Source organism: Passer domesticus, chromosome W (assembly GCF_036417665.1).
Source record: "Passer domesticus isolate bPasDom1 chromosome W, bPasDom1.hap1, whole genome shotgun sequence".
Lineage (NCBI taxonomy): Eukaryota > Metazoa > Chordata > Aves > Passeriformes > Passeridae > Passer > Passer domesticus.
In genome coordinates, this window is record NC_087511.1 from 44,431,195 (window position 1) to 44,574,290 (window position 143,096).

A 143,096-nucleotide genomic window follows, 5' to 3' on the forward strand; every position below is an offset into this window, starting at 1 on the left:
CTGATGCCCAGACCCTGTGCATATGACTTCTTTTTCCCCTGGACAATGACCTCTCTTTCCGGCCACTCGCCCTGGACGACCCCGAACACCCACGCTTGAAATTACAAATTTTGCTGCATTTCTCCAAAACCAAAGTGGTCAGAATCTAGGCGAATGCAAGTCCGTAGTGCCCCAAATGTCAGCTTTCATCTGATGACCTGACCCTGGTCTAATCACTTCTTGTTCCCCTGGAAAATGGCCTCTCTTTGCGGCCACTCGCCCTGGCCGACCCTGTCAACTGAAGCTAGAAATTTCCAAATTTTGCTGCATTTCTCCAAAACTAAAATGGTCAGAATCTAGGGCACAGCAAGTGCTCAGAGCCCCAAAGGCCAGCTTTCATCTGATGCCCAGACCCTGTGCATATGACTTCTTTTCCCCCTGGAAAATGACCTCTCTTTGCGGCCACTAGCCCTGGTCGACCCCGATCACCCAAGCTAGAAATTTCAAATTTTGTTGGATTTCTCCAAAACCAAAGTGGTCAGAATCTAGGCGAATGCAAGTCCGCAGAGCCCCAAAGGCCAGCTTTCATCTGATGCCCAGACCCTGTGCATATGACTTCTTTTTCCCCTGGACAATTACCTCTCTTTCCGGCCACTCGCCCTGGACAACCCCGACCACCCACGCTTGAAATTACAAATTCTGCTGCATTTCTCCAAAACCAAAGTGGTCAGAATCTAGGCGAATGCAAGTCCGTAGTGCCCCAAATGTCAGCTTTCATCTGATGCCCTGACCCTGGGCAAATCACTTCTTGTTCCCCTGGAAAATGGCCTCTCTTTGCGGCCACTCGCCCTGGCCGACCCTGTCCACTGAAGCTAGAAATTTCCATATTTTGCTGGATTTCTCCAAAACCAAAGTGGTCAGAATCTAGGCGAATGCAAGTCCTTAGTGCCCCAAATGTCAGCTTTCATCTGATGCCCTGAGCATGGGGAAAAGATTTCTTTTTCCCCTGGACAATGACCTCTCTTTCCGGCCACTCGCCCTGGACGACCCCGAACACCCACGCTTGAAATTACAAATTTTGCTGCATTTCTCCAAAACCAAAGTGGTCAGAATCTAGGCGAATGCAAGTACGTAGTGCCCCAAATGTCAGCTTTCATCTGATGACCTGACCCTGGTCTAATCACTTCTTGTTCCCCTGGAAAATGGCCTCTCTTTGCGGCCACTCGCCCTGGCCGACCCTGTCCACTGAAGCTAGAAATTTCCAAATTTTGCTGGATTTCTCCAAAACTAAAGTGGTCAGAATCTAGGTCCCAGCAAGTGCTCAGAGCCCCAAAGGCCACCTTTCATCTGATGCCCAGACCGTGGGGAAATGACTACTTTTTCCCCTGGAAAATGGCCTCTCTTTGCGGCCACTCGCCTTGGCCGACCCTGAACACCCAAGCGAGAAATTTCCAAATTTTGCTGCATTTCTTCAAAACCAAAGTGGTCAGAATCTAGGTCCCACCAAGTGCTCAGAGCCCCAAAGGCCAGCTTTCATCTGATGCCCAGAGCCTGGAGAAATGACTATTTTTTCCCCTGGAAAATGACCTCTCTTTGCGGCCACTCGCCCTGGACAACCCCGACCACCCACGCTTGAAATTACAAATTTTGCTGGATTTCTCCAAAACCAAAGTGGTCAGAATCTAGGCGAATGCAAGTCCGTAGTGCCCCAAATGTCAGCTTTCATCTGATGCCCTGACCCTGGGCAAATCACTTCTTGTTCCCCTGGAAAATGGCCTCTCTTTGCGGCCACTCGCCCTGGCCGACCCCGTCCACTGAAGCTAGAAATTTCCAAATTTTGCTGCATTTCTTCAAAACCAAAGTGGTCAGAATCTAGGTCCCACCAAGTGCTCAGAGCCCCAAAGGCCAGCTTTCATCTGATGCCCAGACCCTGTGCATATGACTTCTTTTCCCCCTGTAAAATGACCTCTCTTTGCGGCCACTTGCCCGAGTCGACCCCGATCACCCAAGCTAGAAATTTCAAATTTTGTTGGATTTCTCCAAAACCAAAGTGGTCAGAATCGAGGCGAATGCAAGTCCGTAGAGCCCCAAATGTGAGCTTTCATCTGATGCCCAGACCCTGTGCATATGACTTCTTTTTCCCCTGGACAATGACCTCTCTTTCCGGCCACTCGCCCAGGACGACCCCGAACACCCACGCTTGAAATTTCAAATTTTGCTGCATTTCTCCAAAACCAAAGTGGTCAGAATCTAGGCGAATGCAAGTCCGTAGTGCCCCAAATGTCAGCTTTCATCTGATGACCTGACCCTGGTCTAATCACTTCTTGTTCCCCTGGAAAATGGCCTCTCTTTGCGGCCACTCGCCCTGGCCGACCCTGTCCACTGAAGCTAGAAATTTCCAAATTTTGCTGGATTTCTCCAAAACTAAAATGGTCAGAATCTAGGGCACAGGAAGTGCTCAGAGCCCCAAAGGCCAGCTTTCATCTGATGCCATGAGCATGGGGAAATGATTTCTTTTTCCCCTGGAAAATGGCCTCTCTTTGCGGCCACTCGCCCTGGCCGACCCTGACCACTGAAGCTAGAAATTTCCTAATTTTGTTGGATTTCTCCAAAACCAAAGTGGTCAGAATCTAGGTCCCAGCAAGTGCTCAGAGCCCCAAAGGCCACCTTTCATCTGATGCCCAGACAGTGGGGAAATGACTACTTTTTCCCCTGGAAAATGGCCTCTCTTTGCGGCCACTCGCCTTGGCCGACCCTGAACACCCAAGCGAGAAATTTCCAAATTTTGCTGCATTTCTTCAAAACCAAAGTGGTCAGAATCTAGGTCCCACCAAGTGCTCAGAGCCCCAAAGGCCAGCTTTCATCTGATGCCCAGAGCCTGGAGAAATGACTATTTTTTCCCCTGGAAAATGACCTCTCTTTGCGGCCACTCGCCCTGGACAACCCCGACCACCCACGCTTGAAATTACAAATTTTGCTGCATTTCTCCAAAACCAAAGTGGTCAGAATCTAGGCGAATGCAAGTCCGTAGTGCCCCAAATGTCAGCTTTCATCTGATGCCCTGACCCTGGGCAAATCACTTCTTGTTCCCCTGGAAAATGGCCTCTCTTTGCGGCCACTCGCCCTGGCCGACCCTGTCCACTGAAGCTAGAAATTTCCAAATTTTGCTGGATTTCTCCAAAACCAAAGTTTTCAGAATCTAGGGCACAGGAAGTGCTCAGAGCCCCAAAGGCCACCTTTCATCTGATGCCCAGAGCCTGGAGAAATGACTATTTTTTCCCCTGGAAAATGACCTCTCTTTCCGGCCACTCTCCTTGGCTGACCCTGAGCACCCAAACTAGAAATTTCTAAATTTTGTTGGATTTCTCCAAAACGAAAGTGGTCAGAATCTACGTCCCAGCAAGTGCTCAGTGCCTAAAAGGCCAGCTTTCATCTGATGCCCAGAGCCTGGAGAAATGACTATTTTTTCCCCTGGAAAATGACCTCTCTGTACGGCCACTCGCACTGGCCAACCCTGTCCACTGAAGCTAGAGATTTCCAAATTTTGCTGGATTTCTCCAAAACCAAAGTGGTCAGAATCTAGGCGAATGCAAGTCCGTAGTGCCCCAAATGTCAGCTTTCATCTGATGCCCTGACCCTGGGGAAATGATTTCTTTTTCCCCTGGAAAATGACCTCTCTTTGCGACAACTCGCCCTGGCCGACCCTGACAATGAAGCTAGAAATTTCCAAATTTTGTTGTATTTCTCCAAAACCAAAGTGGTCAGAATCTAGGTCCCACCAAGTGCTCAGAGCCCCAAAGGCCAGCTTTCATCTGATGCCCAGACCCTGTGCATATGACTTCTTTTTCCCCTGGAAAATGACCTCTCTTTCCGGCCACTCGCCCTGGACGACCCCGAACACCCACGCTTGAAATTTCAAATTTTGCTGCATTTCTCCAAAACCAAAGTGGTCAGAATCTAGGCGAATGCAAGTCCGTAGTGCCCCAAATGTCAGCTTTCATCTGATGACCTGACCCTGGTCTAATCACTTCTTGTTCCCCTGGAAAATGGCCTCTCTTTGCGGCCACTCGCCCTGGCCGACCCTGTCCACTGAAGCTAGAAATTTCCAAATTTTGCTGGATTTCTCCAAAACTAAAATGGTCAGAATCTAGGGCACAGCAAGTGCTCAGAGCCCCAAAGGCCAGCTTTCATCTGATGCCATGAGCATGGGGAAATGATTTCTTTTTCCCCTGGAAAATGGCCTCTCTTTGCGGCCACTCGCCCTGGCCGACCCTGACCACTGAAGCTAGAAATTTCCTAATTTTGTTGGATTTCTCCAAAACCAAAGTGGTCAGAATCTAGGTCCCAGCAAGTGCTCAGAGCCCCAAAGGCCACCTTTCATCTGATGCCCAGACCGTGGGGAAATGACTACTTTTTCCCCTGGAAAATGGCCTCTCTTTGCGGCCACTCGCCCTGGCCGACCCTGTCCACTGAAGCTAGAAATTTCCAAATTTTGCTGGATTTCTCCAAAACCAAAGTGGTCAGAATCTAGGGCACAGCAAGTGCTCAGAGGCCCAAAGGCCACCTTTCATCTGATGCCCAGAGCCTGGAGAAATGACTATTTTTTCCCCTGGAAAATGACCTCTCTTTCCGGCCACTTGCCCTGGTCGACCCCGATCACCCAAGCTAGAAATTTCAAATTTTGTTGGATTTCTCCAAAACCAAAGTGGTCAGAATCGAGGCGAATGCAAGTCCGTAGAGCCCCAAATGTGAGCTTTCATCTGATGCCCAGACCCTGTGCATATGACTTCTTTTTCCCCTGGACAATGACCTCTCTTTCCGGCCACTCGCCCTGGACGACCCCGAACACCCACGCTTGAAATTACAAATTTTGCTGCATTTCTCCAAAACCAAAGTGGTCAGAATCTAGGCGAATGCAAGTCCGTAGTGCCCCAAATGTCAGCTTTCATCTGATGACCTGACCCTGGTCTAATCACTTCTTGTTCCCCTGGAAAATGGCCTCTCTTTGCGGCCACTCGCCCTGGCCGACCCTGTCAACTGAAGCTAGAAATTTCCAAATTTTGCTGCATTTCTCCAAAACTAAAATGGTCAGAATCTAGGGCACAGCAAGTGCTCAGAGCCCCAAAGGCCAGCTTTCATCTGATGCCCAGACCCTGTGCATATGACTTCTTTTCCCCCTGGAAAATGACCTCTCTTTGCGGCCACTAGCCCTGGTCGACCCCGATCACCCAAGCTAGAAATTTCAAATTTTGTTGGATTTCTCCAAAACCAAAGTGGTCAGAATCTAGGCGAATGCAAGTCCACAGAGCCCCAAAGGCCAGCTTTCATCTGATGCCCAGACCCTGTGCATATGACTTCTTTTTCCCCTGGACAATTACCTCTCTTTCCGGCCACTCGCCCTGGACAACCCCGACCACCCACGCTTGAAATTACAAATTCTGCTGCATTTCTCCAAAACCAAAGTGGTCAGAATCTAGGCGAATGCAAGTCCGTAGTGCCCCAAATGTCAGCTTTCATCTGATGCCCTGACCCTGGGCAAATCACTTCTTGTTCCCCTGGAAAATGGCCTCTCTTTGCGGCCACTCGCCCTGGCCGACCCTGTCCACTGAAGCTAGAAATTTCCATATTTTGCTGGATTTCTCCAAAACCAAAGTGGTCAGAATCTAGGCGAATGCAAGTCCTTAGTGCCCCAAATGTCAGCTTTCATCTGATGCCCTGAGCATGGGGAAAAGATTTCTTTTTCCCCTGGACAATGACCTCTCTTTCCGGCCACTCGCCCTGGACGACCCCGAACACCCACGCTTGAAATTACAAATTTTGCTGCATTTCTCCAAAACCAAAGTGGTCAGAATCTAGGCGAATGCAAGTACGTAGTGCCCCAAATGTCAGCTTTCATCTGATGACCTGACCCTGGTCTAATCACTTCTTGTTCCCCTGGAAAATGGCCTCTCTTTGCGGCCACTCGCCCTGGCCGACCCTGTCCACTGAAGCTAGAAATTTCCAAATTTTGCTGGATTTCTCCAAAACTAAAGTGGTCAGAATCTAGGTCCCAGCAAGTGCTCAGAGCCCCAAAGGCCACCTTTCATCTGATGCCCAGACCGTGGGGAAATGACTACTTTTTCCCCTGGAAAATGGCCTCTCTTTGCGGCCACTCGCCTTGGCCGACCCTGAACACCCAAGCGAGAAATTTCCAAATTTTGCTGCATTTCTTCAAAACCAAAGTGGTCAGAATCTAGGTCCCACCAAGTGCTCAGAGCCCCAAAGGCCAGCTTTCATCTGATGCCCAGAGCCTGGAGAAATGACTATTTTTTCCCCTGGAAAATGACCTCTCTTTGCGGCCACTCGCCCTGGACAACCCCGACCACCCACGCTTGAAATTACAAATTTTGCTGGATTTCTCCAAAACCAAAGTGGTCAGAATCTAGGCGAATGCAAGTCCGTAGTGCCCCAAATGTCAGCTTTCATCTGATGCCCTGACCCTGGGCAAATCACTTCTTGTTCCCCTGGAAAATGGCCTCTCTTTGCGGCCACTCGCCCTGGCCGACCCCGTCCACTGAAGCTAGAAATTTCCAAATTTTGCTGCATTTCTTCAAAACCAAAGTGGTCAGAATCTAGGTCCCACCAAGTGCTCAGAGCCCCAAAGGCCAGCTTTCATCTGATGCCCAGACCCTGTGCATATGACTTCTTTTCCCCCTGTAAAATGACCTCTCTTTGCGGCCACTTGCCCGAGTCGACCCCGATCACCCAAGCTAGAAATTTCAAATTTTGTTGGATTTCTCCAAAACCAAAGTGGTCAGAATCGAGGCGAATGCAAGTCCGTAGAGCCCCAAATGTGAGCTTTCATCTGATGCCCAGACCCTGTGCATATGACTTCTTTTTCCCCTGGACAATGACCTCTCTTTCCGGCCACTCGCCCAGGACGACCCCGAACACCCACGCTTGAAATTTCAAATTTTGCTGCATTTCTCCAAAACCAAAGTGGTCAGAATCTAGGCGAATGCAAGTCCGTAGTGCCCCAAATGTCAGCTTTCATCTGATGACCTGACCCTGGTCTAATCACTTCTTGTTCCCCTGGAAAATGGCCTCTCTTTGCGGCCACTCGCCCTGGCCGACCCTGTCCACTGAAGCTAGAAATTTCCAAATTTTGCTGGATTTCTCCAAAACTAAAATGGTCAGAATCTAGGGCACAGGAAGTGCTCAGAGCCCCAAAGGCCAGCTTTCATCTGATGCCATGAGCATGGGGAAATGATTTCTTTTTCCCCTGGAAAATGGCCTCTCTTTGCGGCCACTCGCCCTGGCCGACCCTGACCACTGAAGCTAGAAATTTCCTAATTTTGTTGGATTTCTCCAAAACCAAAGTGGTCAGAATCTAGGTCCCAGCAAGTGCTCAGAGCCCCAAAGGCCACCTTTCATCTGATGCCCAGACAGTGGGGAAATGACTACTTTTTCCCCTGGAAAATGGCCTCTCTTTGCGGCCACTCGCCTTGGCCGACCCTGAACACCCAAGCGAGAAATTTCCAAATTTTGCTGCATTTCTTCAAAACCAAAGTGGTCAGAATCTAGGTCCCACCAAGTGCTCAGAGCCCCAAAGGCCAGCTTTCATCTGATGCCCAGAGCCTGGAGAAATGACTATTTTTTCCCCTGGAAAATGACCTCTCTTTGCGGCCACTCGCCCTGGACAACCCCGACCACCCACGCTTGAAATTACAAATTTTGCTGCATTTCTCCAAAACCAAAGTGGTCAGAATCTAGGCGAATGCAAGTCCGTAGTGCCCCAAATGTCAGCTTTCATCTGATGCCCTGACCCTGGGCAAATCACTTCTTGTTCCCCTGGAAAATGGCCTCTCTTTGCGGCCACTCGCCCTGGCCGACCCTGTCCACTGAAGCTAGAAATTTCCAAATTTTGCTGGATTTCTCCAAAACCAAAGTTTTCAGAATCTAGGGCACAGGAAGTGCTCAGAGCCCCAAAGGCCACCTTTCATCTGATGCCCAGAGCCTGGAGAAATGACTATTTTTTCCCCTGGAAAATGACCTCTCTTTCCGGCCACTCTCCTTGGCTGACCCTGAGCACCCAAACTAGAAATTTCTAAATTTTGTTGGATTTCTCCAAAACGAAAGTGGTCAGAATCTACGTCCCAGCAAGTGCTCAGTGCCTAAAAGGCCAGCTTTCATCTGATGCCCAGAGCCTGGAGAAATGACTATTTTTTCCCCTGGAAAATGACCTCTCTGTACGGCCACTCGCACTGGCCAACCCTGTCCACTGAAGCTAGAGATTTCCAAATTTTGCTGGATTTCTCCAAAACCAAAGTGGTCAGAATCTAGGCGAATGCAAGTCCGTAGTGCCCCAAATGTCAGCTTTCATCTGATGCCCTGACCCTGGGGAAATGATTTCTTTTTCCCCTGGAAAATGACCTCTCTTTGCGACAACTCGCCCTGGCCGACCCTGACAATGAAGCTAGAAATTTCCAAATTTTGTTGTATTTCTCCAAAACCAAAGTGGTCAGAATCTAGGTCCCACCAAGTGCTCAGAGCCCCAAAGGCCAGCTTTCATCTGATGCCCAGACCCTGTGCATATGACTTCTTTTTCCCCTGGAAAATGACCTCTCTTTCCGGCCACTCGCCCTGGACGACCCCGAACACCCACGCTTGAAATTTCAAATTTTGCTGCATTTCTCCAAAACCAAAGTGGTCAGAATCTAGGCGAATGCAAGTCCGTAGTGCCCCAAATGTCAGCTTTCATCTGATGACCTGACCCTGGTCTAATCACTTCTTGTTCCCCTGGAAAATGGCCTCTCTTTGCGGCCACTCGCCCTGGCCGACCCTGTCCACTGAAGCTAGAAATTTCCAAATTTTGCTGGATTTCTCCAAAACTAAAATGGTCAGAATCTAGGGCACAGCAAGTGCTCAGAGCCCCAAAGGCCAGCTTTCATCTGATGCCATGAGCATGGGGAAATGATTTCTTTTTCCCCTGGAAAATGGCCTCTCTTTGCGGCCACTCGCCCTGGCCGACCCTGACCACTGAAGCTAGAAATTTCCTAATTTTGTTGGATTTCTCCAAAACCAAAGTGGTCAGAATCTAGGTCCCAGCAAGTGCTCAGAGCCCCAAAGGCCACCTTTCATCTGATGCCCAGACCGTGGGGAAATGACTACTTTTTCCCCTGGAAAATGGCCTCTCTTTGCGGCCACTCGCCCTGGCCGACCCTGTCCACTGAAGCTAGAAATTTCCAAATTTTGCTGGATTTCTCCAAAACCAAAGTGGTCAGAATCTAGGGCACAGCAAGTGCTCAGAGGCCCAAAGGCCACCTTTCATCTGATGCCCAGAGCCTGGAGAAATGACTATTTTTTCCCCTGGAAAATGACCTCTCTTTCCGGCCACTCTCCTTGGCTGACCCTGAGCAGCCAAACTAGAAATTTCTAAATTTTGTTGGATTTCTCCAAAACGAAAGTGGTCAGAATCTACGTCCCAGCAAGTGCTCAGTGCCTAAAAGGCCAGCTTTCATCTGATGCCCAGAGCCTGGAGAAATGACTATTTTTTCCCCTGGAAAATGACCTCTCTGTACGGCCACTCGCACTGGCCAACCCTGTCCACTGAAGCTAGAGATTTCCAAATTTTGCTGGATTTCTCCAAAACCAAAGTGGTCAGAATCTAGGTCCCACCAAGTGCTCAGAGCCCCAAAGGCCAGCTTTCATCTGATGCCCAGACCGTGGGGAAATGACTACTTTTTCCCCTGGAAAATGGCCTCTCTTTGCGGCCAGTCGCCTTGGCAGACCCTGAACACCCAAGCGAAAAATTTCCAAATTTTGCTGCATTTCTCTAAAACCAAAGTGGTCAGAATCTAGGTCCCACCAAGTGCTCAGAGCCCCAAAGGCCAGCTTTCATCTGATGCCCAGACCCTGTGCATATGACTTCTTTTCCCCCTGGAAAATGACCTCTCTTTGCGGCCACTAGCCCTGGTCGACCCCGATCACCCAAGCTAGAAATTTCAAATTTTGTTGGATTTCTCCAAAACCAAAGTGGTCAGAGTCTAGGCGAATGCAAGTCCCTAGAGCCCTAAAGGCCAGCTTTCATCTGATGCCCAGACCCTGTGCATATGACTTCTTTTTCCCCTGGAAAATGACCTCTCTTTCCGGCCACTCGCCCTGGACAACCCCGACCACCCACGCTTGAAATTACAAATTTTGCTGGATTTCTCCAAAACCAAAGTGGTCAGAATCTAGGCGAATGCAAGTCCGTAGTGCCCCAAATGTCAGCTTTCATCTGATGCCCTGACCCTGGGCAAATCACTTCTTGTTCCCCTGGAAAATGGCCTCTCTTTGCGGCCACTCGCCCTGGCCGACCCTGTCCACTGAAGCTAGAAATTTCCAAATTTTGCTGGATTTCTCCAAAACTAAAATGGTCAGAATCTAGGGCACAGCAAGTGCTCAGAGCCCCAAAGGCCAGCTTTCATCTGATGCCCAGACCGTGGGGAAATGACTACTTTTTCCCCTGGAAAATGGCCTCTTGTTGCGGCCACTCGCCCTGGCCGACCCCGAACACCCACGCTTGAAATTACAAATTTTGCTGCATTTCTCCAAAACCAAAGTGGTCAGAATCTAGGGCACAGCAAGTGCTCAGAGCCCCAAAGGCCAGCTTTCATCTGATGCCCAGAGCCTGGAGAAATGACTATTTTTTCCCCTGGAAAATGACCTCTCTTTCCGGCCACTCTCCTTGGCTGACCCTGAGCACCCAAACTAGAAATTTCCAAATTTTGTTGGATTTCTCCAAAACGAAAGTGGTCAGAATCTACGTCCCAGCAAGTGCTCAGTGCCTAAAAGGCCAGCTTTCATCTGATGCCCAGAGCCTGGAGAAATGACTATTTTTTCCCCTGGAAAATGACCTCTCTGTACGGCCACTCGCACTGGCCAACCCTGTCCACTGAAGCTAGAGATTTCCAAATTTTGCTGCATTTCTCCAAAACTAAAATGGTCAGAATCTAGGGCACAGCAAGTGCTCAGAGCCCCAAAGGCCAGCTTTCATCTGATGCCATGAGCATGGGGAAATGACTTCTTTTTCCCCTGGAAAATGGCCTCTCTTTGCGACCACTCGCCCTGGCCGACCCTGAACACCCAAGCGAGAAATTTCCAAATTTTGCTGCATTTCTTCAAAACCAAAGTGGTCAGAATCTAGGGCACAGCAAGCGCTGAGAGCCCCAAAGGCCAGCTTTCATCTGATGCCCAGAGCCTGGAGAAATGACTATTTTTTCCTCTGGAAAATGACCTCTCTTTCCGGCCACTCGCCCTGGACAACCCCGACCACCCACGCTTGAAATTACAAATTTTGCTGCATTTCTCTAAAACCAAAGTGGTCAGAATCTAGGCGAATGCAAGACCGTAGTGCCCCAAATGTCAGCTTTCATCTGATGCCCTGACCCTGGGCAAATCACTTCTTGTTCCCCTGGAAAATGGCCTCTTGTTGCGGCCACTCTCCTTGGCTGACCCTGAGCACCCAAACTAGAAATTTCTAAATTTTGTTGGATTTCTCCAAAACGAAAGTGGTCAGAATCTACGTCCCAGCAAGTGCTCAGTGCCTAAAAGGCCAGCTTTCATCTGATGCCCAGAGCCTGGAGAAATGACTATTTTTTCCCCTGGAAAATGACCTCTCTGTACGGCCACTCGCACTGGCCAACCCTGTCCACTGAAGCTAGAGATTTCCAAATTTTGCTGGATTTCTCCAAAACGAAAGTGGTCAGAATCTAGGTCCCACCAAGTGCTCAGAGCCCCAAAGGCAAGCTTTCATCTGATGCCCAGACCCTGTGCATATGACTTCTTTTTCCCCTGGAAAATGACCTCTCTTTCTGGCCACTCGCCCTGGACAACCCCGACCACCCACGCTTGAAATTACAAATTTTGCTGCATTTCTCCAAAACCAAAGTGGTCAGAATCTAGGCGAATGCAAGTCCGTAGTGCCCCAAATGTCAGCTTTCATCTGATGCCCTGACCCTGGGCAAATCACTTCTTGTTCCCCTGGAAAATGGCCTCTCTTTGCGGCCACTCGCCCTGGCCGACCCTGTCCACTGAAGCTAGAAATTTCCAAATTTTGCTGGATTTCTCCAAAACTAAAATGGTCAGAATCTAGGGCACAGGAAGTGCTCAGAGCCCCAAAGGCCAGCTTTCATCTGATGCCATGAGCATGGGGAAATGACTTCTTTTTCCCCTGGAAAATGACCTCTCTTTCCGGCCACTCGCCCTGGCCGACCCTGACCACTGAAGCTAGAAATTTCCTAATTTTGTTGGATTTCTCCAAAACCAAAGTGGTCAGAATCTAGGGCACAGCAAGTGCTCAGAGGCCCAAAGGCCACCTTTCATCTGATGCCCAGAGCCTGGAGAAATGACTATTTTTTCCCCTGGAAAATGACCTCTCTTTCCGGCCACTCTCCTTGGCTGACCCTGAGCACCCAAACTAGAAATTTCTAAATTTTGTTGGATTTCTCCAAAACGAAAGTGGTCAGAATCTACGTCCCAGCAAGTGCTCAGTGCCTAAAAGGCCAGCTTTCATCTGATGCCCAGAGCCTGGAGAAATGACTATTTTTTCCCCTGGAAAATGACCTCTCTGTACGGCCACTCGCACTGGCCAACCCTGTCCACTGAAGCTAGAGATTTCCAAATTTTGCTGGATTTCTCCAAAACCAAAGTGGTCAGAATCTAGGCGAATGCAAGTCCGTAGTGCCCCAAATGTCAGCTTTCATCTGATGCCCTGACCCTGGGCAAATCACTTCTTGTTCCCCTGGAAAATGGCCTCTCTTTGCGGCCACTCGCCCTGGCCGACCCTGTCCACTGAAGCTAGAAATTTCCAAATTTTGTTGTATTTCTCCAAAACCAAAGTGGTCAGAATCTAGGTCCCACCAAGTGCTCAGAGCCCCAAAGGCCAGCTTTCATCTGATGCCCAGACCCTGTGCATATGACTTCTTTTTCCCCTGGAAAATGGCCTCTCTTTGCGGCCACTCGCCCTGGCCGACCCTGATCACTGAAGCTAGAAATTTCCTAATTTTGTTGGATTTCTCCAAAACCAAAGTGGTCAGAATCTTGGTCCCAGCAAGTGCTCAGAGCCCCAAAGGCCACCTTTCATCTGATGCCCAGACCGTGGGGAAATTACTACTTTTTCCCGTGGAAAATGGCCTCTCTTTGCGGCCACTCGCCCTGGCCGACCCTGAACACCCAAGCGAGAAATTTCCAAATTTTGCTGCATTTCTCCAAAACCAAAGTGGTCAGAATCTAGGGCACAGCAAGTGCTCTGAGCCCCAAAGGCCAGCTTTCATCTGATGCCCAGAGCCTGGAGAAATGACTATTTTTTCCCCTGGAAAATGGCCTCTATTTCCGGCCACTCGCCCTGGACAACCCCTACCACCCACGCTTGAAATTACAAATTTTGCTGGATTTCTCCAAAACGAAAGTGGTCAGAATCTACGTCCCAGCAAGTGCTCAGTGCCTAAAAGGCCAGCTTTCATCTGATGCCCAGAGCCTGGAGAAATGACTATTTTTTCCCCTGGAAAATGACCTCTCTGTACGGCCACTCGCACTGGCCAACCCTGTCCACTGAAGCTAGAGATTTCCAAATTTTGCTGGATTTCTCCAAAACTAAAATGGTCAGAATCTAGGGCACAGCAAGTGCTCAGAGCCCCAAAGGCCAGCTTTCATCTGATGCCCAGAGCCTGGAGAAATGACTATTTTTTCCCCCGGAAAATGACCTCTCTTTGCGACCACTCGCCCTGGCCGACCCTGACCACTGAAGCTAGAAATTTCCAAATTTTGTTGGATTTCTCCAAAACGAAAGTGGTCAGAATCTAGGTCCCACCAAGTGCTCAGAGCCCCAAAGGCCAGCTTTCATCTGATGCCCAGACCGTGGGGAAATGACTATTTTTCCGCCGGAAAATGGCCTCTCTTTGTGGCCACTCGCCCTGGCCGACCCTGAACACCCAAGCAAGAAATTTCCAAATTTTGCTGCATTTCTCCAAAACCAAAGTGGTCAGAATCTAGATCCCACCAAGTGCTCAGAGCCCCAAAGGCCAGCTTTCATCTGATGCCCAGAGCCTGGAGAAATGACTATTTTTTCCCCTGGAAAATGACCTCTCTTTCCGGCCACTCGCCCTGGACGACCCCGACCACCCACGCTTGAAATTACAAATTTTGCTGGATTTCTCCAAAACCAAAGTGGTCAGAATCTAGGCGAATGCAAGTCCGTAGTGCCCCAAATGTCAGCTTTCATCTGATGCCCTGACCCTGGGGAAATGATTTCTTTTTCCCCTGGAAAATGACCTCTCTTTGCGACAACTCGCCCTGGCCGACCCTGACAACTGAAGCTAGAAATTACCAAATTTTGTTGTATTTCTCCAAAACCAAAGTGGTCAGAATCTAGGTCCCACCAAGTGCTCAGAGCCCCAAAGGCCAGCTTTCATCTGATGCCCAGACCGTGGGGAAATGACTACTTTTTCCCCTGGAAAATGGCCTCTCTTTGCGGCCAGTCGCCTTGGCAGACCCTGAACACCCAAGCGAAAAATTTCCAAATTTTGCTGCATTTCTCTAAAACCAAAGTGGTCAGAATCTAGGTCCCACCAAGTGCTCAGAGCCCCAAAGGCCAGCTTTCATCTGATGCCCAGACCCTGTGCATATGACTTCTTTTCCCCCTGGAAAATGACCTCTCTTTGCGGCCACTAGCCCTGGTCGACCCCGATCACCCAAGCTAGAAATTTCAAATTTTGTTGGATTCCTCCAAAACCAAAATGGTCAGAGTCTAGGCGAATGCAAGTCCCTAGAGCCCTAAAGGCCAGCTTTCATCTGATGCCCAGACCCTGTGCATATGACTTCTTTTTCCCCTGGAAAATGACCTCTCTTTCCGGCCACTCGCCCTGGACAACCCCGACCACCCACGCTTGAAATTACAAATTTTGCTGCATTTCTCCAAAACCAAAGTGGTCAGAATCTAGGCGAATGCAAGTCCGTAGTGCCCCAAATGTCAGCTTTCATCTGATGCCCTGACCCTGGGCAAATCACTTCTTGTTCCCCTGGAAAATGGCCTCTCTTTGCGGCCACTCGCCCTGGCCGACCCTGACCACTGAAGCTAGAAATTTCCTAATTTTTTTGGATTTCTCCAAAACCAAAGTGGTCAAAATCTTGGTCCCAGCAAGTGCTCAGAGCCCCAAAGGCCACCTTTCATCTGATGCCCAGACCGTGGGGAAATTACTACTTTTTCCCCTGGAAAATGGCCTCTCTTTGCGGCCACTCGCCCAGGCCGACCCTGAACACCCAAGCGAGAAATTTCCAAATTTTGCTGGATTTCTCCAAAACCAAAGTGGTCAGAATCTAGGGCACAGCAAGTGCTCAGAGCCCCAAAGGCCAGCTTTCATCTGATGCCCAGAGCCTGGAGAAATGACTATTTTTTCCCCTGGAAAATGACCTCTCTTTCCGGCCACTCGCCCTGGACAACCCCGACCACCCACGCTTGAAATTACAAATTTTGCTGGATTTCTCCAAAACCAAAGTGGTCAGAATCTAGGCGAATGCAAGTCCGTAGTGCCCCAAATGTCAGCTTTCATCTGATGCCCTGACCCTGGGCAAATCACTTCTTGTTCCCCTGGAAAATGGACTCTCTTTGCGGCCACTCGCCCTGGCCGACCCTGTCCACTGAAGCTAGAAATTTCCAAATTTTGCTGGATTTCTCCAAAACCAAAGTGGTCAGAATCTAGGGCACAGCAAGTGCTCAGAGGCCCAAAGGCCACCTTTCATCTGATGCCCAGAGCCTGGAGAAATGACTATTTTTTCCCCTGGAAAATGACCTCTCTTTCCGGCCACTCTCCTTGGCTGACCCTGAGCACCCAAACTAGAAATTTCTAAATTTTGTTGGATTTCTCCAAAACGAAAGTGGTCAGAATCTACGTCCCAGCAAGTGCTCAGTGCCTAAAAGGCCAGCTTTCATCTGATGCCCAGAGCCTGGAGAAATGACTATTTTTTCCCCTGGAAAATGACCTCTCTGTACGGCCACTCGCACTGGCCAACCCTGTCCACTGAAGCTAGAGATTTCCAAATTTTGCTGGATTTCTCCAAAACCAAAGTGGTCAGAATCTAGGCGAATGCAAGTCCGTAGTGCCCCAAATGTCAGCTTTCATCTGATGCCCTGACCCTGGGCAAATCACTTCTTGTTCCCCTGGAAAATGGCCTCTCTTTGCGGCCACTCGCCCTGGCCGACCCTGTCCACTGAAGCCAGAAATTTCCAAATTTTGTTGTATTTCTCCAAAACCAAAGTGGTCAGAATCTAGGTCCCACCAAGTGCTCAGAGCCCCAAAGGCCAGCTTTCATCTGATGCCCAGACCCTGTGCATATGACTTCTTTTTCCCCTGGAAAATGGCCTCTCTTTGCGGCCACTCGCCCTGGCCGACCCTGATCACTGAAGCTAGAAATTTCCTAATTTTGTTGGATTTCTCCAAAACCAAAGTGGTCAGAATCTTGGTCCCAGCAAGTGCTCAGAGCCCCAAAGGCCACCTTTCATCTGATGCCCAGACCGTGGGGAAATTACTACTTTTTCCCCTGGAAAATGGCCTCTCTTTGCGGCCACTCGCCCTGGCCGACCCTGAACACCCAAGCGAGAAATTTCCAAATTTTGCTGCATTTCTCCAAAACCAAAGTGGTCAGAATCTAGGGCACAGCAAGTGCTCTGAGCCCCAAAGGCCAGCTTTCATCTGATGCCCAGAGCCTGGAGAAATGACTATTTTTTCCCCTGGAAAATGACCTCTCTTTCCGGCCACTCGCCCTGGACAACCCCTACCACCCACGCTTGAAATTACAAATTTTGCTGGATTTCTCCAAAACGAAAGTGGTCAGAATCTACGTCCCAGCAAGTGCTCAGTGCCTAAAAGGCCAGCTTTCATCTGATGCCCAGAGCCTGGAGAAATGACTATTTTTTCCCCTGGAAAATGACCTCTCTGTACGGCCACTCGCACTGGCCAACCCTGTCCACTGAAGCTAGAGATTTCCAAATTTTGCTGGATTTCTCCAAAACTAAAATGGTCAGAATCTAGGGCACAGCAAGTGCTCAGAGCCCCAAAGGCCAGCTTTCATCTGATGCCCAGAGCCTGGAGAAATGACTATTTTTTCCCCTGGAAAATGACCTCTCTTTGCGACCACTCGCCCTGGCCGACCCTGACCACTGAAGCTAGAAATTTCCAAATTTTGTTGGATTTCTCCAAAACCAAAGTGGTCAGAATCTAGGTCCCAGCAAGTGCTCAGAGCCCCAAAGGCCAGCTTTCATCTGATGCCCAGACCGTGGGGAAATGACTATTTTTCCCCTGGAAAATGGCCTCTCTTTGCGGCCACTCGCCCTGGCCGACCCTGAACACCCAAGCAAGAAATTTCCAAATTTTGCTGCATTTCTCCAAAACCAAAGTGGTCAGAATCTAGGTCCCACCAAGTGCTCAGAGCCCCAAAGGCCAGCTTTCATCTGATGCCCAGAGCCTGGAGAAATGACTATTTTTTCCCCTGGAAAATGACCTCTCTTTCCGGCCACTCGCCCTGGACGACCCCGACCACCCACGCTTGAAATTACAAATTTTGCTGGATTTCTCCAAAACCAAAGTGGTCAGAATCTAGGCGAATGCAAGTCCGTAGTGCCCCAAATGTCAGCTTTCATCTGATGCCCTGACCCTGGGGAAATGATTTCTTTTTCCCCTGGAAAATGACCTCTCTTTGCGACAACTCGCCCTGGCCGACCCTGACAACTGAAGCTAGAAATTACCAAATTTTGTTGTATTTCTCCAAAACCAAAGTGGTCAGAATCTAGGTCCCACCAAGTGCTCAGAGCCCCAAAGGCCAGCTTTCATCTGATGCCCAGACCGTGGGGAAATGACTACTTTTTCCCCTGGAAAATGGCCTCTCTTTGCGGCCAGTCGCCTTGGCAGACCCTGAACACCCAAGCGAAAAATTTCCAAATTTTGCTGCATTTCTCTAAAACCAAAGTGGTCAGAATCTAGGTCCCACCAAGTGCTCAGAGCCCCAAAGGCCAGCTTTCATCTGATGCCCAGACCCTGTGCATATGACTTCTTTTCCCCCTGGAAAATGACCTCTCTTTGCGGCCACTAGCCCTGGTCGACCCCGATCACCCAAGCTAGAAATTTCAAATTTTGTTGGATTTCTCCAAAACCAAAGTGGTCAGAGTCTAGGCGAATGCAAGTCCCTAGGGCCCTAAAGTCCAGCTTTCATCTGATGCCCAGACCCTGTGCATATGACTTCTTTTTCCCCTGGAAAATGACCTCTCTTTCCGGCCACTCGCCCTGGACAACCCCGACCACCCACGCTTGAAATTACAAATTTTGCTGCATTTCTCCAAAACCAAAGTGGTCAGAATCTAGGCGAATGCAAGTCCGTAGTGCCCCAAATGTCAGCTTTCATCTGATGCCCTGACCCTGGGCAAATCACTTCTTGTTCCCCTGGAAAATGGACTCTCTTTGCGGCCACTCGCCCTGGCCGACCCTGTCCACTGAAGCTAGAAATTTCCAAATTTTGCTGGATTTCTCCAAAACTAAAATGGTCAGAATCTAGGGCACAGCAAGTGCTCAGAGCCCCAAAGGCCACCTTTCATCTGATGCCCAGACCGTGGGGAAATGACTACTTTTTCCCCTGGAAAATGGCCTCTTGTTGCGGCCACTCTCCCTGGCCGACCCCGAACACCCACGCTTGAAATTACAAATTTTGCTGCATTTCTCCAAAACCAAAGTGGTCAGAATCTAGGGCACAGCAAGTGCTCAGAGCCCCAAAGGCCAGCTTTCATCTGATGCCCAGAGCCTGGAGAAATGACTATTTTTTCCCCTGGAAAATGACCTCTCTTTCCGGCCACTCTCCTTGGCTGACCCTGAGCACCCAAACTAGAAATTTCTAAATTTTGTTGGATTTCTCCAAAACGAAAGTGGTCAGAATCTACGTCCCAGCAAGTGCTCAGTGCCTAAAAGGCCAGCTTTCATCTGATGCCCAGAGCCTGGAGAAATGACTATTTTTTCCCCTGGAAAATGACCTCTCTGTACGGCCACTCGCACTGGCCAACCCTGTCCACTGAAGCTAGAGATTTCCAAATTTTGCTGCATTTCTCCAAAACTAAAATGGTCAGAATCTAGGGCACAGCAAGTGCTCAGAGCCCCAAAGGCCAGCTTTCATCTGATGCCATGAGCATGGGGAAATGACTATTTTTTCCTCTGGAAAATGACCTCTCTTTCCGGCCACTCGCCCTGGACAACCCCGACCACCCACGCTTGAAATTACAAATTTTGCTGCATTTCTCCAAAACCAAAGTGGTCAGGATCTAGGCGAATGCAAGACCGTAGTGCCCCAAATGTCAGCTTTCATCTGATGCCCTGACCCTGGGCAAATCACTTCTTGTTCCCCTGGAAAATGGCCTCTTGTTGCGGCCACTCTCCTTGGCTGACCCTGAGCACCCAAACTAGAAATTTCTAAATTTTGTTGGATTTCTCCAAAACGAAAGTGGTCAGAATCTACGTCCCAGCAAGTGCTCAGTGCCTAAAAGGCCAGCTTTCATCTGATGCCCAGAGCCTGGAGAAATGACTATTTTTTCCCCTGGAAAATGACCTCTCTGTACGGCCACTCGCACTGGCCAACCCTGTCCATTGAAGCTAGAGATTTCCAAATTTTGTTGTATTTCTCCAAAACCAAAGTGGTCAGAATCTAGGTCCCACCAAGTGCTCAGAGCCCCAAAGGCCAGCTTTCATCTGATGCCCAGACCCTGTGCATATGACTTCTTTTTCCCCTGGAAAATGGCCTCTCTTTGCGGCCACTCGCCCTGGCCGACCCTGATCACTGAAGCTAGAAATTTCCTAATTTTGTTGGATTTCTCCAAAACCAAAGTGGTCAGAATCTTGGTCCCAGCAAGTGCTCAGAGCCCCAAAGGCCACCTTTCATCTGATGCCCAGACCGTGGGGAAATTACTACTTTTTCCCCTGGAAAATGGCCTCTCTTTGCGGCCACTCGCCCTGGCCGACCCTGAACACCCAAGCGAGAAATTTCCAAATTTTGCTGCATTTCTCCAAAACCAAAGTGGTCAGAATCTAGGGCACAGCAAGTGCTCTGAGCCCCAAAGGCCAGCTTTCATCTGATGCCCAGAGCCTGGAGAAATGACTATTTTTTCCCCTGGAAAATGACCTCTCTTTCCGGCCACTCGCCCTGGACAACCCCTACCACCCACGCTTGAAATTACAAATTTTGCTGGATTTCTCCAAAACGAAAGTGGTCAGAATCTACGTCCCAGCAAGTGCTCAGTGCCTAAAAGGCCAGCTTTCATCTGATGCCCAGAGCCTGGAGAAATGACTATTTTTTCCCCTGGAAAATGACCTCTCTGTACGGCCACTCGCACTGGCCAACCCTGTCCACTGAAGCTAGAGATTTCCAAATTTTGCTGGATTTCTCCAAAACTAAAATGGTCAGAATCTAGGGCACAGCAAGTGCTCAGAGCCCCAAAGGCCAGCTTTCATCTGATGCCCAGAGCCTGGAGAAATGACTATTTTTTCCCCTGGAAAATGACCTCTCTTTGCGACCACTCGCCCTGGCCGACCCTGACCACTGAAGCTAGAAATTTCCAAATTTTGTTGGATTTCTCCAAAACCAAAGTGGTCAGAATCTAGGTCCCAGCAAGTGCTCAGAGCCCCAAAGGCCAGCTTTCATCTGATGCCCAGACCGTGGGGAAATGACTATTTTTCCCCTGGAAAATGGCCTCTCTTTGCGGCCACTCGCCCTGGCCGACCCTGAACACCCAAGCAAGAAATTTCCAAATTTTGCTGCATTTCTCCAAAACCAAAGTGGTCAGAATCTAGGTCCCACCAAGTGCTCAGAGCCCCAAAGGCCAGCTTTCATCTGATGCCCAGAGCCTGGAGAAATGACTATTTTTTCCCCTGGAAAATGACCTCTCTTTCCGGCCACTCGCCCTGGACGACCCCGACCACCCACGCTTGAAATTACAAATTTTGCTGGATTTCTCCAAAACCAAAGTGGTCAGAATCTAGGCGAATGCAAGTCCGTAGTGCCCCAAATGTCAGCTTTCATCTGATGCCCTGACCCTGGGGAAATGATTTCTTTTTCCCCTGGAAAATGACCTCTCTTTGCGACAACTCGCCCTGGCCGACCCTGACAACTGAAGCTAGAAATTACCAAATTTTGTTGTATTTCTCCAAAACCAAAGTGGTCAGAATCTAGGTCCCACCAAGTGCTCAGAGCCCCAAAGGCCAGCTTTCATCTGATGCCCAGACCGTGGGGAAATGACTACTTTTTCCCCTGGAAAATGGCCTCTCTTTGCGGCCAGTCGCCTTGGCAGACCCTGAACACCCAAGCGAAAAATTTCCAAATTTTGCTGCATTTCTCTAAAACCAAAGTGGTCAGAATCTAGGTCCCACCAAGTGCTCAGAGCCCCAAAGGCCAGCTTTCATCTGATGCCCAGACCCTGTGCATATGACTTCTTTTCCCCCTGGAAAATGACCTCTCTTTGCGGCCACTAGCCCTGGTCGACCCCGATCACCCAAGCTAGAAATTTCAAATTTTGTTGGATTTCTCCAAAACCAAAGTGGTCAGAGTCTAGGCGAATGCAAGTCCCTAGGGCCCTAAAGTCCAGCTTTCATCTGATGCCCAGACCCTGTGCATATGACTTCTTTTTCCCCTGGAAAATGACCTCTCTTTCCGGCCACTCGCCCTGGACAACCCCGACCACCCACGCTTGAAATTACAAATTTTGCTGCATTTCTCCAAAACCAAAGTGGTCAGAATCTAGGCGAATGCAAGTCCGTAGTGCCCCAAATGTCAGCTTTCATCTGATGCCCTGACCCTGGGCAAATCACTTCTTGTTCCCCTGGAAAATGGACACTCTTTGCGGCCACTCGCCCTGGCCGACCCTGTCCACTGAAGCTAGAAATTTCCAAATTTTGCTGGATTTCTCCAAAACTAAAATGGTCAGAATCTAGGGCACAGCAAGTGCTCAGAGCCCCAAAGGCCACCTTTCATCTGATGCCCAGACCGTGGGGAAATGACTACTTTTTCCCCTGGAAAATGGCCTCTTGTTGCGGCCACTCTCCCTGGCCGACCCCGAACACCCACGCTTGAAATTACAAATTTTGCTGCATTTCTCCAAAACCAAAGTGGTCAGAATCTAGGGCACAGCAAGTGCTCAGAGCCCCAAAGGCCAGCTTTCATCTGATGCCCAGAGCCTGGAGAAATGACTATTTTTTCCCCTGGAAAATGACCTCTCTTTCCGGCCACTCTCCTTGGCTGACCCTGAGCACCCAAACTAGAAATTTCTAAATTTTGTTGGATTTCTCCAAAACGAAAGTGGTCAGAATCTACGTCCCAGCAAGTGCTCAGTGCCTAAAAGGCCAGCTTTCATCTGATGCCCAGAGCCTGGAGAAATGACTATTTTTTCCCCTGGAAAATGACCTCTCTGTACGGCCACTCGCACTGGCCAACCCTGTCCACTGAAGCTAGAGATTTCCAAATTTTGCTGCATTTCTCCAAAACTAAAATGGTCAGAATCTAGGGCACAGCAAGTGCTCAGAGCCCCAAAGGCCAGCTTTCATCTGATGCCATGAGCATGGGGAAATGACTATTTTTTCCTCTGGAAAATGACCTCTCTTTCCGGCCACTCGCCCTGGACAACCCCGACCACCCACGCTTGAAATTACAAATTTTGCTGCATTTCTCCAAAACCAAAGTGGTCAGGATCTAGGCGAATGCAAGACCGTAGTGCCCCAAATGTCAGCTTTCATCTGATGCCCTGACCCTGGGCAAATCACTTCTTGTTCCCCTGGAAAATGGCCTCTTGTTGCGGCCACTCTCCTTGGCTGACCCTGAGCACCCAAACTAGAAATTTCTAAATTTTGTTGGATTTCTCCAAAACGAAAGTGGTCAGAATCTACGTCCCAGCAAGTGCTCAGTGCCTAAAAGGCCAGCTTTCATCTGATGCCCAGAGCCTGGAGAAATGACTATTTTTTCCCCTGGAAAATGACCTCTCTGTACGGCCACTCGCACTGGCCAACCCTGTCCACTGAAGCTAGAGATTTCCAAATTTTGCTGGATTTCTCCAAAACCAAAGTGGTCAGAATCTAGGCGAATGCAAGTCCGTAGTGCCCCAAATGTCAGCTTTCATCTGATGCCCTGACCCTGGGGAAATGATTTCTTTTTCCCCTGGAAAATGACCTCTCTTTGCGACCACTCGCCCTGGCCGACCCTGACGACTGAAGCTAGAAATTTCCAAATTTTGTTGTATTTCTCCAAAACCAAAGTGGTCAGAATCTAGGTCCCACCAAGTGCTCAGAGCCCCAAAGGCCAGCTTTCATCTGATGCCCAGACCCTGTGCATATGACTATTTTTTCCCCTGGAAAATGACCTCTCTTTCCGGCCACTCGCCCTGGACAACCCCGACCACCCCCGCTTGAAATTACAAATTTTGCTGCATTTCTCCAAAACCAAAGTGGTCAGAATCTAGGCGAATGCAAGTCCGTAGTGCCCCAAATGTCAGCTTTCATCTGATGCCCTGACCCTGGGCAAATCACTTCTTGTTCCCCTGGAAAATGGACTCTCTTTGCGGCCACTCGCCCTGGCCGACCCTGTCCACTGAAGCTAGAAATTTCCAAATTTTGCTGGATTTCTCCAAAACTAAAATGGTCAGAATCTAGGGCACAGCAAGTGCTCAGAGCCCCAAAGGCCACCTTTCATCTGATGCCCAGACCGTGGGGAAATGACTACTTTTTCCCCTGGAAAATGGCCTCTTGTTGCGGCCACTCTCCTTGGCTGACCCTGAGCACCCAAACTAGAAATTTCTAAATTTTGTTGGATTTCTCCAAAACGAAAGTGGTCAGAATCTACGTCCCAGCAAGTGCTCAGTGCCTAAAAGGCCAGCTTTCATCTGATGCCCAGAGCCTGGAGAAATGACTATTTTTTCCCCTGGAAAATGACCTCTCTGTACGGCCACTCGCACTGGCCAACCCTGTCCACTGAAGCTAGAAATTTCCAAATTTTGCTGCATTTCTCCAAAACTAAAATGGTCAGAATCTAGGGCACAGCAAGTGCTCAGAGCCCCAAAGGCCAGCTTTCATCTGATGCCATGAGCATGGGGAAATGACTTCTTTTTCCCCTGGAAAATGGCCTCTCTTTGCGACCACTCGCCCTGGCCGACCCTGAACACCCAAGCGAGAAATTTCCAAATTTTGCTGCATTTCTTCAAAACCAAAGTGGTCAGAATCTAGGGCACAGCAAGTGCTCAGAGCCCCAAAGGCCAGCTTTCATCTGATGCCCAGAGCCTGGAGAAATGACTATTTCTTCCCCTGGAAAATGACCTCTCTTTCCGGCCACTCTCCTTGGCTGACCCTGAGCACACAAACTAGAAATTTCCTAATTTTGTTGGATTTCTCCAAAACCAAAGTGGTCAGTATCTTGGTCCCAGCAAGTGCTCAGAGCCCCAAAGGCCAGCTTTCATCTGATGCCCAGAGCCTGGAGAAATGACTATTTTTTCCCCTGGAAAATGACCTCTCTTTCCGGCCACTCGCCCTGGACAACCCCGACCACCCCCGCTTGAAATTACAAATTTTGCTGGATTTCTCCAAAACCAAAGTGGTCAGAATCTAGGCGAATGCAAGTCCGTAGTGCCCCAAATGTCAGCTTTCATCTGATGCCCTGACCCTGGGCAAATCACTTCTTGTTCCCCTGGAAAATGGACTCTCTTTGCGGCCACTCGCCCTGGCCGACCCTGTCCACTGAAGCTAGAAATTTCCAAATTTTGCTGGATTTCTCCAAAACTAAAATGGTCAGAATCTAGGGCACAGCAAGTGCTCAGAGCCCCAAAGGCCACCTTTCATCTGATGCCCAGACCGTGGGGAAATGACTACTTTTTCCCCTGGAAAATGGCCTCTTGTTGCGGCCACTCGCCCTGGCCGACCCCGTCCACTGAAGCTAGAAATTTCCAAATTTTGCTGGATTTCTCCAAAACCAAAGTGGTCAGAATCTAGGGCACAGCAAGTGCTCAGAGCCCCAAAGGCCAGCTTTCATCTGATGCCCAGAGCCTGGAGAAATGACTATTTTTTCCCCTGGAAAATGACCTCTCTTTCCGGCCACTCTCCTTGGCTGACCCTGAGCACCCAAACTAGAAATTTCTAAATTTTGTTGGATTTCTCCAAAACGAAAGTGGTCAGAATCTACGTCCCAGCAAGTGCTCAGTGCCTAAAAGGCCAGCTTTCATCTGATGCCCAGAGCCTGGAGAAATGACTATTTTTTCCCCTGGAAAATGACCTCTCTGTACGGCCACTCGCACTGGCCAACCCTGTCCACTGAAGCTAGAAATTTCCAAATTTTGCTGCATTTCTCCAAAACTAAAATGGTCAGAATCTAGGGCACAGCAAGTGCTCAGAGCCCCAAAGGCCAGCTTTCATCTGATGCCATGAGCATGGGCAAATCACTTCTTGTTCCCCTGGAAAATGGCCTCTTGTTGCGGCCACTATCCTTGGCTGACCCTGAGCACCCAAACTAGAAATTTCTAAATTTTGTTGGATTTCTCCAAAACGAAAGTGGTCAGAATCTACGTCCCAGCAAGTGCTCAGTGCCTAAAAGGCCAGCTTTCATCTGATGCCCAGAGCCTGGAGAAATGACTATTTTTTCCCCTGGAAAATGACCTCTCTGTACGGCCACTCGCACTGGCCAACCCTGTCCACTGAAGCTAGAGATTTCCAAATTTTGCTGGATTTCTCCAAAACCAAAGTGGTCAGAATCTAGGCGAATGCAAGTCCGTAGTGCCCCAAATGTCAGCTTTCATCTGATGCACTGACCCTGGGGAAATGATTTCTTTTTCCCCTGGAAAATGACCTCTCTTTGCGACAACTCGCCCTGGCCGACCCTGACAACTGAAGCTAGAAATTTCCAAATTTTGTTGTATTTCTCCAAAACCAAAGTGGTCAGAATCTAGGTCCCACCAAGTGCTCAGAGCCCCAAAGGCCAGCTTTCATCTGATGCCCAGACCCTGTGCATATGACTTCTTTTTCCCCTGGAAAATGACCTCTCTTTCCGGCCACTCGCCCTGGACAACCCCGACCTCCCACGCTTGAAATTACAAATTTTGCTGCATTTCTCCAAAACCAAAGTGGTCAGAATCTAGGCGAATGCAAGTCCGTAGTGCCCCAAATGTCAGCTTTCATCTGATGCCCTGACCCTGGGCAAATCACTTCTTGTTCCCCTGGAAAATGGCCTCTCTTTGCGGCCACTCGCCCTGGCCGACCCTGTCCACTGAAGCTAGAAATTTCCAAATTTTGCTGGATTTCTCCAAAACTAAAATGGTCAGAATCTAGGGCACAGCAAGTGCTCAGAGCCCCAAAGGCCACCTTTCATCTGATGCCCAGACCGTGGGGAAATGACTACTTTTTCCCCTGGAAAATGGCCTCTTGTTGCGGCCACTCGCCCTGGCCGACCCCGTCCACTGAAGCTAGAAATTTCCAAATTTTGCTGGATTTCTCCAAAACCAAAGTGGTCAGAATCTAGGGCACAGCAAGTGCTCAGAGCCCCAAAGGCCAGCTTTCATCTGATGCCCAGAGCCTGGAGAAATGACTATTTTTTCCCCTGGAAAATGACCTCTCTTTCCGGCCACTCTCCTTGGCTGACCCTGAGCACCCAAACTAGAAATTTCTAAATTTTGTTGGATTTCTCCAAAACGAAAGTGGTCAGAATCTACGTCCCAGCAAGTGCTCAGTGCCTAAAAGGCCAGCTTTCATCTGATGCCCAGAGCCTGGAGAAATGACTATTTTTTCCCCTGGAAAATGACCTCTCTGTACGGCCACTCGCACTGGCCAACCCTGTCCACTGAAGCTAGAGATTTCCAAATTTTGCTGCATTTCTCCAAAACTAAAATGGTCAGAATCTAGGGCACAGCAAGTGCTCAGAGCCCCAAAGGCCAGCTTTCATCTGATGCCATGAGCATGGGGAAATGACTTCTTTTTCCCCTGGAAAATGGCCTCTCTTTGCGACCACTCGCCCTGGACAACCCCGACCACCCAAGCGAGAAATTTCCAAATTTTGCTGCACTTCTTCAAAACCAAAGTGGTCAGAATCTAGGGCACAGCAAGTGCTCAGAGCCCCAAAGGCCAGCTTTCATCTGATGCCCAGAGCCTGGAGAAATGACTATTTTTTCCTCTGGAAAATGACCTCTCTTTCCGGCCACTCGCCCTGGACGACCCCGACCACCCACGCTTGAAATTACAAATTTTGCTGCATTTCTCCAAAACCAAAGTGGTCAGAATCTAGGCGAATGCAAGACCGTAGTGCCCCAAATGTCAGCTTTCATCTGATGCCCTGACCCTGGGCAAATCACTTCTTGTTCCCCTGGAAAATGGCCTCTTGTTGCGGCCACTCTCCTTGGCTGACCCTGAGCACCCAAACTAGAAATTTCTAAATTTTGTTGGATTTCTCCAAAACGAAAGTGGTCAGAATCTACGTCCCAGCAAGTGCTCAGTGCCTAAAAGGCCAGCTTTCATCTGATGCCCAGAGCCTGGAGAAATGACTATTTTTTCCCCTGGAAAATGACCTCTCTGTACGGCCACTCGCCCTGGCCAACCCTGTCCACTGAAGCTAGAGATTTCCAAATTTTGCTGGATTTCTCCAAAACCAAAGTGGTCAGAATCTAGGCGAATGCAAGTCCGTAGTGCCCCAAATGTCAGCTTTCATCTGATGGCCTGACCCTGGGGAAATGATTTCTTTTTCCCCTGGAAAATGACCTCTCTTTGCGACAACTCGCCCTGGCCGACCCTGACAACTGAAGCTAGAAATTTCCAAATTTTGTTGTATTTCTCCAAAACCAAAGTGGTCAGAATCTAGGTCCCACCAAGTGCTCAGAGCCCCAAAGGCCAGCTTTCATCTGATGCCCAGACCCTGTGCATATGACTTCTTTTTCCCCTGGAAAATGACCTCTCTTTCCGGCCACTCGCCCTGGACAACCCCGACCACCCACGCTTGAAATTACAAATTTTGCTGCATTTCTCCAAAACCAAAGTGGTCAGAATCTAGGCGAATGCAAGTCCGTAGTGCCCCAAATGTCAGCTTTCATCTGATGCCCTGACCCTGGGCAAATCACTTCTTGTTCCCCTGGAAAATGGCCTCTCTTTGCGGCCACTCGCCCTGGCCGACCCTGAACACCCAAGCGAGAAATTTCCAAATTTTGCTGCATTTCTCCAAAACCAAAGTGGTCAGAATCTAGGGCACAGCAAGTGCTCAGAGCCCCAAAGGCCACCTTTCATCTGATGCCCAGACCGTGGGGAAATTACGACTTTTTCCCCTGGAAAATGGCCTCTCTTTGCGGCCACTCGCCCTGGCCGACCCTGAACACCCAAGCGAGAAATTTCCAAATTTTGCTGCATTTCTCCAAAACCAAAGTGGTCAGAATCTAGGGCACAGCAAGTGCTCAGAGCCCCAAAGGCCAACTTTCATCTGATGCCCAGAGCCTGGAGAAATGACTATTTTTTCCCCTGGAAAATGACCTCTCTTTGCGGCCACTCTCCTTGGCTGACCCTGAGCACACAAACTAGAAATTTCCTAATTTTGTTGGATTTCTCCAAAACCAAAGTGGTCAGAATCTTGGTCCCAGCAAGTGCTCAGAGCCCCAAAGGCCAGCTTTCTTCTGATGCCCAGAGCCTGGAGAAATGACTATTTTTTCCCCTGGAAAATGACCTCTCTTTCCGGCCACTCGCCCTGGACAACCCCGACCACCCCCGCTTGAAATTACAAATTTTGCTGGATTTCTCCAAAACCAAAGTGGTCAGAATCTAGGCGAATGCAAGTCCGTAGTGCCCCAAATGTCAGCTTTCATCTGATGCCCTGACCCTGGGCAAATCACTTCTTGTTCCCCTGGAAAATGGACTCTCTTTGCGGCCACTCGCCCTGGCCGACCCTGTCCACTGAAGCTAGAAATTTCCAAATTTTGCTGGATTTCTCCAAAACTAAAATGGTCAGAATCTAGGGCACAGCAAGTGCTCAGAGCCCCAAAGGCCACCTTTCATCTGATGCCCAGACCGTGGGGAAATGACTACTTTTTCCCCTGGAAAATGGCCTCTTGTTGCGGCCACTCGCCCTGGCCGACCCCGTCCACTGAAGCTAGAAATTTCCAAATTTTGCTGGATTTCTCCAAAACCAAAGTGGTCAGAATCTAGGGCACAGCAAGTGCTCAGAGCCCCAAAGGCCAGCTTTCATCTGATGCCCAGAGCCTGGAGAAATGACTATTTTTTCCCCTGGAAAATGACCTCTCTTTCCGGCCACTCTCCTTGGCTGACCCTGAGCACCCAAACTAGAAATTTCTAAATTTTGTTGGATTTCTCCATAACGAAAGTGGTCAGAATCTACGTCCCAGCAAGTGCTCAGTGCCTAAAAGGCCAGCTTTCATCTGATGCCCAGAGCCTGGAGAAATGACTATTTTTTCCCCTGGAAAATGACCTCTCTGTACGGCCACTCGCACTGGCCAACCCTGTCCACTGAAGCTAGAGATTTCCAAATTTTGCTGGATTTCTCCAAAACCAAAGTGGTCAGAATCTAGGCGAATGCAAGTCCGTAGTGCCCCAAATGTCAGCTTTCATCTGATGGCCTGACCCTGGGGAAATGATTTCTTTTTCCCCTGGAAAATGACCTCTCTTTGCGACAACTCGCCCTGGCCGACCCTGACAACTGAAGCTAGAAATTTCCAAATTTTGTTGTATTTCTCCAAAACCAAAGTGGTCAGAATCTAGGTCCCACCAAGTGCTCAGAGCCCCAAAGGCCAGCTTTCATCTGATGCCCAGACCCTGTGCATATGACTTCTTTTTCCCCTGGAAAATGACCTCTCTTTCCGGCCACTCGCCCTGGACAACCCCGACCACCCACGCTTGAAATTACAAATTTTGCTGCATTTCTCCAAAACCAAAGTGGTCAGAATCTAGGCGAATGCAAGTCCGTAGTGCCCCAAATGTCAGCTTTCATCTGATGCCCTGACCCTGGGCAAATCACTTCTTGTTCCCCTGGAAAATGGCCTCTCTTTGCGGCCACTCGCCCTGGCCGACCCTGAACACCCAAGCGAGAAATTTCCAAATTTTGCTGCATTTCTCCAAAACCAACGTGGTCAGAATCTAGGGCACAGCAAGTGCTCAGAGCCCCAAAGGCCACCTTTCATCTGATGCCCAGACCGTGGGGAAATTACTACTTTTTCCCCTGGAAAATGGCCTCTCTTTGCGGCCACTCGCCCTGGCCGACCCTGAACACCCAAGCGAGAAATTTCCAAATTTTGCTGCATTTCTCCAAAACCAAAGTGGTCAGAATCTAGGGCACAGCAAGTGCTCAGAGCCCCAAAGGCCAACTTTCATCTGATGCCCAGAGCCTGGAGAAATGACTATTTTTTCCCCTGGAAAATGACCTCTCTTTGCGGCCACTCTCCTTGGCTGACCCTGAGCACACAAACTAGAAATTTCCTAATTTTGTTGGATTTCTCCAAAACCAAAGTGGTCAGAATCTTGGTCCCAGCAAGTGCTCAGAGCCCCAAAGGCCAGCTTTCTTCTGATGCCCAGAGCCTGGAGAAATGACTATTTTTTCCCCTGGAAAATGACCTCTCTTTCCGGCCACTCGCCCTGGACAACCCCGACCACCCCCGCTTGAAATTACAAATTTTGCTGGATTTCTCCAAAACCAAAGTGGTCAGAATCTAGGCGAATGCAAGTCCGTAGTGCCCCAAATGTCAGCTTTCATCTGATGCCCTGACCCTGGGCAAATCACTTCTTGTTCCCCTGGAAAATGGACTCTCTTTGCGGCCACTCGCCCTGGCCGACCCTGTCCACTGAAGCTAGAAATTTCCAAATTTTGCTGGATTTCTCCAAAACTAAAATGGTCAGAATCTAGGGCACAGCAAGTGCTCAGAGCCCCAAAGGCCAGCTTTCATCTGATGCCCAGACCGTGGGGAAATGACTACTTTTTCCCCTGGAAAATGGCCTCTTGTTGCGGCCACTCGCCCTGGCCGACCCCGTCCACTGAGGCTAGAAATTTCCAAATTTTGCTGGATTTCTCCAAAACCAAAGTGGTCAGAATCTAGGGCACAGCAAGTGCTCAGAGCCCCAAAGGCCAGCTTTCATCTGATGCCCAGAGCCTGGAGAAATGACTATTTTTTCCCCTGGAAAATGACCTCTCTTTCCGGCCACTCTCCTTGGCTGACCCTGAGCACCCAAACTAGAAATTTCTAAATTTTGTTGGATTTCTCCAAAACGAAAGTGGTCAGAATCTACGTCCCAGCAAGTGCTCAGTGCCTAAAAGGCCAGCTTTCATCTGATGCCCAGAGCCTGGAGAAATGACTATTTTTTCCCCTGGAAAATGACCTCTCTGTACGGCCACTCGCACTGGCCAACCCTGTCCACTGAAGCTAGAGATTTCCAAATTTTGCTGCATTTCTCCAAAACTAAAATGGTCAGAATCTAGGGCACAGCAAGTGCTCAGAGCCCCAAAGGCCAGCTTTCATCTGATGCCATGAGCATGGGGAAATGACTTCTTTTTCCCCTGGAAAATGGCCTCTCTTTGCGACCACTCGCCCTGGACAACCCCGACCACCCAAGCGAGAAATTTCCAAATTTTGCTGCACTTCTTCAAAACCAAAGTGGTCAGAATCTAGGGCACAGCAAGTGCTCAGAGCCCCAAAGGCCAGCTTTCATCTGATGCCCAGAGCCTGGAGAAATGACTATTTTTTCCTCTGGAAAATGACCTCTCTTTCCGGCCACTCGCCCTGGACAACCCCGACCACCCACGCTTGAAATTACAAATTTTGCTGCATTTCTCCAAAACCAAAGTGGTCAGAATCTAGGCGAATGCAAGACCGTAGTGCCCCAAATGTCAGCTTTCATCTGATGCCCTGACCCTGGGCAAATCACTTCTTGTTCCCCTGGAAAATGGCCTCTTGTTGCGGCCACTATCCTTGGCTGACCCTGAGCACCCAAACTAGAAATTTCTAAATTTTGTTGGATTTCTCCAAAACGAAAGTGGTCAGAATCTACGTCCCAGCAAGTGCTCAGTGCCTAAAAGGCCAGCTTTCATCTGATGCCCAGAGCCTGGAGAAATGACTATTTTTTCCCCTGGAAAATGACCTCTCTGTACGGCCACTCGCACTGGCCAACCCTGTCCACTGAAGCTAGAGATTTCCAAATTTTGCTGGATTTCTCCAAAACCAATGTGGTCAGAATCTAGGCGAATGCAAGTCCGTAGTGCCCCAAATGTCAGCTTTCATCTGATGCCCTGACCCTGGGGAAATGATTTCTTTTTCCCCTGGAAAATGACCTCTCTTTGCGACAACTCGCCCTGGCCGACCCTGACAACTGAAGCTAGAAATTTCCAAATTTTGTTGTATTTCTCCAAAACCAAAGTGGTCAGAATCTAGGTCCCACCAAGTGCTCAGAGCCCTAAAGGCCAGCTTTCATCTGATGCCCAGACCCTGTGCATATGACTTCTTTTTCCCCTGGAAAATGACCTCTCTTTCCGGCCACTCGCCCTGGACAACCCCGACCTCCCACGCTTGAAATTACAAATTTTGCTGCATTTCTCCAAAACCAAAGTGGTCAGAATCTAGGCGAATGCAAGTCCGTAGTGCCCCAAATGTCAGCTTTCATCTGATGCCCTGACCCTGGGCAAATCACTTCTTGTTCCCCTGGAAAATGGCCTCTCTTTGCGGCCACTCGCCCTGGCCGACCCTGTCCACTGAAGCTAGAAATTTCCAAATTTTGCTGGATTTCTCCAAAACTAAAATGGTCAGAATCTAGGGCACAGCAAGTGCTCAGAGCCCCAAAGGCCAGCTTTCATCTGATGCCATGAGCATGGGGAAATGACTTCTTTTTCCCCTGGAAAATGGCCTCTCTTTGCGGCCACTCGCCCTGGCCGACCCTGAACACCCAAGCGAGAAATTTCCAAATTTTGCTGCATTTCTCCAAAACCAAAGTGGTCAGAATCTAGGGCACAGCAAGTGCTCAGAGCCCCAAAGGCCAGCTTTCATCTGATGCCCAGAGCCTGGAGAAATTACTATTTTTTCCCCTGGAAAATGACCTCTCTTTCCGGCCACTCGCCCTGGACAACGCCGACCACCCACGCTTGAAATTACAAATTTTGCTGGATTTCTCCAAAACCAAAGTGGTCAGAATCTAGGCGAATGCAAGTCCGTAGTGCCCCAAATGTCAGCTTTCATCTGATGCCCTGACCCTGGGCAAATCACTTCTTGTTCCCCTGGAAAATGGCCTCTCTTTCCGGCCACTCTCCTTGGCTGACCCTGAGCACCCAAACAAGAAATTTCTAAATTTTGTTGGATTTCTCCAATACGAAAGTGGTCAGAATCTACGTCCCAGCAAGTGCTCAGTGCGTAAAAGGCCAGCTTTCATCTGATGCCCAGAGCCTGGAGAAATGACTATTTTTTCCCCTGGAAAATGACCTCTCTGTACGGCCACTCGCACTGGCCAACCCTGTCCACTGAAGCTAGAGATTTCCAAATTTTGCTGGATTTCTCCAAAACTAAAATGGTCAGAATCTAGGGCACAGCAAGTGCTCAGAGCCCCAAAGGCCAGCTTTCATCTGATGCCCAGAGCCTGGAGAAATGACTATTTTTTCCCCTGGAAAATGACCTCTCTTTGCGACCACTCGCCCTGGCCGACCCTGACCACTGAAGCTAGAAATTTCCAAATTTTGTTGGATTTCTCCAAAACCAAAGTGGTCAGAATCTAGGTCCCAGCAAGTGCTCAGAGGCCCAAAGGCCACCTTTCATCTGATGCCCAGACCGTGGGGAAATGACTACTTTTTCCCCTGGAAAATGGCCTCTCTTTGCGGCCACTCGCCCTGGCCGACCCTGAACACCCAAGCAAGAAATTTCCAAATTTTGCTGCATTTCTCCAAAACCAAAGTGGTCAGAATCTAGGTCCCACCAAGTGCTCAGAGCCCCAAAGGCCAGCTTTCATCTGATGCCCAGAGCCTGGAGAAATGACTATTTTTTCCCCTGGAAAATGGCCTCTCTTTCCGGCCACTCGCCCTGGACGACCCCGACCACCCACGCTTGAAATTACAAATTTTGCTGGATTTCTCCAAAACCAAAGTGGTCAGAATCTAGGCGAATGCAAGTCCGTAGTGCCCCAAATGTCAGCTTTCATCTGATGCCCTGACCCTGGAGAAATGATTTCTTTTTCCCCTGGAAAATGACCTCTCTTTGCGACAACTCGCCCTGGCCGACCCTGACAACTGAAGCTAGAAATTTCCAAATTTTGTTGTATTTCTCCAAAACCAAAGTGGTCAGAATCTAGGTCCCACCAAGTGCTCAGAGCCCCAAAGGCCAGCTTTCATCTGATGCCCAGACCGTGGGGAAATGACTACTTTTTCCCCTGGAAAATGGCCTCTCTTTGCGGCCAGTCGCCTTGGCAGACCCTGAACACCCAAGCGGAAAATTTCCAAATTTTGCTGCATTTCTCTAAAACCAAAGTGGTCAGAATCTAGGTCCCACCAAGTGCTCAGAGCCCCAAAGGCCAGCTTTCATCTGATGCCCAGACCCTGTGCATATGACTTCTTTTCCCCCTGGAAAATGACCTCTCTTTGCGGCCACTAGCCCTGGTCGACCCCGATCATCCAAGCTAGAAATTTCAAATTTTGTTGGATTTCTCCAAAACCAAAGTGGTCAGAGTCTAGGCGAATGCAAGTCCCTAGAGCCCTAAAGGCCAGCTTTCATCTGATGCCCAGACCCTGTGCATATGACTTCTTTTTCCCCTGGAAAATGACCTCTCTTTCCGGCCACTCGCCCTGGACAACCCCGACCACCCACGCTTGAAATTACAAATTTTGCTGCATTTCTCCAAAACCAAAGTGGTCAGAATCTAGGCGAATGCAAGTCCGTAGTGCCCCAAATGTCAGCTTTCATCTGATGCCCTGACCCTGGGCAAATCACTTCTTGTTCCCCTGGAAAATGGCCTCTCTTTGCGGCCACTCGCCCTGGCCGACCCTGTCCACTGAAGCTAGAAATTTCCAAATTTTGCTGGATTTCTCCAAAACTAAAATGGTCAGAATCTAGGGCACAGCAAGTGCTCAGAGCCCCAAAGGCCACCTTTCATCTGATGCCCAGACCGTGGGGAAATGACTACTTTTTCCCCTGGAAAATGGCCTCTTGTTGCGGCCACTCGCCCTGGCCGACCCCGTCCACTGAAGCTAGAAATTTCCAAATTTTGCTGGATTTCTCCAAAACCAAAGTGGTCAGAATCTAGGGCACAGCAAGTGCTCAGAGCCCCAAAGGCCAGCTTTCATCTGATGCCCAGAGCCTGGAGAAATGACTATTTTTTCCCCTGGAAAATGACCTCTCTTTCCGGCCACTCTCCTTGGCTGACCCTGAGCACCCAAACAAGAAATTTCTAAATTTTGTTGGATTTCTCCAATACGAAAGTGGTCAGAATCTACGTCCCAGCAAGTGCTCAGTGCGTAAAAGGCCAGCTTTCATCTGATGCCCAGAGCCTGGAGAAATGACTATTTTTTCCCCTGGAAAATGACCTCTCTGTACGGCCACTCGCACTGGCCAACCCTGTCCACTGAAGCTAGAGATTTCCAAATTTTGCTGGATTTCTCCAAAACTAAAATGGTCAGAATCTAGGGCACAGCAAGTGCTCAGAGCCCCAAAGGCCAGCTTTCATCTGATGCCCAGAGCCTGGAGAAATGACTATTTTTTCCCCTGGAAAATGACCTCTCTTTGCGACCACTCGCCCTGGCCGACCCTGACCACTGAAGCTAGAAATTTCCAAATTTTGTTGGATTTCTCCAAAACCAAAGTGGTCAGAATCTAGGTCCCAGCAAGTGCTCAGAGGCCCAAAGGCCACCTTTCATCTGATGCCCAGACCGTGGGGAAATGACTACTTTTTAACCTGGAAAATGGCCTCTCTTTGCGGCCACTCGCCCTGGCCGACCCTGAACACCCAAGCAAGAAATTTCCAAATTTTGCTGCATTTCTCCAAAACCAAAGTGGTCAGAATCTAGGTCCCACCAAGTGCTCAGAGCCCCAAAGGCCAGCTTTCATCTGATGCCCAGAGCCTGGAGAAATGACTATTTTTTCCCCTGGAAAATGACCTCTCTTTCCGGCCACTCGCCCTGGACGACCCCGACCACCCACGCTTGAAATTACAAATTTTGCTGGATTTCTCCAAAACCAAAGTGGTCAGAATCTAGGCGAATGCAAGTCCGTAGTGCCCCAAATGTCAGCTTTCATCTGATGCCCTGACCCTGGAGAAATGATTTCTTTTTCCCCTGGAAAATGACCTCTCTTTGCGACAACTCGCCCTGGCCGACCCTGACAACTGAAGCTAGAAATTTCCAAATTTTGTTGTATTTCTCCAAAACCAAAGTGGTCAGAATCTAGGTCCCACCAAGTGCTCAGAGCCCCAAAGGCCAGCTTTCATCTGATGCCCAGACCGTGGGGAAATGACTACTTTTTCCCCTGGAAAATGGCCTCTCTTTGCGGCCAGTCGCCTTGGCAGACCCTGAACACCCAAGCGGAAAATTTCCAAATTTTGCTGCATTTCTCTAAAACCAAAGTGGTCAGAATCTAGGTCCCACCAAGTGCTCAGAGCCCCAAAGGCCAGCTTTCATCTGATGCCCAGACCCTGTGCATATGACTTCTTTTCCCCCTGGAAAATGACCTCTCTTTGCGGCCACTAGCCCTGGTCGACCCCGATCATCCAAGCTAGAAATTTCAAATTTTGTTGGATTTCTCCAAAACCAAAGTGGTCAGAGTCTAGGCGAATGCAAGTCCCTAGAGCCCTAAAGGCCAGCTTTCATCTGATGCCCAGACCCTGTGCATATGACTTCTTTTTCCCCTGGAAAATGACCTCTCTTTGCGGCCACTCGCCCTGGACAACCCCGACCACCCACGCTTGAAATTACAAATTTTGCTGCATTTCTCCAAAACCAAAGTGGTCAGAATCTAGGCGAATGCAAGTCCGTAGTGCCCCAAATGTCAGCTTTCATCTGATGCCCTGACCCTGGGCAAATCACTTCTTGTTCCCCTGGAAAATGGCCTCTCTTTGCGGCCACTCGCCCTGGCCGACCCTGTCCACTGAAGCTAGAAATTTCCAAATTTTGCTGGATTTCTCCAAAACTAAAATGGTCAGAATCTAGGGCACAGCAAGTGCTCAGAGCCCCAAAGGCCACCTTTCATCTCATGCCCAGACCGTGGGGAAATGACTACTTTTTCCCCTGGAAAATGGCCTCTTGTTGCGGCCACTCGCCCTGGCCGACCCCGTCCACTGAAGCTAGAAATTTCCAAATTTTGCTGGATTTCTCCAAAACCAAAGTGGTCAGAATCTAGGGCACAGCAAGTGCTCAGAGCCCCAAAGGCCAGCTTTCATCTGATGCCCAGAGCCTGGAGAAATGACTATTTTTTCCCCTGGAAAATGACCTCTCTTTCCGGCCACTCTCCTTGGCTGACCCTGAGCACCCAAACTAGAAATTTCTAAATTTTGTTGGATTTCTCCAAAACGAAAGTGGTCAGAATCTACGTCCCAGCAAGTGCTCAGTGCCTAAAAGGCCAGCTTTCATCTGATGCCCAGAGCCTGGAGAAATGACTATTTTTTCCCCTGGAAAATGACCTCTCTGTACGGCCACTCGCACTGGCCAACCCTGTCCACTGAAGCTAGAAATTTCCAAATTTTGCTGGATTTCTCCAAAACTAAAATGGTCAGAATCTAGGGCACAGCAAGTGCTCAGAGCCCCAAAGGCCAGCTTTCATCTGATGCCCAGAGCCTGGAGAAATGACTATTTTTTCCCCTGGAAAATGACCTCTCTTTGCGACCACTCGCCCTGGCCGACCCTGACCACTGAAGCTAGAAATTTCCAATTTTTGTTGGATTTCTCCAAAACCAAAGTGGTCAGAATCTAGGTCCCAGCAAGTGCTCAGAGGCCCAAAGGCCACCTTTCATCTGATGCCCAGACCGTGGGGAAATGACTACTTTTTCCCCTGGAAAATGGCCTCTCTTTGCGGCCACTCGCCCTGGCCGACCCTGAACACCCAAGCAAGAAATTTCCAAATTTTGCTGCATTTCTCCAAAACCAAAGTGGTCAGAATCTAGGTCCCACCAAGTGCTCAGAGCCCCAAAGGCCAGCTTTCATCTGATGCCCAGAGCCTGGAGAAATGACTATTTTTTCCCCTGGAAAATGACCTCTCTTTCCGGCCACTCGCCCTGGACGACCCCAAACACCCACGCTTGAAATTACAAATTTTGCTGGATTTCTCCAAAACCAAAGTGGTCAGAATCTAGGCGAATGCAAGTCCGTAGTGCCCCAAATGTCAGCTTTCATCTGATGCCCTGACCCTGGGGAAATGATTTCTTTTTCCCCTGGAAAATGACCTCTCTTTGCGACAACTTGCCCTGGCCGACCCTGACAACTGAAGCTAGAAATTTCCAAATTTTGTTGTATTTCTCCAAAACCAAAGTGGTCAGAATCTAGGTCCCACCAAGTGCTCAGAGCCCCAAAGGCCAGCTTTCATCTGATGCCCAGACCGTGGGGAAATGACTACTTTTTCCCCTGGAAAATGGCCTCTCTTTGCGGCCAGTCGCCTTGGCAGACCCTGAACACCCAAGCGGAAAATTTCCAAATTTTGCTGCATTTCTCTAAAACCAAAGTGGTCAGAATCTAGGTCCCACCAAGTGCTCAGAGCCCCAAAGGCCAGCTTTCATCTGATGCCCAGACCCTGTGCATATGACTTCTTTTCCCCCTGGAAAATGACCTCTCTTTGCGGCCACTAGCCCTGGTCGACCCCGATCACCCAAGCTAGAAATTTCAAATTTTGTTGGATTTCTCCAAAACCAAAGTGGTCAGAGTCTAGGCGAATGCAAGTCCCTAGAGCCCTAAAGGCCAGCTTTCATCTGATGCCCAGACCCTGTGCATATGACTTCTTTTTCCCCTGGAAAATGACCTCTCTTTCCGGCCACTCGCCCTGGACAACCCCGACCACCCACGCTTGAAATTACAAATTTTGCTGCATTTCTCCAAAACCAAAGTGGTCAGAATCTAGGCGAATGCAAGTCCGTAGTGCCCCAAATGTCAGCTTTCATCTGATGCCCTGACCCTGGGCAAATCACTACATGTTCCCCTGGAAAATGGCCTCTCTTTGCGGCCACTCGCCCTGGCCGACCCAGTCCACTGAAGCTAGAAATTTCCAAATTTTGCTGGGTTTCTCCAAAACTAAAATGGTCAGAATCTAGGGCACAGCAAGTGCTCAGAGCCCCAAAGGCCACCTTTCATCTGATGCCCAGACCGTGGGGAAATGACTACTTTTTCCCCTGGAAAATGGCCTCTTGTTGCGGCCACTCGCCCTGGCCGACCCCGTCCACTGAAGCTAGAAATTTCCAAATTTTGCTGGATTTCTCCAAAACCAAAGTGGTCAGAATCTACGTCCCAGCAAGTGCTCAGTGCGTAAAAGGCCAGCTTTCATCTGATGCCCAGAGCCTGGAGAAATGACTATTTTTTCCCCTGGAAAATGACCTCTCTGTACGGCCACTCGCACTGGCCAACCCTGTCCACTGAAGCTAGAGATTTCCAAATTTTGCTGGATTTCTCCAAAACTAAAATGGTCAGAATCTAGGGCACAGCAAGTGCTCAGAGCCCCAAAGGCCAGCTTTCATCTGATGCCCAGAGCCTGGAGAAATGACTATTTTTTCCCCTGGAAAATGACCTCTCTTTGCGACCACTCGCCCTGGCCGACCCTGACCCCTGAAGCTAGAAATTTCCAAATTTTGTTGGATTTCTCCAAAACCAAAGTGGTCAGAATCTAGGTCCCAGCAAGTGCTCAGAGGCCCAAAGGCCACCTTTCATCTGATGCCCAGACCGTGGGGAAATGACTACTTTTTCCCCTGGAAAATGGCCTCTCTTTGCGGCCACTCGCCCTGGCCGACCCTGAACACCCAAGCAAGAAATTTCCAAATTTTGCTGCATTTCTCCAAAACCAAAGTGGTCAGAATCTAGGTCCCACCAAGTGCTCAGAGCCCCAAAGGCCAGCTTTCATCTGATGCCCAGACCCTGTGCATATGACTTCTTTTTCCCCTGGAAAATGACCTCTCTTTCCGGCCACTCGCCCTGGACAACCCCGACCACCCACACTTGAAATTACAAATTTTGCTGCATTTCTCCAAAACCAAAGTGGTCAGAATCTAGGCGAATGCAAGTCCGTAGTGCCCCAAATGTCAGCTTTCATCTGATGCCCTGACCCTGGGCAAATCACTACATGTTCCCCTGGAAAATGGCCTCTCTTTGCGGCCACTCGCCCTGGCCGACCCTGTCCACTGAAGCTAGAAATTTCCAAATTTTGCTGGGTTTCTCCAAAACTAAAATGGTCAGAATCTAGGGCACAGCAAGTGCTCAGAGCCCCAAAGGCCACCTTTCATCTGATGCCCAGACCGTGGGGAAATGACTACTTTTTCCCCTGGAAAATGGCCTCTTGTTGCGGCCACTCGCCCTGGCCGACCCGTCCACTGAAGCTAGAAATTTCCAAATTTTGCTGGATTTCTCCAAAACCAAAGTGGTCAGAATCTACGTCCCAGCAAGTGCTCAGAGCCCCAAAGGCCAGCTTTCATCTGATGCCCAGAGCCTGGAGAAATGACTATTTTTTCCCCTGGAAAATGACCTCTCTGTACGGCCACTCGCACTGGCCAACCCTGTCCACTGAAGCTAGAGATTTCCAAATTTTGCTGGATTTCTCCAAAACTAAAATGGTCAGAATCTAGGGCACAGCAAGTGCTCAGAGCCCCAAAGGCCAGCTTTCATCTGATGCCCAGAGCCTGGAGAAATGACTATTTTTTCCCCTGGAAAATGACCTCTCTTTGCGACCACTCGCCCTGGCCGACCCTGACCCCTGAAGCTAGAAATTTCCAAATTTTGTTGTATTTCTCCAAAACCAAAGTGGTCAGAATCTAGGTCCCACCAAGTGCTCAGAGCCCCAAAGGCCAGCTTTCATCTGATGCCCAGACCGTGGGGAAATGACTACTTTTTCCCCTGGAAAATGGCCTCTCTTTGCGGCCAGTCGCCTTGGAAGACCCTGAACACCCAAGCGGAAAATTTCCAAATTTTGCTGCATTTCTCTAAAACCAAAGTGGTCAGAATCTAGGTCCCACCAAGTGCTCAGAGCCCCAAAGGCCAGCTTTCATCTGATGCCCAGACCCTGTGCATTTGACTTCTTTTCCCCCTGGAAAATGACCTCTCTTTGCGGCCACTAGCCCTGGTCGACCCCGATCACCCAAGCTAGAAATTTCAAATTTTGTTGGATTTCTCCAAAACCAAAGTGGTCAGAGTCTAGGCGAATGCAAGTCCCTAGAGCCCTAAAGGCCAGCTTTCATCTGATGCCCAGACCCTGTGCATATGACTTCTTTTTCCCCTGGAAAATGACCTCTCTTTCCGGCCACTCGCCCTGGACAACCCCGACCACCCACGCTTGAAATTACAAATTTTGCTGCATTTCTCCAAAACCAAAGTGGTCAGAATCTAGGCGAATGCAAGTCCGTAGTGCCCCAAATGTCAGCTTTCATCTGATGCCCGGACCCTGGGCAAATCACTACATGTTCCCCTGGAAAATGGCCTCTCTTTGCGGCCACTCGCCCTGGCCGACCCAGTCCACTGAAGCTAGAAATTTCCAAATTTTGCTGGGTTTCTCCAAAACTAAAATGGTCAGAATCTAGGGCACAGCAAGTGCTCAGAGCCCCAAAGGCCACCTTTCATCTGATGCCCAGACCGTGGGGAAATGACTACTTTTTCCCCTGGAAAATGGCCTCTTGTTGCGGCCACTCGCCCTGGCCGACCCCGTCCACTGAAGCTAGAAATTTCCAAATTTTGCTGGATTTCTCCAAAACCAAAGTGGTCAGAATCTACGTCCCAGCAAGTGCTCAGTGCGTAAAAGGCCAGCTTTCATCTGATGCCCAGAGCCTGGAGAAATGACTATTTTTTCCCCTGGAAAATGACCTCTCTTTGCGACCACTCGCCCTGGCCGACCCTGACCCCTGAAGCTAGAAATTTCCAAATTTTGTTGGATTTCTCCAAAACCAAAGTGGTCAGAATCTAGGTCCCAGCAAGTGCTCAGAGGCCCAAAGGCCACCTTTCATCTGATGCCCAGACCGTGGGGAAATGACTACTTTTTCCCCTGGAAAATGGCCTCTCTTTGCGGCCACTCGCCCTGGCCGACCCTGAACACCCAAGCAAGAAATTTCCAAATTTTGCTGCATTTCTCCAAAACCAAAGTGGTCAGAATCTAGGTCCCACCAAGTGTTCAGAGCCCCAAAGGCCAGCTTTCATCTGATGCCCAGACCCTGTGCATATGACTTCTTTTTCCCCTGGAAAATGACCTCTCTTTCCGGCCACTCGCCCTGGACAGCCCCGACCACCCACGCTTGAAATTACAAATTTTGCTGCATTTCTCCAAAACCAAAGTGGTCAGAATCTAGGCGAATGCAAGTCCGTAGTGCCCCAAATGTCAGCTTTCATCTGATGCCCTGACCCTGGGCAAATCACTACATGTTCCCCTGGAAAATGGCCTCTCTTTGCGGCCACTCGCCCTGGCCGACCCAGTCCACTGAAGCTAGAAATTTCCAAATTTTGCTGGGTTTCTCCAAAACTAAAATGGTCAGAATCTAGGGCACAGCAAGTGCTCAGAGCCCCAAAGGCCACCTTTCATCTGATGCCCAGACCGTGGGGAAATGACTACTTTTTCCCCTGGAAAATGGCCTCTTGTTGCGGCCACTCGCCCTGGCCGACCCCGTCCACTGAAGCTAGAAATTTCCAAATTTTGCTGGATTTCTCCAAAACTAAAATGGTCAGAATCTAGGGCACAGCAAGTGCTCAGAGCCCCAAAGGCCAGCTTTCATCTGATGCCCAGAGCCTGGAGAAATGACTATTTTTTCCCCTGGAAAATGACCTCTCTGTACGGCCACTCGCACTGGCCAACCCTGTCCACTGAAGCTAGAGATTTCCAAATTTTGCTGGATTTCTCCAAAACTAAAATGGTCAGAATCTAGGGCACAGCAAGTGCTCAGAGCCCCAAAGGCCAGCTTTCATCTGATGCCCAGAGCCTGGAGAAATGACTATTTTTTCCCCTGGAAAATGACCTCTCTTTGCGACCACTCGCCCTGGCCGACCCTGACCCCTGAAGCTAGAAATTTCCAAATTTTGTTGTATTTCTCCAAAACCAAAGTGGTCAGAATCTAGGTCCCACCAAGTGCTCAGAGCCCCAAAGGCCAGCTTTCATCTGATGCCCAGACCGTGGGGAAATGACTACTTTTTCCCCTGGAAAATGGCCTCTCTTTGCGGCCAGTCGCCTTGGCAGACCCTGAACACCCAAGCGGAAAATTTCCAAATTTTGCTGCATTTCTCTAAAACCAAAGTGGTCAGAATCTAGGTCCCACCAAGTGCTCAGAGCCCCAAAGGCCAGCTTTCATCTGATGCCCAGACCCTGTGCATATGACTTCTTTTCCCCCTGGAAAATGACCTCTCTTTGCGGCCACTAGCCCTGGTCGACCCCGATCACCCAAGCTAGAAATTTCAAATTTTGTTGGATTTCTCCAAAACCAAAGTGGTCAGAGTCTAGGCGAATGCAAGTCCCTAGAGCCCTAAAGGCCAGCTTTCATCTGATGCCCAGACCCTGTGCATATGACTTCTTTTTCCCCTGGAAAATGACCTCTCTTTCCGGCCACTCGCCCTGGACAACCCCGACCACCCACGCTTGAAATTACAAATTTTGCTGCATTTCTCCAAAACCAAAGTGGTCAGAATCTAGGCGAATGCAAGTCCGTAGTGCCCCAAATGTCAGCTTTCATCTGATGCCCTGACCCTGGGCAAATCACTTCTTGTTCCCCTGGAAAATGGCCTCTCTTTGCGGCCACTCGCCCTGGCCGACCCTGTCCACTGAAGCTAGAAATTTCCAAATTTTGCTGGATTTCTCCAAAACTAAAATGGTCAGAATCTAGGGCACAGCAAGTGCTCAGAGCCCCAAAGGCCAGCTTTCATCTGATGCCCAGACCGTGGGGAAATGACTACTTTTTCCCCTGGAAAATGGCCTCTTGTTGCGGCCACTCGCCCTGGCCGACCCCGTCCACTGAAGCTAGAAATTTCCAAATTTTGCTGGATTTCTCCAAAACCAAAGTGGTCAGAATCTAGGGCACAGCAAGTGCTCAGAGCCCCAAAGGCCAGCTTTCATCTGATGCCCAGAGCCTGGAGAAATGACTATTTTTTCCCCTGGAAAATGACCTCTCTTTCCGGCCACTCTCCTTGGCTGACCCTGAGCACCCAAACTAGAAATTTCTAAATTTTGTTGGATTTCTCCAAAACGAAAGTGGTCAGAATCTACGTCCCAGCAAGTGCTCAGTGCGTAAAAGGCCAGCTTTCATCTGATGCCCAGAGCCTGGAGAAATGACTATTTTTTCCCCTGGAAAATGACCTCTCTGTACGGCCACTCGCACTGGCCAACCCTGTCCACTGAAGCTAGAAATTTCCAAATTTTGCTGGATTTCTCCAAAACTAAAATGGTCAGAATCTAGGGCACAGCAAGTGCTCAGAGCCCCAAAGGCCAGCTTTCATCTGATGCCCAGAGCCTGGAGAAATGACTATTTTTTCCCCTGGAAAATGACCTCTCTTTGCGACCACTCGCCCTGGCCGACCCTGACCACTGAAGCTAGAAATTTCCAAATTTTGCTGGATTTCTCCAAAACCAAAGTGGTCAGAATCTAGGTCCCAGCAAGTGCTCAGAGGCCCAAAGGCCACCTTTCATCTGATGCCCAGACCGTGGGGAAATGACTACTTTTTCCCCTGGAAAATGGCCTCTCTTTGCGGCCACTCGCCCTGGCCGACCCTGAACACCCAAGCAAGAAATTTCCAAATTTTGCTGCATTTCTCCAAAACCAAAGTGGTCAGAATCTAGGTCCCACCAAGTGCTCAGAGCCCCAAAGGCCAGCTTTCATCTGATGCCCAGAGCCTGGAGAAATGACTATTTTTTCCCCTGGAAAATGACCTCTCTTTCCGGCCACTCGCCCTGGACGACCCCAAACACCCACGCTTGAAATTACAAATTTTGCTGGATTTCTCCAAAACCAAAGTGGTCAGAATCTAGGCGAATGCAAGTCCGTAGTGCCCCAAATGTCAGCTTTCATCTGATGCCCTGACCCTGGGGAAATGATTTCTTTTTCCCCTGGAAAATGACCTCTCTTTGCGACAACTTGCCCTGGCCGACCCTGACAACTGAAGCTAGAAATTTCCAAATTTTGTTGTATTTCTCCAAAACCAAAGTGGTCAGAATCTAGGTCCCACCAAGTGCTCAGAGCCCCAAAGGCCAGCTTTCATCTGATGCCCAGACCGTGGGGAAATGACTACTTTTTCCCCTGGAAAATGGCCTCTCTTTGCGGCCAGTCGCCTTGGCAGACCCTGAACACCCAAGCGAAAAATTTCCAAATTTTGCTGCATTTCTCTAAAACCAAAGTGGTCAGAATCTAGGTCCCACCAAGTGCTCAGAGCCCCAAAGGCCAGCTTTCATCTGATGCCCAGACCCTGTGCATATGACTTCTTTTCCCCCTGGAAAATGACCTCTCTTTGCGGCCACTAGCCCTGGTCGACCCCGATCACCCAAGCTAGAAATTTCAAATTTTGTTGGATTTCTCCAAAACCAAAGTGGTCAGAGTCTAGGCGAATGCAAGTCCCTAGAGCCCTAAAGGCCAGCTTTCATCTGATGCCCAGACCCTGTGCATATGACTTCTTTTTCCCCTGGAAAATGACCTCTCTTTCCGGCCACTCGCCCTGGACAACCCCGACCACCCACGCTTGAAATTACAAATTTTGCTGCATTTCTCCAAAACCAAAGTGGTCAGAATCTAGGCGAATGCAAGTCCGTAGTGCCCCAAATGTCAGCTTTCATCTGATGCCCTGACCCTGGGCAAATCACTACATGTTCCCCTGGAAAATGGCCTCTTGTTGCGGCCACTCGCCCTGGCCGACCCTGTCCACTGAAGCTAGAAATTTCCAAATTTTGCTGGATTTCTCCAAAACTAAAATGGTCAGAATCTAGGGCACAGCAAGTGCTCAGAGCCCCAAAGGCCACCTTTCATCTGATGCCCAGACCGTGGGGAAATGACTACTTTTTCCCCTGGAAAATGGCCTCTTGTTGCGGCCACTCGCCCTGGCCGACCCCGTCCACTGAAGCTAGAAATTTCCAAATTTTGCTGGATTTCTCCAAAACCAAAGTGGTCAGAATCTAGGTCCCAGCAAGTGCTCAGAGCCCCAAAGGCCAGCTTTCATCTGATGCCCTGAGCCTGGAGAAATGACTATTTTTTCCCCTGGAAAATGACCTCTCTGTACGGCCACTCGCACTGGCCAACCCTGTCCACTGAAGCTAGAGATTTCCAAATTTTGCTGGATTTCTCCAAAACTAAAATGGTCAGAATCTAGGGCACAGCAAGTGCTCAGAGCCCCAAAGGCCAGCTTTCATCTGATGCCCAGAGCCTGGAGAAATGACTATTTTTTCCCCTGGAAAATGACCTCTCTTTGCGACCACTCGCCCTGGCCGACCCTGACCACTGAAGCTAGAAATTTCCAAATTTTGTTGGATTTCTCCAAAACCAAAGTGGTCAGAATCTAGGTCCCAGCAAGTGCTCAGAGGCCCAAAGGCCACCTTTCATCTGATGCCCAGACCGTGGGGAAATGACTACTTTTTCCCCTGGAAAATGGCCTCTCTTTGCGGCCACTCGCCCTGGCCGACCCTGAACACCCAAGCAAGAAATTTCCAAATTTTGCTGCATTTCTCCAAAACCAAAGTGGTCAGAATCTAGGTCCCACCAAGTGCTCAGAGCCCCAAAGGCCAGCTTTCATCTGATGCCCAGAGCCTGGAGAAATGACTATTTTTTCCCCTGGAAAATGACCTCTCTTTCCGGCCACTCGCCCTGGACGACCCCGAACACCCACGCTTGAAATTACAAATTTTGCTGGATTTCTCCAAAACCAAAGTGGTCAGAATCTAGGCGAATGCAAGTCCGTAGTGCCCCAAATGTCAGCTTTCATCTGATGCCCTGACCCTGGGGAAATGATTTCTTTTTCCCCTGGAAAATGACCTCTCTTTGCGACAACTTGCCCTGGCCGACCCTGACAACTGAAGCTAGAAATTTCCAAATTTTGTTGTATTTCTCCAAAACCAAAGTGGTCAGAATCTAGGTCCCACCAAGTGCTCAGAGCCCCAAAGGCCAGCTTTCATCTGATGCCCAGACCGTGGGGAAATGACTACTTTTTCCCCTGGAAAATGGCCTCTCTTTGCGGCCAGTCGCCTTGGCAGACCCTGAACACCCAAGCGAAAAATTTCCAAATTTTGCTGCATTTCTCTAAAACCAAAGTGGTCAGAATCTAGGTCCCACCAAGTGCTCAGAGCCCCAAAGGCCAGCTTTCATCTGATGCCCAGACCCTGTGCATATGACTTCTTTTCCCCCTGGAAAATGACCTCTCTTTGCGGCCACTAGCCCTGGTCGACCCCGATCACCCAAGCTAGAAATTTCAAATTTTGTTGGATTTCTCCAAAACCAAAGTGGTCAGAGTCTAGGCGAATGCAAGTCCCTAGAGCCCTAAAGGCCAGCTTTCATCTGATGCCCAGACCCTGTGCATATGACTTCTTTTTCCCCTGGAAAATGACCTCTCTTTCCGGCCACTCGCCCTGGACAACCCCGACCACCCACGCTTGAAATTACAAATTTTGCTGCATTTCTCCAAAACCAAAGTGGTCAGAATCTAGGCGAATGCAAGTCCGTAGTGCCCCAAATGTCAGCTTTCATCTGATGCCCTGACCCTGGGCAAATCACTACATGTTCCCCTGGAAAATGGCCTCTCTTTGCGGCCACTCGCCCTGGCCGACCCTGTCCACTGAAGCTAGAAATTTCCAAATTTTGCTGGATTTCTCCAAAACTAAAATGGTCAGAATCTAGGGCACAGCAAGTGCTCAGAGCCCCAAAGGCCAGCTTTCATCTGATGCCCAGAGCCTGGAGAAATGACTATTTTTTCCCCTGGAAAATGACCTCTCTTTCCGGCCACTCTCCTTGGCTGACCCTGAGCACCCAAACTAGAAATTTCTAAATTTTGTTGGATTTCTCCAAAACGAAAGTGGTCAGAATCTACGTCCCAGCAAGTGCTCAGTGCCTAAAAGGCCAGCTTTCATCTGATGCCCAGAGCCTGGAGAAATGACTATTTTTTCCCCTGGAAAATGACCTCTCTTTGCGGCCACTCGCCCTGGCCGACCCTGACCACTGAAGCTAGAAATTTCCAAATTTTGTTGGATTTCTCCAAAACCAAAGTGGTCAGAATCTAGGTCCCAGCAAGTGCTCAGAGGCCCAAAGGCCACCTTTCATCTGATGCCCAGACCGTGGGGAAATGACTACTTTTTCCCCTGGAAAATGGCCTCTCTTTGCGGCCACTCGCCCTGGCCGACCCTGAACACCCAAGCAAGAAATTTCCAAATTTTGCTGCATTACTCCAAAACCAAAGTGGTCAGAATCTAGGTCCCACCAAGTGCTCAGAGCCCCAAAGGCCAGCTTTCATCTGATGCCCAGAGCCTGGAGAAATGACTATTTTTTCCCCTGGAAAATGACCTCTCTGTACGGCCACTCGCACTGGCCAACCCTGTCCACTGAAGCTAGAGATTTCCAAATTTTGCTGGATTTCTCCAAAACTAAAATGGTCAGAATCTAGGGCACAGCAAGTGCTCAGAGCCCCAAAGGCCAGCTTTCATCTGATGCCCAGAGCCTGGAGAAATGACTATTTTTTCCCCTGGAAAATGACCTCTCTTTGCGACCACTCGCCCTGGCCGACCCTGACCCCTGAAGCTAGAAATTTCCAAATTTTGTTGTATTTCTCCAAAACCAAAGTGGTCAGAATCTAGGTCCCACCAAGTGCTCAGAGCCCCAAAGGCCAGCTTTCATCTGATGCCCAGACCGTGGGGAAATGACTACTTTTTCCCCTGGAAAATGGCCTCTCTTTGCGGCCAGTCGCCTTGGCAGACCCTGAACACCCAAGCGGAAAATTTCCAAATTTTGCTGCATTTCTCTAAAACCAAAGTGGTCAGAATCTAGGTCCCACCAAGTGCTCAGAGCCCCAAAGGCCAGCTTTCATCTGATGCCCAGACCCTGTGCATATGACTTCTTTTCCCCCTGGAAAATGAGCTCTCTTTGCGGCCACTAGCCCTGGTCGACCCCGATCACCCAAGCTAGAAATTTCAAATTTTGTTGGATTTCTCCAAAACCAAAGTGGTCAGAGTCTAGGCGAATGCAAGTCCCTAGAGCCCTAAAGGCCAGCTTTCATCTGATGCCCAGACCCTGTGCATATGACTTCTTTTTCCCCTGGAAAATGACCTCTCTTTCCGGCCACTCGCCCTGGACAACCCCGACCACCCACGCTTGAAATTACAAATTTTGCTGCATTTCTCCAAAACCAAAGTGGTCAGAATCTAGGCGAATGCAAGTCCGTAGTGCCGCAAATGTCAGCTTTCATCTGATGCCCTGACCCTGGGCAAATCACTTCTTGTTCCCCTGGAAAATGGCCTCTCTTTGCGGCCACTCGCCCTGGCCGACCCTGTCCACTGAAGCTAGAAATTTCCAAATTTTGCTGGATTTCTCCAAAACTAAAATGGTCAGAATCTAGGGCACAGCAAGTGCTCAGAGCCCCAAAGGCCAGCTTTCATCTGATGCCCAGACCGTGGGGAAATGACTACTTTTTCCCCTGGAAAATGGCCTCTTGTTGCGGCCACTCGCCCTGGCCGACCCCGTCCACTGAAGCTAGAAATTTCCAAATTTTGCTGGATTTCTCCAAAACCAAAGTGGTCAGAATCTAGGGCACAGCAAGTGCTCAGAGCCCCAAAGGCCAGCTTTCATCTGATGCCCAGAGCCTGGAGAAATGACTATTTTTTCCCCTGGAAAATGACCTCTCTTTCCGGCCACTCTCCTTGGCTGACCCTGAGCACCCAAACTAGAAATTTCTAAATTTTGTTGGATTTCTCCAAAACGAAAGTGGTCAGAATCTACGTCCCAGCAAGTGCTCAGTGCCTAAAAGGCCAGCTTTCATCTGATGCCCAGAGCCTGGAGAAATGACTATTTTTTCCCCTGGAAAATGACCTCTCTGTACGGCCACTCGCACTGGCCAACCCTGTCCACTGAAGCTAGAAATTTCCAAATTTTGCTGGATTTCTCCAAAACTAAAATGGTCAGAATCTAGGGCACAGCAAGTGCTCAGAGCCCCAAAGGCCAGCTTTCATCTGATGCCCAGAGCCTGGAGAAATGACTATTTTTTCCCCTGGAAAATGACCTCTCTTTGCGACCACTCGCCCTGGCCGACCCTGACCACTGAAGCTAGAAATTTCCAAATTTTGTTGGATTTCTCCAAAACCAAAGTGGTCAGAATCTAGGTCCCAGCAAGTGCTCAGAGGCCTAAAGGCCACCTTTCATCTGATGCCCAGACCGTGGGGAAATGACTACTTTTTCCCCTGGAAAATGGCCTCTCTTTGCGGCCACTCGCCCTGGCCGACCCTGAACACCCAAGCAAGAAATTTCCAAATTTTGCTGCATTTCTCCAAAACCAAAGTGGTCAGAATCTAGGTCCCACCAAGTGCTCAGAGCCCCAAAGGCCAGCTTTCATCTGATGCCCAGAGCCTGGAGAAATGACTATTTTTTCCCCTGGAAAATGACCTCTCTTTCCGGCCACTCGCCCTGGACGACCCCAAACACCCACGCTTGAAATTACAAATTTTGCTGGATTTCTCCAAAACCAAAGTGGTCAGAATCTAGGCGAATGCAAGTCCGTAGTGCCCCAAATGTCAGCTTTCATCTGATGCCCTGACCCTGGGGAAATGATTTCTTTTTCCCCTGGAAAATGACCTCTCTTTGCGACAACTTGCCCTGGCCGACCCTGACAACTGAAGCTAGAAATTTCCAAATTTTGTTGTATTTCTCCAAAACCAAAGTGGTCAGAATCTAGGTCCCACCAAGTGCTCAGAGCCCCAAAGGCCAGCTTTCATCTGATGCCCAGACCGTGGGGAAATGACTACTTTTTCCCCTGGAAAATGGCCTCTCTTTGCGGCCAGTCGCCTTGGCAGACCCTGAACACCCAAGCGAAAAATTTCCAAATTTTGCTGCATTTCTCTAAAACCAAAGTGGTCAGAATCTAGGTCCCACCAAGTGCTCAGAGCCCCAAAGGCCAGCTTTCATCTGATGCCCAGACCCTGTGCATATGACTTCTTTTCCCCCTGGAAAATGACCTCTCTTTGCGGCCACTAGCCCTGGTCGACCCCGATCACCCAAGCTAGAAATTTCAAATTTTGTTGGATTTCTCCAAAACCAAAGTGGTCAGAGTCTAGGCGAATGCAAGTCCCTAGAGCCCTAAAGGCCAGCTTTCATCTGATGCCCAGACCCTGTGCATATGACTTCTTTTTCCCCTGGAAAATGACCTCTCTTTCCGGCCACTCGCCCTGGACAACCCCGACCACCCACGCTTGAAATTACAAATTTTGCTGCATTTCTCCAAAACCAAAGTGGTCAGAATCTAGGCGAATGCAAGTCCGTAGTGCCCCAAATGTCAGCTTTCATCTGATGCCCTGACCCTGGGCAAATCACTTCTTGTTCCCCTGGAAAATGGCCTCTCTTTGCGGCCACTCGCCCTGGCCGACCCTGTCCACTGAAGCTAGAAATTTCCAAATTTTGCTGGATTTCTCCAAAACTAAAATGGTCAGAATCTAGGGCACAGCAAGTGCTCAGAGCCCCAAAGGCCACCTTTCATCTGATGCCCAGACCGTGGGGAAATGACTACTTTTTCCCCTGGAAAATGGCCTCTTGTTGCGGCCACTCGCCCTGGCCGACCCCGTCCACTGAAGCTAGAAATTTCCAAATTTTGCTGGATTTCTCCAAAACCAAAGTGGTCAGAATCTAGGTCCCAGCAAGTGCTCAGAGCCCCAAAGGCCAGCTTTCATCTGATGCCCTGAGCCTGGAGAAATGACTATTTTTTCCCCTGGAAAATGACCTCTCTGTACGGCCACTCGCACTGGCCAACCCTGTCCACTGAAGCTAGAGATTTCCAAATTTTGCTGGATTTCTCCAAAACTAAAATGGTCAGAATCTAGGGCACAGCAAGTGCTCAGAGCCCCAAAGGCCAGCTTTCATCTGATGCCCAGAGCCTGGAGAAATGACTATTTTTTCCCCTGGAAAATGACCACTCTTTGCGACCACTCGCCCTGGCCGACCCTGACCACTGAAGCTAGAAATTTCCAAATTTTGTTGGATTTCTCCAAAACCAAAGTGGTCAGAATCTAGGTCCCAGCAAGTGCTCAGAGGCCCAAAGGCCACCTTTCATCTGATGCCCAGACCGTGGGGAAATGACTACTTTTTCCCCTGGAAAATGGCCTCTCTTTGCGGCCAGTCGCCTTGGCAGACCCTGAACACCCAAGCGGAAAATTTCCAAATTTTGCTGCATTTCTCTAAAACCAAAGTGGTCAGAATCTAGGTCCCACCAAGTGCTCAGAGCCCCAAAGGCCAGCTTTCATCTGATGCCCAGACCCTGTGCATATGACTTCTTTTCCCCCTGGAAAATGAGCTCTCTTTGCGGCCACTAGCCCTGGTCGACCCCGATCACCCAAGCTAGAAATTTCAAATTTTGTTGGATTTCTCCAAAACCAAAGTGGTCAGAGTCTAGGCGAATGCAAGTCCCTAGAGCCCTAAAGGCCAGCTTTCATCTGATGCCCAGACCCTGTGCATATGACTTCTTTTTCCCCTGGAAAATGACCTCTCTTTCCGGCCACTCGCCCTGGACAACCCCGACCACCCACGCTTGAAATTACAAATTTTGCTGCATTTCTCCAAAACCAAAGTGGTCAGAATCTAGGCGAATGCAAGTCCGTAGTGCCCCAAATGTCAGCTTTCATCTGATGCCCTGACCCTGGGCAAATCACTTCTTGTTCCCCTGGAAAATGGCCTCTCTTTGCGGCCACTCGCCCTGGCCGACCCTGTCCACTGAAGCTAGAAATTTCCAAATTTTGCTGGATTTCTCCAAAACTAAAATGGTCAGAATCTAGGGCACAGCAAGTGCTCAGAGCCCCAAAGGCCAGCTTTCATCTGATGCCCAGACCGTGGGGAAATGACTACTTTTTCCCCTGGAAAATGGCCTCTTGTTGCGGCCACTCGCCCTGGCCGACCCCGTCCACTGAAGCTAGAAATTTCCAAATTTTGCTGGATTTCTCCAAAACCAAAGTGGTCAGAATCTAGGGCACAGCAAGTGCTCAGAGCCCCAAAGGCCAGCTTTCATCTGATGCCCAGAGCCTGGAGAAATGACTATTTTTTCCCCTGGAAAATGACCTCTCTTTCCGGCCACTCTCCTTGGCTGACCCTGAGCACCCAAACTAGAAATTTCTAAATTTTGTTGGATTTCTCCAAAACGAAAGTGGTCAGAATCTACGTCCCAGCAAGTGCTCAGTGCCTAAAAGGCCAGCTTTCATCTGATGCCCAGAGCCTGGAGAAATGACTATTTTTTCCCCTGGAAAATGACCTCTCTGTACGGCCACTCGCACTGGCCAACCCTGTCCACTGAAGCTAGAAATTTCCAAATTTTGCTGGATTTCTCCAAAACTAAAATGGTCAGAATCTAGGGCACAGCAAGTGCTCAGAGCCCCAAAGGCCAGCTTTCATCTGATGCCCAGAGCCTGGAGAAATGACTATTTTTTCCCCTGGAAAATGACCTCTCTTTGCGACCACTCGCCCTGGCCGACCCTGACCACTGAAGCTAGAAATTTCCAAATTTTGTTGGATTTCTCCAAAACCAAAGTGGTCAGAATCTAGGTCCCAGCAAGTGCTCAGAGGCCTAAAGGCCACCTTTCATCTGATGCCCAGACCGTGGGGAAATGACTACTTTTTCCCCTGGAAAATGGCCTCTCTTTGCGGCCACTCGCCCTGGCCGACCCTGAACACCCAAGCAAGAAATTTCCAAATTTTGCTGCATTTCTCCAAAACCAAAGTGGTCAGAATCTAGGTCCCACCAAGTGCTCAGAGCCCCAAAGGCCAGCTTTCATCTGATGCCCAGAGCCTGGAGAAATGACTATTTTTTCCCCTGGAAAATGACCTCTCTTTCCGGCCACTCGCCCTGGACGACCCCAAACACCCACGCTTGAAATTACAAATTTTGCTGGATTTCTCCAAAACCAAAGTGGTCAGAATCTAGGCGAATGCAAGTCCGTAGTGCCCCAAATGTCAGCTTTCATCTGATGCCCTGACCCTGGGGAAATGATTTCTTTTTCCCCTGGAAAATGACCTCTCTTTGCGACAACTTGCCCTGGCCGACCCTGACAACTGAAGCTAGAAATTTCCAAATTTTGTTGGATTTCTCCAAAACCAAAGTGGTCAGAATCTAGGTCCCACCAAGTGCTCAGAGCCCCAAAGGCCAGCTTTCATCTGATGCCCAGACCGTGGGGAAATGACTACTTTTTCCCCTGGAAAATGGCCTCTCTTTGCGGCCAGTCGCCTTGGCAGACCCTGAACACCCAAGCGAAAAATTTCCAAATTTTGCTGCATTTCTCTAAAACCAAAGTGGTCAGAATCTAGGTCCCACCAAGTGCTCAGAGCCCCAAAGGCCAGCTTTCATCTGATGCCCAGACCCTGTGCATATGACTTCTTTTCCCCCTGGAAAATGACCTCTCTTTGCGGCCACTAGCCCTGGTCGACCCCGATCACCCAAGCTAGAAATTTCAAATTTTGTTGGATTTCTCCAAAACCAAAGTGGTCAGAGTCTAGGCGAATGCAAGTCCCTAGAGCCCTAAAGGCCAGCTTTCATCTGATGCCCAGACCCTGTGCATATGACTTCTTTTTCCCCTGGAAAATGACCTCTCTTTCCGGCCACTCGCCCTGGACAACCCCGACCACCCACGCTTGAAATTACAAATTTTGCTGCATTTCTCCAAAACCAAAGTGGTCAGAATCTAGGCGAATGCAAGTCCGTAGTGCCCCAAATGTCAGCTTTCATCTGATGCCCTGACCCTGGGCAAATCACTTCTTGTTCCCCTGGAAAATGGCCTCTCTTTGCGGCCACTCGCCCTGGCCGACCCTGTCCACTGAAGCTAGAAATTTCCAAATTTTGCTGGATTTCTCCAAAACTAAAATGGTCAGAATCTAGGGCACAGCAAGTGCTCAGAGCCCCAAAGGCCACCTTTCATCTGATGCCCAGACCGTGGGGAAATGACTACTTTTTCCCCTGGAAAATGGCCTCTTGTTGCGGCCACTCGCCCTGGCCGACCCCGTCCACTGAAGCTAGAAATTTCCAAATTTTGCTGGATTTCTCCAAAACCAAAGTGGTCAGAATCTAGGTCCCAGCAAGTGCTCAGAGCCCCAAAGGCCAGCTTTCATCTGATGCCCTGAGCCTGGAGAAATGACTATTTTTTCCCCTGGAAAATGACCTCTCTGTACGGCCACTCGCACTGGCCAACCCTGTCCACTGAAGCTAGAGATTTCCAAATTTTGCTGGATTTCTCCAAAACTAAAATGGTCAGAATCTAGGGCACAGCAAGTGCTCAGAGCCCCAAAGGCCAGCTTTCATCTGATGCCCAGAGCCTGGAGAAATGACTATTTTTTCCCCTGGAAAATGACCTCTCTTTGCGACCACTCGCCCTGGCCGACCCTGACCACTGAAGCTAGAAATTTCCAAATTTTGTTGGATTTCTCCAAAACCAAAGTGGTCAGAATCTAGGTCCCAGGAAGTGCTCAGAGGCCCAAAGGCCACCTTTCATCTGATGCCCAGACCGTGGGGAAATGACTACTTTTTCCCCTGGAAAATGGCCTCTCTTTGCGGCCACTCGCCCTGGCCGACCCTGAACACCCAAGCAAGAAATTTCCAAATTTTGCTGCATTTCTCCAAAACCAAAGTGGTCAGAATCTAGGTCCCACCAAGTGCTCAGAGCCCCAAAGGCCAGCTTTCATCTGATGCCCAGAGCCTGGAGAAATGACTATTTTTTCCCCTGGAAAATGACCTCTCTTTCCGGCCACTCGCCCTGGACGACCCCGAACACCCACGCTTGAAATTACAAATTTTGCTGGATTTCTCCAAAACCAAAGTGGTCAGAATCTAGGCGAATGCAAGTCCGTAGTGCCCCAAATGTCAGCTTTCATCTGATGCCCTGACCCTGGGGAAATGATTTCTTTTTCCCCTGGAAAATGACCTCTCTTTGCGACAACTTGCCCTGGCCGACCCTGACAACTGAAGCTAGAAATTTCCAAATTTTGTTGTATTTCTCCAAAACCAAAGTGGTCAGAATCTAGGTCCCACCAAGTGCTCAGAGCCCCAAAGGCCAGCTTTCATCTGATGCCCAGACCGTGGGGAAATGACTACTTTTTCCCCTGGAAAATGGCCTCTCTTTGCGGCCAGTCGCCTTGGCAGACCCTGAACACCCAAGCGAAAAATTTCCAAATTTTGCTGCATTTCTCTAAAACCAAAGTGGTCAGAATCTAGGTCCCACCAAGTGCTCAGAGCCCCAAAGGCCAGCTTTCATCTGATGCCCAGACCCTGTGCATATGACTTCTTTTCCCCCTGGAAAATGACCTCTCTTTGCGGCCACTAGCCCTGGTCGACCCCGATCACCCAAGCTAGAAATTTCAAATTTTGTTGGATTTCTCCAAAACCAAAGTGGTCAGAGTCTAGGCGAATGCAAGTCCCTAGAGCCCTAAAGGCCAGCTTTCATCTGATGCCCAGACCCTGTGCATATGACTTCTTTTTCCCCTGGAAAATGACCTCTCTTTCCGGCCACTCGCCCTGGACAACCCCGACCACCCACGCTTGAAATTACAAATTTTGCTGCATTTCTCCAAAACCAAAGTGGTCAGAATCTAGGCGAATGCAAGTCCGTAGTGCCCCAAATGTCAGCTTTCATCTGATGCCCTGACCCTGGGCAAATCACTTCTTGTTCCCCTGGAAAATGGCCTCTCTTTGCGGCCACTCGCCCTGGCCGACCCTGTCCACTGAAGCTAGAAATTTCCAAATTTTGCTGGATTTCTCCAAAACTAAAATGGTCAGAATCTAGGGCACAGCAAGTGCTCAGAGCCCCAAAGGCCACCTTTCATCTGATGCCCAGACCGTGGGGAAATGACTACTTTTTCCCCTGGAAAATGGCCTCTTGTTGCGGCCACTCGCCCTGGCCGACCCCGTCCACTGAAGCTAGAAATTTCCAAATTTTGCTGGATTTCTCCAAAACCAAAGTGGTCAGAATCTAGGTCCCAGCAAGTGCTCAGAGCCCCAAAGGCCAGCTTTCATCTGATGCCCTGAGCCTGGAGAAATGACTATTTTTTCCCCTGGAAAATGACCTCTCTGTACGGCCACTCGCACTGGCCAACCCTGTCCACTGAAGCTAGAGATTTCCAAATTTTGCTGGATTTCTCCAAAACTAAAATGGTCAGAATCTAGGGCACAGCAAGTGCTCAGAGCCCCAAAGGCCAGCTTTCATCTGATGCCCAGAGCCTGGAGAAATGACTATTTTTTCCCCTGGAAAATGACCTCTCTTTGCGACCACTCGCCCTGGCCGACCCTGACCACTGAAGCTAGAAATTTCCAAATTTTGTTGGATTTCTCCAAAACCAAAGTGGTCAGAATCTAGGTCCCAGGAAGTGCTCAGAGGCCCAAAGGCCACCTTTCATCTGATGCCCAGACCGTGGGGAAATGACTACTTTTTCCCCTGGAAAATGGCCTCTCTTTGCGGCCACTCGCCCTGGCCGACCCTGAACACCCAAGCAAGAAATTTCCAAATTTTGCTGCATTTCTCCAAAACCAAAGTGGTCAGAATCTAGGTCCCACCAAGTGCTCAGAGCCCCAAAGGCCAGCTTTCATCTGATGCCCAGAGCCTGGAGAAATGACTATTTTTTCCCCTGGAAAATGACCTCTCTTTCCGGCCACTCGCCCTGGACGACCCCGAACACCCACGCTTGAAATTACAAATTTTGCTGGATTTCTCCAAAACCAAAGTGGTCAGAATCTAGGCGAATGCAAGTCCGTAGTGCCCCAAATGTCAGCTTTCATCTGATGCCCTGACCCTGGGGAAATGATTTCTTTTTCCCCTGGAAAATGACCTCTCTTTGCGACAACTTGCCCTGGCCGACCCTGACAACTGAAGCTAGAAATTTCCAAATTTTGTTGTATTTCTCCAAAACCAAAGTGGTCAGAATCTAGGTCCCACCAAGTGCTCAGAGCCCCAAAGGCCAGCTTTCATCTGATGCCCAGACCGTGGGGAAATGACTACTTTTTCCCCTGGAAAATGGCCTCTCTTTGCGGCCAGTCGCCTTGGCAGACCCTGAACACCCAAGCGAAAAATTTCCAAATTTTGCTGCATTTCTCTAAAACCAAAGTGGTCAGAATCTAGGTCCCACCAAGTGCTCAGAGCCCCAAAGGCCAGCTTTCATCTGATGCCCAGACCCTGTGCATATGACTTCTTTTCCCCCTGGAAAATGACCTCTCTTTGCGGCCACTAGCCCTGGTCGACCCCGATCACCCAAGCTAGAAATTTCAAATTTTGTTGGATTTCTCCAAAACCAAAGTGGTCAGAGTCTAGGCGAATGCAAGTCCCTAGAGCCCTAAAGGCCAGCTTTCATCTGATGCCCAGACCCTGTGCATATGACTTCTTTTTCCCCTGGAAAATGACCTCTCTTTCCGGCCACTCGCCCTGGACAACCCCGACCACCCACGCTTGAAATTACAAATTTTGCTGCATTTCTCCAAAACCAAAGTGGTCAGAATCTAGGCGAATGCAAGTCCGTAGTGCCCCAAATGTCAGCTTTCATCTGATGCCCTGACCCTGGGCAAATCACTACATGTTCCCCTGGAAAATGGCCTCTCTTTGCGGCCACTCGCCCTGGCCGACCCTGTCCACTGAAGCTAGAAATTTCCAAATTTTGCTGGATTTCTCCAAAACTAAAATGGTCAGAATCTAGGGCACAGCAAGTGCTCAGAGCCCCAAAGGCCAGCTTTCATCTGATGCCCAGAGCCTGGAGAAATGACTATTTTTTCCCCTGGAAAATGACCTCTCTTTCCGGCCACTCTCCTTGGCTGACCCTGAGCACCCAAACTAGAAATTTCTAAATTTTGTTGGATTTCTCCAAAACCAAAGTGGTCAGAATCTAGGTCCCAGCAAGTGCTCAGAGGCCCAAAGGCCACCTTTCATCTGATGCCCAGACCGTGGGGAAATGACTACTTTTTCCCCTGGAAAATGGCCTCTCTTTGCGGCCACTCGCCCTGGCCGACCCTGAACACCCAAGCAAGAAATTTCCAAATTTTGCTGCATTTCTCCAAAACCAAAGTGGTCAGAATCTAGGTCCCACCAAGTGCTCAGAGCCCCAAAGGCCAGCTTTCATCTGATGCCCAGAGCCTGGAGAAATGACTATTTTTTCCCCTGGAAAATGACCTCTCTTTCCGGCCACTCGCCCTGGACGACCCCAAACACCCACGCTTGAAATTACAAATTTTGCTGGATTTCTCCAAAACCAAAGTGGTCAGAATCTAGGCGAATGCAAGTCCGTAGTGCCCCAAATGTCAGCTTTCATCTGATGCCCTGACCCTGGAGAAATGATTTCTTTTTCCCCTGGAAAATGACCTCTCTTTGCGACAACTCGCCCTGGCCGACCCTGACAACTGAAGCTAGAAATTTCCAAATTTTGTTGTATTTCTCCAAAACCAAAGTGGTCAGAATCTAGGTCCCACCAAGTGCTCAGAGCCCCAAAGGCCAGCTTTCATCTGATGCCCAGACCGTGGGGAAATGACTACTTTTTCCCCTGGAAAATGGCCTCTCTTTGCGGCCAGTCGCCTTGGCAGACCCTGAACACCCAAGCGGAAAATTTCCAAATTTTGCTGCATTTCTCTAAAACCAAAGTGGTCAGAATCTAGGTCCCACCAAGTGCTCAGAGCCCCAAAGGCCAGCTTTCATCTGATGCCCAGACCCTGTGCATATGACTTCTTTTCCCCCTGGAAAATGACCTCTCTTTGCGGCCACTAGCCCTGGTCGACCCCGATCACCCAAGCTAGAAATTTCAAATTTTGTTGGATTTCTCCAAAACCAAAGTGGTCAGAGTCTAGGCGAATGCAAGTCCCTAGAGCCCTAAAGGCCAGCTTTCATCTGATGCCCAGACCCTGTGCATATGACTTCTTTTTCCCCTGGAAAATGACCTCTCTTTCCGGCCACTCGCCCTGGACAACCCCGACCACCCACGCTTGAAATTACAAATTTTGCTGCATTTCTCCAAAACCAAAGTGGTCAGAATCTAGGCGAATGCAAGTCCGTAGTGCCCCAAATGTCAGCTTTCATCTGATGCCCTGACCCTGGGCAAATCACTACATGTTCCCCTGGAAAATGGCCTCTCTTTGCGGCCACTCGCCCTGGCCGACCCTGTCCACTGAAGCTAGAAATTTCCAAATTTTGCTGGATTTCTCCAAAACTAAAATGGTCAGAATCTAGGGCACAGCAAGTGCTCAGAGCCCCAAAGGCCAGCTTTCATCTGATGCCCAGAGCCTGGAGAAATGACTATTTTTTCCCCTGGAAAATGACCTCTCTTTCCGGCCACTCTCCTTGGCTGACCCTGAGCACCCAAACTAGAAATTTCTAAATTTTGTTGGATTTCTCCAAAACCAAAGTGGTCAGAATCTAGGTCCCAGCAAGTGCTCAGAGGCCCAAAGGCCACCTTTCATCTGATGCCCAGACCGTGGGGAAATGACTACTTTTTCCCCTGGAAAATGGCCTCTCTTTGCGGCCACTCGCCCTGGCCGACCCTGAACACCCAAGCAAGAAATTTCCAAATTTTGCTGCATTTCTCCAAAACCAAAGTGGTCAGAATCTAGGTCCCACCAAGTGCTCAGAGCCCCAAAGGCCAGCTTTCATCTGATGCCCAGAGCCTGGAGAAATGACTATTTTTTCCCCTGGAAAATGACCTCTCTTTCCGGCCACTCGCCCTGGACGACCCCAAACACCCACGCTTGAAATTACAAATTTTGCTGGATTTCTCCAAAACCAAAGTGGTCAGAATCTAGGCGAATGCAAGTCCGTAGTGCCCCAAATGTCAGCTTTCATCTGATGCCCTGACCCTGGAGAAATGATTTCTTTTTCCCCTGGAAAATGACCTCTCTTTGCGACAACTCGCCCTGGCCGACCCTGACAACTGAAGCTAGAAATTTCCAAATTTTGTTGTATTTCTCCAAAACCAAAGTGGTCAGAATCTAGGTCCCACCAAGTGCTCAGAGCCCCAAAGGCCAGCTTTCATCTGATGCCCAGACCGTGGGGAAATGACTACTTTTTCCCCTGGAAAATGGCCTCTCTTTGCGGCCAGTCGCCTTGGCAGACCCTGAACACCCAAGCGGAAAATTTCCAAATTTTGCTGCATTTCTCTAAAACCAAAGTGGTCAGAATCTAGGTCCCACCAAGTGCTCAGAGCCCCAAAGGCCAGCTTTCATCTGATGCCCAGACCCTGTGCATATGACTTCTTTTCCCCCTGGAAAATGACCTCTCTTTGCGGCCACTAGCCCTGGTCGACCCCGATCACCCAAGCTAGAAATTTCAAATTTTGTTGGATTTCTCCAAAACCAAAGTGGTCAGAGTCTAGGCGAATGCAAGTCCCTAGAGCCCTAAAGGCCAGCTTTCATCTGATGCCCAGACCCTGTGCATATGACTTCTTTTTCCCCTGGAAAATGACCTCTCTTTCCGGCCACTCGCCCTGGACAACCCCGACCACCCACGCTTGAAATTACAAATTTTGCTGCATTTCTCCAAAACCAAAGTGGTCAGAATCTAGGCGAATGCAAGTCCGTAGTGCCCCAAATGTCAGCTTTCATCTGATGCCCTGACCCTGGGCAAATCACTTCTTGTTCCCCTGGAAAATGGCCTCTCTTTGCGGCCACTCGCCCTGGCCGACCCTGTCCACTGAAGCTAGAAATTTCCAAATTTTGCTGGATTTCTCCAAAACTAAAATGGTCAGAATCTAGGGCACAGCAAGTGCTCAGAGCCCCAAAGGCCAGCTTTCATCTGATGCCCAGAGCCTGGAGAAATGACTATTTTTTCCCCTGGAAAATGACCTCTCTTTGCGACCACTCGCCCTGGCCGACCCTGACCACTGAAGCTAGAAATTTCCAAATTTTGTTGGATTTCTCCAAAACCAAAGTGGTCAGAATCTAGGTCCCAGCAAGTGCTCAGAGGCCCAAAGGCCACCTTTCATCTGATGCCCAGACCGTGGGGAAATGACTACTTTTTCCCCTGGAAAATGGCCTCTCTTTGCGGCCACTCGCCCTGGCCGACCCTGAACACCCAAGCAAGAAATTTCCAAATTTTGCTGCATTTCTCCAAAACCAAAGTGGTCAGAATCTAGGTCCCACCAAGTGCTCAGAGCCCCAAAGGCCAGCTTTCATCTGATGCCCAGAGCCTGGAGAAATGACTATTTTTTCCCCTGGAAAATGACCTCTCTTTCCGGCCACTCGCCCTGGACGACCCCGACCACCCACGCTTGAAATTACAAATTTTGCTGGATTTCTCCAAAACCAAAGTGGTCAGAATCTAGGCGAATGCAAGTCCGTAGTGCCCCAATGTCAGCTTTCATCTGATGCCCTGACCCTGGGGAAATGATTTCTTTTTCCCCTGGAAAATGACCTCTCTTTGCGACAACTCGCCCTGGCCGACCCTGACAACTGAAGCTCGAAATTTCCAAATTTTGTTGTATTTCTCCAAAACCAAAGTGGTCAGAATCTAGGTCCCACCAAGTGCTCAGAGCCCCAAAGGCCAGCTTTCATCTGATGCCCAGACCCTGTGCATATGACTTCTTTTCCCCCTGGAAAATGAGCTCTCTTTGCGGCCACTAGCCCTGGTCGACCCCGATCACCCAAGCTAGAAATTTCAAATTTTGTTGGATTTCTCCAAAACCAAAGTGGTCAGAGTCTAGGCGAATGCAAGTCCCTAGAGCCCTAAAGGCCAGCTTTCATCTGATGCCCAGACCCTGTACATATGACTTCTTTTTTCCCTGGAAAATGACCTCTCTTTCCGGCCACTCGCCCTGGACAACCCCGACCACCCACGCTTGAAATTACAAATTTTGCTGCATTTCTCCAAAACCAAAGTGGTCAGAATCTAGGCGAATGCAAGTCCGTAGTGCCCCAAATGTCAGCTTTCATCTGATGCCCTGACCCTGGGCAAATCACTTCTTGTTCCCCTGGAAAATGGCCTCTCTTTGCGGCCACTCGCCCTGGCCGACCCTGTCCACTGAAGCTAGAAATTTCCAAATTTTGCTGGATTTCTCCAAAACTAAAATGGTCAGAATCTAGGGCACAGCAAGTGCTCAGAGCCCCAAAGGCCAGCTTTCATCTGATGCCATGAGCATGGGGAAATGACTTCTTTTTCCCCTGGAAAATGGCCTCTCTTTGCGGCCACTCGCCCTGGCCGACCCTGAACACCCAAGCGAGAAATTTCCAAATTTTGCTGCATTTCTCCAAAACGAAAGTGGTCAGAATCTAGGTCCCACCAAGTGCTCCGAGCCCCAAAGGCCAGCTTTCATCTGATGCCCAGAGCCTGGAGAAATGACTATTTTTTCCCCTGGAAAATGACCTCTCTTTTCGGCCACTCGCCCTGGACAACCCCGACCACCCACGCTTGAAATTACAAATTTTGCTGGATTTCTCCAAAACCAAAGTGGTCAGAATCTAGGCGAATGCAAGTCCGTAGTGCCCCAAATGTCAGCTTTCATCTGATGCCCTGACCCTGGGCAAATCACTTCTTGTTCCCCTGGAAAATGGACTCTCTTTGCGGCCACTCGCCCTGGCCAACCCTGTCCACTGAAGCTAGAAATTTCCAAATTTTGCTGGATTTCTCCAAAACTAAAATGGTCAGAATCTAGGGCACAGCAAGTGCTCAGAGCCCCAAAGGCCACCTTTCATCTGATGCCCAGACCGTGGGGAAATGACTACTTTTTACCCTGGAAAATGGCCTCTTGTTGCGGCCACTCGCCCTGGCCGACCCCGTCCACTGAAGCTAGAAATTTCCAAATTTTGCTGGATTTCTCCAAAACCAAAGTGGTCAGAATCTAGGGCACAGCAAGTGCTCAGAGCCCCAAAGGCCAGCTTTCATCTGATGCCCAGAGCCTGGAGAAATGACTATTTTTTCCCCTGGAAAATGACCTCTCTTTCCGGCCACTCTCCTTGGCTGACCCTGAGCACCCAAACTAGAAATTTCTAAATTTTGTTGGATTTCTCCAATACGAAAGTGGTCAAAATCTACGTCCCAGCAAGTGCTCAGTGCCTAAAAGGCCAGCTTTCATCTGATGCCCAGAGCTTGGAGAAATGACTATTTTTTCCCCTGGAAAATGACCTCTCTGTACGGCCACTCGCACTGGCCAACCCTGTCCACTGAAGCTAGAGATTTCCAAATTTTGCTGGATTTCTCCAAAACTAAAATGGTCAGAATCTAGGGCACAGCAAGTGCTCAGAGCCCCAAAGGCCAGCTTTCATCTGATGCCCAGAGCCTGGAGAAATGACTATTTTTTCCCCTGGAAAATGACCTCTCTTTGTGGCCACTAGCCCTGGTCGACCCCGATCACCCAAGCTAGAAATTTCAAATTTTGTTGGATTTCTCCAAAACCAAAGTGGTCAGAGTCTAGGCGAATGCAAGTCCCTAGAGCCCTAAAGGCCAGCTTTCATCTGATGCCCAGACCCTGTGCATATGACTTCTTTTTCCCCTGGAAAATGACCTCTCTTTCCGGCCACTCGCCCTGGACAACCCCGACCACCCACGCTTGAAATTACAAATTTTGCTGCATTTCTCCAAAACCAAAGTGGTCAGAATCTAGGCGAATGCAAGTCCGTAGTGCCCCAAATGTCAGCTTTCATCTGATGCCCTGACCCTGGGCAAATCACTTCTTGTTCCCCTGGAAAATGGCCTCTCTTTGCGGCCACTCGCCCTGGCCGACCCTGTCCACTGAAGCTAGAAATTTCCAAATTTTGCTGGATTTCTCCAAAACTAAAATGGTCAGAATCTAGGGCACAGCAAGTGCTCAGAGCCCCAAAGGCCAGCTTTCATCTGATGCCCAGAGCCTGGAGAAATGACTATTTTTTCCCCTGGAAAATGACCTCTCTTTGCGACCACTCGCCCTGGCCGACCCTGACCACTGAAGCTAGAAATTTCCAAATTTTGTTGGATTTCTCCAAAACCAAAGTGGTCAGAATCTAGGTCCCAGCAAGTGCTCAGAGGCCCAAAGGCCACCTTTCATCTGATGCCCAGACCGTGGGGAAATGACTACTTTTTCCCCTGGAAAATGGCCTCTCTTTGCGGCCACTCGCCCTGGCCGACCCTGAACACCCAAGCAAGAAATTTCCAAATTTTGCTGCATTTCTCCAAAACCAAAGTGGTCAGAATCTAGGTCCCACCAAGTGCTCAGAGCCCCAAAGGCCAGCTTTCATCTGATGCCCAGAGCCTGGAGAAATGACTATTTTTTCCCCTGGAAAATGACCTCTCTTTCCGGCCACTCGCCCTGGACGACCCCGACCACCCACGCTTGAAATTACAAATTTTGCTGGATTTCTCCAAAACCAAAGTGGTCAGAATCTAGGCGAATGCAAGTCCGTAGTGCCCCAATGTCAGCTTTCATCTGATGCCCTGACCCTGGGGAAATGATTTCTTTTTCCCCTGGAAAATGACCTCTCTTTGCGACAACTCGCCCTGGCCGACCCTGACAACTGAAGCTGGAAATTTCCAAATTTTGTTGTATTTCTCCAAAACCAAAGTGGTCAGAATCTAGGTCCCACCAAGTGCTCAGAGCCCCAAAGGCCAGCTTTCATCTGATGCCCAGACCCTGTGCATATGACTTCTTTTCCCCCTGGAAAATGACCTCTCTTTGCGGCCACTAGCCCTGGTCGACCCCGATCACCCAAGCTAGAAATTTCAAATTTTGTTGGATTTCTCCAAAACCAAAGTGGTCAGAGTCTAGGCGAATGCAAGTCCCTAGAGCCCTAAAGGCCAGCTTTCATCTGATGCCCAGACCCTGTACATATGACTTCTTTTTTCCCTGGAAAATGACCTCTCTTTCCGGCCACTCGCCCTGGACAACCCCGACCACCCACGCTTGAAATTACAAATTTTGCTGCATTTCTCCAAAACCAAAGTGGTCAGAATCTAGGCGAATGCAAGTCCGTAGTGCCCCAAATGTCAGCTTTCATCTGATGCCCTGACCCTCGGCAAATCACTTCTTGTTCCCCTGGAAAATGGCCTCTCTTTGCGGCCACTCGCCCTGGCCGACCCTGTCCACTGAAGCTAGAAATTTCCAAATTTTGCTGGATTTCTCCAAAACTAAAATGGTCAGAATCTAGGGCACAGCAAGTGCTCAGAGCCCCAAAGGCCAGCTTTCATCTGATGCCATGAGCATGGGGAAATGACTTCTTTTTCCCCTGGAAAATGGCCTCTCTTTGCGGCCACTCGCCCTGGCCGACCCTGAACACCCAAGCGAGAAATTTCCAAATTTTGCTGCATTTCTCCAAAACGAAAGTGGTCAGAATCTAGGTCCCACCAAGTGCTCCGAGCCCCAAAGGCCAGCTTTCATCTGATGCCCAGAGCCTGGAGAAATGACTATTTTTTCCCCTGGAAAATGACCTCTCTTTTCGGCCACTCGCCCTGGACAACCCCGACCACCCACGCTTGAAATTACAAATTTTGCTGGATTTCTCCAAAACCAAAGTGGTCAGAATCTAGGCGAATGCAAGTCCGTAGTGCCCCAAATGTCAGCTTTCATCTGATGCCCTGACCCTGGGCAAATCACTTCTTGTTCCCCTGGAAAATGGACTCTCTTTGCGGCCACTCGCCCTGGCCAACCCTGTCCACTGAAGCTAGAAATTTCCAAATTTTGCTGGATTTCTCCAAAACTAAAATGGTCAGAATCTAGGGCACAGCAAGTGCTCAGAGCCCCAAAGGCCACCTTTCATCTGATGCCCAGACCGTGGGGAAATGACTACTTTTTACCCTGGAAAATGGCCTCTTGTTGCGGCCACTCGCCCTGGCCGACCCCGTCCACTGAAGCTAGAAATTTCCAAATTTTGCTGGATTTCTCCAAAACCAAAGTGGTCAGAATCTAGGGCACAGCAAGTGCTCAGAGCCCCAAAGGCCAGCTTTCATCTGATGCCCAGAGCCTGGAGAAATGACTATTTTTTCCCCTGGAAAATGACCTCTCTTTCCGGCCACTCTCCTTGGCTGACCCTGAGCACCCAAACTAGAAATTTCTAAATTTTGTTGGATTTCTCCAATACGAAAGTGGTCAGAATCTACGTCCCAGCAAGTGCTCAGTGCCTAAAAGGCCAGCTTTCATCTGATGCCCAGAGCTTGGAGAAATGACTATTTTTTCCCCTGGAAAATGACCTCTCTGTACGGCCACTCGCACTGGCCAACCCTGTCCACTGAAGCTAGAGATTTCCAAATTTTGCTGGATTTCTCCAAAACTAAAATGGTCAGAATCTAGGGCACAGCAAGTGCTCAGAGCCCCAAAGGCCAGCTTTCATCTGATGCCCAGAGCCTGGAGAAATGACTATTTTTTCCCCTGGAAAATGACCTCTCTTTGCGACCACTCGCCCTGGCCGACCCTGACCACTGAAGCTAGAAATTTCCAAATTTTGTTGGATTTCTCCAAAACCAAAGTGGTCAGAATCTAGGTCCCAGCAAGTGCTCAGAGGCCCAAAGGCCACCTTTCATCTGATGCCCAGACCGTGGGGAAATGACTACTTTTTCCCCTGGAAAATGGCCTCTCTTTGCGGCCACTCGCCCTGGCCGACCCTGAACACCCAAGCAAGAAATTTCCAAATTTTGCTGCATTTCTCCAAAACCAAAGTGGTCAGAATCTAGGTCCCACCAAGTGCTCAGAGCCCCAAAGGCCAGCTTTCATCTGATGCCCAGAGCCTGGAGAAATGACTATTTTTTCCCCTGGAAAATGACCTCTCTTTCCGGCCACTCGCCCTGGACGACCCCGACCACCCACGCTTGAAATTACAAATTTTGATGGATTTCTCCAAAACCAAAGTGGTCAGAATCTAGGCGAATGCAAGTCCGTAGTGCCCCAAATGTCAGCTTTCATCTGATGCCCTGACCCTGGGGAAATGATTTCTTTTTCCCCTGGAAAATGACCTCTCTTTGCGACCACTCGCCCTGGCCGACCCTGACAACTGAAGCTAGAAATTTCCAAATTTTGTTGTATTTCTCCAAAACCAAAGTGGTCAGAATCTAGGTCCCACCAAGTGCTCAGAGCCCCAAAGGCCAGCTTTCATCTGATGCCCAGACCGTGGGGAAATGACTACTTTTTCCCCTGGAAAATGGCCTCTCTTTGCGGCCAGTCGCCTTGACAGACCCTGAACACCCAAGCGAAAAATTTCCAAATTTTGCTGCATTTCTCTAAAACCAAAGTGGTCAGAATCTAGGTCCCACCAAGTGCTCAGAGCCCCAAAGGCCAGCTTTCATCTGATGCCCAGACCCTGTGCATATGACTTCTTTTCCCCCTGGAAAATGACCTCTCTTTGTGGCCACTAGCCCTGGTCGACCCCGATCACCCAAGCTAGAAATTTCAAATTTTGTTGGATTTCTCCAAAACCAAAGTGGTCAGAATCTAGGCGAATGCAAGTCCGTAGAGCCCCAAAGGCCAGCTTTCATCTGATGCCCAGACCCTGTGCATATGACTTCTTTTTCCCCTGGAAAATGACCTCTCTTTCCGGCCACTCGCCCTGGACAACCCCGACCACCCACGCTTGAAATTACAAATTTTGCTGCATTTCTCCAAAACCAAAGTGGTCAGAATCTAGGCGAATGCAAGTCCGTAGTGCCCCAAATGTCAGCTTTCATCTGATGCCCTGACCCTGGGCAAATCACTTCTTGTTCCCCTGGAAAATGGCCTCTCTTTGCGGCCACTCGCCCTGGCCGACCCTGTCCACTGAAGCTAGAAATTTCCAAATTTTGCTGGATTTCTCCAAATCTAAAATGGTCAGAATCTAGGGCACAGCAAGTGCTCAGAGCCCCAAAGGCCAGCTTTCATCTGATGCCCAGAGCCTGGAGAAATGACTATTTTTTCCCCTGGAAAATGACCTCTCTTTCCGGCCACTATACTTGGCTGACCCTGAGCACCCAAACTAGAAATTTCTAAATTTTGTTGGATTTCTCCAAAACGAAAGTGGTCAGAATCTACGTCCCAGCAAGTGCTCAGTGCCTAAAAGGCCAGCTTTCATCTGATGCCCAGAGCCTGGAGAAATGACTATTTTTTCCCCTGGAAAATGACCTCTCTGTACGGCCACTCGCACTGGCCAACCCTGTCCACTGAAGCTAGAGATTTCCAAATTTTGCTGGATTTCTCCAAAACTAAAATGGTCAGAATCTAGGGCACAGCAAGTGCTCAGAGCCCCAAAGGCCAGCTTTCATCTGATGCCCAGAGCCTGGAGAAATGACTATTTTTTCCCCTGGAAAATGACCTCTCTTTGCGACCACTCGCCCTGGCCGACCCTGACCACTGAAGCTAGAAATTTCAAAATTTTGTTGGATTTCTCCAAAACCAAAGTGGTCAGAATCTAGGTCCCAGCAAGTGCTCAGAGGCCCAAAGGCCAGCTTTCATCTGATGCCCAGAGCCTGGAGAAATGACTATTTTTTCCCCTGGAAAATGACCTCTCTTTCCGGCCACTCGCCCTGGACAACCCCGACCACCCACGCTTGAAATTACAAATTTTGATGGATTTCTCCAAAACCAAAGTGGTCAGAATCTAGGCGAATGCAAGTCCGTAGTGCCCCAAATGTCAGCTTTCATCTGATGCCCTGACCCTGGGGAAATGATTTCTTTTTCCCCTGGAAAATGACCTCTCTTTGCGACCACTCGCCCTGGCCGACCCTGACAACTGAAGCTAGAAATTTCCAAATTTTGTTGTATTTCTCCAAAACCAAAGTGGTCAGAATCTAGGTCCCACCAAGTGCTCAGAGCCCCAAAGGCCAGCTTTCATCTGATGCCCAGACCGTGGGGAAATGACTACTTTTTCCCCTGGAAAATGGCCTCTCTTTGCGGCCAGTCGCCTTGACAGACCCTGAACACCCAAGCGAAAAATTTCCAAATTTTGCTGCATTTCTCTAAAACCAAAGTGGTCAGAATCTAGGTCCCACCAAGTGCTCAGAGCCCCAAAGGCCAGCTTTCATCTGATGCCCAGACCGTGGGGAAATGACTACTTTTTCCCCTGGAAAATGGCCTCTCTTTGCGGCCAGTCGCCTTGACAGACCCTGAACACCCAAGCGAAAAATTTCCAAATTTTGCTGCATTTCTCTAAAACCAAAGTTGTCAGAATCTAGGTCCCACCAAGTGCTCAGAGCCCCAAAGGCCAGCTTTCATCTGATGCCCAGACCCTGTGCATATGACTTCTTTTCCCCCTGGAAAATGACCTCTCTTTGTGGCCACTAGCCCTGGTCGACCCCGATCACCCAAGCTAGAAATTTCAAATTTTGTTGGATTTCTCCAAAACCAAAGTGGTCAGAATCTAGGCGAATGCAAGTCCGTAGAGCCCCAAAGGCCAGCTTTCATCTGATGCCCAGACCCTGTGCATATGACTTCTTTTTCCCCTGGAAAATGACCTCTCTTTCCGGCCACTCGCCCTGGACAACCCCGACCACCCACGCTTGAAATTACAAATTTTGCTGCATTTCTCCAAAACCAAAGTGGTCAGAATCTAGGCGAATGCAAGTCCGTAGTGCCCCAAATGTCAGCTTTCATCTGATGCCCTGACCCTGGGCAAATCACTTCTTGTTCCCCTGGAAAATGGCCTCTCTTTGCGGCCACTCGCCCTGGCCGACCCTGTCCACTGAAGCTAGAAATTTCCAAATTTTGCTGGATTTCTCCAAAACCAAAGTGGTCAGAATCTACGTCCCAGCAAGTGCTCAGTGCCTAAAAGGCCAGCTTTCATCTGATGCCCAGAGCCTGGAGAAATGACTATTTTTTCCCCTGGAAAATGACCTCTCTGTACGGCCACTCGCACTGGCCAACCCTGTCCACTGAAGCTAGAGATTTCCAAATTTTGCTGGATTTCTCCAAAACTAAAATGGTCAGAATCTAGGGCACAGCAAGTGCTCAGAGCCCCAAAGGCCAGCTTTCATCTGATGCCCAGAGCCTGGAGAAATGACTATTTTTTCCCCTGGAAAATGACCTCTCTTTGCGACCACTCGCCCTGGCCGACCCTGACCACTGAAGCTAGAAATTTCCAAATTTTGTTGGATTTCTCCAAAACCAAAGTGGTCAGAATCTAGGTCCCAGCAAGTGCTCAGAGGCCCAAAGGCCACCTTTTATCTGATGCCCAGACCGTGGGGAAATGACTACTTTTTCCCCTGGAAAATGGCCTCTCTTTGCGGCCACTCGCCCTGGCCGACCCTGAACACCCAAGCAAGAAATTTCCAAATTTTGCTGCATTTCTCCAAAACCAAAGTGGTCAGAATCTAGGTCCCACCAAGTGCTCAGAGCCCCAAAGGCCAGCTTTCATCTGATGCCCAGAGCCTGGAGAAATGACTATTTTTTCCCCTGGAAAATGACCTCTCTTTCCGGCCACTCGCCCTGGACGACCCCGACCACCCACGCTTGAAATTACAAATTTTGATGGATTTCTCCAAAACCAAAGTGGTCAGAATCTAGGCGAATGCAAGTCCGTAGTGCCCCAAATGTCAGCTTTCATCTGATGCCCTGACCCTGGGGAAATGATTTCTTTTTCCCCTGGAAAATGACCTCTCTTTGCGACCACTCGCCCTGGCCGACCCTGACAACTGAAGCTAGAAATTTCCAAATTTTGTTGTATTTCTCCAAAACCAAAGTGGTCAGAATCTAGGTCCCACCAAGTGCTCAGAGCCCCAAAGGCCAGCTTTCATCTGATGCCCAGACCGTGGGGAAATGACTACTTTTTCCCCTGGAAAATGGCCTCTCTTTGCGGCCAGTCGCCTTGACAGACCCTGAACACCCAAGCGAAAAATTTCCAAATTTTGCTGCATTTCTCTAAAACCAAAGTGGTCAGAATCTAGGTCCCACCAAGTGCTCAGAGCCCCAAAGGCCAGCTTTCATCTGATGCCCAGACCCTGTGCATATGACTTCTTTTCCCCCTGGAAAATGACCTCTCTTTGTGGCCACTAGCCCTGGTCGACCCCGATCACCCAAGCTAGAAATTTCAAATTTTGTTGGATTTCTCCAAAACCAAAGTGGTCAGAATCTAGGCGAATGCAAGTCCGTAGAGCCCCAAAGGCCAGCTTTCATCTGATGCCCAGACCCTGTGCATATGACTTCTTTTTCCCCTGGAAAATGACCTCTCTTTCCGGCCACTCGCCCTGGACAACCCCGACCACCCACGCTTGAAATTACAAATTTTGCTGCATTTCTCCAAAACCAAAGTGGTCAGAATCTAGGCGAATGCAAGTCCGTAGTGCCCCAAATGTCAGCTTTCATCTGATGCCCTGACCCTGGGCAAATCACTTCTTGTTCCCCTGGAAAATGGCCTCTCTTTGCGGCCACTCGCCCTGGCCGACCCTGTCCACTGAAGCTAGAAATTTCCAAATTTTGCTGGATTTCACCAAAACTAAAATGGTCAGAATCTAGGGCACAGCAAGTGCTCAGAGCCCCAAAGGCCACCTTTCATCTGATGCCCAGACCGTGGGGAAATGACTACTTTTTCCCCTGGAAAATGGCCTCTTGTTGCGGCCACTCGCCCTGGCCGACCCCGTCCACTGAAGCTAGAAATTTCCAAATTTTGCTGGATTTCTCCAAAACCAAAGTGGTCAGAATCTAGGGCACAGCAAGTGCTCAGAGCCCCAAAGGCCAGCTTTCATCTGATGCCCAGAGCCTGGAGAAATGACTATTTTTTCCCCTGGAAAATGACCTCTCTTTCCGGCCACTCTACTTGGCTGACCCTGAGCACCCAAACTAGAAATTTCTAAATTTTGTTGGATTTCTCCAAAACGAAAGTGGTCAGAATCTACGTCCCAGCAAGTGCTCAGTGCCTAAAAGGCCAGCTTTCATCTGATGCCCAGAGCCTGGAGAAATGACTATTTTTTCCCCTGGAAAATGACCTCTCTGTACGGCCACTCGCACTGGCCAACCCTGTCCACTGAAGCTAGAGATTTCCAAATTTTGCTGGATTTCTCCAAAACTAAAATGGTCAGAATCTAGGGCACAGCAAGTGCTCAGAGCCCCAAAGGCCAGCTTTCATCTGATGCCCAGAGCCTGGAGAAATGACTATTTTTTCCCCTGGAAAATGACCTCTCTTTGCGACCACTCGCCCTGGCCGACCCTGACCACTGAAGCTAGAAATTTCCAAATTTTGTTGGATTTCTCCAAAACCAAAGTGGTCAGAATCTAGGTCCCAGCAAGTGCTCAGAGGCCCAAAGGCCACCTTTCATCTGATGCCCAGACCGTGGGGAAATGACTACTTTTTCCCCTGGAAAATGGCCTCTCTTTGCGGCCACTCGCCCTGGCCGACCCTGAACACCCAAGCAAGAAATTTCCAAATTTTGCTGCATTTCTCCAAAACCAAAGTGGTCAGAATCTAGGTCCCACCAAGTGCTCAGAGCCCCAAAGGCCAGCTTTCATCTGATGCCCAGAGCCTGGAGAAATGACTATTTTTTCCCCTGGAAAATGACCTCTCTTTCCGGCCACTCGCCCTGGACGACCCCGACCACCCACGCTTGAAATTACAAATTTTGATGGATTTCTCCAAAACCAAAGTGGTCAGAATCTAGGCGAATGCAAGTCCGTAGTGCCCCAAATGTCAGCTTTCATCTGATGCCCTGACCCTGGGGAAATGATTTCTTTTTCCCCTGGAAAATGACCTCTCTTTGCGACCACTCGCCCTGGCCGACCCTGACAACTGAAGCTAGAAATTTCCAAATTTTGTTGTATTTCTCCAAAACCAAAGTGGTCAGAATCTAGGTCCCACCAAGTGCTCAGAGCCCCAAAGGCCAGCTTTCATCTGATGCCCAGACCGTGGGGAAATGACTACTTTTTCCCCTGGAAAATGGCCTCTCTTTGCGGCCAGTCGCCTTGACAGACCCTGAACACCCAAGCGAAAAATTTCCAAATTTTGCTGCATTTCTCTAAAACCAAAGTGGTCAGAATCTAGGTCCCACCAAGTGCTCAGAGCCCCAAAGGCCAGCTTTCATCTGATGCCCAGACCCTGTTCATATGACTTCTTTTCCCCCTGGAAAATGACCTCTCTTTGTGGCCACTAGCCCTGGTCGACCCCGATCACCCAAGCTAGAAATTTCAAATTTTGTTGGATTTCTCCAAAACCAAAGTGGTCAGAATCTAGGCGAATGCAAGTCCGTAGAGCCCCAAAGGCCAGCTTTCATCTGATGCCCAGACCCTGTGCATATGACTTCTTTTTCCCCTGGAAAATGACCTCTCTTTCCGGCCACTCGCCCTGGACAACCCCGACCACCCACGCTTGAAATTACAAATTTTGCTGCATTTCTCCAAAACCAAAGTGGTCAGAATCTAGGCGAATGCAAGTCCGTAGTGCCCCAAATGTCAGCTTTCATCTGATGCCCTGACCCTGGGCAAATCACTTCTTGTTCCCCTGGAAAATGGCCTCTCTTTGCGGCCACTCGCCCTGGCCGACCCTGTCCACTGAAGCTAGAAATTTCCAAATTTTGCTGGATTTCTCCAAAACTAAAATGGTCAGAATCTAGGGCACAGCAAGTGCTCAGAGCCCCAAGGGCCAGCTTTCATCTGATGCCATGAGCATGGGGAAATGACTTCTTTTTCCCCTGGAAAATGGCCTCTCTTTGCGGCCACTCGTCCTGGCCGACCCTGACCACTGAAGCTAGAAATTTCCTAATTTTGTTGGATTTCTCCAAAACCAAAGTGGTCAGAATCTTGGTCCCAGCAAGTGCTCAGAGCCCCAAAGGCCACCTTTCATCTGATGCCCAGACCGTGGGGAAATGACTACTTTTTCCCCTGGAAAATGGCCTCTCTTTGCGGCCACTCGCCCTGGCCGACCCTGAACACCCAAGCAAGAAATTTCCAAATTTGGCTGCATTTCTCCAAAACCAAAGTGGTCAGAATCTAGGTCCCACCAAGTGCTCCGAGCCCCAAAGGCCGGCTTTCATCTGATGCCCAGAGCCTGGAGAAATGACTATATTTCCCCTGGAAAATGACCTCTCTTTCCGGCCACTCGCCCTGGACAACCCCGCCACCCACGCTTGAAATTACAAATTTTGCTGGATTTCTCCAAAACCAAAGTGGTCAGAATCTAGGCGAATGCAAGTCCGTAGTGCCCCAAATGTCAGCTTTCATCTGATGCCCTGACCCTGGGCAAATCACTTCTTGTTCCCCTGGAAAATGGCCTCTCTTTGCGGCCACTCGCCCTGGCCGACCCTGTCCACTGAAGCTAGAAATTTCCAAATTTTGCTGGATTTCTCCAAAACCAAAGTGGTCAGAATCTACGTCCCAGCAAGTGCTCAGAGCCCCAAAGGCCAGCTTTCATCTGATGCCCATACCGTGGGGAAATGACTACTTTTTCCCCTGGAAAATGGCCTCTCTTTGCGGCCACTCGCCCTGGCCGACCCTGAACACCCAAGCGAGAAATTTCCAAATTTTGCTGCATTTCTCCAAAACCAAAGTGGTCAGAATCTAGGTCCCAGCAAGTGCTCAGAGCCCCAAAGGCCAGCTTTCATCTGATGCCCAGAGCCTGGAGAAATGACTATTTTTTCCCCTGGAAAATGACCTCTCTTTCCGGCCACTCGCCCTGGACAACCCCGACCACCCACGCTTGAAATTACACATTTTGCTGGATTTCTCCAAAACCAAAGTGGTCAGAATCTAGGCGAATGCAAGTCCGTAGTGCCCCAAATGTCAGCTTTCATCTGATGTCCTGACCCTGGGCAAATCACTTCTTGTTCCCCTGGAAAATGACCTCTCTTTGCGGCCCCTCGCCCTGGACAACCCTGTCCACTGAAGCTAGAAATTTCCAAATTTTGCTGGATTTCTCCAAAACCAAAGTGGTCAGAATCTAGGTCCCACCAAGTGCTCAGAGCCCCAAAGGCCAGCTTTCATTTGATGCCCAGAGCCTGGAGAAATGACTATTTTTTCCCCTGGAAAATGACCTCTCTTTGCGGCCACTCTCCTTGGCTGACCCTGAGCACCCAAATCTGAAATTTCTAAATTTTGTTGGATTTCTCCAAAACGAAAGTGGTCAGAATCTACGTCCCAGCAAGTGCTCAGTGCCTAAAAGGCCAGCTTTCATCTGATGCCCTGACCCTGGGCAAATCACTTCTTGTTCCCCTGGAAAATGGCCTCTCTTTGCGGCCACTCGCCCTGGCCGACCCTGTCCACTGAAGCTAGAAATTTCCAAATTTTGCTGGATTTCTCCAAAACTAAAATGGTCAGAATCTAGGGCACAGCAAGTGCTCAGAGCCCCAAAGGCCAGCTTTCATCTGATGCCCTGACCCTGGGCAAATCACTTCTTGTTCCCTGGAAAATGGCCTCTCTTTGCGGCCACTCGCTCTGGACGACCCCGACCACCCACACTTGAAATTACAAAATTTGCTGGATTTCTCCAAAACCAAAGTGGTCAGAATCTACGTCCCAGCAAGTGCTCAGAGCCCCAAAGGCCAGCTTTCATCTGATGCCCTGAGCATGGGGAAATGATTTCTTTTTCCCCTGGAAAATGACCTCTCTTTGCGACCACTCGCCCTGGCCGACCCTGACCACTGAAGCTAGAAATTTCCTAATTTTGTTGGTTTTCTCCAAATCCAAAGTGGTCAGAATTTAGGTCCCAGCAAGTGCTCAGAGGCCCAAAGGCCACCTTTCATCTGATGCCCAGACCGTGGGGAAATGACTACTTTTTCCCCTGGAAAATGGCCTCTCTTTGCGGCCACTCGCCCTGGCCGACCCTGAACACCCAAGCGAGAAATTTCCAAATTTTGCTGCATTTCTCCAAAACCAAAGTGGTCAGAATCTAGGTCCCACCAAGTGCTCCGAGCCCCAAAGGCCAGCTTTCATCTGATGCCCAGAGCCTGGAGAAATGACTATTTTTTCCCCTGGAAAATGACCTCTCTTTCCGGCCACTCGCCCTGGACAACCCCGACCACCCACGCTTGAAATTACAAATTTTGCTGGATTTCTCCAAAACCAAAGTGGTCAGAATCTAGGCGAATGCAAGTCCGTAGTGCCCCAAATGTCAGCTTTCATCTGAAGCCCTGAGCATGGGGAAATGATTTCTTTTTCCCCTGGAAAATGGCCTCTCTTTGCGGCCACTCGCCCTGGCCGACACTGTCCACTGAAACTAGAATTTTCCAAATTTTGCTGCATTTCTCCAAAACCAAAGTGGTCAGAATCTAGGTCCCACCAAGTGCTCAGAGCCCCAAAGGCCAGCTTTCATCTGATGCCCAGAGCCTGGAGAAATGACTATTTTTTCCCCTGGAAAATGACCTCTCTTTGCGGCCACTCGCCCTGTCCGACCCTGTCCACTGAAGCTAGAAATTTCCAAATTTTGCTGGATTTCTCCAAAACTAAAATGGTCAGAATCTAGGGCACAGCAAGTGCTCAGAGCCCCAAAGGCCAGCTTTCATCTGATGTCCTGACCCTGGGCAAATCACTTCTTGTTCCACTGGAAAATGACCTCTCTTTGCGGCCACTCGCCCTGGACAACCCCGACCACCCACGCTTGAAATTACAAATTTTGCTGGATTTCTCCAAAACCAAAGTGGTCAGAATCTATGTCCCAGCAAGTGCTCAGAGCCCCAAATGTCAGCTTTCATCTGATGCCCTGACCCTGGGCAAATCACTTCTTGTTCCCCTGGAAAATGGCCTCTCTTTGCGGCCACTCGCCCTGGCCGACCCTGTCCACTGAAGCTAGAAATTTCCAAATTTTGCTGCATTTCTCCAAAACCAAAGTGGTCAGAATCTAGGTCCCACCAAGTGCTCCGAGCCCCAAAGCCAGCTTTCATCTGATGCCCAGAGCCTGGAGAAATGACTATTTTTTCCCCTGGAAAATGACCTCTCTTTGCGGCCACTCTCCTTGGCTGACCCTGAGCACCCAAACTAGAAATTTCTAAATTTTGTTGGATTTCTCCAAAACGAAAGTGGTCAGAATCTAGGGCACAGCAAGTGCTCAGTGCCTAAAAGGCCAGCTTTCATCTGATGCCCTGACCCTGGGCAAATCACTTCTTGTTCCCCTGGAAAATGGCCTCTCTTTGCGGCCACTCGCCCTGGCCGACCCTGACCACTGAAGCTAGAAATTTCCTAATTTTGTTGGATTTCTCCAAAACCAAAGTGGTCAGAATCTTGGTCCCAGCAAGTGCTCAGAGCCCCAAAGGCCACCTTTCATCTGATGCCCAGACCGTGGGGAAATGACTACTTTTTCCCCTGGAAAATGGCCTCTCTTTGCGGCCACTCGCCCTGGCCGACCCTGAACACCCAAGCAAGAAATTTCCAAATTTGGCTGCATTTCTCCAAAACCAAAGTGGTCAGAATCTAGGTCCCACCAAGTGCTCCGAGCCCCAAAGGCCGGCTTTCATCTGATGCCCAGAGCCTGGAGAAATGACTATATTTCCCCTGGAAAATGACCTCTCTTTCCGGCCACTCGCCCTGGACAACCCCGCCACCCACGCTTGAAATTACAAATTTTGCTGGATTTCTCCAAAACCAAAGTGGTCAGAATCTAGGCGAATGCAAGTCCGTAGTGCCCCAAATGTCAGCTTTCATCTGATGCCCTGACCCTGGGCAAATCACTTCTTGTTCCCCTGGAAAATGGCCTCTCTTTGCGGCCACTCGCCCTGGCCGACCCTGTCCACTGAAGCTAGAAATTTCCAAATTTTGCTGGATTTCTCCAAAACCAAAGTGGTCAGAATCTACGTCCCAGCAAGTGCTCAGAGCCCCAAAGGCCAGCTTTCATCTGATGCCCATACCGTGGGGAAATGACTACTTTTTCCCCTGGAAAATGGCCTCTCTTTGCGGCCACTCGCCCTGGCCGACCCTGAACACCCAAGCGAGAAATTTCCAAATTTTGCTGCATTTCTCCAAAACCAAAGTGGTCAGAATCTAGGTCCCAGCAAGTGCTCAGAGCCCCAAAGGCCAGCTTTCATCTGATGCCCAGAGCCTGGAGAAATGACTATTTTTTCCCCTGGAAAATGACCTCTCTTTCCGGCCACTCGCCCTGGACAACCCCGACCACCCACGCTTGAAATTACACATTTTGCTGGATTTCTCCAAAACCAAAGTGGTCAGAATCTAGGCGAATGCAAGTCCGTAGTGCCCCAAATGTCAGCTTTCATCTGATGTCCTGACCCTGGGCAAATCACTTCTTGTTCCCCTGGAAAATGACCTCTCTTTGCGGCCCCTCGCCCTGGACAACCCTGTCCACTGAAGCTAGAAATTTCCAAATTTTGCTGGATTTCTCCAAAACCAAAGTGGTCAGAATCTAGGTCCCACCAAGTGCTCAGAGCCCCAAAGGCCAGCTTTCATTTGATGCCCAGAGCCTGGAGAAATGACTATTTTTTCCCCTGGAAAATGACCTCTCTTTGCGGCCACTCTCCTTGGCTGACCCTGAGCACCCAAATCTGAAATTTCTAAATTTTGTTGGATTTCTCCAAAACGAAAGTGGTCAGAATCTACGTCCCAGCAAGTGCTCAGTGCCTAAAAGGCCAGCTTTCATCTGATGCCCTGACCCTGGGCAAATCACTTCTTGTTCCCCTGGAAAATGGCCTCTCTTTGCGGCCACTCGCCCTGGCCGACCCTGTCCACTGAAGCTAGAAATTTCCAAATTTTGCTGGATTTCTCCAAAACTAAAATGGTCAGAATCTAGGGCACAGCAAGTGCTCAGAGCCCCAAAGGCCAGCTTTCATCTGATGCCCTGACCCTGGGCAAATCACTTCTTGTTCCCTGGAAAATGGCCTCTCTTTGCGGCCACTCGCCCTGGACGACCCCGACCACCCACACTTGAAATTACAAAATTTGCTGGATTTCTCCAAAACCAAAGTGGTCAGAATCTACGTCCCAGCAAGTGCTCAGAGCCCCAAAGGCCAGCTTTCATCTGATGCCCTGAGCATGGGGAAATGATTTCTTTTTCCCCTGGAAAATGACCTCTCTTTGCGACCACTCGCCCTGGCCGACCCTGACCACTGAAGCTAGAAATTTCCTAATTTTGTTGGTTTTCTCCAAATCCAAAGTGGTCAGAATTTAGGTCCCAGCAAGTGCTCAGAGGCCCAAAGGCCACCTTTCATCTGATGCCCAGACCGTGGGGAAATGACTACTTTTTCCCCTGGAAAATGGCCTCTCTTTGCGGCCACTCGCCCTGGCCGACCCTGAACACCCAAGCGAGAAATTTCCAAATTTTGCTGCATTTCTCCAAAACCAAAGTGGTCAGAATCTAGGTCCCACCAAGTGCTCCGAGCCCCAAAGGCCACCTTTCATCTGATGCCCAGAGCCTGGAGAAATGACTATTTTTTCCCCTGGAAAATGACCTCTCTTTCCGGCCACTCGCCCTGGACAACCCCGACCACCCACGCTTGAAATTACAAATTTTGCTGGATTTCTCCAAAACCAAAGTGGTCAGAATCTAGGCGAATGCAAGTCCGTAGTGCCCCAAATGTCAGCTTTCATCTGAAGCCCTGAGCATGGGGAAATGATTTCTTTTTCCCCTGGAAAATGGCCTCTCTTTGCGGCCACTCGCCCTGGCCGACACTGTCCACTGAAACTAGAATTTTCCAAATTTTGCTGCATTTCTCCAAAACCAAAGTGGTCAGAATCTAGGTCCCACCAAGTGCTCAGAGCCCCAAAGGCCAGCTTTCATTTGATGCCCAGAGCCTGGAGAAATGACTATTTTTTCCCCTGGAAAATGACCTCTCTTTGCGGCCACTCTCCTTGGCTGACCCTGAGCACCCAAACTAGAAATTTCTAAATTTTGTTGGATTTCTCCAAAACGAAAGTGGTCAGAATCTACGTCCCAGCAAGTGCTCAGTGCCTAAAAGGCCAGCTTTCATCTGATGCCCTGACCCTGGGCAAATCACTTCTTGTTCCCCTGGAAAATGGCCTCTCTTTGCGGCCACTCGCCCTGGCCGACCCTGTCCACTGAAGCTAGAAATTTCCAAATTTTGCTGGATTTCTCCAAAACTATAATGGTCAGAATCTAGGGCACAGCAAGTGCTCAGAGCCCCAAAGGCCAGCTTTCATCTGATGCCCTGAGCATGGGGAAATGATTTCTTTTTCCCCTGGAAAATGACCTCTCTTTGCGACCACTCGCCCTGGCCGACCCTGTCCACTGAAGCTAGAAATTTCCAAATTTTGCTGCATTTCTCCAAAACCAAAGTGGTCAGAATCTAGGTCCCACCAAGTGCTCAGAGCCCCAAAGGCCAGCTTTCATTTGATGCCCTGACCCTGGGCAAATCACTTCTTGTTCCCCTGGAAAATGGCCTCTCTTTGCGGCCACTCGCCCTGGCCGACCCTGACCACTGAAGCTAGAAATTTCCTAATTTTGTTGGATTTCTCCAAAACCAAAGTGGTCAGAATCTTGGTCCCAGCAAGTGCTCAGAGCCCCAAAGGCCACCTTTCATCTGATGCCCAGACCGTGGGGAAATGACTACTTTTTCCCCTGGAAAATGGCCTCTCTTTGCGGCCACTCGCCCTGGCCGACCCTGAACACCCAAGCAAGAAATTTCCAAATTTGGCTGCATTTCTCCAAAACCAAAGTGGTCAGAATCTAGGTCCCACCAAGTGCTCCGAGCCCCAAAGGCCGGCTTTCATCTGATGCCCAGAGCCTGGAGAAATGACTATATTTCCCCTGGAAAATGACCTCTCTTTCCGGCCACTCGCCCTGGACAACCCCGCCACCCACGCTTGAAATTACAAATTTTGCTGGATTTCTCCAAAACCAAAGTGGTCAGAATCTAGGCGAATGCAAGTCCGTAGTGCCCCAAATGTCAGCTTTCATCTGATGCCCTGACCCTGGGCAAATCACTTCTTGTTCCCCTGGAAAATGGCCTCTCTTTGCGGCCACTCGCCCTGGCCGACCCTGTCCACTGAAGCTAGAAATTTCCAAATTTTGCTGGATTTCTCCAAAACCAAAGTGGTCAGAATCTACGTCCCAGCAAGTGCTCAGAGCCCCAAAGGCCAGCTTTCATCTGATGCCCATACCGTGGGGAAATGACTACTTTTTCCCCTGGAAAATGGCCTCTCTTTGCGGCCACTCGCCCTGGCCGACCCTGAACACCCAAGCGAGAAATTTCCAAATTTTGCTGCATTTCTCCAAAACCAAAGTGGTCAGAATCTAGGTCCCAGCAAGTGCTCAGAGCCCCAAAGGCCAGCTTTCATCTGATGCCCAGAGCCTGGAGAAATGACTATTTTTTCCCCTGGAAAATGACCTCTCTTTCCGGCCACTCGCCCTGGACAACCCCGACCACCCACGCTTGAAATTACACATTTTGCTGGATTTCTCCAAAACCAAAGTGGTCAGAATCTAGGCGAATGCAAGTCCGTAGTGCCCCAAATGTCAGCTTTCATCTGATGTCCTGACCCTGGGCAAATCACTTCTTGTTCCCCTGGAAAATGACCTCTCTTTGCGGCCCCTCGCCCTGGACAACCCTGTCCACTGAAGCTAGAAATTTCCAAATTTTGCTGGATTTCTCCAAAACCAAAGTGGTCAGAATCTAGGTCCCACCAAGTGCTCAGAGCCCCAAAGGCCAGCTTTCATTTGATGCCCAGAGCCTGGAGAAATGACTATTTTTTCCCCTGGAAAATGACCTCTCTTTGCGGCCACTCTCCTTGGCTGACCCTGAGCACCCAAATCTGAAATTTCTAAATTTTGTTGGATTTCTCCAAAACGAAAGTGGTCAGAATCTACGTCCCAGCAAGTGCTCAGTGCCTAAAAGGCCAGCTTTCATCTGATGCCCTGACCCTGGGCAAATCACTTCTTGTTCCCCTGGAAAATGGCCTCTCTTTGCGGCCACTCGCCCTGGCCGACCCTGTCCACTGAAGCTAGAAATTTCCAAATTTTGCTGGATTTCTCCAAAACTAAAATGGTCAGAATCTAGGGCACAGCAAGTGCTCAGAGCCCCAAAGGCCAGCTTTCATCTGATGCCCTGACCCTGGGCAAATCACTTCTTGTTCCCTGGAAAATGGCCTCTCTTTGCGGCCACTCGCCCTGGACGACCCCGACCACCCACACTTGAAATTACAAAATTTGCTGGATTTCTCCAAAACCAAAGTGGTCAGAATCTACGTCCCAGCAAGTGCTCAGAGCCCCAAAGGCCAGCTTTCATCTGATGCCCTGAGCATGGGGAAATGATTTCTTTTTCCCCTGGAAAATGACCTCTCTTTGCGACCACTCGCCCTGGCCGACCCTGACCACTGAAGCTAGAAATTTCCTAATTTTGTTGGTTTTCTCCAAATCCAAAGTGGTCAGAATTTAGGTCCCAGCAAGTGCTCAGAGGCCCAAAGGCCACCTTTCATCTGATGCCCAGACCGTGGGGAAATGACTACTTTTTCCCCTGGAAAATGGCCTCTCTTTGCGGCCACTCGCCCTGGCCGACCCTGAACACCCAAGCGAGAAATTTCCAAATTTTGCTGCATTTCTCCAAAACCAAAGTGGTCAGAATCTAGGTCCCACCAAGTGCTCCGAGCCCCAAAGGCCACCTTTCATCTGATGCCCAGAGCCTGGAGAAATGACTATTTTTTCCCCTGGAAAATGACCTCTCTTTCCGGCCACTCGCCCTGGACAACCCCGACCACCCACGCTTGAAATTACAAATTTTGCTGGATTTCTCCAAAACCAAAGTGGTCAGAATCTAGGCGAATGCAAGTCCGTAGTGCCCCAAATGTCAGCTTTCATCTGAAGCCCTGAGCATGGGGAAATGATTTCTTTTTCCCCTGGAAAATGGCCTCTCTTTGCGGCCACTCGCCCTGGCCGACACTGTCCACTGAAACTAGAATTTTCCAAATTTTGCTGCATTTCTCCAAAACCAAAGTGGTCAGAATCTAGGTCCCACCAAGTGCTCAGAGCCCCAAAGGCCAGCTTTCATCTGATGCCCAGAGCCTGGAGAAATGACTATTTTTTCCCCTGGAAAATGACCTCTCTTTGCGGCCACTCGCCCTGTCCGACCCTGTCCACTGAAGCTAGAAATTTCCAAATTTTGCTGGATTTCTCCAAAACTAAAATGGTCAGAATCTAGGGCACAGCAAGTGCTCAGAGCCCCAAAGGCCAGCTTTCATCTGATGTCCTGACCCTGGGCAAATCACTTCTTGTTCCCCTGGAAAATGACCTCTCTTTGCGGCCACTCGCCCTGGACAACCCCGACCACCCACACTTGAAATTACAAATTTTGCTGGATTTCTCCAAAACCACAGTGGTCAGATTCTATGTCCCAGCAAGTGCTCAGAGCCCCAAATGTCAGCTTTCATCTGATGCCCTGACCCTGGGCAAATCACTTCTTGTTCCCCTGGAAAATGGCCTCTCTTTGCGGCCACTCGCCCTGGCCGACCCTGTCCACTGAAGCTAGAAATTTCCAAATTTTGCTGCATTTCTCCAAAACCAAAGTGGTCAGAATCTAGGTCCCACCAAGTGCTCAGAGCCCCAAAGGCCAGCTTTCATTTGATGCCCAGAGCCTGGAGAAATGACTATTTTTTCCCCTGGAAAATGACCTCTCTTTGCGGCCACTCTCCTTGGCTGACCCTGAGCACCCAAACTAGAAATTTCTAAATTTTGTTGGATTTCTCCAAAACGAAAGTGGTCAGAATCTACGTCCCAGCAAGTGCTCAGTGCCTAAAAGGCCAGCTTTCATCTGATGCCCTGACCCTGGGCAAATCACTTCTTGTTCCCCTGGAAAATGGCCTCTCTTTGCGGCCACTCGCCCTGGCCGACCCTGTCCACTGAAGCTAGAAATTTCCAAATTTTGCTGGATTTCTCCAAAACTATAATGGTCAGAATCTAGGGCACAGCAAGTGCTCAGAGCCCCAAAGGCCAGCTTTCATCTGATGCCCTGAGCATGGGGAAATGATTTCTTTTTCCCCTGGAAAATGACCTCTCTTTGCGACCACTCGCCCTGGACAACCCCGACCACCCACGCTTGAAATTACACATTTTGCTGGATTTCTCCAAAACTAAAATGGTCAGAATCTAGGCGAATGCAAGTCCGTAGTGCCCCAAATGTCAGCTTTCATCTGATGTCCTGACCCTGGGCAAATCACTTCTTGTTCCCCTGGAAAATGACCTCTCTTTGCGGCCACTCGCCCTGGCCGACCCTGTCCACTGAAGCTAGAAATTTCCAAATTTTGCTGGATTTCTCCAAAACTAAAATGGTCAGAATCTAGGGCACAGCAAGTGCTCAGAGCCCCAAAGGCCAGCTTTCATCTGATGCCCTGACCCTGGGCAAATCACTTCGTGTTCCCCTGGAAAATGGCCTCTCTTTGCGGCCACTCGCCCTGGCCGACCCTGTCCACTGAAGCTAGAAATTTCCAAATTTTGCTGCATTTCTCCAAAACCAAAGTGGTCAGAATCTAGGTCCCACCAAGTGCTCCGAGCCCCAAAGCCAGCTTTCATCTGATGCCCAGAGCCTGGAGAAATGACTATTTTTTCCCCTGGAAAATGACCTCTCTTTGCGGCCACTCTCCTTGGCTGACCCTGAGCACCCAAACTAGAAATTTCTAAATTTTGTTGGATTTCTCCAAAACGAAAGTGGTCAGAATCTACGTCCCAGCAAGTGCTCAGTGCCTAAAAGGCCAGCTTTCATCTGATGCCCTGACCCTGGGCAAATCACTTCTTGTTCCCCTGGAAAATGGCCTCTCTTTGCGGCCACTCGCCCTGGCCGACCCTGTCCACTGAAGCTAGAAATTTCCAAATTTTGCTGGATTTCTCCAAAACTAAAATGGTCAGAATCTAGGGCACAGCAAGTGCTCAGAGCCCCAAAGGCCAGCTTTCATCTGATGCCATGAGCATGGGGAAATGACTTCTTTTTCCCCTGGAAAATGGCCTCTCTTTGCGACCACTCGCCCTGGCCGACCCTGAACACCCAAGCGAGAAATTTCTTAATTTTGTTGGATTTCTCCAAAACCAAAGTGGTCAGAATCTTGGTCCCAGCAAGTGCTCAGAGCCCCAAAGGCCACCTTTCATCTGATGCCCAGACCGTGGGGAAATTACTACTTTTTCCCCTGGAAAATGGCCTCTCTTTGCGGCCACTCGCACTGGCCGACCCTGAACACCCAAGCGAGAAATTTCCAAATTTTGCTGCATTTCTCCAAAACCAAAGTGGTCAGAATCTAGGTCCCAGCAAGTGCTCAGAGCCCCAAAGGCCAGCTTTCATCTGATGCCCAGAGCCTGGAGAAATGACTGTTTTTTCCCCTGGAAAATGACCTCTCTTTGCGGCCACTCGCCCTGGACAACCCCGACCACCCACGCTTGAAATTACACATTTTGCTGGATTTCTCCAAAACCAAAGTGGTCAGAATCTAGGAGAATGCAAGTCCGTAGTGCCCCAAATGTCAGCTTTCATCTGATGTCCTGACCCTGGGCAAATCACTTCTTGTTCCCCTGGAAAATGACCTCTCTTTGCGGCCACTCGCCCTGGCCGACCCTGTCCACTGAAGCTAGAAATTTCCAAATTTTGCTGCATTTCTCCAAAACTAAAATGGTCAGAATCTAGGGCACAGCAAGTGCTCAGAGCCCCAAAGGCCAGCTTTCATCTGATGCCCTGACCCTGGGCAAATCACTTCTTGTTCCCCTGGAAAATGGCCTCTCTTTGCGGCCACTCGCCCTGGACGACCCCGACCACCCACACTTGAAATTACAAATTTTGCTGGATTTCTCCAAAACCAAAGAGGTCAGAATCTACGTCCCAGCAAGTGCTCAGAGCCCCAAAGGCCAGCTTTCATCTGATGCCCTGAGCATGGGGAAATGATTTCTTTTTCCCCTGGAAAATGACCTCTCTTTGCGACCACTCGCCCTGGCCGACCCTGACCACTGAAGCTAGAAATTTCCTAATTTTGTTGGATTTCTCCAAATCCAAAGTGGTCAGAATTTAGGTCCCAGCAAGTGCTCAGAGGCCCAAAGGGCACCTTTCATCTGATGCCCAGACCGTGGGGAAATGACTACTTTTTCCCCTGGAAAATGGCCTCTCTTTGCGGCCACTCGCCCTGGCCGACCCTGAACACCCAAGCGAGAAATTTCCAAATTTTGCTGCATTTCTCCAAAACCAAAGTGGTCAGAATCTAGGTCCCACCAAGTGCTCCGAGCCCCAAAGGCCAGCTTTCATCTGATGCCCAGAGCCTGGAGAAATGACTATTTTTTCCCCTGGAAAATGACCTCTCTTTGCGGCCACTCGCCCTGTCCGACCCTGTCCACTGAAGCTAGAAATTTCCAAATTTTGCTGGATTTCTCCAAAACTAAAATGGTCAGAATCTAGGGCACAGCAAGTGCTCAGAGCCCCAAAGGCCAGCTTTCATCTGATGCCCTGACCCTGGGCAAATCACTTCTTGTTCCCCTGGAAAATGACCTCTCTTTGCGGCCACTCGCCCTGGACAACCCCGACCACCCACACTTGAAATTACAAATTTTGCTGGATTTCTCCAAAACCAAAGTGGTCAGAATCTACGTCCCAGCAAGTGCTCAGAGCCCCAAATGTCAGCTTTCATCTGATGCCCTGACCCTGGGCAAATCACTTCTTGTTCCCCTGGAAAATGGCCTCTCTTTGCGGCCACTCGCCCTGGCCGACCCTGTCCACTGAAGCTAGAAATTTCCAAATTTTGCTGCATTTCTCCAAAACCAAAGTGGTCAGAATCTAGGTCCCACCAAGTGCTCAGAGCCCCAAAGGCCAGCTTTCATTTGATGCCCAGAGCCTGGAGAAATGACTATTTTTTCCCCTGGAAAATGACCTCTCTTTGCGGCCCCTCTCCTTGGCTGACCCTGAGCATCCAAATCTGAAATTTCTAAATTTTGTTGGATTTCTCCAAAACGAAAGTGGTCAGAATCTACGTCCCAGCAAGTGCTCAGTGCCTAAAAGGCCAGCTTTCATCTGATGCCCTGACCCTGGGCAAATCACTTCTTGTTCCCCTGGAAAATGACCTCTCTTTGCGGCCACTCGCCCTGGACAACCCCGACCACCCACACTTGAAATTACAAATTTTGCTGGATTTCTCCAAAACTAAAATGGTCAGAATCTAGGGCACAGCAAGTGCTCAGAGCCCCAAAGGCCAGCTTTCATCTGATGCCCTGACCCTGGGCAAATCACTTCTTGTTCCCCTGGAAAATGGCCTCTCTTTGCGGCCACTCGCCCTGGACGACCCCGACCACCCACACTTGAAATTACAAAATTTGCTGGATTTCTCCAAAACCAAAGTGGTCAGAATCTACGTCCCAGCAAGTGCTCAGAGCCCCAAAGGCCAGCTTTCATCTGATGCCCTGAGCATGGGGAAATGATTTCTTTTTCCCCTGGAAAATGACCTCTCTTTGCGACCACTCGCCCTGGCCGACCCTGACCACTGAAGCTAGAAATTTCCTAATTTTGCTGCATTTCTCCAAAACCAAAGTGGTCAGAATCTAGGTCCCACCAAGTGCTCAGAGCCCCAAAGCCAGCTTTCATCTGATGCCCAGAGCCTGGAGAAATGACTATTTTTTCCCCTGGAAAATGACCTCTCTTTCCGGCCACTCGCCCTGGCCGACCCTGTCCACTGAAGCTAGAATTTTCCAAATTTTGCTGGATTTCTCCAAAACCAAAGTGGTCAGAATCTACGTCCCAGCAAGTGCTCAGAGCCCCAAAGGCCACCTTTCATCTGATGCCCATACCGTGGGGAAATGACTACTTTTTCCCCTGGAAAATGGCCTCTCTTTGCGGCCACTCGCCCTGGCCGACCCTGAACACCCAAGCGAGAAATTTCCAAATTTTGCTGCATTTCTCCAAAACCAAAGTGGTCAGAATCTAGGTCCCAGCAAGTGCTCAGAGCCCCAAAGGCCAGCTTTCATCTGATGCCCAGAGCCTGGAGAAATGACTATTTTTTCCCCTGGAAAATGACCTCTCTTTCCGGCCACTCGCCCTGGACAACCCCGACCACCCACGCTTGAAATTACACATTTTGCTGGATTTCTCCAAAACCAAAGTGGTCAGAATCTAGGCGAATGCAAGTCCGTAGTGCCCCAAATGTCAGCTTTCATCTGATGTCCTGACCCTGGGCAAATCACTTCTTGTTCCCCTGGAAAATGACCTCTCTTTGCGGCCCCTCGCCCTGGACAACCCTGTCCACTGAAGCTAGAAATTTCCAAATTTTGCTGGATTTCTCCAAAACCAAAGTGGTCAGAATCTAGGTCCCACCAAGTGCTCAGAGCCCCAAAGGCCAGCTTTCATTTGATGCCCAGAGCCTGGAGAAATGACTATTTTTTCCCCTGGAAAATGACCTCTCTTTGCGGCCACTCTCCTTGGGTGACCCTGAGCACCCAAATCTGAAATTTCTAAATTTTGTTGGATTTCTCCAAAACGAAAGTGGTCAGAATCTACGTCTCAGCAAGTGCTCAGTGCCTAAAAGGCCAGCTTTCATCTGATGCCCTGACCCTGGGCAAATCACTTCTTGTTCCCCTGGAAAATGGCCTCTCTTTGCGGCCACTCGCCCTGGCCGACCCTGTCCACTGAAGCTAGAAATTTCCAAATTTTGCTGGATTTCTCCAAAACTAAAATGGTCAGAATCTAGGGCACAGCAAGTGCTCAGAGCCCCAAAGGCCAGCTTTCATCTGATGCCCTGACCCTGGGCAAATCACTTCTTGTTCCCCTGGAAAATGGCCTCTCTTTGCGGCCACTCGCCCTGGCCGACCCTGTCCACTGAAGCTAGAAATTTCCAAATTTTGCTGCATTTCTCCAAAACCAAAGTGGTCAGAATCTAGGTCCCACCAAGTGCTCCGAGCCCCAAAGCCAGCTTTCATCTGATGCCCAGAGCCTGGAGAAATGACTATTTTTTCCCCTGGAAAATGACCTCTCTTTCCGGCCACTCGCCCTGGCCGACCCTGTCCACTGAAGCTAGAAATTTCCAAATTTTGCTGGATTTCTCCAAAACCAAAGTGGTCAGAATCTACGTCCCAGCAAGTGCTCAGAGCCCCAAAGGCCACCTTTCATCTGATGCCCATACCGTGGGGAAATGACTACTTTTTCCCCTGGAAAATGGCCTCTCTTTGCGGCCACTCGCCCTGGCCGACCCTGAACACCCAAGCGAGAAATTTCCAAATTTTGCTGCATTTCTCCAAAACCAAAGTGGTCAGAATCTAGGTCCCAGCAAGTGCTCAGAGCCCCAAAGGCCAGCTTTCATCTGATGCCCAGAGCCTGGAGAAATGACTATTTTTTCCCCTGGAAAATGACCTCTCTTTCCGGCCACTCGCCCTGGACAACCCCGACCACCCACGCTTGAAATTACACATTTTGCTGGATTTCTCCAAAACCAAAGTGGTCAGAATCTAGGCGAATGCAAGTCCGTAGTGCCCCAAATGTCAGCTTTCATCTGATGTCCTGACCCTGGGCAAATCACTTCTTGTTACCCTGGAAAATGACCTCTCTTTGCGGCCCCTCGCCCTGGACAACCCTGTCCACTGAAGCTAGAAATTTCCAAATTTTGCTGGATTTCTCCAAAACCAAAGTGGTCAGAATCTAGGTCCCACCAAGTGCTCAGAGCCCCAAAGGCCAGCTTTCATTTGATGCCCAGAGCCTGGAGAAATGACTATTTTTTCCCCTGGAAAATGACCTCTCTTTGCGGCCACTCTCCTTGGCTGACCCTGAGCATCCAAATCTGAAATTTCTAAATTTTGTTGGATTTCTCCAAAACGAAAGTGGTCAGAATCTACGTCCCAGCAAGTGCTCAGTGCCTAAAAGGCCAGCTTTCATCTGATGCCCTGACCCTGGGCAAATCACTTCTTGTTCCCCTGGAAAATGACCTCTCTTTGCGGCCACTCGCCCTGGACAACCCCGACCACCCACACTTGAAATTACAAATTTTGCTGGATTTCTCCAAAACTAAAATGGTCAGAATCTAGGGCACAGCAAGTGCTCAGAGCCCCAAAGGCCAGCTTTCATCTGATGCCCTGACCCTGGGCAAATCACTTCTTGTTCCCCTGGAAAATGGCCTCTCTTTGCGGCCACTCGCCCTGGACGACCCCGACCACCCACACTTGAAATTACAAAATTTGCTGGATTTCTCCAAAACCAAAGTGGTCAGAATCTACGTCCCAGCAAGTGCTCAGAGCCCCAAAGGCCAGCTTTCATCTGATGCCCTGAGCATGGGGAAATGATTTCTTTTTCCCCTGGAAAATGACCTCTCTTTGCGACCACTCGCCCTGGCCGACCCTGACCACTGAAGCTAGAAATTTCCTAATTTTGCTGCATTTCTCCAAAACCAAAGTGGTCAGAATCTAGGTCCCACCAAGTGCTCCGAGCCCCAAAGCCAGCTTTCATCTGATGCCCAGAGCCTGGAGAAATGACTATTTTTTCCCCTGGAAAATGACCTCTCTTTCCGGCCACTCGCCCTGGCCGACCCTGTCCACTGAAGCTAGAAATTTCCAAATTTTGCTGGATTTCTCCAAAACCAAAGTGGTCAGAATCTACGTCCCAGCAAGTGCTCAGAGCCCCAAAGGCCACCTTTCATCTGATGCCCATACCGTGGGGAAATGACTACTTTTTCCCCTGGAAAATGGCCTCTCTTTGCGGCCACTCGCCCTGGCCGACCCTGAACACCCAAGCGAGAAATTTCCAAATTTTGCTGCATTTCTCCAAAACCAAAGTGGTCAGAATCTAGGTCCCAGCAAGTGCTCAGAGCCCCAAAGGCCAGCTTTCATCTGATGCCCAGAGCCTGGAGAAATGACTATTTTTTCCCCTGGAAAATGACCTCTCTTTCCGGCCACTCGCCCTGGACAACCCCGACCACCCACGCTTGAAATTACACATTTTGCTGGATTTCTCCAAAACCAAAGTGGTCAGAATCTAGGCGAATGCAAGTCCGTAGTGCCCCAAATGTCAGCTTTCATCTGATGTCCTGACCCTGGGCAAATCACTTCTTGTTCCCCTGGAAAATGACCTCTCTTTGCGGCCCCTCGCCCTGGCCGACCCTGTCCACTGAAGCTAGAAATTTCCAAATTTTGCTGGATTTCTCCAAAACCAAAGTGGTCAGAATCTAGGTCCCACCAAGTGCTCAGAGCCCCAAAGGCCAGCTTTCATTTGATGCCCAGAGCCTGGAGAAATGACTATTTTTTCCCCTGGAAAATGACCTCTCTTTGCGGCCACTCTCCTTGGCTGACCCTGAGCACCCAAATCTGAAATTTCTAAATTTTGTTGGATTTCTCCAAAACGAAAGTGGTCAGAATCTACGTCCCAGCAAGTGCTCAGTGCCTAAAAGGCCAGCTTTCATCTGATGCCCTGACCCTGGGCAAATCACTTCTTGTTCCCCTGGAAAATGGCCTCTCTTTGCGGCCACTCGCCCTGGACGACCCCGACCACCCACACTTGAAATTACAAAATTTGCTGGATTTCTCCAAAACCAAAGTGGTCAGAATCTACGTCCCAGCAAGTGCTCAGAGCCCCAAAGGCCAGCTTTCATCTGATGCCCTGAGCATGGGGAAATGATTTCTTTTTCCCCTGGAAAATGACCTCTCTTTGCGACCACTCGCCCTGGCCGACCCTGAACACCCAAGCGAGAAATTTCCAAATTTTGCTGCATTTCTCCAAAACCAAAGTGGTCAGAATCTAGGTCCCACCAAGTGCTCCGAGCCCCAAAGGCCAGCTTTCATCTGATGCCCAGAGCCTGGAGAAATGACTATTTTTTCCCCTGGAAAATGACCTCTCTTTCCGGCCACTCGCCCTGGACAACCCCGACCACCCACGCTTGAAATTACAAATTTTGCTGGATTTCTCCAAAACCAAAGTGGTCAGAATCTAGGCGAATGCAAGTCCGTAGTGCCCCAAATGTCAGCTTTCATCTGAAGCCCTGAGCATGGGGAAATGATTTCTTTTTCCCCTGGAAAATGGCCTCTCTTTGCGGCCACTCGCCCTGGCCGACCCTGTCCACTGAAACTAGAATTTTCCAAATTTTGCTGCATTTCTCCAAAACCAAAGTGGTCAGAATCTAGGTCCCACCAAGTGCTCAGAGCCCCAAAGGCCAGCTTTCATTTGATGCCCAGAGCCTGGAGAAATGACTATTTTTTCCCCTGGAAAATGACCTCTCTTTGCGGCCACTCTCCTTGGCTGACCCTGAGCACCCAAATCTGAAATTTCTAAATTTTGTTGGATTTCTCCAAAACGAAAGTGGTCAGAATCTACGTCCCAGCAAGTGCTCAGTGCCTAAAAGGCCAGCTTTCATCTGATGCCCTGACCCTGGGCAAATCACTTCTTGTTCCCCTGGAAAATGGCCTCTCTTTGCGGCCACTCGCCCTGGCCGACCCTGTCCACTGAAGCTAGAAATTTCCAAATTTTGCTGGATTTCTCCAAAACTAAAATGGTCAGAATCTAGGGCACAGCAAGTGCTCAGAGCCCCAAAGGCCAGCTTTCATCTGATGCCCTGACCCTGGGCAAATCACTTCTTGTTCCCCTGGAAAATGGCCTCTCTTTGCGGCCACTCGCCCTGGACGACCCTGACCACCCACACTTGAAATTACAAAATTTGCTGGATTTCTCCAAAACCAAAGTGGTCAGAATCTACGTCCCAGCAAGTGCTCAGAGCCCCAAAGGCCAGCTTTCATCTGATGCCCTGAGCATGGGGAAATGATTTCTTTTTCCCCTGGAAAATGACCTCTCTTTGCGACCACTCGCCCTGGCCGACCCTGACCACTGAAGCTAGAAATTTCCTAATTTTGTTGGATTTCTCCAAATCCAAAGTGGTCAGAATTTAGGTCCCAGCAAGTGCTCAGAGGCCCAAAGGCCACCTTTCATCTGATGCCCAGACCGTGGGGAAATGACTACTTTTTCCCCTGGAAAATGGCCTCTCTTTGCGGCCACTCGCCCTGGCCGACCCTGAACACCCAAGCGAGAAATTTCCAAATTTTGCTGCATTTCTCCAAAACCAAAGTGGTCAGAATCTAGGTCCCACCAAGTGCTCCGAGCCCCAAAGGCCAGCTTTCATCTGATGCCCAGAGCCTGGAGAAATGACTATTTTTTCCCCTGGAAAATGACCTCTCTTTCCGGCCACTCGCCCTGGACAACCCCGACCACCCACGCTTGAAATTACAAATTTTGCTGGATTTCTCCAAAACCAAAGTGGTCAGAATCTAGGCGAATGCAAGTCCGTAGTGCCCCAAATGTCAGCTTTCATCTGAAGCCCTGAGCATGGGGAAATGATTTCTTTTTCCCCTGGAAAATGACCTCTCTTTGCGGCCACTCGCCCTGGACGACCCTGTCCACTGAAACTAGAATTTTCCAAATTTTGCTGCATTTCTCCAAAACCAAAGTGGTCAGAATCTAGGTCCCACCAAGTGCTCAGAGCCCCAAAGGCCAGCTTTCATCTGATGCCCAGAGCCTGGAGAAATGACTATTTTTTCCCCTGGAAAATGACCTCTCTTTGCGGCCACTCGCCCTGTCCGACCCTGTCCACTGAAGCTAGAAATTTCCAAATTTTGCTGGATTTCTCCAAAACAAAAATGGTCAGAATCTAGGGCACAGCAAGTGCTCAGAGCCCCAAAGGCCAGCTTTCATCTGATGTCCTGACCCTGGGCAAATCACTTCTTGTTCCCCTGGAAAATGACCTCTCTTTGCGGCCACTCGCCCTGGACAACCCCGACCACCCACACTTGAAATTACAAATTTTGCTGGATTTCTCCAAAACCAAAGTGGTCAGAATCTATGTCCCAGCAAGTGCTCAGAGCCCCAAATGTCAGCTTTCATCTGATGCCCTGACCCTGGGCAAATCACTTCTTGTTCCCCTGGAAAATGGCCTCTCTTTGCGGCCACTCGCCCTGGCCGACCCTGTCCACTGAAGCTAGAAATTTCCAAATTTTGCTGCATTTCTCCAAAACCAAAGTGGTCAGAATCTAGGTCCCACCAAGTGCTCCGAGCCCCAAAGCCAGCTTTCATCTGATGCCCAGAGCCTGGAGAAATGACTATTTTTTCCCCTGGAAAATGACCTCTCTTTGCGGCCACTCTCCTTGGCTGACCCTGAGCACCCAAACTAGAAATTTCTAAATTTTGTTGGATTTCTCCAAAACGAAAGTGGTCAGAATCTACGTCCCAGCAAGTGCTCAGTGCCTAAAAGGCCAGCTTTCATCTGATGCCCTGACCCTGGGCAAATCACTTCTTGTTCCCCTGGAAAATGGCCTCTCTTTGCGGCCACTCGCCCTGGCCGACCCTGTCCACTGAAGCTAGAAATTTCCAAATTTTGCTGGATTTCTCCAAAACTATAATGGTCAGAATCTAGGGCACAGCAAGTGCTCAGAGCCCCAAAGGCCAGCTTTCATCTGATGCCCTGAGCATGGGGAAATGATTTCTTTTTCCCCTGGAAAATGACCTCTCTTTGCGACCACTCGCCCTGGCCGACCCTGAACACCCAAGCGAGAAATTTCTTAATTTTGTTGGATTTCTCCAAAACCAAAGTGGTCAGAATCTTGGTCCCAGCAAGTGCTCAGAGCCCCAAAGGCCACCTTTCATCTGATGCCCAGACCGTGGGGAAATTACTACTTTTTCCCCTGGAAAATGACCTCTCTTTGCGGCCACTCGCCCTGGACAACCCCGAACACCCACACTTGAAATTACACATTTTGCTGGATTTCTCCAAAACCAAAGTGGTCAGAATCTAGGCGAATGCAAGTCCGTAGTGCCCCAAATGTCAGCTTTCATCTGATGTCCTGACCCTGGGCAAATCACTTCTTGTTCCCCTGGAAAATGACCTCTCTTTGCGGCCACTCGCCCTGGACAACCCCGACCACCCACACTTGAAATTACAAATTTTGCTGGATTTCTCCAAAACCAAAGTGGTCAGAATCTATGTCCCAGCAAGTGCTCAGAGCCCCAAATGTCAGCTTTCATCTGATGCCATGAGCATGGGGAAATGACTTCTTTTTCCCCTGGAAAATGGCCTCTCTTTGCGACCACTCGCCCTGGCCGACCCTGAACACCCAAGCGAGAAATTTCCAAATTTTGCTGCATTTCTCCAAAACCAAAGTGGTCAGAATCTAGGTCCCACCAAGTGCTCAGAGCCCCAAAGGCCAGCTTTCATTTGATGCCCAGAGCCTGGAGAAATGACTATTTTTTCCCCTGGAAAATGACCTCTCTTTGCGGCCACTCTCCTTGGCTGACCCTGAGCACCCAAACTAGAAATTTCTAAATTTTGTTGGATTACTCCAAAACGAAAGTGGTCAGAATCTACGTCCCAGCAAGTGCTCAGTGCCTAAAAGGCCAGCTTTCATCTGATGCCCTGACCCTGGGCAAATCACTTCTTGTTCCCCTGGAAAATGGCCTCTCTTTGCGGCCACTCGCCCTGGCCGACCCTGTCCACTGAAGCTAGAAATTTCCAAATTTTGCTGGATTTCTCCAAAACTAAAATGGTCAGAATCTAGGGCACAGCAAGTGCTCAGAGCCCCAAAGGCCAGCTTTCATCTGATGCCCTGACCCTGGGCAAATCACTTCTTGTTCCCCTGGAAAATGGCCTCTCTTTGCGGCCACTCGCCCTGGACGACCCCGACCACCCACACTTGAAATTACAAATTTTGCTGGATTTCTCCAAAACCAAAGTGGTCAGAATCTACGTCCCAGCAAGTGCTCAGAGCCCCAAAGGCCAGCTTTCATCTGATGCCCTGAGCATGGGGAAATGATTTCTTTTTCCCCTGGAAAATGACCTCTCTTTGCGACCACTCGCCCTGGCCGACCCTGACCACTGAAGCTAGAAATTTCCTAATTTTGTTGGATTTCTCCAAATCCAAAGTGGTCAGAATCTAGGTCCCACCAAGTGCTCCGAGCCCCAAAGGCCAGCTTTCATCTGATGCCCAGAGCCTGGAGAAATGACTATTGTTTCCCCTGGAAAATGACCTCTCTTTCCGGCCACTCGCCCTGGACAACCCCGACCACCCACGCTTGAAATTACAAATTTTGCTGGATTTCTCCAAAACCAAAGTGGTCAGAATCTAGGCGAATGCAAGTCCGTAGTGCCCCAAATGTCAGCTTTCATCTGAAGCCCTGAGCATGGGGAAATGATTTCTTTTTCCCCTGGAAAATGGCCTCTCTTTGCGGCCACTCGCCCTGGCCGACCCTGTCCACTGAAGCTAGAATTTTCCAAATTTTGCTGCATTTCTCCAAAACCAAAGTGGTCAGAATCTAGGTCCCACCAAGTGCTCCGAGCCCCAAAGGCCAGCTTTCATCTGATGCCCAGAGCCTGGAGAAATGACTATTTTTTCCCCTGGAAAATGACCTCTCATTCCGGCCACTCGCCCTGGCCGACCCTGAGCCCCCAAGCGAGAAATTTCCAAATTTTGCTGCATTTCTCCAAAACCAAAGTGGTCAGAATCTAGGTCCCACCAAGTGCTCAGAGCCCCAAAGGCCAGCTTTCATTTGATGCCTAGAGCCTGGAGAAATGACTATTTTTTCCCCTGGAAAATGACCTCTCTTTGCGGCCCCTCGCCCTTTCCGACCCTGTCCACTGAAGCTAGAAATTTCCAAATTTTGCTGGATTTCTCCAAAACTAAAATGGTCAGAATCTAGGGCACAGCAAGTGCTCAGAGCCCCAAAGGCCAGCTTTCATCTGATGCCCTGACCCTGGGCAAATAACTTCTTGTTCCCCTGGAAAATGACCTCTCTTTGCGGCCACTCACCCTGGACAACCCCGACCACCCACACTTGAAATTACAAATTTTGCTGGATTTCTCCAAAACCAAAGTGGTCAGAATCTACGTCCCAGCAAGTGCTCAGAGCCCCAAATGTCAGCTTTCATCTGATGCCCTGACCCTGGGCAAATCACTTCTTGTTCCCCTGGAAAATGGCCTCTCTTTGCGGCCACTCGCCCTGGCCGACCCTGTCCACTGAAGCTAGAAATTTCCAAATTTTGCTGCATTTCTCCAAAACCAAAGTGGTCAGAATCTAGGTCCCACCAAGTGCTCCGAGCCCCAAAGCCAGCTTTCATCTGATGCCCAGAGCCTGGAGAAATGACTATTTTTTCCCCAGGAAAATGACCTCTCTTTGCGGCCACTCTCCTTGGCTGACCCTGAGCACCCAAACTAGAAATTTCTAAATTTTGTTGGATTTCTCCAAAACGAAAGTGGTCAGAATCTACGTCCCAGCAAGTGCTCAGTGCCTAAAAGGCCAGCTTTCATCTGATGCCCTGACCCTGGGCAAATCACTTCTTGTTCCCCTGGAAAATGGCCTCTCTTTGCGGCCACTCGCCCTGGCCGACCCTGTCCACTGAAGCTAGAAATTTCCGAATTTTGCTGGATTTCTCCAAAACTAAAATGGTCAGAATCTAGGGCACAGCAAGTGCTCAGAGCCCCAAAGGCCAGCTTTCATCTGATGCCATGAGCATGGGGAAATGACTTCTTTTTCCCCTGGAAAATGGCCTCTCTTTGCGGCCACTCGTCCTGGCCGACCCTGACCACTGAAGCTAGAAATTTCCTAATTTTGTTGGATTTCTCCAAAACCAAAGTGGTCAGAATCTTGGTCCCAGCAAGTGCTCAGAGCCCCAAAGGCCACCTTTCATCTGATGCCCAGACCGTGGGGAAATTACTACTTTTTCCCCTGGAAAATGGCCTCTCTTTGCGGCCACTCGCACTGGCCGACCCTGAACACCCAAGCGAGAAATTTCCAAATTTTGCTGCATTTCTCCAAAACCAAAGTGGTCAGAATCTAGGTCCCAGCAAGTGCTCAGAGCCCCAAAGGCCAGCTTTCATCTGATGCCCAGAGCCTGGAGAAATGACTATTTTTTCCCCTGGAAAATGACCTCTCTTTGCGGCCACTCGCCCTGGACAACCCCGACCACCCACGCTTGAAATTACACATTTTGCTGGATTTCTCCAAAACCAAAGTGGTCAGAATCTAGGCGAATGCAAGTCCGTAGTGCCCCAAATGTCAGCTTTCATCTGATGTCCTGACCCTGGGCAAATCACTTCTTGTTCCCCTGGAAAATGACCTCTCTTTGCGGCCACTCGCCCTGGCCGACCCTGTCCACTGAAGCTAGAAATTTCCAAATTTTGCTGGATTTCTCCAAAACTAAAATGGTCAGAATCTAGGGCACAGCAAGTGCTCAGAGCCCCAAAGGCCAGCTTTCATCTGATGCCCTGACCCTGGGCAAATCACTTCGTGTTCCCCTGGAAAATGGCCTCTCTTTGCGGCCACTCGCCCTGGCCGACCCTGTCCACTGAAGCTAGAAATTTCCAAATTTTGCTGCATTTCTCCAAAACCAAAGTGGTCAGAATCTAGGTCCCACCAAGTGCTCAGAGCCCCAAAGGCCAGCTTTCATTTGATGCCCAGAGCCTGGAGAAATGACTATTTTTTCCCCTGGAAAATGACCTCTCTTTGCGGCCACTCTCCTTGGCTGACCCTGAGCACCCAAACTAGAAATTTATAAATTTTGTTGGATTTCTCCAAAACGAAAGTGGTCAGAATCTACGTCCCAGCAAGTGCTCAGTGCCTAAAAGGCCAGCTTTCATCTGATGCCCTGACCCTGGGCAAATCACTTCTTGTTCCCCTGGAAAATGACCTCTCTTTGCGGCCACTCGCCCTGGCCGACCCTGTCCACTGAAGCTAGAAATTTCCAAATTTTGCTGCATTTCTCCAAAACTAAAATGGTCAGAATCTAGGGCACAGCAAGTGCTCAGAGCCCCAAAGGCCAGCTTTCATCTGATGCCCTGACCCTGGGCAAATCACTTCTTGTTCCCCTGGAAAATGGCCTCTCTTTGCGGCCACTCGCCCTGGACGACCCCGACCACCCACACTTGAAATTACAAATTTTGCTGGATTTCTCCAAAACCAAAGAGGTCAGAATCTACGTCCCAGCAAGTGCTCAGAGCCCCAAAGGCCAGCTTTCATCTGATGCCCTGAGCATGGGTAAATGATTTCTTTTTCCCCTGGAAAATGACCTCTCTTTGCGACCACTCGCCCTGGCCGACCCTGACCACTGAAGCTAGAAATTTCCTAATTTTGTTGGATTTCTCCAAATCCAAAGTGGTCAGAATTTAGGTCCCAGCAAGTGCTCAGAGGCCCAAAGGGCACCTTTCATCTGATGCCCAGACCGTGGGGAAATGACTACTTTTTCCCCTGGAAAATGGCCTCTCTTTGCGGCCACTCGCCCTGGCCGACCCTGAACACCCAAGCGAGAAATTTCCAAATTTTGCTGCATTTCTCCAAAACCAAAGTGGTCAGAATCTAGGTCCCACCAAGTGCTCCGAGCCCCAAAGGCCAGCTTTCATCTGATGCCCAGAGCCTGGAGAAATGACTATTGTTTCCCCTGGAAAATGACCTCTCTTTCCGGCCACTCGCCCTGGACAACCCCGAACACCCACGCTTGAAATTACACATTTTGCTGGATTTCTCCAAAACCAAAGTGGTCAGAATCTAGGCGAATGCAAGTCCGTAGTGCCCCAAATGTCAGCTTTCATCTGAAGCCCTGAGCATGGGGAAATGATTTCTTTTTCCCCTGGAAAATGGCCTCTCTTTGCGGCCACTCGCCCTGGCCGACCCTGTCCACTGAAGCTAGAATTTTCCAAATTTTGCTGCATTTCTCCAAAACCAAAGTGGTCAGAATCTAGGGCACACCAAGTGCTCAGAGCCCCAAAGGCCAGCTTTCATCTGATGCCCAGAGCCTGGAGAAATGACTATTGTTTCCCCTGGAAAATGACCTCTCTTTCCGGCCACTCGCCCTGGACAACCCCGACCACCCACGCTTGAAATTACAAATTTTGCTGGATTTCTCCAAAACCAAAGTGGTCAGAATCTAGGCGAATGCAAGTCCGTAGTGCCCCAAATGTCAGCTTTCATCTGATGCCCAGAGCCTGGAGAAATGACTATTTTTTCCCCTGGAAAATGACCTCTCATTCCGGCCACTCGCCCTGGCCGACCCTGAACCCCCAAGCGAGAAATTTCCAAATTTTGCTGCATTTCTCCAAAACCAAAGTGGTCAGAATCTAGGTCCCACCAAGTGCTCAGAGCCCCAAAGGCCAGCTTTCATCTGATGCCCAGAGCCTGGAGAAATGACTATTTTTTCCCCTGGAAAATGACCTCTCTTTGCGGCCACTCGCCCTGTCCGACCCTGTCCACTGAAGCTAGAAATTTCCAAATTTTGCTGGATTACTCCAAAACTAAAATGGTCAGAATCTAGGGCACAGCAAGTGCTCAGAGCCCCAAAGGCCAGCTTTCATCTGATGCCCTGACCCTGGGCAAATCACTTCTTGTTCCCCTGGAAAATGACCTCTCTTTGCGGCCACTCGCCCTGGACAACCCCGACCACCCACACTTGAAATTACAAATTTTGCTGGATTTCTCCAAAACCAAAGTGGTCAGAATCTACGTCCCAGCAAGTGCTCAGAGCCCCAAATGTCAGCTTTCATCTGATGCCCTGACCCTGGGCAAATCACTTCTTGTTCCCCTGGAAAATGGCCTCTCTTTGCGGCCACTCGCCCTGGCCGACCCTGTCCACTGAAGCTAGAAATTTCCAAATTTTGCTGCATTTCTCCAAAACCAAAGTGGTCAGAATCTAGGTCCCACCAAGTGCTCCGAGCCCCAAAGCCAGCTTTCATCTGATGCCCAGAGCCTGGAGAAATGACTATTTTTTCCCCTGGAAAATGACCTCTCTTTCCGGCCACTCGCCCTGGACGACCCTGTCCACTGAAGCTAGAAATTTCCAAATTTTGCTGGATTTCTCCAAAACTAAAATGGTCAGAATCTAGGGCACAGCAAGTGCTCAGAGCCCCAAAGGCCACCTTTCATCTGATGCCATGAGCATGGGGAAATGACTACTTTTTCCCCTGGAAAATGGCCTCTCTTTGCGGCCACTCGCCCTGGCCGACCCTGAACACCCAAGCAAGAAATTTCCAAATTTTGCTGCATTTCTCCAAAACCAAAGTGGTCAGAATCTAGGTCCCACCAAGTGCTCCCAGCCCCAAAGGCCGGCTTTCATCTGATGCCCAGAGCCTGGAGAAATGACTATTTTTTCCCCTGGAAAATGACCTCTCTTTCCGGCCACTCGCCTTGGACAACCCCGCCACCCACGCTTGAAATTACAAATTTTGCTGGATTTCTCCAAAACCAAAGTGGTCAGAATCTAGGCGAATGCAAGTCCGTAGTGCCCCAAATGTCAGCTTTCATCTGATGCCCTGACCCTGGGCAAATCACTTCTTGTTCCCCTGGAAAATGGCCTCTCTTTGCGGCCACTCGCCCTGGCCGACCCTGTCCACTGAAGCTAGAAATTTCCAAATTTTGCTGCATTTCTCCAAAACCAAAGTGGTCAGAATCTAGGTCCCACCAAGTGCTCCGAGCCCCAAAGGCCAGCTTTCATCTGATGCCCAGAGCCTGGAGAAATGACTATTTTTTCCCCTGGAAAATGACCTCTCTTTCCGGCCACTCGCCCTGGACAACCCCGACCACCCACGCTTGAAATTACACATTTTGCTGGATTTCTCCAAAACCAAAGTGGTCAGAATCTAGGCGAATGCAAGTCCGTAGTGCCGCAAATGTCAGCTTTCATCTGATGTCCTGACCCTGGGCAAATCACTTCTTTTTCCCCTGGAAAATGACCTCTCTTTGCGGCCACTAACCCTGGCCGACCCTGTCCACTGAAGCTAGAAATTTCCAAATTTTGCTGGATTTCTCCAAAACTAAAATGGTCAGAATCTAGGGCACAGCAAGTGCTCCGAGCCCCAAAGGCCAGCTTTCATCTGATGCCATGAGCATGGGGAAATGACTTCTTTTTCCCCTGGAAAATGGCCTCTCTTTGCGACCACTCGCCCTGGCCGACCCTGAACACCCAAGCGAGAAATTTCCAAATTTTGCTGCATTTCTCCAAAACCAAAGTGGTCAGAATCTAGGTCCCACCAAGTGCTCAGAGCCCCAAAGGCCAGCTTTCATTTGATGCCCAGAGCCTGGAGAAATGACTATTTTTTCCCCTGGAAAATGACCTCTCTTTGCGGCCACTCTCCTTGGCTGACCCTGAGCACCCAAACTAGAAATTTCTAAATTTTGTTGGATTTCTCCAAAACGAAAGGGGTCAGAATCTACGTCCCAGCAAGTGCTCAGTGCCTAAAAGGCCAGCTTTCATCTGATGCCCTGACCCTGTGCATATGACTTCTTTTCCCCCTGGAAAATGGCCTCTCTTTGCGGCCACTCGCCCTGGCCGACCCTGTCCACTGAAGCTAGAAATTTCCAAATTTTGCTGGATTTCTCCAAAACTAAAATGGTCAGAATCTAGGGCACAGCAAGTGCTCAGATGCCCAAAGGCCAGCTTTCATCTGATGCCCTGACCCTGGGCAAATCACTTCTTGTTCCCCTGGAAAATGGCCTCTCTTTGCGGCCTCTCGCCCTGGACGACCCCGACCACCCACACTTGAAATTACAAATTTTGCTGGATTTCTCCAAAACCAAAGTGGTCAGAATCTACGTCCCAGCAAGTGCTCAGAGCCCCAAAGGCCAGCTTTCATCTGATGCCCTGAGCATGGGGAAATGATTTCTTTTTCCCCTGGAAAATGACCTCTCTTTGCGACCACTCGCCCTGGCCGACCCTGACCACTGAAGTTAGAAATTTCCTAATTTTGTTGGATTTCTCCAAATCCAAAGTGGTCAGAATTTAGGTCCCAGCAAGTGCTCAGAGGCCCAAAGGCCACCTTTCATCTGATGCCCAGACCGTGGGGAAATGACTACTTTTTCCCATGGAAAATGGCCTCTCTTTGCGGCCACTCGCCCTGGCCGACCCTGAACACCCAAGCGAGAAATTTCCAAATTTTGCTGCATTTCTCCAAAACCAAAGTGGTCAGAATCTAGGTCCCACCAAGTGCTCCGAGCCCCAAAGGCCAGCTTTCATCTGATGCCCAGAGCCTGGAGAAATGACTATTTTTTCCCCTGGAAAATGACCTCTCTTTCCGGCCACTCGCCCTGGCCGACCCTGTCCACTGAAGCTAGAATTTTCCAAATTTTGCTGGATTTCTCCAAAACCAAAGTGGTCAGAATCTAGGTCCCAGCAAGTGCTCAGAGCCCCAAAGGCCAGCTTTCATCTGATGCCCAGAGCCTGGAGAAATGACTATTTTTTCCACTGGAAAATGACCTCTCATTCCGGCCACTCGCCCTGGCCAACCCTGAACACCCAAGCGAGAAATTTCCAAATTTTGCTGCATTTCTCCAAAACCAAAGTGGTTAGAATCTAGGTCCCACCAAGTGCTCAGAGCCCCAAAGGCCAGCTTTCATTTGATGCCCAGAGCCTGGAGAAATGACTATTTTTTCCCCTGGAAAATGACCTCTCTTTGCGGCCACTCGCCCTGTCCGACCCTGTCCACTGAAGCTAGAAATTTCCAAATTTTGCTGGATTTCTCCAAAACTAAAATGGTCAGAATCTAGGGCACAGCAAGTGCTCAGAGCCCCAAAGGCCAGCTTTCATCTGATGCCCTGACCCTGGGCAAATCACTTCTTGTTCCCCTGGAAAATGACCTCTCTTTGCGGCCACTCGCCCTGGACAACCCCGACCACCCACACTTGAAATTACAAATTTTGCTGGATTTCTCCAAAACCAAAGTGGTCAGAATCTACGTCCCAGCAAGTGCTCAGAGCCCCAAATGTCAGCTTTCATCTGATGCCCTGACCCTGGGCAAATCACTTCTTGTTCCCCTGGAAAATGGCCTCTCTTTGCGGCCACTCGCCCTGGCCGACCCTGTCCACTGAAGCTAGAAATTTCCTAATTTTGCTGCATTTCTCCAAAACCAAAGTGGTCAGAATCTAGGTCCCACCAAGTGCTCCGAGCCCCAAAGCCAGCTTTCATCTGATGCCCAGACCCTGTGCATATGACTTCTTTTCCCCCTGGAAAATGACCTCTCTTTGCGGCCACTCTCCTTGGCTGACCCTGAGCACCCAAACTAGAAATTTCTAAATTTTGTTGAATTTCTCCAAAACCAAAGTGGTCAGAATCTACGTCCCAGCAAGTGCTCAGTGCCTAAAAGGCCAGCTTTCATCTGATGCCCTGACCCTGGGCAAATCACTTCTTGTTCCCCTGGAAAATGGCCTCTCTTTCCGGCCACTCGCCCTGGCCGACCCTGTCCACTGAAGCTAGAAATTTCCAAATTTTGCTGGATTTCTCCAAAACTAAAATGGTCAGAATCTAGGGCACAGCAAGTGCTCAGAGCCCCAAAGGCCAGCTTTCATCTGATGCCCAGACCGTGGGGAAATGACTACTTTTTCCCCTGGAAAATGGCCTCTCTTTGCGGCCACTCGCCCTGGCCGACCCTGAACACCCAAGCGAGAAATTTCCAAATTTTGCTGCATTTCTCCAAAACCAAAGTGGTCAGAATCTAGGTCCCAGCAAGTGCTCAGAGCCCCAAAGGCCAGCTTTCATCTGATGCCCAGAGCCTGGAGAAATGACTATTTTTTCCCCTGGAAAATGACCTCTCTTTGCGGCCACTCGCCCTGTCCGACCCTGTCCACTGAAGCTAGAAATTTCCAAATTTTGCTGCATTTCTCCAAAACCAAAGTGGTCAGAATCTAGGGCACAGCAAGTGCTCAGAGCCCCAGAGGCCAGCTTTCATCTGATGCCCAGAGCCTGGAGAAATGACTATTTTTTCCCCTGGAAAATGACCTCTCTTTGCGGCCACTCTCCTTGGCTGACCCTGAGCACCCAAACTAGAAATTTCTAAATTTTGTTGAATTTCTCCAAAACCAAAATGGTCAGAATCTACGTCCCAGCAAGTGCTCAGTGCCTAAAAGGCCAGCTTTCATCTGATGCCCTGACCCTGGGCAAATCACTTCTTGTTCCCCTGGAAAATGGCCTCTCTTTCCGGCCACTCGCCCTGGCCGACCCTGTCCACTGAAGCTAGAAATTTCCAAATTTTGCTGGATTTCTCCAAAACTAAAATGGTCAGAATCTAGGGCACAGCAAGTGCTCAGAGCCCCAAAGGCCAGCTTTCATCTGATGCCCAGAGCCTGGAGAAATGACTATTTTTTCCCCTGGAAAATGACCTCTCTTTCCGGCCGCTCGCCCTGGACAACCCCGAACACCCACGCTTGAAATTACACATTTTGCTGGATTTCTCCAAAACCAAAGTGGTCAGAATCTAGGCGAATGCAAGTCCGTAGTGCCCCAAATGTCAGCTTTCATCTGATGCCATGAGCATGTGCAAATGACTTCTTTTTCCCCTGGAAAATGGCCTCTCTTTGCGACCACTCGCCCTGGCCGACCCTGAACACCCAAGCGAGAAATTTCCAAATTTTGCTGCATTTCTCCAAAACCAAAGTGGTCAGAATCTAGGGCACACCAAGTGCTCAGAGCCCCAAAGGCCAGCTTTCATCTGATGCCCAGAGCCTGGAGAAATGACTATTTTTTCCCCTGGAACATGACCTCTCTTTGCGACCACTCGCCCTGGCCGACCCAGACCACCCAAGCGAGAAATTTCCAAATTTTGCTGCATTTCTCCAAAACCAAAGTGGTCAGAATCTAGGTCCCACCAAGTGCTCAGAGCCCCAAAGGCCAGCTTTCATCTGATGCCCAGACCCTGTGCATATGACTTCTTTTTCCCCTGGAAAATGACCTCTCTTTCCGGCCACTCGCCCTGGACGACCCCGACCACCCACGCTTGAAATTACAAATTTTGCTGGATTTCTCCAAAACCAAAGTGGTCAGAATCTACGTCCCAGCAAGTGCTCTGAGCCCCAAAGGCCAGCTTTCATCTGATGCCCTGAGCATGGGGAAATGATTTCTTTTTCCCCTGGAAAATGACCTCTCTTTGCGGCCACTCGCCCTGGCCGACCCTGAGCGCCCAAACTAGAAATTTCCAAATTTTGCTGGATTTCTCCAAAACGAAAGTGGTCAGAATCTAGGTCCCACCAAGTGCTCAGAGCCCCAAAGCCCAGCTTTCATCTGATGCCCTGAGCATGGGGGAATGATTTCTTTTTCCCCTGGAAAATGACCTCTCTTTGCGACCACTCGCCCTGGCCGACCCTGACAACTGAAGATAGAAATTTCCAAATTTTGTTGGATTTCTCCAAAAGCAAAGAGGTCAGAATCTACGTCCCAGCAAGTGCTCAGAGCCCCAAAGGCCAGCTTTCATCTGATGCCCAGAGCCTGGAGAAATGACTATTTTTTCCCCTGGAACATGACCTCTCTTTGCGACCACTCGCCCTGGCCGACCCAGACCACCCAAGCGAGAAATTTCCAAATTTTGCTGCATTTCTCCAAAACCAAAGTGGTCAGAATCTAGGTCCCACCAAGTGCTCAGAGCCCCAAAGGCCAGCTTTCATCTGATGCCCAGACCCTGTGCATATGACTTCTTTTTCCCCTGGAAAATGACCTCTCTTTCCGGCCACTCGCCCTGGACGACCCCGACCACCCACGCTTGAAATTACAAATTTTGCTGGATTTCTCCAAAACCAAAGTGGTCAGAATCTACGTCCCAGCAAGTGCTCTGAGCCCCAAAGGCCAGCTTTCATCTGATGCCCTGAGCATGGGGAAATGATTTCTTTTTCCCCTGGAAAATGACCTCTCTTTGCGGCCACTCGCCCTGGCCGACCCTGAGCGCCCAAACTAGAAATTTCCAAATTTTGCTGGATTTCTCCAAAACGAAAGTGGTCAGAATCTAGGTCCCACCAAGTGCTCAGAGCCCCAAAGCCCAGCTTTCATCTGATGCCCTGAGCATGGGGGAATGATTTCTTTTTCCCCTGGAAAATGACCTCTCTTTGCGACCACTCGCCCTGGCCGACCCTGACAACTGAAGATAGAAATTTCCAAATTTTGTTGGATTTCTCCAAAAGCAAAGAGGTCAGAATCTACGTCCCAGCAAGTGCTCAGAGCCCCAAAGGCCAGCTTTCATCTGATGCCCAGACCCTGTGCATATGACTTCTTTTCCCCCTGAAAAATGACCTCTCTTTGCGACCACTCGCCCTGGTCGACCCCGATCACCCAAGCTAGAAATTTCAAATATGTTGGATTACTCCAAAACCAATGTGGTCAGAATCTAGGCGAATGCAAGTCCGTAGAGCCCCAAATGTTAGCTTTCATCTGATGCCCAGACCCTGTGCATATGACTTCTTGTTCCCCTGGAAAATGGCCTCTCTTTGCGACCACTCGCCCTGGACGACCCTGTCCACTGAAGCTAGAAATTTCCAAATTTTGCTGGATTTCTCCAAAACTAAAATGGTCAGAATCTAGGGCACAGCAAGTGCTCAGAGCCCCAAAGGCCAGCTTTCATCTGATGCCCAGACCGTGGGGAAATGACTACTTTTTCCCCTGGAAAATGGCCTCTCTTTGCGGCCACTCGCCCTGGCCGACCCTGAACACCCAAGCGAGAAATTTCCAAATTTTGCTGCATTTCTCCAAAACCAAAGTGGTCAGAATCTAGGTCCCAGCAAGTGCTCAGAGCCCCAAAGGCCAGCTTTCATCTGATGCCCAGAGCCTGGAGAAATGACTATTTTTTCCCCTGGAAAATGACCTCTCTTTCCGGCCACTCGCCCTGGACAACCCCGAACACCCACGCTTGAAATTACACATTTTGCTGGATTTCTCCAAAACCAAAGTGGTCAGAATCTAGGCGAATGCAAGTCCGTAGTGCCCCAAATGTCAGCTTTCATCTGATGCCATGAGCATGTGCAAATGACTTCTTTTTCCCCTGGAAAATGGCCTCTCTTTGCGACCACTCGCCCTGGCCGACCCTGAACACCCAAGCGAGAAATTTCCAAATTTTGCTGCATTTCTCCAAAACCAAAGTGGTCAGAATCTAGGGCACACCAAGTGCTCAGAGCCCCAAAGGCCAGCTTTCATCTGATGCCCAGAGCCTGGAGAAACGACTATTTTTTCCCCTGGAACATGACCTCTCTTTGCGACCACTCGCCCTGGCCGACCCAGACCACCCAAGCGAGAAATTTCCAAATTTTGCTGCATTTCTCCAAAACCAAAGTGGTCAGAATCTAGGTCCCACCAAGTGCTCAGAGCCCCAAAGGCCAGCTTTCATCTGATGCCCAGACCCTGTGCATATGACTTCTTTTTCCCCTGGAAAATGACCTCTCTTTCCGGCCACTCGCCCTGGACGACCCCGACCACCCACGCTTGAAATTACAAATTTTGCTGGATTTCTCCAAAACCAAAGTGGTCAGAATCTACGTCCCAGCAAGTGCTCTGAGCCCCAAAGGCCAGCTTTCATCTGATGCCCTGAGCATGGGGAAATGATTTCTTTTTCCCCTGGAAAATGACCTCTCTTTGCGGCCACTCGCCCTGGCCGACCCTGAGCGCCCAAACTAGAAATTTCCAAATTTTGCTGGATTTCTCCAAAACGAAAGTGGTCAGAATCGAGGTCCCACCAAGTGCTCAGAGCCCCAAAGCCCAGCTTTCATCTGATGCCCTGAGCATGGGGGAATGATTTCTTTTTCCCCTGGAAAATGACCTCTCTTTGCGACCACTCGCCCTGGCCGACCCTGACAACTGAAGATAGAAATTTCCAAATTTTGTTGGATTTCTCCAAAAGCAAAGTGGTCAGAATCTAGGTCCCACCGACTGCTCAGAGCCCCAAAGGCCAGCTTTCATCTGATGCCCAGACCCTGTGCATATGACTTCTTTTCCCCCTGAAAAATGACCTCTCTTTGCGACCACTCGCCCTGGTCGACCCCGATCACCCAAGCTAGAAATTTCAAATATGTTGGATTACTCCAAAACCAATGTGGTCAGAATCTAGGCGAATGCAAGTCCGTAGAGCCCCAAATGTTAGCTTTCATCTGATGCCCAGACCCTGTGCATATGACTTCTTGTTCCCCTGGAAAATGGCCTCTCTTTGCGACCACTCGCCCTGGACGACCCCGACCACCCACGCTTGAAATTACAAATTTTGCTGGATTTCTCCAAAACCAAAGTGGTCAGAATCTACGTCCCAGCAAGTGCTCAGAGCCCCAAAGGCCAGCTTTCATCTTATGCCCAGACCCTGTGCATATGACTTCTTTTTCCCCTGGAAAATGACCTCTCTTTCCGGCCACTCGCCCTGGAAGACCATGACCACCCACGCTTGAAATTACAAATTTTGCTGGATTTCTCCAAAACCAAAGTGGTCAGAATCTACGTCCCAGCAAGTGCTCAGAGGCCCAAAGGCCCCCTTTCATCTGATGCCCAGACCGTGGGGAAATGACTACTTTTTCCCCGGGAAAATTGCCTCTCTTTGCGGCCACTCGCCCTGGCCGACCCTGAGCGCCCAAACTAGAAATTTCCAAATTTTGCTGGATTTCTCCAAAACGAAAGTGGTCAGAATCTACATCCCAGGAAGTGCTCAGCGCCTAAAAGGCCAGCTTTCATCTGATGCCCAGGCCCTGTGCATATGACTTCTTTTTCCCCTGGAAAATGACCTCTCTTTCCGGCCACTCGCCCTGGCCGACCCTGACCACTGAAGCTAGAAATTTCCAAATTTTGTTGGATTTCTCCAAAACCAAAGTGGTCAGAATCTAGGTCCCAGCAAGTGCTCAGAGCCCCAAAGGCCAGCTTTCATCTGATGCCCAGAGTCTGGAGAAATGACTATTTTTTCTCCCTGGAAAATGACCTCTCTTTGCCACCACTCGCCCTGGCCGACCCTGACAACTGAAGCTAGAAATTTCCAAATTTTGCTGGATTTCTCCAAAACCAAAGTGGTCAGAATCTCGGTCCCAGCAAGTGCTCAGAGGCCCAAAGGCCAGCTTTCATCTGATGCCATGAGCATGGGGAAATGACTACTTTATCCCCTGGAAAATGGCCTCTCCTTGCGGCCACTCGCCTTGGCCGACTCTGAACACCTAAGCGAGAAATTTCCAAATTTTGCTGCATTTCTCCAAAACCAAAGTGGTCAGAATCTAGGTCCCAGCAAGTGCTCAGAGCCCCAAAGGCCAGCTTTCATCTGATGCCCAGAGCCTGGAGAAATGACTATTTTTTCCCCTGGAAAATGACCTCTCTTTCCGGCCGCTCGCCCTGGACGACCCCGACCACCCACGCTTGAAATTACAAATTTTGCTGCATTTCTCCAAAACCAAAGTGGTCAGAATCTAGGCGAATGCAAGTCCGTAGTGCCCCAAATGTCAGCTTTCATCTGATGGCCAGACCCTGTGCATATGACTTCTTATTCCCCTGGAAAATGACCTCTCTTTCCGGCCACTCGCCCTGTACGACCCCGACCACCCACGCTTGAAATTTCCAAATTTTGCTGCATTTCTCCAAAACCAAAGTGGTCAGAATCTAGGTCCCAGCAAGTGCTCAGAGCCCCAAAGGCCACCTTTCATCTGATGCCCAGACCGTGGGGAAATGACTACTTTTTCCCCTGGAAAATGGCCTCTCTTTGCGGCCACTCGCCCTGGGCGACCCTGATCACCCAAGCGAGAAATTTCCAAATTTTGCTGGATTTCTCCAAAACTAAAATGGTCAGAATCTAGGGCACAGCAAGTGCTCAGAGCCCCAAAGGCCAGCTTTCATCTGATGCCATGAGCATGGGGAAATGACTTCTTTTTCCCCTGGAAAATGGCCTCTCTTTGCGGCCACTCGCCCTGGCCGACCCTGACCACTGAAGCTAGAAATTACCTAATTTTGTTGGATTTCTCCAAAACCAAAGTGGTCAGAATCTAGGTCCCAGCAAGTGCTCGGAGCCCCAAAGGCCAGCTTTCATTTGATGCCCAGAGCTTGGAGAAATAACTATTTTTTCCCCTGGAAAATGACCTCTTTTTGCGGCCACTCTCCTTGGCTGACCCTGAGCACCCAAACTGGAAATTTCTAAATTTTGTTGGATTTCTCCAAAACGAAAGTGGTCAGAATCTACGTCCCAGCAAGTGCTCAGTGCCTAAAAGGCCAGCTTTCATCTGATGCCCAGAGCCTGGAGAAATGACTATTTTTTCCCCTGGAAAATGACCTCTCTGTACGGTCACTCGCCCCGGCCAACCCTGTCCACTGAAGCTAGAAATTTCCAAATTTTGTTGGATTTCTCCAAAAGCAAAGTGGTCAGAATCTAGGTCCCACCGAGTGCTCAGAGCCCCAAAGGCCAGCTTCCATCTGATGCCCAGACCGTGGGGAAATGACTACTTTTTCCCCTGGAAAATGACCTCTCTGTACGGTCACTCGCCCCGGCCAACCCTGTCCACTGAAGCTAGAAATTTCCAAATTTTGTTGGATTTCTCCAAAACCAAAGTGGTGAGAATCTAGGTCCCACCAAGTGCTCAGAGCCCCAAATGTTAGCTTTCATCTGATGCCCAGACCCTGTGCATATGACTTCTTTTTCCCCTGGAAAATGACCTCTCTTTCCGGCCACTCGCCCTGGACGACCCCGACCACCCACGATTGAAATTACAAATTTTGCTGGATTTCTCCAAAACCAAAGTGGTCAGAATCTAAGTCACAGCACGTGCTCTGAGCCCCAAAGGCCAGCTTTCATCTGATGCCCTGAGCATGGGGAAATGATTTCTTTTTCCCCTGGAAAATGACCTCTATTTGCGGCCACTCGCCCTGGCAGACCCTGAGCGCCCAAACTAGAAATTTCCAAATTTTGCTGGATTTCTCCAAAACGAAAGTGGTCAGAATCTACATCCCAGGAAGTGCTCAGCGCCTAAAAGGCCAGCTTTCATCTGATGCCCAGACCGTGGGGAAATGACTATTTTTTCCCCTGGAAAATGGCCTCTCTTTGCGGCCACTCGCCCTGGGCGACCCTGAACACCCAAGCGAGAAATTTCCAAATTTTGCTGGATTTCTCCAAAACTAAAATGGTCAGAATCTAGGGCACAGCAAGTGCTCAGAGCCCCAAAGGCCAGCTTTCATCTGATGCCATGAGCATGGGGAAATGACTTCTTTTTCCCCTGGAAAATGGCCTCTCTTTGCGGCCACTCGCCCTGGCCGACCCTGACAACTGAAGCTAGAAATTTCCTAATTTTGTTGGATTTATCCAAAACCAAAGTGGTCAGAATCTAGGTCCCAGCAAGTGCTCAGAGCCCCAAAGGCCACCTTTCATCTGATGCCCAGACCGTGGGGAAATGACTATTTTTCCCCTGGAAAATGGCCTCTCTTTGCGGCCACTCACCCTGGCCGACCCTGAACACCCACGCTAGAAATTTCCAAATTTTGCTGCATTTCTCCAAAACCAAAGTGGTCAGAATCTAGGTCCCACCAAATGCTCAGAGCCCCAAAGGCCAGCTTTCATCTGATGCCCAGAGCCTGGAGAAATGACTATTTTTTCCCCTGGAAAATGACCTCTCCTTGCGACCACTCGCCCTGGCCGACCCTGACAACTGAAGCTAGAAATTTCCAAATTTTGCTGCATTTCTCCAAAACCAAAGTGGTCAGAATCTAGGTCCCAGCAAGTGCTCAGAGCCCCAAAGGCCAGCTTTCATCTGATGCCCAGACCCTGTGCATATGACTTCTTTTTCCCCTGGAAAATGGCCTCTCTTTGCGGCCACTCGCCCTGGCCGACCCTGACCACTGAAGCCAGAAATTTCCTAATTTTGCTGGATTTCTCCAAAACCAAAGTGGTCAGAATCTAGGTCCCAGCAAGTGCTCAGAGCCCCAAAGGCCACCTTTCATCTGATGCCCAGACCGTGGGGAAATGACTACTTTTTCCCCTGGAAAATGACCTCTCTTTCCGGCCACTCGCCCTGGACGACCCCGACCACCCACGCTTGAAATTACAAATTTTGCTGGATTTCTCCAAAACCAAAGTGGTCAGAATCTACGTCCCAGCAAGTGCTCTGAGCCCCAAAGGCCAGCTTTCATCTGATGCCCTGAGCATGGGGAAATGATTTCTTTTTCCCCTGGAAAATGACCTCTCTTTGCGGCCACTCGCCCTGGCCGACCCTGAGCGCCCATGCTAGAAATTTCCAAATTTTGCTGGATTTCTTCAAAACCAAAGTGGTCAGAATCTAGGTCCCACCAAGTGCTCCGAGCCCCAAAGGCCAGCTTTCATCTGATGCCATGAGCATGGGGAAATTACTTCTTTTTCCCCAGCAAAATGGCCTCTTGTTGCGGCCACTCACACTGGCCGACCCTGACCACTGAAGCTAGAAATTTCCAAATTTTGTTGGATTTCTCCAAAACCAAAGTGGTCAGAATCTAGGTCCCAGCAAGTGCTCAGAGCCCCAAAGGCCAGCTTTCATCTGATGCCCAGAGCCTGGAGAAATGACTATTTTTTCCCCTGGAAAATGACCTCTCTTTCCGGCCACTCTCCCTGGACAAACCCGACCACCCACGCTTGAAATTACAAATTTTGCTGCATTTCTCCAAAACCAAAGTGGTCAGAATCTACGCAAATGCAAGTCCGTAGTGCCCCAAATGTCAGCTTTCATCTGATGCCCTGACCCTGGGCAAATCACTTCTTGTTCCCCTGGAAAATGGCCTCTCTTTGCGGCCACTCGCCCTGGCCGACCCTGTCCACTGAAGCTAGAAATTTCCAAATTTTGCTGGATTTCTCCAAAACTAAAATGGTCAGAATCTAGGGCACAGCAAGTGCTCAGAGCCCCAAAGGCCAGCTTTCAACTGATGCCATGAGCATGGGGAAATGACTTCTTTTTCCCCTGGAAAATGGCCTCTCTTTGCGACCACTCGCCCTGGCCGACCCTGAACACCCAAGCGAGAAATTTCCAAATTTTGCTGCATTTCTCCAAAACCAAAGTGGTCAGAATCTAGGTCCCACCAAGTGCTCAGAGCCCCAAAGGCCACCTTTCATCTGATGCCCAGACCGTGGGGAAATGACTACTTTTTCCCCTGGAAAATGACCTCTCTTTCCGGCCACTCGCCCTGGACGACCCCGACCACCCACGCTTGAAATTACAAATTTTGCTGCATTTCTCCAAAACCAAAGTGGTCAGAATCTACGTCCCAGCAAGTGCTCTGAGCCCCAAAGGCCAGCTTTCATCTGATGCCCTGAGCATGGGGAAATGATTTCTTTTTCCCCTGGAAAATGACCTCTCTTTGCGGCCACTCGCCCTGGCCGACCCTGAGCGCCCAAACTAGAAATTTCCAAATTTTGCTGGATTTCTCCAAAACCAAAGTGGTCAGAATCTAGGGCACAGCAAGTGCTCCGAGCCCCAAAGGCCAGCTTTCATCTGATGCCATGAGCATGGGGAAATTACTTCTTTTTCCCCAGGAAAATGGCCTCTTGTTGCGGCCACTCACACTGGCCGACCCTGACCACTGAAGCTAGAAATTTCCAAATTTTGTTGGATTTCTCCAAAACCAAAGTGGTCAGAATCTAGGTCCCAGCAAGTGCTCAGAGCCCCAAAGGCCAGCTTTCATCTGATGCCCAGACCGTGGGGAAATGACTACTTTTTCCCCTGGAAAATGGCCTCTTGTTGCGGCCACTCGCCCTGGCCGATCCTGAACACCCAAGTGAGAAATTTCCAAATTTTGCTGCATTTCTCCAAAACCAAAGTGGTCAGAATCTAGGTCCCACCAAGTGCTCAGTGCCCTAAAGGCCAGCTTTCATTTGATGCCCAGAGCCTGGAGAAATGACTATTTTTTCTCCCTGGAAAATGACCTCTCTTTGCGGCCACTCTCCTTGGCTGACCCTGAGCACCCAAACTAGAAATTTCTAAATTTTGTTGGATTTCTCCAAAACGAAAGTGGTCAGAATCTACGTCCCAGCAAGTGCTCAGTGCCTAAAAGGCCAGCTTTCATCTGATGCCCAGAGCCTGGAGAAATGACTATTTTTTCCCCTGGAAAATGACCTCTCTTTCCGTCCACTCGCCCTTGACGACCCCGACCACCCACGCTTGAAATTACAAATTTTGCTGGATTTCTCCAAAACCAAAGTGGTCAGAATCTAGGTCCCAGCAAGTGCTCAGAGCCCCAAAGGCCAGCTTCCATCTGATGCCCAGACCGTGGGGAAATGACTACTTTTTCCCCTGGAAAATGGCCTCTCTTTGCGGCCACTCGCCTTGGCCGACCCTGAACACCCAAGCGAGAAATTTCCAAATTTTGCTGCATTTCTCCAAAACCAAAGTGGTCAGAATCTAGGTCCCACCAAGTGCTCAGAGCCCCAAAGGCCTGCTTTCATCTGATGCCCAGACCCTGTGCATATGACTTCTTTTCCCCCTGGAAAATGACCTCTCTTTGCGGCCACTCGCCCTGGTCGACCCCGATCACCCAAGCTAGAAATTTCAAATTATGGTGGATTACTCCAAAACCAAAGTGGTCAGAATCTAGGCGAATGCAAGTCCGTAGAGCCCCAAATGTTAGCTTTCATCTGAAGCCCAGACCCTGTGCATATGACTACTTGTTCCCCTGGAAAATGGCCTCTCTTTGCGACCACTCGCCCTGGCCGACCCTGAACACCCAAGCGAGAAATTTCCAAATTTTGCTGGACTTCTCCAAAACTAAAATGGTCAGAATCTAGGGCACAGCAATTTCTCAGAGCCCCAAAGGCCAGATTTCATCTGATGCCCAGAGCCTGGAGAAATGACTATTTTTTCCCCTGGAAAATGACCTCTCTTTCCGGCCACTCGCCTTGGCCGACCCTGAACACCCAAGCGAGAAATTTCCAAATTTTGCTGCATTTCTCCAAAACCAAAGTGGTCAGAATCTAGGTCCCACCAAATGCTCAGAGCCCCAAAGGCCAGCTTCCATCTGATGCCCAGACCGTGGGGAAATGACTACTTTTTCCCCTGGAAAATGGCCTCTCTTTGCGGCCACTCGCCTTGGCCGACCCTGAACACCCAAGCGAGAAATTTCCAAATTTTGCTGCATTTCTCCAAAACTAAAGTGGTCAGAATCTAGGTCCCACCAAGTGCTCAGAGCCCCAAAGGCCTGCTTTCATCTGATGCCCAGACCCTGTGCATATGACTTCTTTTCCCCCTGGAAAATGACCTCTCTTTGCGGCCACTCGCCCTGGTCGACCCCGATCACCCAAGCTAGAAATTTCAAATTATGGTGGATTACTCCAAAACCAAAGTGGTCAGAATCTAGGCGAATGCAAGTCCGTAGAGCCCCAAATGTTAGCTTTCATCTGAAGCCCAGACCCTGTGCATATGACTACTTGTTCCCCTGGAAAATGGCCTCTCTTTGCGACCACTCGTCCTGGCCGACCCTGAACACCCAAGCGAGAAATTTCCAAATTTTGCTGGACTTCTCCAAAACTAAAATGGTCAGAATCTAGGGCACAGCAAGTGCTCAGAGCCCCAAAGGCCAGATTTCATCTGATGCCCAGAGCCTGGAGAAATGACTATTTTTTCCCCTGGAAAATGACCTCTCTTTCCGGCCACACGCCTTGGCCGACCCTGAACACCCAAGCGAGAAATTTCCAAATTTTGCTGCATTTCTCCAAAACCAAAGTGGTCAGAATCTAGGTCCCACCAAATGCTCAGAGCCCCAAATGTTAACTTTCATCTGATGCCCAGACCCTGTGCATATGACTTCTTTTTCCCCTGGAAAATGACCTCTCTTTCCGGCCACTCGCCCTGGACGACCCCGACCACCCACGATTGAAATTACAAATTTTGCGGGATTTCTCCAAAACCAAAGTGGTCAGAATCTACGTCCCAGCAAGTGCTCTGAGCCCCAAAGGCCAGCTTTCATCTGATGCCCTGAGCATGGGGAAATGATTTCTTTTTCCCCAGGAAAATGACCTCTCTTTGCGGCCACTCGCCCTGGCCGACCCTGTCCACTGAAGCTAGAAATTTCCAAATTTTGCTGCATTTCTCCAAAACCAAAGTGGTCAGAATCTAGGTCCCACCAAATGCTCAGAGCCCCAAAGGCCAGCTTCCATCTGATGCCCAGACCGTGGGGAAATGACTACTTTTTCCCCTGGAAAATGGCCTCTCTTTGCGGCCACTCGCCTTGGCCGACCCTGAACACCCAAGCGAGAAATTTCCAAATTTTGCTGCATTTCTCCAAAACCAAAGTGGTCAGAATCTAGGTCCCACCAAGTGCTCAGAGCCCCAAAGGCCTGCTTTCATCTGATGCCCAGACCCTGTGCATATGACTTCTTTTCCCCCTGGAAAATGACCTCTCTTTGCGGCGACTCGCCCTGGTCGACCCCGATCACCCAAGCTAGAAATTTCAAATTATGGTGGATTACTCCAAAACCAAAGTGGTCAGAATCTAGGCGAATGCAAGTCCGTAGAGCCCCAAATGTTAGCTTTCATCTGAAGCCCAGACCCTGTGCATATGACTACTTGTTCCCCTGGAAAATGGCCTCTCTTTGCGACCACTCGCCCTGGCCGACCCTGAACACCCAAGCGAGAAATTTCCAAATTTTGCTGGACTTCTCCAAAACTAAAATGGTCAGAATCTAGGGCACAGCAAGTGCTCAGAGCCCCAAAGGCCAGATTTCATCTGATGCCCAGAGCCTGGAGAAATGACTATTTTTTCCCCTGGAAAATGACCTCTCTTTCCGGCCACACGCCTTGGCCGACCCTGAACACCCAAGCGAGAAATTTCCAAATTTTGCTGCATTTCTCCAAAACCAAAGTGGTCAGAATCTAGGTCCCACCAAATGCTCAGAGCCCCAAATGTTAACTTTCATCTGATGCCCAGACCCTGTGCATATGACTTCTTTTTCCCCTGGAAAATGACCTCTCTTTCCGGCCACTCGCCCTGGACGACCCCGACCACCCACGCTTGAAATTACAAATTTTGCTGCATTTCTCCAAAACCAAAGTGGTCAGAATCTAGGTCCCACCAAATGCTCAGAGCCCCAAAGGCCAGCTTTCATCTGATGCCCAGGGCCTGGAGAAATGACTATTTTTTCCCCTGGAAAATGACCTCTCTTTCCGGCCACTCGCCCTGGACAACCCCGACCACCCACGCTTGAAATTACAAATTTTGCTGCATTTCTCCAAAACCAAAGTGGTCAGAATCTCGGCAAATGCAAGTCCGTAGTGCCCCAAATGTCAGCTTTCATCTGATGCCCTGACCCTGGGCAAATCACATCTTGTTCCCCTGGAAAATGGCCTCTCTTTGCGGCCACTCGCCCTGGCCGACCCTGTCCACTGAAGCTAGAAATTTCCAAATTTTGCGGGATTTCTCCAAAACTAAAATGGTCAGAATCTAGGGCACAGCAAGTGCTCAGAGCCCCAAAGGCCAGCTTTCATCTGATGCCATGAGCATGGGGAAATGACTTCTTTTTCCCCTGGAAAATGGCCTCTCTTTGCGACCACTCGCCCTGGCCGACCCTGAACACCCAAGCGAGAAATTTCCAAATTTTGATGCATTTCTCCAAAACCAAAGTGGTCAGAATCTAGGTCCCACCAAGTGCTCGGAGCCCCAAAGGCCAGCTTTCATTTGATGCCCAGAGCCTGGAGAAATGACTATTTTTTCCCCTGGAAAATGACCTCTCTTTGCGGCCACTCTCCTTGGCTGACCCTGAGCACCCAAACTAGAAATTTCTAAATTTTGTTGGATTTCTCCAAAACTAAAATGGTCAGAATCTAGGGCACAGCAAGTGCTCAGAGCCCCAAAGGCCAGCTTTCATCTGATGCCCAGAGCCTGGAGAAATGACTATTTTTTCCCCTGGAAAATGACCTCTCTTTCCGTCCACTCGCCCTTGACGACCCCGACCACCCACGCTTGAAATTACAAATTTTGCTGGATTTGTCCAAAACCAACGTGGTCAGAATCTAGGTCCCAGCAAGTGCTCAGAGCCCCAAAGGCCAGCTTTCATCTGATGCCCTGAACATGGGGAAATGATTTCTTTTTCCCCTGGAAAATGACCTCTCTTTGCGACCACTCGCCCTGGCCGACCCTGACAACTGAAGCTAGAAATTTCCAAATTTTGTTGGATTTCTCCAAAAGCAAAGTGGTCAGAATCTAGGTCCCACCGAGTGCTCAGAGCCCCAAAGGCCAGCTTCCATCTGATGCCCAGACCGTGGGGAAATGACTACTTTTTCCCCTGGAAAATGGCCTCTCTTTGCGGCCACTCGCCTTGGCCGACCATGAACACCCAAGCGAGAAATTTCCAAATTTTGCTGCATTTCTCCAAAACCAAAGTGGTCAGAATCTAGGTCCCACCAAGTGCTCAGAGCCCCAAAGGCCTGCTTTCATCTGATGCCCAGACCCTGTGCATATGACTTCTTTTCCCCCTGGAAAATGACCTCTCTTTGCGGCCACTCGCCCTGGTCGACCCCGATCACCCAAGCTAGAAATTTCAAATTTTGTTGGATTACTCCAAAACCAAAGTGGTCAGAATCTAGGCGAATGCAAGTCCGTAGAGCCCCAAATGTTAGCTTTCATCTGATGCCCAGACCCTGTGCATATGACTTCTTTTTCCCCTGGAAAATGACCTCTCTTTCCGGCCACTCGCCCTGGACGACCACGACCACCCACGATTGAAATTACAAATTTTGCTGGATTTCTCCAAAACCAAAGTGGTCAGAATCTACGTCCCAGCAAGTGCTCTGAGCCCCAAAGGCCAGCTTTCATCTGATGCCCTGAGCATGGGGAAATGATTTCTTTTTCCCCTGGAAAATGACTTCTTTTGCGGCCACTCGCCCTGGCCGACCCTGAGCACCCAAACTAGAAATTTCCAAATTTTGCTGGATTTCTCCAAAACCAAAGTGGTCAGAATCTACATCCCAGGAAGTGCTCAGCGCCTAAAAGGCCAGCTTTCATCTGCTGCCCAGACCCTGTGCATATGACTTCTTTTTCCCCTGGAAAATGACCTCTCTTTGCGGCCACTCGCCCTGGCCGACCCTGTCCACTGAAGCTAGAAATTTCCAAATTTTGCTGCATTTCTCCAAAACTAAAATGGTCAGAATCTAGGGCACAGCAAGTGCTCAGAGCCCCAAAGGCCAGCTTTCATCTGATGCCATGAGCATGGGGAAATGACTTCTTTTTCCCCTGGAAAATGGCCTCTTGTTGCGGCCACTCACCCTGGCCGACCCTGAGCGCCCAAACTAGAAATTTCCAAATTTTGTTGGATTTCTCCAAAACCAAAGTGGTCAGAATCTAGGTCCCAGCAAGTGCTCAGAGCCCCAAAGGCCACCTTTCATATGATGCCCAGACCGTGGGGAAATGACTACTTTTTCCCCTGGAAAGTGGCCTCTTGTTGCGGCCACTCGCCCTGGCCGATCCTGAACACCCAAGTGAGAAATTTCCAAATTTTGCTGCATTTCTCCAAAACCAAAGTGGTCAGAATCTACGTCCCACCAAGTGCTCAGAGCCCCAAAGGCCAGCTTTCATCTGATGCCCAGACCGTGGGGAAATGACTACTTTTTCCCCTGGAAAATGGCCTCTCTTTGCGGCCACTCGCCCTGGCAGACCCTGAACACCCAAGTGAGAAATTTCCAAATTTTGCTGCATTTCTCCAAAACCAAAGTGGTCAGAATCTAGGTCCCACCAAGTGCTCAGAGCCCCAAAGGCCAGCTTTCATCTGATGCCCAGAGTCTGGAGAAATGACTATTTTTTCTCCCTGGAAAATGACCTCTCTTTCCGGCCTCTCGCCCTGGACGACCCTGTCCACTGAAGCTAGAAATTTCCAAATTTTGCTGGATTTCTCCAAAACTAAAATGGTCAGAATCTAGGGCACAGCAAGTGCTCAGAGCCCCAAAGGCCAGCTTTCATCTGATGCCCAGACCGTGGGGAAATGACTACTTTTTCCCCTGGAAAATGGCCTCTCTTTGCGGCCACTCGCCCTGGCCGACCCTGAACACCCAAGCGAGAAATTTCCAAATTTTGCTGCATTTCTCCAAAACCAAAGTGGTCAGAATCTAGGTCCCAGCAAGTGCTCAGAGCCCCAAAGGCCACCTTTCATCGGATGCCCAGACCGTGGGGAAATGACTATTTTTTCCCCTGGAAAATGACCTCTCTTTCCGGCCACTCGCCCTGGACAAACCCGACCACCCACGCTTGAAATTACAAATTTTGCTGCATTTCTCCAAAACCAAAGTGGTCAGAATCTAGGCAAATGCAAGTCCGTAGTGCCCCAAATGTCAGCTTTCATCTGATGCCCTGACCCTGGGCAAATCACGTCTTGTTCCGCTGGAAAATGGCCTCTCTTTGCGGCCACTCGCCCTGGCCGACCCTGACAACTGAAGCTAGAAATTTCCAAATTTTGCTGGATTTCTCCAAAACTAAAATGGTCAGAATCTAGGGCACAGCAAGTGCTCAGAGCCCCAAAGGCCACCTTTCATCTGATGCCATGAGCATGGGGAAATGACTTCTTTTTCCCCTGGAAAATGGCCTCTCTTTGCGACCACTCGCCCTGGCCGACCCTGAACACCCAAGCGAGAAATTTCCAAATTTTGCTGCATTTCTCCAAAACCAAAGTTGTCAGAATCTAGGTCCCACCAAGTGCTCGGAGCCCCAAAGGCCAGCTTTCATTTGATGCCCAGACCCTGGAGAAATGACTATTTTTTCCCCTGGAAAATGACCTCTCTTTGCGGCCACTCTCCTTGGCTGACCCTGAGCACCCAAACTAGAAATTTCTAAATTTTGTTGGATTTCTCCAAAACGAAAGTGGTCAGAAACTACGTCCCAGCAAGTGCTCAGTGCCTAAAAGGCCAGCTTTCATCTGATGGCCAGAGCCTGGAGAAATGACTATTTTTTCCCCTGGAAAATGACCTCTCTTTCCGTCCACTCGCCCTTGACGACCCCGGCCACCCACGCTTGAAATTACAAATTTTGCTGGATTTCTCCAAAACCAAAGTGGTCAGAATCTACGTCCCAGCAAGTGCTCAGAGCCCCAAAGGCCAGCTTTCATCTGATGCCCTGAGCATGGGGAAATGATTTCTTTTTCCCCTGGAAAATGACCTCTCTTTGCGACCACTCGCCCTGGCCGACCCTGTTCACTGAAGCTAGAAATTTCCAAATTTTGTTGGATTTCTCCAAAAGCAAAGTAGTCTGAATCTAGGTCCCACCGAGTGCTCAGAGCCCCAAAGGCCAGCTTTCATCTGATGCCCAAACCCTGTGCATATGACTTCTTTTCCCCCTGGAAAATGACCTCTCTTTGCGGCCACTCGCCCTGGTCGACCCCGATCACCTAAGCTAGAAATTTCAAATTTTATTGGATTACTCCAAAACCAAAGTGGACAGAATCTAGGCGAATGCAAGTCCGTAGAGCCCCAAATGTTAGCTTTCATCTGATGCCCAGACCCTGTGCATATGACTTCTTGTTCCCCTGGAAAATGGCCTCTCTTTGCGACCACTCGCCCTGGCCGACCCTGAACACCCAAGCGAGAAATTTCCAAATTTTGCTGCATTTCTCCAAAACTAAAATGGTCAGAATCTAGGGCACAGCAAGTGCTCAGAGCCCCAAAGGCCAGCTTTCATCTGATGCCCAGACCGTGGGGAAATGACTATTTTTTCCCCTGGAAAATGACCTCTCTTTGCGGCCACTCGCCCTGGCCGACCCTGTCCACTGAAGCTAGAAATTTCCAAATTTTGCTGCATTTCTCCAAAACTAAAATGGTCAGAATCTACGGCACAGCAAGTGCTCAGAGCCCCAAAGGCCAGCTTTCATCTGATGCCATGAGCATGGGGAAATTACTTCTTTTTCCCCAGGAAAATGGCCTCTTGTTGCGGCCACTCGCCCTGGCCGACCCTGACCACTGAAGCTAGAAATTTCCAAATTTTGTTGGATTTCTCGAAAACCAAAGTGGTCAGAATCTAGGTCCCAGCAAGTGCTCAGAGCCCCAAAGGCCAGCTTCCATCTGAGGCCCAGACCGTGGGGAAATGACTACTTTTTCCCCTGGAAAATGGCCTCTCTTTGCGGCCACTCCCCCTGGCCAACCCTGAACACCCAAGCGAGAAAGTTCCAAATTTTTCTGCATTTCTCCAAAACCAAAGTGGTCAGAATCTAGGTTCCACCAAGTGCTCAGAGCCCCACAGGCCTGCTTTCATCTGATGCCCAGACCCTGTGCATATGACTTCTTGTTCCCCTGGAAAATGGCCTCTCTTTGCGACCACTCGCCTTGGCCGACCCTGAACACCCAAGCGAGAAATTTCCAAATTTTGCTGCATTTCTCCCAAACTAAAATGGTCAGAATCTAGGGCACAGCAAGTGCTCAGAGCCCCAAAGGCCAGCTTTCATCTGATGCCCAGAGCCTGGAGAAATGACTATTTTTTCCCCTGGAAAATGACCTCTCTTTGCGGCCACTCGCCCTGGCCGACCCTGTCCACTGAAGCTAGAAATTTCCAAATTTTGCTGCATTTCTCCAAAACTAAAATGGTCAGAATCTACGGCACAGCAAGTGCTCAGAGCCCCAAAGGCCAGCTTTCATCTGATGCCATGAGCATGGGGAAATTACTTCTTTTTCCCCAGGAAAATGGCCTCTTGTTGCGGCCACTCGCCCTGGCCGACCCTGACCACTGAAGCTAGAAATTTCCAAATTTTGTTGGATTTCTCGAAAACCAAAGTGGTCAGAATCTAGGTCCCAGCAAGTGCTCAGAGCCCCAAAGGCCACCTTTCATCTGATGCCCAGACCGTGGGGAAATGACTACTTTTTCCCCTGGAAAGTGGCCTCTTGTTGCGGCCATTCGCCCTGGCCGATCCTGAACACCCAAGTGAGAAATTTCCAAATTTTGCTGCATTTCCCCAAAACCAAAGTGGTCAGAATCTAGGTCCCACCAAGTGCTCAGAGCCCCAAAGGCCAGCTTTCATCTGATGCCCAGAGTCTGGAGAAATGACTATTTTTTCTCCCTGGAAAATGACCTCTCTTTCCGGCCTCTCGCCCTGGACGACCCTGAACACCCACGCTTGAAATTACAAATTTTGCTGGATTTCTCCAAAACCAAAGTGGTCAGAATCTAGGCGAATGCAAGTCCGTAGTGCCCCAAATGTCAGCTTTCCTCTGATGCCCTGAGCCTGGAGAAATGACTATTTTTTCCCGTGGAAAATGACCTCTCTTTGCGGCCACTCTCCTTGGCTGACCCTGAGCACCCAAACTAGAAATTTCCAAATTTTGTTGGATTTCTCCAAAACCAAAGTGGTCAGAATCTACGTCCCAGCAAGTGCTCAGAGCCCCAAAGGCCAGCTTTCATCTGATGCCCCGAGCATGGGGAAATGACTTCTTATTCCCCTGGAAAATGACCTCTCTTTCCGGCCACTCGCCCTGGCCGACCCTGAACACCCAAGCGAGAAATTTCCAAATTTTGCTGCATTTCTCCAAAACCAAAGTGGTCAGAATCTAGGTCCCAGCAAGTGCTCAGAGCCCCAAAGGCCACCTTTCATCTGATGCACAGACCGTGGGGAAATGACTACTTTTTCCCCTGGAAAATTGCCTCTCTTTGCGGCCACTCGCCCTGGCCGACCCTGAACACCCAAGCGAGAAATTTCCAAATTTTGCTGCATTTCTCCAAAACCAAAGTGGTCAGAATCTAGGTCCCAGCAAGTGCTCAGAGCCCCAAAGGCCAGCTTTCATCTGATGCCCAGAGTCTGGCGAAATGACTATTTTTTCTCCCTGGAAAATGACCTCTCTTTCCGGCCTCTCGCCCTGGACGACCCTGAACACCCACGCTTGAAATTACAAATTTTGCTGGATTTCTCCAAAACCAAAGCGGTCAGAATCTAGGCGAATGCAAGTCCGTAGTGCCCCAAATGTCAGCTTTCATCTGCTGCCCAGAGCCTGGAGAAATGACTATTTTTTCCCCTGGAAAATGACCTCTCTTTGCGGCCACTCGCCCTGGGCGACCCTGAACACCCAAGCGAGAAATTTCCAAATTTTGCTGGATTTCTCCAAAACTAAAATGGTCAGAATCTAGGGCACAGCAAGTGCTCAGAGCCCCAAAGGCCACCTTTCATCTGATGCCATGAGCATGGGCAAATGACTTCTTTTTCCCCTGGAAAATGACCTCTCTTTGCGGCCACTCTCCTTGGCTGACCCGGAGCACCCAAACTAGAAATTTCCAAATTTTGTTGGATTTCCCCAAAACGAAAGTGGTCAGAATCTACGTCCCAGCAAGTGCTCAGTGCCTAAAAGGCCAGCTTTCATCTGATGCCCAGAGCCTGGAGAAATGACTATTTTTTCCCCTGGAAAATGACCTCTCTTTCCGGCCACTCGCCCTGGACGACCCCTACCACCCACGATTGAAATTACAAATTTTGCTGGATTTCTCCAAAACCAAAGTGGTCAGAATCTAGGTCCCAGCAAGTGCTCTGAGCCCCAAAGGCCAGCTTTCATCTGATGCCCTGAGCATGGGGAAATTACTTCTTTTTCCCCAGGAAAATGGCCTCTTGTTGCGGCCACTCGCCCTGGCCGACCCTGACCACTGAAGCTAGAAATTTCCAAATTTTGCTGCATTTCTGCAAAACCAAAGTGGTCAGAATCTAGGTCCCACCAAGTGCTCAGAGCCCCAAAGGCCAACTTTCATCTGATGCCCAGACCCTGTGCATATGACTTCTTTTTCCCCTGGAAAATGACCTCTCTTTGCGGCCACTCGCCCTGGCCGACCCTGAGCACCCAAACTAGAAATTTCCAAATTTTGCTGGATTTCTCCAAAACGAAAGTGGTCAGAATCTACATCCCAGGAAGTGCTCAGTGCCTAAAAGGCCAGCTTTCATCTGATGCCCAGACCCTGTGCATATGACTTCTTTTTCCCCTGGAAAATGACCTCTCTTTGCGGCCACTCGCCCTGGCCGACCCTGTCCACTGAAGCAAGAAATTTCCAAATTTTGCTGCATTTCTCCAAAACTAAAATGGTCAGAATCTAGGGCACAGCAAGTGCTCAGAGCCCCAAAGGCCAGCTTTCATCTGATGCCATGAGCATGGGGAAATGACTTCTTGTTCCCCTGGAAAATGGCCTCTCTTTGCGGCCACTCGCCCTGGCCGACCCTGAACACCCAAGCGAGAAATTTCCTAATTTTGTTGGATTTCTCCAAAACTAAAATGGTCAGAATCTAGGTCCCAGCAAGTGCTCAGAGCCCCAAAGGCCACCTTTCATCTGATGCCCAGACCGTGGGGAAATGACTACTTTTTCCCCTGGAAAATGGCCTCTCTTTGCGGCCACTCACCCTGGCCGACCCTGAACACCCAAGCGAGAAATTTCCAAATTTTGCTGCAATTCTCCAAAACCAAAGTGGTCAGAATCTAGGTCCCACCAAATGCTCAGAGCCCCAAAGGCCAGCTTTCATCTGATGCCCAGAGCCTGGAGAAATGACTATTTTTTCCCCTGGAAAATGACCTCTCTTTCCGGCCACTCGCCCTGGACGACCCCGACCACCCACGCTTGAAATTACAAATTTTGCTGGATTTCTCCAAAACCAAAGTGGTCAGAATCTAGGCAAATGCAAGTCCGTAGTGCCCCAAATGTCAGCTTTCATCTGATGCCCTGACCCTGGGCAAATCACTTCTTGTTCCCCTGGAAAATGGCCTCTCTTTGCGGCCACTCGCCCTGGCCGACCCTGTCCACTGAAGCTAGAAATTTCCAAATTTTGCTGGATTTCTCCAAAACTAAAATGGTCAGAATCTAGGGCACAGCAAGTGCTCAGAGCCCCAAAGGCCAGCTTTCATCTGATGCCCAGAGCCTGGAGAAATGACTATTTTTTCCCCTGGAAAATGACCTCTCTTTCCGGCCACTCGCCCTGGACGACCCCGACCACCCAGGCTTGAAATTACAAATTTTGCTGGATTTCTCCAAAACCAAAGTGGTCAGAATCTACGTCCCAGCAAGTGCTCAGAGCCCCAAAGGCCAGCTTTCATCTGATGCCCAGACCCTGTGCATATGACTTCTTTTTCCCCTGGAAAATGACCTCTCTTTCTGGCCACTCGCCCTGGACGACCACGACCACCCACGCTTGAAATTACAAATTTTGCTGGATTTCTCCAAAACCAAAGTGGTCAGAATCTACGTCCCAGCAAGTGCTCAGAGCCCCAAAGGCCACCTTTCATCTGATGCCCATACCGTGGGGAAATGACTACTTTTTCCCCGGGAAAATTGCCTCTCTTTGCGGCCACTCGCCTTGGCCGACCCTGAACACCCAAGTGAGAAATTTCCAAATTTTGCTGCATTTCTCCAAAACCAAAGTGGTCAGAATCTAGGTCCCACCAAGTGCTCAGAGGCCAAAGGCCAGCTTTCATCTGATGCCCAGAGTCTGGAGAAATGACTATTTTTTCTCCCTGGAAAATGACCTCTCTTTCCGGCCACTCGCCCTGGCCGACCCTGAACACCCAAGCGAGAAATTTCCAAATTTTGCTGCATTTCTCCAAAACCAAAGTGGTCAGAATCTAGGTCCCAGCAAGTGCTCAGAGCCCCAAAGGCCACCTTTCATCTGATGCACAGACCGTGGGGAAATGACTACTTTTTCCCCTGGAAAATGGCCTCTCTTTGCGGCCACTCGCCCTGGCCGACCCTGAACACCCAAGCGAGAAATTTCCAAATTTTGCTGCATTTCTCCAAAACCAAAGTGGTCAGAATCTAGGTCCCAGCAAGTGCTCAGAGCCCCAAAGGCCAGCTTTCATCTGATGCCCAGAGTCTGGCGAAATGACTATTTTTTCTCCCTGGAAAATGACCTCTCTTTCCGGCCTCTCGCCCTGGACGACCCTGAACACCCACGCTTGAAATTACAAATTTTGCTGGATTTCTCCAAAACCAAAGCGGTCAGAATCTAGGCGAATGCAAGTCCGTAGTGCCCCAAATGTCAGCTTTCATCTGCTGCCCAGAGCCTGGAGAAATGACTATTTTTTCCCCTGGAAAATGACCTCTCTTTGCGGCCACTCGCCCTGGGCGACCCTGAACACCCAAGCGAGAAATTTCCAAATTTTGCTGGATTTCTCCAAAACTAAAATGGTCAGAATCTAGGGCACAGCAAGTGCTCAGAGCCCCAAAGGCCACCTTTCATCTGATGCCATGAGCATGGGCAAATGACTTCTTTTTCCCCTGGAAAATGACCTCTCTTTGCGGCCACTCTCCTTGGCTGACCCGGAGCACCCAAACTAGAAATTTCCAAATTTTGTTGGATTTCCCCAAAACGAAAGTGGTCAGAATCTACGTCCCAGCAAGTGCTCAGTGCCTAAAAGGCCAGCTTTCATCTGATGCCCAGAGCCTGGAGAAATGACTATTTTTTCCCCTGGAAAATGACCTCTCTTTCCGGCCACTCGCCCTGGACGACCCCTACCACCCACGATTGAAATTACAAATTTTGCTGGATTTCTCCAAAACCAAAGTGGTCAGAATCTAGGTCCCAGCAAGTGCTCTGAGCCCCAAAGGCCAGCTTTCATCTGATGCCCTGAGCATGGGGAAATTACTTCTTTTTCCCCAGGAAAATGGCCTCTTGTTGCGGCCACTCGCCCTGGCCGACCCTGACCACTGAAGCTAGAAATTTCCAAATTTTGCTGCATTTCTGCAAAACCAAAGTGGTCAGAATCTAGGTCCCACCAAGTGCTCAGAGCCCCAAAGGCCAACTTTCATCTGATGCCCAGACCCTGTGCATATGACTTCTTTTTCCCCTGGAAAATGACCTCTCTTTGCGGCCACTCGCCCTGGCCGACCCTGAGCACCCAAACTAGAAATTTCCAAATTTTGCTGGATTTCTCCAAAACGAAAGTGGTCAGAATCTACATCCCAGGAAGTGCTCAGTGCCTAAAAGGCCAGCTTTCATCTGATGCCCAGACCCTGTGCATATGACTTCTTTTTCCCCTGGAAAATGACCTCTCTTTGCGGCCACTCGCCCTGGCCGACCCTGTCCACTGAAGCAAGAAATTTCCAAATTTTGCTGCATTTCTCCAAAACTAAAATGGTCAGAATCTAGGGCACAGCAAGTGCTCAGAGCCCCAAAGGCCAGCTTTCATCTGATGCCATGAGCATGGGGAAATGACTTCTTGTTCCCCTGGAAAATGGCCTCTCTTTGCGGCCACTCGCCCTGGCCGACCCTGAACACCCAAGCGAGAAATTTCCTAATTTTGTTGGATTTCTCCAAAACTAAAATGGTCAGAATCTAGGTCCCAGCAAGTGCTCAGAGCCCCAAAGGCCACCTTTCATCTGATGCCCAGACCGTGGGGAAATGACTACTTTTTCCCCTGGAAAATGGCCTCTCTTTGCGGCCACTCACCCTGGCCGACCCTGAACACCCGAGCGAGAAATTTCCAAATTTTGCTGCAATTCTCCAAAACCAAAGTGGTCAGAATCTAGGTCCCACCAAATGCTCAGAGCCCCAAAGGCCAGCTTTCATCTGATGCCCAGAGCCTGGAGAAATGACTATTTTTTCCCCTGGAAAATGACCTCTCTTTCCGGCCACTCGCCCTGGACGACCCCGACCACCCACGCTTGAAATTACAAATTTTGCTGGATTTCTCCAAAACCAAAGTGGTCAGAATCTAGGCAAATGCAAGTCCGTAGTGCCCCAAATGTCAGCTTTCATCTGATGCCCTGACCCTGGGCAAATCACTTCTTGTTCCCCTGGAAAATGGCCTCTCTTTGCGGCCACTCGCCCTGGCCGACCCTGTCCACTGAAGCTAGAAATTTCCAAATTTTGCTGGATTTCTCCAAAACTAAAATGGTCAGAATCTAGGGCACAGCAAGTGCTCAGAGCCCCAAAGGCCAGCTTTCATCTGATGCCCAGAGCCTGGAGAAATCACTATTTTTTCCCCTGGAAAATGACCTCTCTTTCCGGCCACTCGCCCTGGACGACCCCGACCACCCAGGCTTGAAATTACAAATTTTGCTGGATTTCTCCAAAACCAAAGTGGTCAGAATCTACGTCCCAGCAAGTGCTCAGAGCCCCAAAGGCCAGCTTTCATCTGATGCCCAGACCCTGTGCATATGACTTCTTTTTCCCCTGGAAAATGACCTCTCTTTCTGGCCACTCGCCCTGGACGACCACGACCACCCACGCTTGAAATTACAAATTTTGCTGGATTTCTCCAAAACCAAAGTGGTCAGAATCTACGTCCCAGCAAGTGCTCAGAGCCCCAAAGGCCACCTTTCATCTGATGCCCATACCGTGGGGAAATGACTACTTTTTCCCCGGGAAAATTGCCTCTCTTTGCGGCCACTCGCCTTGGCCGACCCTGAACACCCAAGTGAGAAATTTCCAAATTTTGCTGCATTTCTCCAAAACCAAAGTGGTCAGAATCTAGGTCCCACCAAGTGCTCAGAGGCCAAAGGCCAGCTTTCATCTGATGCCCAGAGTCTGGAGAAATGACTATTTTTTCTCCCTGGAAAATGACCTCTCTTTCCGGCCTCTCGCCCTGGACGACCCTGAACACCCACGCTTGAAATTACAAATTTTGCTGGATTTCTCCAAAACCAAAGTGGTCAGAATCTAGGCGAATGCAAGTCCGTAGTGCCCCAAATGTCAGCTTTCATCTGATGCCCAGAGCCTGGAGAAATGACTATTTTTTCCCCTGGAAAATGACCTCTCTTTGCGGCCACTCTCCTTGGCTGACCCTGAGCACCCAAACTAGAAATTTCCAAATTTTGTTGGATTTCTCCAAAACCAAAGTGGTCAGAATCTACGTCCCACCAAGTGCTCAGAGCCCCAAAGGCCTGCTTTCATCTGATGCCCAAACGCTGTGCATATGACTTCTTTTCCCCCTGGAAAATGACCTCTCTTTGCGGCCACTCGCCCTGGTCGACCCCGATCACCTAAGCTAGAAATTTCAAATTTTATTGGATTACTCCAAAACCAAAGTGGACAGAATCTAGGCGAATGCAAGTCCATAGAGCCCCAAATGTTAGCTTTCATCTGATGCCCAGACCCTGTGCATATGACTTCTTGTTCCCCTGGAAAATGGCCTCTCTTTGCGACCACACGCCCTGGCCGACCCTGAACACCCAAGCGAGAAATTTCCAAATTTTGCTGCATTTCTCCAAAACTAAAATGGTCAGAATCTAGGGCACAGCAAGTGCTCAGAGCCCCAAAGGCCAGCTTTCATCTGATGCCCAGACCGTGGGGAAATGACTACTTTTTCCCCTGGAAAATGGCCTCTCTTTGCGGCCACTCACCCTGGCCGACCCTGAACACCCAAGCGAGAAATTTCCAAATTTTGCTGCATTTCTCCAAAACCAAAGTGGTCAGAATCTAGGTCCCAGCAAGTGCTCAGAGCCCCAAAGGCCAGCTTTCATCTGATGCCCTGAGCATGGGGAAATGATTTTTTTACCCCTGGAAAATGACCTCTCTTTGCGACCACTCGCCCTGGCCGACCCTGTCCACTGAAGCTAGAAATTTCCAAATTTTGTTGGATTTCTCCAAAAGCAAAGTAGTCTGAATCTAGGTCCCACCGAGTGCTCAGAGCCCCAAAGGCCAGCTTCCATCTGAGGCCCAGACCGTGGGGAAATGACTACTTTTTCCCCTGGAAAATGGCCTCTCTTTGCGGCCACTCCCCCTGGCCAACCCTGAACACCCAAGCGAGAAACTTCCAAATTTTTCTGCATTTCTCCAAAACCAAAGTGGTCAGAATCTAGGTTCCACCAAGTGCTCAGAGCCCCAAAGGCCAGATTTCATCTGATGCCCAGACCCTGTGCATATGACTTCTTGTTCCCCTGGAAAATGGCCTCTCTTTGCGACCACTCGCCTTGGCCGACCCTGAACACCCAAGCGAGAAATTTCCAAATTTTGCTGCATTTCTCCCAAACTAAAATGGTCAGAATCTAGGGCACAGCAAGTGCTCAGAGCCCCAAAGGCCAGCTTTCATCTGATGCCCAGAGCCTGGAGAAATGACTATTTTTTCCCCTGGAAAATGACCTCTCTTTGCGGCCACTCGCCCTGGCCGACCCTGTCCACTGAAGCTAGAAATTTCCAAATTTTGCTGCATTTCTCCAAAACTAAAATGGTCAGAATCTACGGCACCGCAAGTGCTCAGAGCCCCAAAGGCCAGCTTTCATCTGATGCCATGAGCATGGGGAAATTACTTCTTTTTCCCCAGGAAAATGGCCTCTTGTTGCGGCCACTCGCCCTGGCCGACCCTGACCACTGAAGCTAGAAATTTCCAAATTTTGTTGGATTTCTCGAAAACCAAAGTGGTCAGAATCTAGGTCCCAGCAAGTGCTCAGAGCCCCAAAGGCCACCTTTCATCTGATGCCCAGACCGTGGGGAAATGACTACTTTTTCCCCTGGAAAGTGGCCTCTTGTTGCGGCCATTCGCCCTGGCCGATCCTGAACACCCAAGTGAGAAATTTCCAAATTTTGCTGCATTTCCCCAAAACCAAAGTGGTCAGAATCTAGGTCCCACCAAGTGCTCAGAGCCCCAAAGGCCAGCTTTCATCTGATGCCCAGAGTCTGGAGAAATGACTATTTTTTCTCCCTGGAAAATGACCTCTCTTTCCGGCCTCTCGCCCTGGACGACCCTGAACACCCACGCTTGAAATTACAAATTTTGCTGGATTTCTCCAAAACCAAAGCGGTCAGAATCTAGGCGAATGCAAGTCCGTAGTGCCCCAAATGTCAGCTTTCCTCTGATGCCCTGAGCCTGGAGAAATGACTATTTTTTCCCCTGGAAAATGACCTCTCTTTGCGGCCACTCTCCTTGGCTGACCCTGAGCACCCAAACTAGAAATTTCCAAATTTTGTTGGATTTCTCCAAAACCAAAGTGGTCAGAATCTACGTCCCAGCAAGTGCTCAGAGCCCCAAAGGCCAGCTTTCATCTGATGCCCCGAGCATGGGGAAATGACTTCTTTTTCCCCTGGAAAATGGCCTCTCTTTGCGGCCACTCGCCCTGGCCGACCCTGAACACCCAAGCGAGAAATTTCCAAATTTTGCTGCATTTCTCCAAAACCAAAGTGGTCAGAATCTAGGTCCCAGCAAGTGCTCAGAGCCCCAAAGGCCAGCTTTCATCTGATGCCCAGAGTCTGGCGAAATGACTATTTTTTCTCCCTGGAAAATGACCTCTCTTTCCGGCCTCTCGCCCTGGACGACCCTGAACACCCACGCTTGAAATTACAAATTTTGCTGGATTTCTCCAAAACCAATGCGGTCAGAATCTAGGCGAATGCAAGTCCGTAGTGCCCCAAATGTCAGCTTTCATCTGCTGCCCAGAGCCTGGAGAAATGACTATTTTTTCCCCTGGAAAATGACCTCTCTTTGCGGCCACTCGCCCTGGGCGACCCTGAACACCCAAGCGAGAAATTTCCAAATTTTGCTGGATTTCTCCAAAACTAAAATGGTCAGAATCTAGGGCACAGCAAGTGCTCAGAGCCCCAAAGGCCACCTTTCATCTGATGCCATGAGCATGGGCAAATGACTTCTTTTTCCCCTGGAAAATGGCCTCTCTTTGCGACCACTCGCCCTGGCCGACCCTGAACACGCAGCGAGAAATTACAAAGTTTGCTGGATTTCTCCAAAACTAAAATGGTCAGAATCTAGGGCACAGCAAGTGCTCAGAGCCCCAAAGGCCAGCTTTCATTTGATGCCCAGAGCCTGGAGAAATGACTATTTTTTCCCCTGGAAAATGACCTCTCTTTGCGGCCACTCTCCTTGGCTGACCCGGAGCACCCAAACTAGAAATTTCCAAATTTTGTTGGATTTCCCCAAAACGAAAGTGGTCAGAATCTACGTCCCAGCAAGTGCTCAGTGCCTAAAAGGCCAGCTTTCATCTGATGCCCAGAGCCTGGAGAAATGACTATTTTTTCCCCTGGAAAATGACCTCTCTTTCCGGCCACTCGCCCTGGACGACCCCTACCACCCACGATTGAAATTACAAATTTTGCTGGATTTCTCCAAAACCAAAGTGGTCAGAATCTAGGTCCCAGCAAGTGCTCTGAGCCCCAAAGGCCAGCTTTCATCTGATGCCCTGAGCATGGGGAAATTACTTCTTTTTCCCCAGGAAAATGGCCTCTTGTTGCGGCCACTCGCCCTGGCCGACCCTGACCACTGAAGCTAGAAATTTCCAAATTTTGCTGCATTTCTGCAAAACCAAAGTGGTCAGAATCTAGGTCCCACCAAGTGCTCAGAGCCCCAAAGGCCAGCTTTCATCTGATGCCCAGACCCTGTGCATATGACTTCTTTTTCCCCTGGAAAATGACCTCTCTTTGCGGCCACTCGCCCTGGCCGACCCTGAGCACCCAAACTAGAAATTTCCAAATTTTGCTGGATTTCTCCAAAACGAAAGTGGTCAGAATCTTCATCCCAGGAAGTGCTCAGCGCCTAAAAGGCCAGCTTTCATCTGATGCCCAGACCCTGTGCATATGACTTCTTTTTCCCCTGGAAAATGACCTCTCTTTGCGGCCACTCGCCCTGGCCGACCCTGTCCACTGAAGCAAGAAATTTCCAAATTTTGCTGCATTTCTCCAAAACTAAAATGGTCAGAATCTAGGGCACAGCAAGTGCTCAGAGCCCCAAAGGCCAGCTTTCATCTGATGCCATGAGCATGGGGAAATGACTTCTTGTTCCCCTGGAAAATGGCCTCTCTTTGCGGCCACTCGCCCTGGCCGACCCTGAACACCCAAGCGAGAAATTTCCTAATTTTGTTGGATTTCTCCAAAACTAAAATGGTCAGAATCTAGGTCCCAGCAAGTGCTCAGAGCCCCAAAGGCCACCTTTCATCTGATGCCCAGACCGTGGGGAAATGACTACTTTTTCCCCTGGAAAATGGCCTCTCTTTGCGGCCACTCACCCTGGCCGACCCTGAACACCCAAGCGAGAAATTTCCAAATTTTGCTGCATTTCTCCAAAACCAAAGTGGTCAGAATCTAGGTCCCACCAAATGCTCAGAGCCCCAAAGGCCAGCTTTCATCTGATGCCCAGAGCCTGGAGAAATGACTATTTTTTCCCCTGGAAAATGACCTCTCTTTCCGGCCACTCGCCCTGGACGACCCCGACCACCCACGCTTGAAATTACAAATTTTGCTGGATTTCTCCAAAACCAAAGTGGTCAGAATCTAGGCAAATGCAAGTCCGTAGTGCCCCAAATGTCAGCTTTCATCTGATGCCCTGACCCTGGGCAAATCACTTCTTGTTCCCCTGGAAAATGGCCTCTCTTTGCGGCCACTCGCCCTGGCCGACCCTGTCCACTGAAGCTAGAAATTTCCAAATTTTGCTGGATTTCTCCAAAACTAAAATGGTCAGAATCTAGGGCACAGCAAGTGCTCAGAGCCCCAAAGGCCAGCTTTCATCTGATGCCCAGAGCCTGGAGAAATGACTATTTTTTCCCCTGGAAAATGACCTCTCTTTCCGGCCACTCGCCCTGGACGACCCCGACCACCCACGCTTGAAATTACAAATTTTGCTGGATTTCTCCAAAACCAAAGTGGTCAGAATCTACGTCCCAGCAAGTGCTCAGAGCCCCAAAGGCCAGCTTTCATCTGATGCCCAGACCCTGTGCATATGACTTCTTTTTCCCCTGGAAAATGACCTCTCTTTCTGGCCACTCGCCCTGGACGACCACGACCACCCACGCTTGAAATTACAAATTTTGCTGGATTTCTCCAAAACCAAAGTGGTCAGAATCTACGTCCCAGCAAGTGCTCAGAGCCCCAAAGGCCACCTTTCATCTGATGCCCATACCGTGGGGAAATGACTACTTTTTCCCCGGGAAAATTGCCTCTCTTTGCGGCCACTCGCCTTGGCCGACCCTGAACACCCAAGTGAGAAATTTCCAAATTTTGCTGCATTTCTCCAAAACCAAAGTGGTCAGAATCTAGGTCCCACCAAGTGCTCAGAGGCCAAAGGCCAGCTTTCATCTGATGCCCAGAGTCTGGAGAAATGACTATTTTTTCTCCCTGGAAAATGACCTCTCTTTCCGGCCTCTCGCCCTGGACGACCCTGAACACCCACGCTTGAAATTACAAATTTTGCTGGATTTCTCCAAAACCAAAGTGGTCAGAATCTAGGCGAATGCAAGTCCGTAGTGCCCCAAATGTCAGCTTTCATCTGATGCCCAGAGCCTGGAGAAATGACTATTTTTTCCCCTGGAAAATGACCTCTCTTTGCGGCCACTCTCCTTGGCTGACCCTGAGCACCCAAACTAGAAATTTCCAAATTTTGCTGGATTTCTCCAAAACGAAAGTGGTCAGAATCTTCATCCCAGGAAGTGCTCAGCGCCTAAAAGGCCAGCTTTCATCTGATGCCCAGACCCTGTGCATATGACTTCTTTTTCCCCTGGAAAATGACCTCTCTTTGCGGCCACTCGCCCTGGCCGACCCTGTCCACTGAAGCAAGAAATTTCCAAATTTTGCTGCATTTCTCCAAAACTAAAATGGTCAGAATCTAGGGCACAGCAAGTGCTCAGAGCCCCAAAGGCCAGCTTTCATCTGATGCCATGAGCATGGGGAAATGACTTCTTGTTCCCCTGGAAAATGGCCTCTCTTTGCGGCCACTCGCCCTGGCCGACCCTGAACACCCAAGCGAGAAATTTCCTAATTTTGTTGGATTTCTCCAAAACTAAAATGGTCAGAATCTAGGTCCCAGCAAGTGCTCAGAGCCCCAAAGGCCACCTTTCATCTGATGCCCAGACCGTGGGGAAATGACTACTTTTTCCCCTGGAAAATGGCCTCTCTTTGCGGCCACTCACCCTGGCCGACCCTGAACACCCAAGCGAGAAATTTCCAAATTTTGCTGCATTTCTCCAAAACCAAAGTGGTCAGAATCTAGGTCCCACCAAATGCTCAGAGCCCCAAAGGCCAGCTTTCATCTGATGCCCAGAGCCTGGAGAAATGACTATTTTTTCCCCTGGAAAATGACCTCTCTTTCCGGCCACTCGCCCTGGACGACCCCGACCACCCACGCTTGAAATTACAAATTTTGCTGGATTTCTCCAAAACCAAAGTGGTCAGAATCTAGGCAAATGCAAGTCCGTAGTGCCCCAAATGTCAGCTTTCATCTGATGCCCTGACCCTGGGCAAATCACTTCTTGTTCCCCTGGAAAATGGCCTCTCTTTGCGGCCACTCGCCCTGGCCGACCCTGTCCACTGAAGCTAGAAATTTCCAAATTTTGCTGGATTTCTCCAAAACTAAAATGGTCAGAATCTAGGGCACAGCAAGTGCTCAGAGCCCCAAAGGCCAGCTTTCATCTGATGCCCAGAGCCTGGAGAAATGACTATTTTTTCCCCTGGAAAATGACCTCTCTTTCCGGCCACTCGCCCTGGACGACCCCGACCACCCACGCTTGAAATTACAAATTTTGCTGGATTTCTCCAAAACCAAAGTGGTCAGAATCTACGTCCCAGCAAGTGCTCAGAGCCCCAAAGGCCAGCTTTCATCTGATGCCCAGACCCTGTGCATATGACTTCTTTTTCCCCTGGAAAATGACCTCTCTTTCTGGCCACTCGCCCTGGACGACCACGACCACCCACGCTTGAAATTACAAATTTTGCTGGATTTCTCCAAAACCAAAGTGGTCAGAATCTACGTCCCAGCAAGTGCTCAGAGCCCCAAAGGCCACCTTTCATCTGATGCCCATACCGTGGGGAAATGACTACTTTTTCCCCGGGAAAATTGCCTCTCTTTGCGGCCACTCGCCTTGGCCGACCCTGAACACCCAAGTGAGAAATTTCCAAATTTTGCTGCATTTCTCCAAAACCAAAGTGGTCAGAATCTAGGTCCCACCAAGTGCTCAGAGGCCAAAGGCCAGCTTTCATCTGATGCCCAGAGTCTGGAGAAATGACTATTTTTTCTCCCTGGAAAATGACCTCTCTTTCCGGCCTCTCGCCCTGGACGACCCTGAACACCCACGCTTGAAATTACAAATTTTGCTGGATTTCTCCAAAACCAAAGTGGTCAGAATCTAGGCGAATGCAAGTCCGTAGTGCCCCAAATGTCAGCTTTCATCTGATGCCCAGAGCCTGGAGAAATGACTATTTTTTCCCCTGGAAAATGACCTCTCTTTGCGGCCACTCTCCTTGGCTGACCCTGAGCACCCAAACTAGAAATTTCCAAATTTTGTTGGATTTCTCCAAAACCAAAGTGGTCAGAATCTACGTCCCAGCACGTGCTCAGAGCCCCAAAGGCCAGCTTTCATCTGATGCCCTGAGCATGGGGAAATGATTTCTTTTTCCCCTGGAAAATGACCTCTCTTTGCGACCACTCGCCCTGGCCGACCCTGAACACCCAAGCGAGAAATTTCCAAATTTTGCTGCATTTCTGCAAAACCAAAGTGGTCAGAATCTAGGTCCCACCAAGTGCTCAGAGCCCCAAAGGCCAACTTTCATCTGATGCCCAGACCCTGTGCATATGACTTCTTATTCCCCTGGAAAATGACCTCTCTTTGCGACCACTCGCCCTGGCCGACCCTGACAACTGAAGCTAGAAATTTCCAAATTTTGTTGGATTTCTCCAAAACCAAAGTGGTCAGAATCTAGGTCCCACCATGTGCTCAGAGCCCCAAAGGCCACCTTACATCTGATGCCCAGACCGTGGGGAAATGACTACTTTTTCCCCTGGAAAATTGCCTCTCTTTGCGGCCACTCGCCTTGGCCGACCCTGAACACCCAAGCGAGAAATTTCCAAATTTTGCTGCATTTCTCCAAAACCAAAGTGGTCAGAATCTAGGCGAATGCAAGTCCGTAGTGCCCCAAATGTCAGCTTTCATCTGATGCCCAGAGCCTGGAGAAATGACTATTTTTTCCCCTGGAAAATGACCTCTCTTTCCGGCCACTCTCCTTGGCTGACCCGGAGCACCCAAACTAGAAATTTCCAAATTTTGCTGGATTTCTCCAAAACCAAAGTGGTCAGAATCTAGGTCCCAGCAAGTGCTCAGAGCCCCAAAGGCCAGCTTTCATCTGATGCCCTGAGCATGGGGAAATGATTTCTTTTTCCCCTGGAAAATGACCTCTCTTTGCGACCACTCGCCCTGGCCGACCCTGACAACTGAAGCTAGAAATTTCCAAATTTTGTTGGATTTCTCCAAAACCAAAGTGGTCAGAATCTAGGTCCCACCATGTGCTCAGAGCCCCAAAGGCCACCTTTCATCTGATGCCCAGACCGTGGGGAAATGACTACTTTTTCCCCTGGAAAATTGCCTCTCTTTGCGCCCACTCGCCTTGGCCGACCCTGAACACCCAAGCGAGAAATTTCCAAATTTTGCTGCATTTCTCCAAAACCAAAGTGGTCAGAATCTAGGTCCCAGCAAGTGCTCAGAGCCCCAAAGGCCAGCTTTCATCTGATGCCCAGACCCTGTGCATATGACTTCTTTTTCCCCTGGAAAATGATCTCTCTTTCCGGCCACTCGCCCTGGACGACCCCGACCACCCACGATTGAAATTACAAATTTTGCTGGATTTCTCAAAAAACCAAAGTGGTCAGAATCTACGTCCCAGCAAGTGCTCTAAGCCCCAAAGGCAAGCTTTCATCTGATGCCCTGAGCATGGGGAAATGATTTCTTTTTCCCCTGGAAAATGACCTCTCTTTGCGGCCACTCGCCCTGGCCGACCCTGAGCGCCCAAGCTAGAAATTTCCAAATTTTGCTGGATTTCTCCAAAACGAAAGTGGTCAGAATCTACATCCCAGGAAGTGCTCAGCGCCTAAAAGGCCAGCTTTCATCTGATGCCATGAGCATGGGGAAATGACTTCTTTTTCCCCTGGAAAATGTCCTCTGTTTGCGGCCACTCGCCCTGGCCGAACCTGTCCACTGAAGCTAGAAATTTCCAAATTTTGCTGCATTTCTCCAAAACCAAAATGGTCAGAATCTAGGGCACAGCAAGTGCTCAGAGCCCCAAAGGCCAGCTTTCATCTGATGCCCAGAGTCTGGAGAAATGACTATTTTTTCCCCTGGAAAATGGCCTCTCTTTGCGGCCACTCGCCCTGGCCGACCCTGAACACCCAAGCGAGAAATTTCCAAATTTTGCTGCATTTCTCCAAAACCAAAGTGGTCAGAATCTAGGTCCCACCAAGTGCTCAGAGCCCCAAATGTCAGCTTTCATCTGATGCCCAGAGTCTGGAGAAATGACTATTTTTTCTCCCTGGAAAATGACCTCTCTTTCCGGCCTCTCGCCCTGGACGACCCTGAACACCCACGCTTGAAATTACAAATTTTGCTGGATTTCTCCAAAACCAAAGTGGTCAGAATCTAGGCGAATGCAAGTCCGTAGTGCCCCAAATGTCAGCTTTCATCTGATGCCCAGAGCCTGGAGAAATGACTATTTTTTCCCCTGGAAAATGACCTCTCTTTGCGACCACTCGCCCTGGCCGACCCTGAACACCCAAGCGAGAAATTTCCAAATTTTGCTGCATTTCTCCAAAACCAAAGTGGTCAGAATCTAGGTCCCACCAAGTGCTCAGAGCCCCAAAGGCCAGCTTTCATCTGATGCCCAGAGCCTGGAGAAATGACTATTTTTTCTCCCAGGAAAATGACCTCTCTGTACGGCCACTCGCCATGGCCGACCCTGTCCACTGAAGCTAGAAATTTCCAAATTTTGCTGGATTTCTCCAAAACTAAAATGGTCAGAATCTAGGTCCCAGCAAGTGCTCAGAGCCCCAAAGGCCAGCTTTCATCTGATGCCCTGAGCATGGGGAAATGATTTCTTTTTCCCCTGGAAAATGACCTCTCTTTGCGACCACTCGCCCTGGCCGACCCTGACAACTGAAGCTAGAAATTTCCAAATTTTTTTGGATTTCTCCAAAAGCAAAGTGGTCAGAATCTAGGTCCCACCGAGTGCTCAGAGCCCCAAAGGCCAACTTCCATCTGATGCCCAGACCGTGGGGAAATGACTACTTTTTCCCCTGGAAAATGGCCTCTCTTTGCGGCCACTCGCCTTGGCCGACCCAGAACACCCAAGCGAGACATTTCCAAATTTTGCTGCATTTCTCCAAAACCAAAGTGGTCAGAATCTAGGTCCCACCAAGTGCTCAGAGCCCCAAAGGCCAGCTTTCATCTGATGCCCAGACCCTGTGCATATGACTTCTTTTCCCCCTGGAAAATGACCTCTCTTTGCGGCCACTCGCCCTGGCCGACCCCGATCACCCAAGCTAGAAATTTCAAATTTTGTTGGATTACTCCAAAACCAAAGTGGTCAGAATCTAGGCGAATGCAAGTCCGTAGAGCCCCAAATGTTAGCTTTCATCTGATGCCCAGACCCTGTGCATATGACTTCTTGTTCCCCTGGAAAATGGCCTCTTGTTGCGACCACTCGCCCTGGCAGACCCTGAACACCCAAACGAGAAATTTCCAAATTTTGCTGGATTTCTCCAAAACTAAAATGGTCAGAATCTAGGGCACAGCAAGTGCTCAGAGCCCCAAAGGCCAGCTTTATCTGATGCCCAGAGCCTGGAGAAATGATTTCTTTTTCCCCTGGAAAATGACCTCTCTTTCCGGCCACTCGCCCTGGACGACCCCGACCACCCACGCTTGAAATTACAAATTTTGCTGCATTTCTCCAAAACCAAAGTGGTCAGAATCTACGTCCCAGCAAGTGCTCAGAGCCCCAAAGGCCAGCTTTCATCTGATGCCCTGAGCATGGGGAAATGATTTCTTTTTCCCCTGGAAAATGACCTCTCTTTCCGGCCACTTGCCCTGGACAACCCAGACCACCCAAGCGAGAAATTTCCAAATTTTGCTGCATTTCTCCAAAACCAAAGTGGTCAGAATCTAGGTCCCACCAAGTGCTCAGAGCCCCAAAGGCCAGCTTCCATCTGATGCCCAGACCCTGTGCATATGACTTCTTTTTCCCCTGGAAAATGACCTCTCTTTCCGGCCACTCGCCCTGGACGACCACGACCACCCACGCTTGAAATTACAAATTTTGCTGGATTTCTCCAAAACCAAAGTGGTCAGAATCTACGTCCCAGCAAGTGCTCAGAGCCCCAAAGGCCACCTTTCATCTGATGCCCATACCGTGGGGAAATGACTACTTTTTCCCCGGGAAAATTGCCTCTCTTTGCGGCCACTCGCCTTGGCCGACCCTGAACACCCAAGCGAGAAATTTCCAAATTTTGCTGCATTTCTCCAAAACCAAAGTGGTCAGAATCTAGGTCCCAGCAAGTGCTCAGAGCCCCAAATGTTAGCTTTCATCTGATGCCCAGACCCAGTGCATATGAATTCTTTTTCCCCTGGAAAATGACCTCTCTTTGCGGCCACTCTCCTTGGCTGACCCTGAGCACCCAAACTAGAAATTTCCAAATTTTGTTGGATTTCTCCAAAACCAAAGTGGTCAGAATCTACGTCCCAGCACGTGCTCAGAGCCCCAAAGGCCAGCTTTCATCTGATGCCCTGAGCATGGGGAAATGATTTCTTTTTCCCCTGGAAAATGACCTCTCTTTGTGACCACTCGCCCTGGCC